A 144,179-nucleotide genomic window follows, 5' to 3' on the forward strand; every position below is an offset into this window, starting at 1 on the left:
CTCGATCATAGCGCTGCATGTAAAATGAGGTTGTTAGCTCAATTGGTAGAGCGCTGCACTAGTATCGCAGAGGTCATTGGTTCAAATCCCGTACAGGCCTGAATTTCTTTTTTTTTTTCAGGTCTGATTTTCACTATTGCTTAAATAGTGCTATACTGCGAAGGATCGTGCACATTTACGTTTCATAACCGCAGTTCATATATATGTATTTCATATGTTTGTTGTTAGACTGCTTTTTGTCAAACAAGAGGATGTCTTAGAATTCTCCAAAATAAAAGTCACTGTCGGGAAAGACTGAATCCCTCTCTGAACCCATCAGTTTGAACAAAAATAAAGAGAGGATAAAAAGATGGCCATAAAAAATGACTATAAATAACGCGCATGAGAAATTAACATTTGGTAAAAGTGAGCAAGAATTATAAGGAAAGAATGCAAGTGTTTGGGGTAACTGACGTGTGCTTTGCAATTGTGGCCCAGGACATGGGGGTCCGCATGTCGTGTAATCCGAGAGAAGCAGAAGGCAGTTCACGACAGCATTTCGTGAAGCGAATGCGCAATCTATGTTTGGCGCTAATGCATGGTATGTACAAATTCATTAACAATACTCATATTAAAGTGTAAATATGGAAAACATATTGATTTATGGTTTGTTACCAGTTTCAAAATGTATCCGTATCGTACAGAACGCTTTTGCATTTTGGCTTGTTTTGTTTGTAAAATAACCGCTAACATTTTGAATATCAGGTAACCTGAGAAACAGAAACGACGAAGTTGAACTAAATTAGCTTTCTATCCAGTGTAGAAACGATTTTTCGCCCCAAATCGGCGTGGTGTCTTTTCAACGTGCGCATTGTTGATTTTTCACTTCCAATTGCGTGACAAGGAATAGCGTATTTTGACCTCTGTGTCAGTTTTATTTGGGGTCCTAAAATTTTGTAGTCTTGAGTAGCCCAAAAACTGTATTGGATTTTTGTGAATAAGAAGCCTTGTTCTTCGCTGGATTAACTTGGTATAACCCCATGCCATGTACCAAGGTGTGATTTGACCCTCTCAATTTTGCCATTTCTTTGTCCGCCTAAATGAGTGGAATAATGAAAAAAAAACAAAAATTGCCCAAAAACTTAGTTCGCGACGGACGTTTGTAAGTACGTGTTCTTTCCATTGAGAAAATCGTTGGTCTCATTTATCGTTTGGTTTATTTCCAGTGACGTTCAAGTTGTTGGTTAACTAGACCTAGTGAAGCTGACACGAGAGCCACCAAATCGATTTTACCGCCGTTCGCGTAAAATCAAAATGCAATGGAACTTAAAGTTTGTTGTCTAAAAAGAATTCATCCAGACGTATATTCTGCCAAAGCTAGGGGATTTTCAATTTTTTCATATTGCACACCTCCAGGCGCTATTTACGGAGTGCCGCTCTTAAGTAACTAAGTTTAATTTGATCTACGAACAAATTCGGCCAAAGTCCGGCGCTCACCATGTAAAAGTTTGTCTAGAATGATGCTATTAAATTTTTGTTACTTTCTTTGTATTTATATCCGAAGAGACCATCTCAAATTTCTTAAAAAAAGGAGCTTCTCCCTGTTCAATGTTGTACACTTTTCTCATCCACAAAATATCTCTATTAGATATTAAAAACAATTTTCAACTAAAAGACTTCGAAAAAGGACAAAATGGAAATAACACACCAGACCCTATTGCACTTTAATTCTAGCGCATCCCTTAATCCACTTTAACAGAAATATAAACAACAGTAAATGATAAAATTCAAGTACGGTTATAGGGAACCGGATGTCCTCTATAAAGGTCTTAGAGAATCCGTGGGGGGTCGTGAGTTATCTAACACCGTCCTGTATTTTTTGATAATGTGCACAGAAAAGAGCTGAGGTGTTCACCACTGGTATTTTGTTACTTAATTGAGATAAAGAAACGTGGTTCAGAGACACTAGCATATGGGGTCTGGATTTAGGAAGGACTAGTGCACTGGATTCGTACCTCCAAAGTCTTGAAAATTTTTTTCAGATCAACAAAATTTCTAAATTTCGCGTAGACCGTGACAATGCTTACAGTGATTGCACTGTAAGTTTAATTGACTGGCTCATTTAAAATGAATTGTCACTATAGGTGTCACCAGGCTGTTTTTTTTTTTTTCGCTCTTTGTGTTTTTTTGTTTTTTGTTTGTTTGTTTTTTTCATTCGTTCGTTCGTGCAAAGAAGAATAAGCAGAAGAAGTCTGAAACACAGCCTTGAACACTGAACTACATAGAACATTCTTGACTTGATAAAGAGACTACTTAAAGAAGAGGGGAAGGGTCTAACAAATTCCCTTACAAATTTTTCTTTGATAATCCATTTTTGCGAACGAATAGAATGCATATTTTAGAGGAAGTTTCTTAGTCTATATTTTAGTGCGCCTTTATTGGGACATAAGCAACGATATACATGAAATATGCAATATATCCCACGCATTCAAATGTCTGTTTTGAAGGTGGGATTTGACTTGTTCCTCTTACACCAATATTAAGAAAGACTCCAAACTTACAGCGAAAACAGCCGGGTATTGCTACTGAAAATGCCTGATGGTAATTTCTTCAACTGGTTGTTCTGCAGCCGCCTGCCAAAGTTTACTATATTTAGTATAAATTACATAGTATTTGACAACAAAGGTCGGACAATAAATATGCTTGAATCTATTCCTCATGTACTGATACGAGGGCCTAAAATATACACTTCATCAAACCAATGTTGTCACTGATTTGATATCTCAATTTTAGTCTAACATCTTCAAGGCACCAGAGAGGATAACAAGCTATAACCTGTGACAATATGAATTGAGATAAATTGGATTTTTTTAGCTCTGAAAACAACTTGATTCTTACAAATGATTTTTCACCCTCTTCCTATTACCTATTGTTGTAATACACAAGGCTTGACATTACACACTGTCATGTATGGTAGTCCTCATAATAATGCAAGCGACGCTGAGTAGGGGATAAGGGGTGAGTAAATTAACAGCAATCGGGTTTGGAGCGGGAAATATTGGATTTTTCATATAAAACGTATATTGAAAATAGTTTGTTCAAGATTACATAAAACCTGTTTTATTGTGCACGCACAGATTCATATGATACGATTAGGCTTATTTCGCAAGACAGGGAGGCCGGAATAAAATCTGTATCTCTGTTGACTGCCTGGTAAGCCACAACGACAGCTCATTACGGACTACAGTTTACAGGAAAGCCTCACGCACCGACAGATAACTAGACGAGTCATCCTACAACCCTACATCACACAAAGCCACAACTATCAGAACTCTAACACGACGCGCACAACTGGTATACGACTCGACAGACAGCTTATCCGACGAGAAAAAATACCTTCACCGTGTTTTTTCGAGGAACAACTACAACAACGACTTCAACCGACGAAACACTCACGCCCCACTACCACTACCGAAACAAACGACACCGCAACCCCTACGACTACAGCAACCATACCGTACATAAAAAGCATGTCTGAAAACATCTCGCGCATCTTACTACCCTTCAATATTCGCGTCGCCCACAAACCTATCACCATACTACGTCAGTTACTAACCAACGTTAAAGACAAAGACGAACCGAGGAACAGACAGGGAACGATTTATAACATCAATTGTTCCGACTGCCAAGCCTCCTACATCGGTGAGACTGGCAGAAACTTCACAACAAGACTGACTGAACACGAACGGGCGACGAGGAAGGTGATATCAGCAATCACATTGCTGAAAACCATCGACTTACCAACCACAACATTGACTGGGACTCTGCGCAATGCCTAACCTACAGCACCGACTATTTTCAACGACTGACTCTGGAAAGCTGGTTTACTAACTTAGAACAGACTCCCCTAATCAGATGTCAACAACTACACGCTCCATACAAACGACTCATTCACGACATAAACATTACAAACGACCGAAAAATAACGACCTAATTTAACCGACAGATCGAACCTGACCAATCACGACCGACTTACGTCAATTGAGTCTTACAGCCAATAACATCGCGGCAAAACCAACCGATCATTTTACACGAACTGGAATAAGAACATTCTACTGACACAACAATCATTCACTTGACTCTGATGATGACTTCCGCACAGGTTGTCGAAACGTCAGTCACTACCACCGACAACAATCCTTCTCAGGACTACACTCACCCAGACGATCAGACTACACCTTCACATGAAAATAAATTTGTTGAAGATTAAATGAAACCTATTTTATTGTGCATGCGCATGCACAGATTCATATGATACGATCAGGCTTATTTCCCAAGACAGAGGGAGGGAATAAAATTTTTATCTCTGCTAAGGAATTAGCCGAAGCTTTTAAAATCAAAAGAAACCTGACATAGTAGTCTTGCATACAAGCTGTAGTAGACAAACTCTGCATATTTTACGATTAGTGATGTCCGCTCCTAAGGGTGGATAAGAAGATTATTCGAACACGGATTTGTCTAAATCAGAACAAGCAGAAAGTTTAAAAGTTTCAAATATGGCTGCTATCATATTTTCTTCTATCCTGGGTTTTTTTGGTTATTGGTTTTGAACAATTTTCTTTCAATTTACGCCTGAATCTAAACAAAATATTTCTGGTTCAATATTGAACACCTTTTTAATAGGTTGAATGTTTCTATCGCCCCGCGCAAAATTAAAATTTAAAAGTAAAAGGCTTGGAAAACAACAAGATAACTTATAATAAAAGGAAACAAGGTAACCAAGTTCTTCTTACACTGTAAGTTAAGAGTTTGAAAAAAGTGTAATCAAGAAGCTTTCCCATTGCCTACTATCGTTTCTTTTGCCCAAGCATTATCGGGGCCACTATGTTGCATTCTTTTTGGAAAACAAGTCACCTTTTTCTGCTCTACCAACCGCAAAACTCCCCTCCTCCACCCCATACGAGTTTCTCGAGCCAAATGATTGGTGATCTTTTTTTCCGTGTCCTCTGAAAACTCCGATACCAAAAACAACTAATCTTCTCACGCTGTATTTTTTTCGGTCATCACTTTAAATATTTTTTTTAGCAAGTAAGGAAATAGTATTCTAAAAATTGTTCGCATTGTAACCTAAACAAAAATATTCCACGTGGTATCACGGCTCTAATATAATATGAAAGCTGTAACATTTGATGATATTCTACTAGATATATACACTGTAAGTGTCATTGTTCCTGATTATATGTACTTAGGCTGACTTTAAGTTGAGAAATGAAAATGTTATTAAACAATATCTCTTATATTACTAATTATATTCTTCTCATGCGAGTGTCAGATAGGTTTATTTGATTTAAATTAATTCTCTTTTTACCATAGTCACCTTAGTTCTTGTAGAAATTAAAGACTCAAATAGTTCTTACGTATATATTTCGTCACAATATATCTGAAGCGTTATTCGTTAGCGTAAGTTATTTTTTATTGGCAGGGATATTGGTCTACAGCCTCTTTTCCTTTCAACCTTCCGCCCATGCTCCCTAAAAACTACTTTGAATCCACAGCAGAAAGAAGATTATCATTAATTTCATTTCTTGGCCTGGTAACCCGTAAAGCTTTTTACCGCGAAAAGGACGCTAGGGAGTTTACGCCGGCAGAATCAAGCGGAAGTGGACGAGTTTCCTCCCCCCTAGGATGAAAGAAATAAGCCTCCAGTGGCTACGCAACTTTCCATATCCCGCCTCCTTCCTCCCAACCTAAAACTCGAAGGGTAACTAGGCTAAGACCCTGTGGACTGGGTTGATATACATGTATCATAAGGATGGTCTGATTGAAGACTGCAAAGTGTGGCCTTATTTATCAATATTCTATTTTAAACAATAGTAATCTTTTTTTTTTAACTTTGGTGAATATGTCTGATCATTTCAGTGTAGTAACTGTTACAACTATCTCTTCAACACTTTCGTTTTCCCTGTGCATTGTCCTTTTACATTGCCTGTAGGATTAAAATTAGGAGGAATAGTCTTCACTTTTGACTTACAGATCTCTTAGGAAGGTATTGTTCATGAATATCTCTTTCGGTAAGTCCTCCAACTGGTTGTTGTCCAAGTGCCTGTCAACAAATGATGGCAGTTAGTTTGTGTAACGAGCGTTCAGCTGCATTGCTGATATAAATGCATTATCGTTATCATCAATGCCTTCAAGTGGTGAGAAATGTTTTGTGTAAGAAGCAAAGCTACTGATACTGCAAGAGATTCATATTTTGAGCCAAACGTGTCCACTGCATTATTACATTTCGTTGATCGCGCGGAGCCGATATATCAGACATCCATCCATGTAACATGTATTAGCCATTGGCCAATCCTATTTCTGAGAATCCACAGGGCGTTTGTGCTTTCTTTGGTGGCATTTCCTTTACCATTCAGAAATGAACTGAGAAGACAGTCGTTTTGTCAAGGAGCATTTGAAACAGTGTATCAATTTTTCGTAATAAGGTGCTGCGCAGTTATGCAAAATTAAGAGCCTAACCTTGTGGAAAGGAAGCTTTTTCTTTGCCATTATGAAATGTAAGGAGAGATAATTTTTTCGCAGTTTTTGTAATTTTGTCAATTAATTTACAAATGTCATTATGGGCCAGCCAAAGACCAGCGCGTGGTAACGATGACTGAAGCTAGATTAGGTAGAACCTGTGAATACATCACAGTGTCGGTGTGTTGATAAGATATTTTTGTTTTGACATTTCGTTTACGCCAATTTGTTATCCCTTAATTTAGAACTTTTAGAAGTTTTCGGGGTTTTCATTTAAGCCGAATGATCTGGTTACTTTACTTATCGCTGTTTGGTCTCTTAATAGTTTGGTTAGATTGACGTCTCCGTGTTTAGTTAGTGCTTTTTAGAAAATTCTAGTCAGAGTTTTAGTCCAGGATAAGACACCGTGTAATCATGATCCTTTTTGGAATAAAAGACAAGTCTAGATCGTAATTCTCGATAAAGTAATCACGATCCGCGAGCAACAGTAAGCAACAACTTGTAATACACTCAGGACCTACGGATTTGCATGCATATATATCGCATGTATTTAATCTATTCTAGGATATGCAGTTCGTTTTTTGGTTAAGAGTAAGTGTGTAACGGACGCGAGTAAACGCTTTTCAATTTAATCGCAGCGTACTACACTTTATTCGCACAATACTTTGGTAATTTCTTCAAGTATAGATTCCAGTTCTCCGCTTTGATATAAGAACGCTCCAAAGAATAGGATAAAAAAGAAAGAGAGAATGATTCTTTGTTTGACGGTCTATCGCATATGCGTGTATCGATCGAATAATCCCGCGGAGAAGCTCTTACGGTTCAGAATTTATCGCCGATCTTGTAGATCGAATCTTTGACAAGTTAAAAAGCAATATTGATACTAAACTTGGAGCCTTTAAGAGCAGTATTCATTTCCAAAGTATCCGATTTCCGGATAAGGATATCGTATCCTTTCCGGATACCTGCTGACATCGCCTTATTTTTTCTTAAGGATTTATGATTGCTTGACCCGTAATTCATTTAGGTAAACTTTATTACTTTGCATCCTCATACACAACCAAGTTCTGTGGACCCCTATCGTCTTTGTAGTTCAAATGGAAATATTTTACCGAGTTTTTCTTTGGGTGACAAATTGTATCAAAGTGTTGTACTTAAGAGGGGGGGGGGGGGGTGGGGAGACGATTTTAACTTTGACAATTGACGATGAATCGTTCTCGATTTTGATGGTTGTTTGTTTAATTCTAGGTCCTTGACAGTTGACTTGTAGTAGGAAGATATCAAAACTTTCTGTTTTTTAACATAAATAATTTCTCCAGTGATTTTCAGATGAAGCATTTCTCTGGAGAAATGCACTGAGGCCTATGTCGAAGTCCTTCGACAATTGTTAGATCCAAACAATATCTTAATTCCCGAAAGCATTGTCACAGAATCAGGTGACGAAAGAGATTAAAAAGCTGCGGAGGATTACCATTCGTGAACACAGGCTCGCGCCTGCACTATCCTGCTCAAAAATTAATGGAAAATAAATGGGAGGGTTGAAAAATAAATAAACCCCGTTCTGGCTTGCTGGTATGTCATGATAATGTCCTTGGCTAAGAGATTATCCTCAAAATTTGATATTTGCCCTCGAAACTTCGCTTCTCGGCTAAATATTCATTTTTCGGACAATCTCTCCGCCGCGGACATTATCAGCCGACATACCAGCCGCCGGCCAGAAGAGGTTTATTTACCAAATAGCACAGGGATTTTTAAAATGAACAATTGAATGAGGGACGGTAAACGGTGTACAATTATGATAAATTCTGAAAAAAAAAGAATGCATAAATGTTTTATATTTCCCGCACCGTGCACTCTCGTACTATCCCGTATCTATTTTATTCGTGAGCTTTTGTGCTTAAAGGATATTGGTGTGAAAAAAGAAATAAAAAGATTGGAACAGTTTTCAGAATCTGCACCCGGAAATATTGTTAATTAATTAACTAATTATAATTAATTAATTATTTAAATACGATGGCCGGTTGCTATGTAAATTCTTCCCGTTACTATCTTAGAGGTCACGTGACGACTCGTTCACGGCTTGAGCAGGTTTAAACACGAGGGTGCGCTATAAATAGGCTGGCTCCGCCCCTTGATATTAGCTCAAATGAAAGAATCATCCAATATTGCGACCAACGGTCGACCGTACGTGAAACGGTGTGCATGGAAGACTCAGTAAAAGTATTATTTTGGCTAAAACAATTAGAAGATATTGAGTCTTGTTGACTCTCATTCCCATAATTTAGCTTATTTGGATTTTATTTGGCACCAACACATCGTTCGGCCGTTCAAAGTGCGATCTACGGTCGACTATGCAGTCGTACAGTTGTATTTTCAAAATTCGCGCCGTGTAATTTCGACTTACATCCCCAAGCCCCTTATACACATCGGTTAACAGAGCCCTCAGATTATTCCCATTGAAACTAGCGGCGTCATAAATAACGGATGCGCAATATTATCGCTGACAATGCCTCTAACTAAGTGCGATTAGCAGGACACCGCGGAAATACGTTTTTTAGGGCACGATACAGTATTTTACTGGTCAGCGGACACCTCAACGAAACCATGAAATGCCGATAACTTTTACAATGTTTTTCGCCGTGAGTCAAATCGACAAAGTAAAAAGTCAAAACTTAGAAAGAATACTGTAAACTTAGCTTTGAAACTCGGCTCACCTTTTGGATAGTTCTTAAGCTCAATTATATAACTTCCCAAAGCCGAACTGAAGTTGCACACGATATGAAATTGTTGTTTTTCGCTGGCGGCTCCGTGGCAACTAAGTTTATTTATTTATTTATTTATTTATAATAACTTCATTTGCCTAAATAATAAGATAATAATAATAATAATAATACAGACAGATAACAATAGAAATAACATCGAAAGGCAAAAAGGGTCAAGCCAGAGAGGAACTAAATTCTCATTGACGGCAGCCCCCAGAATAAAAGCAATATGCAATAAAAATAAAACTAAAATGTAAAGGTAAAAATTATCGAAAAAACAAGTTAATTTGTTTATAAAAGAGCTTATGCACCAAGGCTAAAAATGAGACGACTTTTGAATGGTTGAAGCGGTGATCCGAGGACGCTGCACTATCAGGTTTGTAAAGCAGTGGCTTGAACCGTATAAATGGGCATGTCAACGGTATTTTGGTCAGATTCGCCGAAAAGAAGACAAAACATGCCCGTGTAGCACGGCCACCCTATCCCCACTAGTTACTATATGTATCATAGTTGGCCAAAAAACCTACGACTGTAACATGCATAGGACTGAAGCCCCCAAAAGTACAAAGACTGGCTCAACTAGAGGAAGAATAAACCGAGGTATGCTTTAAGTACAAAATGTCCATTATAATGATAATAAAGAAGTTTTCACTTTCCATCTTAGTTTGAAATTTTTTTTCTGAGCTGTAATTTTATTTCTGAGCAATAGTTTTACTTTCCCAACAAGTATTTCTCATTGCAATTATGAATTATTTGTAGTATGTCTATTTTTCAAGCTGCTTTTCCCTCACTAATCATTTTATTTTATTTATTTTTGCTTTTTCTTTTCTTTCTTAACTAACTTAATGCCATCTGCAACATAAAATGTACTGAGCTAACAGAATACTTCTGCTTTATTTAACTCCCTGATTCACAAAGTAACATTACCATCTTGGTACTACTAGAAAACAAATTTTTAAGAAACAAAACTACTGTAAGGTAAAATAATTATTATAATATAATTTAATCGATGTGAATAGAGCACTGCATTGTCTTTTCTCATATTGCAACAGCCTTGAATGAATCAACTATCTTCTAAACTTGATTTCTTATATTCAGAGGCTGCATGCCTGAGTTATAAACAAAGAATTCTTGTTGGGTGCTTATGGAGGTGTAAAGAACATAATGATTATGATGATTAATGTTCCAAATTAGAAATGTCAGAGGGAAATTATCAGAAGTATTTTCTGAAGTCGAACAAATGAAGTTAACGAATGTTCAGGAGAAAATTGATTAGATTAAGTCAGCTGTAAATTCCCAGTTAACAGTAAATCATGAGGAGTAACCAAAAGCTTGTAATTAGCCTTGTACTACTGTGCCCATCTAGTCAAATAAAAATCAGTGATGGGATATTCCCAAACATGAACAATTATAGCACCATGCAGATGTCCTTTTCCCAGCTTATTACAGGGGAAGGGGAGCACTGGTATGGCTACGCTAGTCGTAGTCAATAAGAAATTCTCAACGAGTTTCAGCAATATACATATATTTTGCCACCTTGAAAAAAAATGGTTACAAGTCAAATAGGAATGTTTCATAATGATGTTCTCAGTGTGGGGATATGATGTAATATTACTGATGGGGATCATAAATATATCTTATTAACCAAGCGGGAGGGCCGCACTGGGAGAATATCGGCCCGAGGTCTTGACAGTACGGACCGGGCTGTGCTCGGTCCGTACAAAAAAGGCTGAGGGCCGATATTCTTCCAGTACGGTCCCGAGCAAGCTTGGTTAATAAGAGATTTATTATACGACTGAAGTTCAAAGGGACACAAGTGCGGTATCATTCGGGACCATTCAGGACAGTGCCCGGTCCAATATTGAGAGATTATTGACCGGCAATAGAGCATTTTGATTGGTTGATTTTAGTTATTGGCCCTCTGACTGCCCAAGTCGTGTAATAATTATCCTTACAGTGCTTCAGAGCATGTGATGTATATGATTCCTTAAGCACATGGAAACTATGTAAAGCTATGCAAAGCTAATCCAAAAAAAAATGAATTGAAGAAGAAGAAGAGTGGTTGATTATTTGCATAAATTAATGCAATGCACATGCAAGGTAGTGGAATATACTTCAGGTAAACATACATGTGCCTGTAAAAGTTTCAAATGACTGAGTTATAAAAATATAACAATAATAATAATCATAATAAAAAAGTGGGTTTCATTGAAAATGCTTTCGTGTAACACAAATACAGCTGTTTGGGAAATTAAAGTAGCAGTTGTAGTAACAAGTACAAGAAAACGTACCAAAGACAAGTAATAGAGATCTACAATCGATTAATATCAATAAAGACTTAATTCAAGATAAATTGTAAATGAACCAATCAGGCTGGACGGTCTCAAATACAAACAAATCACAATTTCTTCGATTTCCACTCCCTTTGTAAACATCACCATTATATGAGCTTAAGTCAGGCTTATTCTGTTCATGAGAGATAAGTTTTTGATAAAACTGCAAGTATATGAAATGTACAAATGTTTTCATATTTTAATTTGGATCTATCAACAAAGTTGAAATGGTAAATTGGCAACCGTAACGATTACAAAAGCTGACGTTTCGAGCGTTACGGACACCCGTTCTTAAAGGCACAGAAAATCAGAAAGGTGGAATGGCGAAAAATCAGTCTAGAAAAGTAAAATTCTCAACCAAGCGAAGGATTTCCAAAATGAAAAGGCACCGCACGCCGGCGCAAAGTGAGTGTGAATATTTTCACAACTCAATAATTACGTGTATCGCTTCATGCTAATAACACTTAAAAATCCAACTAGTCTTCAGACTCGCTGGAAAATTATCTTACAGAACTAATCTCTTGCTTTGTATGGATAACTATCGCTGTTTTTGACAATTCTGAAGGCGAGGGCGACTGACGAACCACGATCGCACTTCGTAAGTACGACGGCCAGCTAAAGTCAGCGAACAGCACAAAACTCCAAACAAAATGACTCCCCTGTACCGTTATTTGTTAAGACGTGGTTTAAGTATTAAAAACCCATTCAAAGGATCAAACATAATAAACAAGGAGAAGTATCATGGATATTTTCCGACTTAAAACCTTGCAAAAGGCCGATGTTTTCATCGAACTAGTCCAAAATCACATGGAAGCACTTGGCAGCCTAATGTTGATGACCACTGACCACTGTGACGTCACCAAATAGTATTTCCGCGGTGTCGATTAGGGTCTTTCCAGGCAGTTGGATCACTTACACGGATTGGGTCGAGCAACGATTAACCGAGCGACGGTAAACGCAAGAAAATGCATACCTCACACGAACTCACCGTTGCAGAAAACGCCAGAAAGTGCGTGCTTTCTGGTTAACTCCAGCGAACACAACGTTGAAATGCGAAAAAACTGCTGCAGAGTTCATGTTACTTTCCAGAAGTTAACCGAACAGCAATGAATGGTAAAACGCCGGAAATGAGTTTAAAGGAATTTTCTCCAATTCATCATCGCGGAAAAGTGTTGCGAATAGAAGAAAGTATGATACTTTCTATGCGTTACACGAACGGCAAACATAGGAAAACACTACGTTTTTCCGTATTTACACTCATTTAATCTTACCGGAAAATGCCTGTTTTCAGCCGTTAACTCCGGTAAATACATTGTTGATCGCTCAGAAAATGCCAATGAACAAACGCAGACAAGCTGTTTGCCTTGCGTTAACCGAGGGTTTAATGCCGGAAAATGAATCCTTTATCTACATTTATCGCGGGGGAAAACTACCGAATAAAGTAACGAATACTTAGATTCACTGAGGCGAAAACGCACAGAAAATATCGGATTTTCCGTTTGCAAAACACGGATAAACGTCAGGAAAATGACGCGTTTTCCGTGAATTCAACCTTAGTTTTCCGAAAGTCGAACGCTAGGTTTCTCGTCCTGTGAGTTTCTGCAAGTACATTGATTGCAAAAAAAAATGTCCATATGTATTATTTGTATGTAGTGGTAGTTATATGTGTTATTAATTCTGTATCATTCTATTCTTTTTCAGCGAAACTCTTTGGATATCTTGCCCATAAAATAAGGCATATTTTTTGTTTAAAAGTTACCTTCTAATTCCACTCCATTCAGGCTTAGGCTGTTTCAGAGTCACAAGTTGTCTGATAAGTTAGGCAAATTTTATGACATTTCCTTCATATTATTTGAAGTACATGCGTTTTAGGAAAGAAACAATTTTATGTAAAGCTTTTTTTGTCCTCCTTTTAATGTGATATAGTACTAGTCACTAGTGTAAATGCCTGTCGACAAAAAATTCAAATAAAAAAGGTTGTTATCACTTGTCATTTTTTTCTTTTTAGGTGCGATCTGTGTTAAGACCCAGTTTTTTATAACCTGGTAAAGTTGAAGAGTCCATAACATACTGTCATTGCCTGAGGTAAATAGCGCAGGAGGCCGAGAACTAACTTAGCTTTTTTATTATTTTAGATCAAATTGTGTTATTGATACGGCTCTTTTTCTGTATTGGCTCTTTGGTCCTCTGCTCGACGGAATAATGGCTAATTCTTTGTTTACTGCTTCCATTTTTTCTAAAATTCCCCTGACCCCCTTTTGCTCGAGCTCGCTATGAACAACAAAGTCTATTTTAGTATAAGTTTGGCTAGTAGCGTAAAGCCAGTCACTTAGCAGGAACATGAATATTTTACTTACAATTTAGCCAACTTTCTGTTGTTATTGAAGACTTCAGCTGGTAGCTCTGCTATCTCATTGTCCTCTAAGTACCTACAAAAAGAAGGTTACCCTGAATTTATGGTCTGTACCAAGTTGATATTTTGAATTTAGTCAGTTTGTGGTTAAAGTAGTGAGTGTCGAAGGGTAACATTGAACAGAAACCGACTGGTGCTTATGAGGTAGCAATTTTTTTAAGGACATAAAACTTTATTGACTCTTGCCATACGTTTAGATTCAATTTTGCCAATCGTAACGGTTTTTACTAGCCTTTCTGATGTATGATACTAGAACAAGATGTTGGGAACCAATTTTCCTAGGGCCAGGTTTTTACTCGCCTCACTTTGTATTGCCATCAATGTTCTGTGTGTCATAAAGGTACTAAAGGGCTGTGGTAGGTCATAAAGAGGTAAAGGGAAGAGCAGGTGTCTGGGTTTTCTCTATCTGTGCATTGGGAAAGGGGATCTCCAGCGGTTAGCGCTATATCAAACACTCTCACTAGAATAGGGCTGGAGAACTTTAGCTGAAGCTATTCGAACTGTACTCCATTTGGAAAGGAAGTAGCTTTTGTTCGTTGTCAAAATGAGAGATTTTCATGAACAACTCGTGGCTGTGCACTTTTTTGGTTATTCATCATCTCACATTCGACTTTTTCTCGCAAAATAATTGTGAAATTGCACTTGGATCATTTTGGTACTATTATTGAACACTTTAAAAGGTGCTTCCGTTTAGTCTGTGTAAAAACTCCAATTACCAAAAAAAAGGCTAGAGTCCAAACTCCACAGAAATATATATTTAAAAAGCATGTGTTAAAACAACCACAACTTTCGGATCAAATAAAACTTGAGAAGCCTCTTAGAATTCCAAACTGAGGGATAAAAAATTACCTCGAACGAAAACTCAAAAACCAAAACAACTCCGTAAAATAAAACAGCAAAGGATACCCGAAAAAAATTCTCCAGGTAAATTTTCAAAGTCAAGGTTAGAGTTCTTTGACCTGATTGGCTAACTTTTAAACTCACGTGCGCTGCGCGTGAATACAGAAAGAATACAAATGGGGGAGAGGATGAGGAAAATTGTAGTTTGAAATTTAGAAAGCAAGCAATTAGTGGGAAAAATGAAAAAATAAATTACCGAGCTAATCTTTTATGTCTTGAATTTTTGACTTACAGATTTATCGAATTGAAGTTGTTTTCAAACTTAGTGGGATTATTAACGATTAAAATCACATTTCAATCGCATTTTAGTCGAGCAAGTGCTTGTTATTTATCCTTTTGACCATTTGTTTAAACTGGGTTATATAAACTAAGCTGGGAATGGGTTTAAAATACCTTTTCAAAAGTGTTGCGAAGTCTCCTAATGCTATTGCTTAGCTTTTCCTTTTGAAGAAAAGGGGAAGTTGCGTTTTTCCCCCTTAAGATGGCTTATCTTCTACTCTGCCAAACATGTCTGACTGCGCATTTCTTGAAACTTCGGAAAATATCTGTGCGCCTGATACATTTAGAAAAGTATGTTCTAGTGAACTTAATGTCGAGTACTTGACATTTAAAAAAAGCCAAGTAATTGAAAAAATGCCAAGTAACTACCGGCGGTTAATACCACTAAAACAGATAACCTGAGTTACACAACACTGTGCATTTAATGGCTTTGTTAAATATCAAGCAGTACATTTCGCCACCGGAGAGTAGAGCAAATCATTTCTTACCATTTTCGCCACGAATAAAAAGGTCCATCTTAGGTAGACAAAATTTGCTCTCGCATTTTCCAAAAAAAACAATTGGCGGGCAAAAAAAAAAATAATAACCGAGCTAACATCGAAGACTCCGGGTGGTAGTTCTGCTATCTGATTGTCATATAGGGACCTATGGTTCCTAGGATCCCTGAGCTTAAATACCCTTAGAGCAAGAAATCAAAGAAAGAGCTTAATAACAAAGTTAATAAGAGTACAATGTAAATAACAAGATTTTAGGATCATTTTCTAAACAATCATCAAGTGTTAACTTATGAATGTTACTTACAACTCAGTCAACTCGAAGTTGTTGTCGAAGACTCCAGCTTGTAGCCTCTTGATTTGATTTCCATTTAATTTCCTAAGAAATGGACAAAATTGAACCTAAAATCGCTCGTTAATGGGTAATCACGATTCCTAGAGTAAGTCTATGTTATTTGTACGTTTGACCACTTTTTTTGTTGTTGTTTAAATTGGCTTATATAAACTAAACTGGAATGGGTTTAAAATACCATTTGAAAATTGTTGTGAAGTCACATTATGTTTTTGCTTAGTTTTTCCCTCTGGAGAAAAGGGGTAGTTGCGCTTTTCCTCCTTAGGATGGCTTATCTTCTACTCCGCCAAAGATGTCTGACGGAACATCTCTTGAAACTTCGGAAAATGTCTGTACATTTATACATTTGGATCCGATTATGTTCTAGTGCACTTAATCTCGAGTACTTAACATTGAAAAAATACCGAGTAGCTTTAAGCGGTTGATACCACTAACAATGGAAACAACTGAATCAAAGATCGCTCCTTAATGAGTAATCATAATTCCTGGAGTGAGTCTATGTTATTTGTCTTGTGGAACATGTGTTTGTTTACATGGGTTTAGATAAACTAAACAGTGAATGGGTTTTAAAAAACCATTTAAAAAGTGTTGTGAAGCTCCTTAATGAAAAAACGTAGCAAATTGGTAAATTCATAAGATTTTTAATACACCTAGAATATTTAACAGAAAAACGTTGATGGGCTTGAAGTATAAATTTTCTTTTCCCAGACTTTTTTTCCGCAATTGCTAAATTTTTAGTTCAACTGCAAGTATCATAGCTTAGTAGCACCCTATTAGTATCTGTGAGAAACGGGTTGGTATCCCATCCAGGCCGAATTTTTTTTCAGGCTTATTTTCTTCAACTCAAGTCAAATTGCAGCTCACATACAAGGACGATGATTTCTTTGATTTTTAATCCGCAGGTCAAAATAAATTTATTTCATTGCAAATTCATAGCTTTATGTCGTGCAGAAATAATAAACCATCGTTTCCCTCAATAAAATATTTCTAGATGATTTATTGAACGCACTTAATTAGATATTTATTTTATCTGTCTTTCACCTCATTAACACATGTACATTTTGCTAGCCAATGTAACGAAAGGTGTTTTCATTTTAATTAGAGGCAGTTGCGCTTTGGATTGACCTCTTCAATTGCAATTTTGAGAAGCGGAAGAAGCAGCACTGGGTAAGTCTACCCGGTTTTGAACTCTAAAAGTTACCACAAGGAAGTTTTGTGTTTGAACCTTTAAGGCCTAAAAGTACACAGTACAAAGATAAGTGGGCTGTTCATGTTTTTGAAATTGAAATGCTGCACATGACAAAAAAATTCCTTTTTAATAGAGCTGGATAGTGTGTTCAAAGATTATGATTTTCACCGAGTGCAAAGTTTTGAGGAAAGGTTGGAAGGACTGGACACCTTCTCCCAAAACTTCTGGCTTACAAAGTTCGTCTGAACAAACGAACAAACACCTGTTCAAGTACTGCATTCTTTGGCAAATTGATTCCAACTGAGCTTGCTCATCTGTGTTACTTACTGGGGGATATCGACGTTAGAAATGGTGAGTAACTGAAAAATTCAACATTATACTAGTTTTCGAATATCTGGAAACGGACGGCAATTTCATTGTTCACTCTCAGTAAAACTCAAGAAAAGCACGATGCTCATCGCATGTTATCCAGCACCAGGAAAATACCCATAAATAGTCTGTTTTCCTGAATGTTTTTCTATAGTTTTCCCATGCGCACAAACGCAGCGTTTCCCAAGCGTCTTCCCACAGAATAACTAAGGGTGAATGCCAGGAAAACATGATGTTTGTGATTGTTTTCCTGCTCCACGAAAATATTCTAGTGTATAGCTTGATTTCCTAAACGTTTACCTATAGTTTTCCCGTGCGCACGAAAGCAGGATTTCAGTTTCCAAGCGTTTTACCACAGAATTATCAACAGTGAATGCTTTGAAAAAATGATGTTTGTTGATTGTTTTCCTGCTCCACGAAAACACTAGTGTATTGCTTATTTTCCTGAACCTGGGAAAACTATAGTTTTCCCAAGTGTGTGAACGCTGCATTTGCCAAGCGTTTTCTCGTGATCACAGAATTACTGACGACCGTGATTAGGTGATGAAGACTTGTTGTTCGTCTATTGTTTTCCTACTTTATAGAAACACTCGTGAACAGCTTACATCATTTTCGAATAAGTTTTTGTGTAGTTTCCTTGAGCGCACGAGCGCTACATTTTCCAAGCGTTTTCACACAGAATTACTAGAACTGAACGAGAAGAAAACACGATGTTCGTCGATTGATTCCTTGCTCCGAGGAAACGCTAATGAATAGTTCGTTCTCCGGAACGTTTTCCTTCTGTTTTCCTACTCGTCCGAACGATGCATTTTTAAAGTGTTTCATCTGAGAAATGCTGACGGTCAACGCTATGAATACAAGATGTTCGTCGATCATGATCATTATTTCCTGCTCTATTAAAACGCCAGTGGATATTATGTCTAATATCTATAATATTGACCACGACTGGGTCATTTGAGGCAACTCACTCCTGTGAGCCGTTTGGGTCATTTAAGTGGATTGGGTCTTTTCAGGCAGTTGGATCACTTACACGGATTGGGTCGAGCAACGATTAACCGAGCGACGGTAAACGCAAGAAAATGCATACCTCACACGAACTCACCGTTGCAGAAAACGCCAGAAAGTGCGTGCTTTCTGGTTAACTCCAGCGAACACAACGTTGGAATGCGAAAAAACTGCTGCAGAGTTCATGTTACTTTCCAGAAGTTAACCGAACAGCAATGAATGGTAAAACGCCGGAAATGAGTTTCAAGGAATTTTCTCCAATTCATCATCGCGGAAAAGTGTTGCGAATAGTATGATACTTTCTACGCGTTACACGAACGGCAAACATAGGAAAACACTACGTTTTTCCGTATTTACACTCATTTAATCTTCCCGGAAAATGCCTGTTTTCAGCCGTTAACTCCGGTAAATACATTGTTGATCGCTCAGAAAATGCCAATGAACAAACGCAGACAAGCTGTTTGCCTTGCGTTAACCGAGGGTTTAATGCCGGAAAATGAATCCTTTACCTACATTTATCGCGGGGGAAAACTACCGAATAAAGTAACGAATACTTAGTTTCACTGAGGTGAAAACGCACAGAAAATATCGGATTTTCCGTTTGCAAAACACGGATAAACGTCAGGAAAATGACGCGTTTTCCGTGAATTCAACCTTCGTTTTCCGAAAGTCGAACGCTAGGTTTCTCGTCCTGTGAGTTTCTGCAAGTACATTGATTGCAAAAAAAATGTCCATATGTATTATTTGTATGTAGTGGTAGTTATATGGGTTATTAATTCTGTATCATTCTATTCTTTTTCAGCGAAACTCTCTGGATATCTTGCCCATAAAATAAGGCATATTTTTTGTTTAAAAGTTACCTTCTAATTCCACTCCATTCAGGCTTAGGCTGTTTCAGAGTCACAAGTTGTCTGATAAGTTAGGCAAATTTTATGACATTTCCTTCATATTATTTGAAGTACATGCATTTTAGGAAAGAAACAATTTTATGTAAAGCTTTTTTTGTCCTCTTTTTAATGTGATATAGTACTAGTCACTAGTGTAAATGCCTGTCGAAAAAAAATTCAAATAAAAAAGGTTGTTATCACTTGTCATTTTTTTCTTTTTGGGTGCGATCTGTGTTAAGACCCAGTTTTTTATAACCTGGTAAAGTTTAAGAGTCCATAACATACTGTCATTGCCTGAGGTAAATAGCGCAAGAGGCCGAGAACTAACTTAGCCTTTTTATTATTTTAGATCAAATTGTGTTATTGATACGGCTCTTTTTCTGTATTGGCTCTTTGGTCCTCTGCTCGACGGAATAATGGCTAATTCTTTGTTTACTGCTTCCATTTTTTCTAAAATTCCCCTGACCCCCTTTTGCTCGAGCTCGCTATGAACAACAAAGTCTATTTTAGTATAAGTTTGGCCAGTAGCGTAAAGCCAGTCACTTAGCAGGAACATGAATATTTTACTTACAATTTAGCCAACTTTCTGTTGTTATTGAAGACTTCAGCTGGTAGCTCTGCTATCTCATTGTCCTCTAAGTACCTACAAAAAGAAGGTTACCCTGAATTTATGGTCTGTACCAAGTTGATATTTTGAATTTAGTCAGTTTGTGGTTAAAGTAGTGAGTGTCGAAGGGTAACATTGAACAGAAACCGACTGGTGCTTATGAGGTAGCAATTTTTTTAAGGACATAATCGGTGCCAAAACTATATTGACTCTTGCCATACGTTTAGATTCAATTTTGCCAATCGTAACGGTTTTTACTAGCCTTTCTGATGTATGATACCAGAACAAGATGTTGGGAACCAATTTTCCTAGGGCCAGGTTTTTACTCGCCTCACTTTGTATTGCCATCAATGTTCTGTGTGTCATAAAGGTACTAAAGGGCTGTGATAGGTCATAAAGAGGTAAAGGGAAGAGCAGGTGTCTGGGTTTTCTCTATCTGTGCATTGGGAAAGGGGATCTCCAGCGGTTAGCGCTATATCAAACACTCTCACTAGAATAGGGCTGGAGAACTTTAGCTGAGGCTATTCGAACTGTACTTCATTTGGAAAGGAAGTAGCTTTTGTTCGTTGTCAAAATGAGAGATTTTCATGAACAACTCGTGGCTGTGCACTTTTTTGGTTATTCATCATCTCACATTCGACTTTTTCTCGCAAAATAATTGTGAAATTGCACTTGGATCATTTTGGTACTATTATTGAACACTCCAAAAGGTGCTTCCGTTTAGTCTGTGTAAAAAATCCAATTACGAAAACAAAGGCTAGAGTCCAAACTCCACAGAAATATATATTTAAAAAGCATGTGTTAAAACAACCACAACTTTCGGATCAAATAAAACTTGAGAAGCCTCTTAGAATTCCAAACTGAGGGATAAAAAATTACCTCGAACGAAAACTCAAAAACCAAAACAACTCCGTAAAATAAAACAGCAAAGGATACCCGAAAAAAATTCTCCAGGTAAATTTTCAAAGTCAAGGTTAGAGTTCTTTGACCTGATTGGCTAACTTTTAAACTCACGTGCGCTGCGCGTGAATACAGAAAGAATACAAATGGGGGAGAGGATGAGGAAAATTGTAGTTTGAAATTTAGAAAGCAAGCAATTAGCGGGAAAAATGAAAAAATAAATTACCGAGCTAATCTTTTATGTCTTGAATTTTTGACTTACAGATTTATCGAATTGAAGTTGTTTTCAAACTTAGTGGGATTATTAACGATTAAAATCACATTTCAATCGCATTTCAGTCGAGCAAGTGCTTGTTATTTATCCTTTTGACCATTTGTTTAAACTGGGTTAGATAAACTAAGCTGGGAATGGGTTTAAAATACCTTTTCAAAAGTGTTGCGAAGTCTCCTAATGCTATTGCTTAGCTTTTCCTTTTGAAGAAAAGGGGAAGTTGCGTTTTTCCCCCTTAAGATGGCTTATCTTCTACTCTGCCAAACATGTCTGACTGCGCATTTCTTGAAACTTCGGAAAATATCTGTGCGCCTGATACATTTAGAAAAGTATGTTCTAGTGAACTTAATGTCGAGTACTTGACATTTAAAAAAAGCCAAGTAATTGAAAAAATGCCAAGTAACTACCGGCGGTTAATACCACTAAAACAGATAACCTGAGTTACACAACACTGTGCATTTAATGGCTTTGTTAAATATCAAGCAGTACATTTCGCCACCGGAGAGTAGAGCAAATCATTTCTTATCATTTTCGCCACGAATAAAAAGGTCCATCTTAGGTAGACAAAATTTGCTCTCGAATTTTTCAAAAAAGACAATTGGCGGGCAAAAAAAAAAAAATAACCCAGCTAACATCGAAGACTCCGGGTGGTAGTTCTGCTATCTGATTGTCATATAGGGACCTATGGTTCCTAGGATCCCTGAGCTTAAATACCCTTAGAGCAAGAAATCAAAGAAAGAGCTTAATAACAAAGTTAATAAGAGTACAATGTAAATAACAAGATTTCAGGATCATTTTCTAAACAATCATCAAGTGTTAACTTATGAATGTTACTTACAACTCAGTCAACTCGGAGTTGTTGTCGAAGACTCCAGCTTGTAGCCTCTTGATTTGATTTCCATTTAATTTCCTAAGAAATGGACAAAATTGAACCTAAAATCGCTCGTTAATGGGTAATCACGATTCCTAGAGTAAGTCTATGTTATTTGTGCGTTTGACCACTTTTTTTGTTGTTGTTTAAATTGGCTTATATAAACTAAACTGGAATGGGTATAAAATACCATTTAAAAATTGTTGTGAAGTCACATTATGTTTTTGCTTAGTTTTTCCCTCTGGAGAAAAGGGGTAGTAACGCTTTTCCTCCTTAGGATGGCTTATCTTCTACTCCGCCAAAGATGTCTGACGGAGTATCTCTTGAAACTTCGGAAAATGTCTGTACATTTATACATTTGGATCCGGTTATGTTCTAGTGCACTTAATCTCGAGTACTTAACATTGAAAAAATACCGTGTAGCTTTAAGCGGTTGATACCACTAACAATGGAAACAACTGAATCAAAGATCGCTCCTTAATGAGTAATCATAACTCCTGGAGTGAGTCTATGTTATTTGTCTTTTGGAACATGTGTTTGTTTACATGGGTTTAGATAAACTAAACAGTGAATGGGTTTTAAAAAACCATTTAAAAAGTGTTGTGAAGCTCCTTAATGAACAAAATGTAGCAAATTGGTAAATTCATAAGATTTTTAATACACCTAGAATATTTAACAGAAAAACGTTGATGGGCTTGAAGAATAAATTTTCTTTTCTCAGACTTTTTTTCCGCAATTGCAAAATTTTTAGTTCAACTGCAAGTATCATAGCTTAGTAGCACCCTATTAGTATCTGTGAGAAACGGGTTCGTATCCCATCCAGGCCTAATTTTTTTTTCAGGCTTATTTTCTTCAACTCAAGTCAAATTGCAGCTCACATACAAGGACGATGATTTCTTTGATTTTTAATCCGCAGGTCAAAATAAATTTATTTCATTGCAAATTCATAGCTTTATGTCGTGCAGAAATAATAAACCATCGTTTCCCTCAATAAAATATTTCTAGATGATTTATTGAACGCACTTAATTAGATATTTATTTTATCTGTCTTTCACCTCATTAACACATGTACAATTTGCTAGCCAATGTAACGAAAGGTGTTTTCATTTTAACTAGAGGCAGTGGCACTTTGGATTGACCTCTTCAATTGCAATTTTGAGAAGCGGAAGAAGCAGCAATGGGTAAGTCTACCCGGTTTTGAACTCTAAAAGTTACCACAAGGAAGTTTTGTGTTTGAACCTTTAAGGCCTAAAAGTACACAGTACAAAGATAAGTGGGCTGTTCATGTTTTTGAAATTGAAATGCTGCACATGACAAAAAAATTCCTTTTTAATAGAGCTGGATAGTGTGTTCAAAGATTATGATTTTCACCGAGTGCAAAAGTTTGGAGGAAAGGTTGGAAGGCCTGGACACCTTTTCCCAAAACTTCTGGCTTACAAAGTTCGTCTGAACAAACGAACAAACACTTGTTCAAGTACTGCATTCTTTGGCAAATTGATTCCAACTAAGCTTGCTTATCTGCGTTACTTACTGGGGGATATCGACGTTAGAAATGGTGAGTAACTGAAAAATTCAACATTATACTAGTTTTCGAATATCTGGAAACGGACGGCAATTTCATTGCTCTCTCTCTGGAAAACTCAAGAAAAGCACGATGCTCATCGCATGTTATCCAGCACCAGGAAAATACCAATGAATAGCCTGTTTTCCTGAATGTTTTTCTTAAGTTTTCCCGTGCGCGTGAACGCTGCATTTCCCAAGCATCTTCCCACAGAATAACTAACAGTAAATGCCATGAAAACACGATGTTTCTGATTGTTTTCATGCTCCGCGAAAACGCTGTATAGCTTGTTTTCCTGAAAGTTTTACTATAGCTTCCCGAGCGCACGAAAACTGGATTTCAGTTTCCAAGCGTTTTACCGCAGAATTACCAACGTTGAATGCCATGAAAGCACAACGTTTGTTGAGAATGAGAGCGATCTTCGCAGTAACGAAACACTACTTAAGCGGTAGTAAAAACGAGACCTGAATTAAATTCAGGCCTGTACGGGACTCGAATCCATGATCTCTGGGATACCGGTGCAGTGCTCTACCAACTGAGCTCACAAGCCAAATGGGAGCTGGTCATTATGTTGGTTCGTAATAAACCCGTCAATTGATGAATCAACATTCGTGAATATATGAAAGTCATATATTTAAACTGCGGTTAGAGAACGATTACGAGAGCGATCTTCGTGGTAACCAACGCCTCTTACTAAGCAGTAGTGAAAATAAGGGCTGTAAAACAATTCAGGCCTGTACAGGATACGAACACATGACCTTTACGATACTGGTGCAGTGCTTTACCAACTGGGCTAACAAGCCAACTTAAGTAGTGTTCGTTACAGCGAAGATCGCTCTCATACTCGTTCTTTAAATAATTTGTTGATTGTTTTCCTGCTCTACTGGAGAACGTTAGTGTATAGCTTGTTTTCCTGAACATTTTTCTATAGTTTTCCTAAGCACATGGACGCTGCACTTGCCAAGCTTTTTCTCACACAATAACTAATGGTGAATGCCATGAAAACATGATGTTTGTCGATTGTTTTCCGGCTCCATGAAAACGCAGGGTCATCCTTGTAGTAAAAACCTGAAAAAGTTTTCTTTGTTTCATGAGGTCTTGTTTTGCTGTACGTTATTGTTTCTAATGTTTTCTCGTCTTTGTTTTGCGTAATTCGTGAGCTTCACAGGCTATAACACCGAGGATGAACCAAAACGCGAGTGTATAGCTTGTTTTCCTGAACGTTTTTCTACAGTTTTCCTAAGCGTACGAACTCTACATTTGCCAAGCATTTTCTCACAGAATTACTAACGACCCTGATTAGGGCATGAAGACGTGTTCTTTGTGTATTGAGCGCGGCATTTTCCAACTGTTTTCACACAGAGTTACTAATGATGAAGGGCATCATTTGCAATTCTGTTTACAAAGATCTGGAAATGGGAAGAAATTCCCACAGATTGGAGCAGAGGAGTGATAATCAAGATCCCAAAGAAAGGGTCTCTAAGTGATAGTAACAACTGGCGAGGAATTACTCTTTTGTCTGTGCCGCGTAAAATCTTTTGCAAGGTCATTATACAGCGCATCACCCAAGCTGTTGATGACATCCTGCGGAACGAGCAATCTGGATTTCGCAAGGGGCGTGGATGTACGGATCACAAGTTTACGCTGCGGAACATACTTGAACAATGCACTGAGGGGAACAGGGAGCTGCATGTAAATTTAATCGACTATGAGAAAGCGTTTGACAGCATTCATAGGGGCAGTCTTTGGCAGATTCTGAGAGCATATGGCATTCCATATATATGATATTGTTAATATCATGAAATGCTTCTACTCAAATTTCACATGTTGCATCGGTCAGGAGGATCTAATACCCCATTCACACCAGAAAACTTGTTTAGTTAAACCAGGTTTAACTGAATAAAAATCAGAAGCAGAGAACTGAAAAACTAAATTTTTCACAAGATTCAAGCAATTGCTAAATTGTATTTTCAATGTGCCACATTTGAAGTCAAGCAAATATTGATTTGAGCAGCTTCTATGAAGCTGTTGTGTTAAACCATGTTGAACAAAACAGCTTTAAAGCATGTTTAGGCTTTGGTGTGAATGGGGTATTAGACTATATATGGAAAACTCTTTCAGAACCTCAAAGCTGTTGCTATGGCAACTACTGATAGAAATGCTTAGCTTGCTTTTTTGATTTTGTTCTTGTAGTATAATCCATAACCTTCCCCTAAGTTAAACCCATCACTGCAGCTTGACCAGTTGATGAGTTATTCCCCTTTCCTGGTTTTTGCCAACCCATGGCAGTTTCTTATTTGGTTTCTCTCTTACCTGAATTCTAAAATACCTCTTTTTTTAATTACTTCAACAGTCTTGAAAAAACATTGTTATGCAACCATTGTGAATAGGGTTTGCAATGAGTCCATGTCTGCTGCCCAGGAAGAAGTGAAAAACACCCCTGGTTATGTTGTAAATGAAGAGGTACAAGTTGATTTCAATTTTATTTTGTCTTTGTCCACATACTTATACACCAGTCTGAGAGTATGGGAGGTGCATGTATGAGTGTTGTTCAATTGTTCCTTTTTGCAAGCCAGGACCTCTGTAAGCAGTCAATTTGATGCATGGGATCTAGTAGAGTTCTGCAAAGTTCTGCTGACTAGCACATCTAAGCATACAATATCTGATATCAAATTATAAACCCTGAGAAATTTGTGAGTACAGAAATGTGCTCAATGTTGTTTTGATATCTACCATTTCTTCCTGTAGTGTGTTATTAAAGATGCAAGGCATGATTCGAGTAGATCAGCAGCACACACGACGGTGTCGGCCCTTTCTTTCGTAAGATGCTTTTGAACTCTTTGTATGATATGTTGAACCTTGATACACTCAATGCTATTCCTAAAAAGATTTTTATTTTTACTGATTCTGTTTATAAGGACCAAAAAAGTTTTAGGAGTTGTAAACTGGAGTAGAGCTAGTGAAGCTTAAGAAGTGAGCCATGAAGTCCCTATGACAAAAGAGCTGCTGACTTTTATAACTGAGTCCCAAGGTATGATACATTTGCATCCTCAATAATATCCTACCATTGATGTAATATGAGTATGGAGGACAGAAAAATCCTTTATAGTGTGACTTAAGTAATTCCTTTTGTTTGTTTGTTTATTTATTTCTCATGTGTACTTCTCCATGAAGAAAAGTCCACTCAGTGAGCAAGAATTTCAGGTTAACCTGCTCATTGTTGCTGGCCAGTATCACGTAATTTTGAATGACTGTCTGTTGAGAGAACGAGTAGTGGTCATAAAGTACAAAGAGTTTTTCTCAGGTTACTCCTTCAAAAGAGCGATTTTATGAAACCAAAATTGTCATTATTAATTTTTGTTGTTATGAACACATTGTGTTATGTAATTCCAACAAGACATAGCATAATTCATGAACTCAAAGATTACACAATTTTCTGTAAAAATGGAAAACCAGAAGCATTATACTTACTATTATTAATACTGATCTATTAATTTTTTTTTCTATAACTTTCTTTGTTTATGACTCAGGGAAATCATGTCAATTGCCATGCAAAGTCACGGTGCCAGCAGAATGGCTACGTAATGAGCAAAAGGTTTTAACTAAACCTGAAGCTGTAGCTGCATGTAGGAAAGCCATTATGGGCACCTCAATATATAGAGATGCATAAATTATGACTACATGTGGGCAATTAATTGGCACATGCCACTGTATGTCTTTGTTTCTTTGTACGAAAAAGTTTGCCTTTTCCAAATTAGCCATGTTGTAGTAAAGGATTTGAAAGAGTTGCAAAAAATGCGTGTTCCAGTTACAGAAAAAGCCACTCAAAATCTGTTACCTTCTGCAGTGTAGGAAAACATACTGGATTGAATCTCTCCATTCAGTGATGCTCATTTATGCTGCTAAGCGGATCCATTATGGGGATGACACCTACAACATGCACATGGAACTAGGCTTTCTTGATTGGGTAAAAGACTTATGCTGTTGTCAATTCTGCACAATTACTTTGGCACTTTTTGAATGCTGTGCTTACTCTTTCTTATTGACTTCCACTGATTCTGACTTCCTGTGATAACTTTAGATGGGCGCCCAAATGTCTTGTGAAAGATGTGAGGTAACCAGGGAAGAATAATTACACCAACTGCTGGTACTAAGTAGTGAAGCATTCATGAGTATTAGGTTTTACTCAAGGGACTTTCCATGCAGTTTTATTGATGTTTCCACCTCTTAATTTTCTTTTGACTGTATATGTTTCATGAACTTATTCAATTGTTATTTATAATTGCTCTCCTTGACATGGGCATTTGTACGAGAGTTTCCTTATTCTCTTTTATGCCCCATGTAAGGAATGCCTGTAGGGTTGGGAAACCTTGACTTCACATATTTTATAACACATCTGGGCATCTTTTCCGGCACTGTATTAACATGGTCCCCAAGTTCCACTTTTCTGTCCCAGTAAACAGGGTCTTTCCAGGGCCCACACTTCTTTAAAGATCTCCAATAAGTCTTATAATCTTTACGACGTCGCACGTGATTTTCTATGTGCGCGTCTCTATACTAAAGAGCTTTTTTCAGTCGTTTATTTCACATTGGATAAAGCTTCCCAACCTTTTTTTTTTGATATTGAGTGGCTATGGCCTTTCACTTCCATGGCAGAAGAAAGAAAAACTAGCCTTTTTGACTGACTGCTTCATGAAATGACTCGTCTACGATAGGTACGCTATTGGATGGGGCATGTGATTTTTTGGCTGCCATTGCAAGCTACAAAACCATTGACCACTTTCATAAATGGCTGCAGGATTAATATTCTTTTGTTTAAATTTAAATTAGCCTTTCTGGCCTCGCTTGAGATAATGTATTCTTTTGAATTTTGTACTGGAGAACGAGGCCAGAAAGGCCTATTTAAATTTAAACAAAAGAATATTAATCTGGCAGCAATTTATGAAAGTGGTCTATGAGGGGCCAATTTCTTCAGGGTATTTCTGAGAGAGCCATTAATGATTATCAATATTCAGAAGATGTACTGAAACAGTCCATGTCACTTAAATATATAAATCTTGTCTGTAAAACACAAAGTTAATTTTTTTAATACTGAAAAAGAAGTCTTCCTGCTATGTAACATTAAATGTCTTAGAGTTGACTTAAGGTTACCCAAGCTAAGTTTCTCAGATGATAATGTTGACAAGTTTGTTAAAAGTTTAGACATTGGCCATGTAACACAGATCCCAGGGGCATCAGGTGTTTCTCGCACAGTCACTGGCCTGGTGTTTATGATTATTGATTTGCACATGAGAGTTCCCCATTTTTCTTGTAAACTTGTCTGGTTCGATGCAAATGAAAAACATTTCATTTTTCAGTTCTCAGATGATGGAGACCTTACACAAAGGAAATGAGAACCTCTAATACTGAAAAGGTAAACAATTTTCTTGCCTCTCTTCCCCGAAACCTTTCAGAAAAAAATTGAAATTCCAGAAAGTTACAGTTCACGGCTGAAAATGGCATCCGCCAGTTTGGTCTTCCTAGGATTGGGCATTTTCCAGACAGGTTAAGGCCAGAACCCATGCATTGTAAGATGAATGCCTGGCAACATTATATTGATCTCCTGTACTTAGAGATCATGGGAAGAGGAAAGTTTGATCCTTTTGTTTCTGCTCTGGGAGCACCTATAGGGAATAGAGACTCTTTTGAGGGTTTCTGGTACAGACAGTGTTGGGGAGCGTGCTAGGAAGCAGGGGATGTTGCAGAAATCAGAGGTGGACCTAAAGCAATACCTGCAGAAGAGAAGTTTCCCTCATGTAAGGCATGCATCAGGTAGGGGGGGTGGGGGGTGTGGACTGGGATACTTGGCTTCAAGAGTAAAAGAACATTTTAGTGATGCAGCTAATAGGTATAACAAGTTACCAGTTAGGCTTATTGGCAATCAAGCCATTGCATGGGCTTCATATTACCATTGTTTACTTGACACTTAAGAAAGTGAAGAAAAAACAGAGGCATAAACAATCCTATGATTGGCTCTTAGCAAGATAGGTGAGTGTCTGAGGAATGCAGGGGGACTTTTTAAAAGAATAGAGACCAATTTTGCCCAGATTGCAGAACTGAAAGAAATGTGTAGTATGTATTTTAACTTGATGTCTTTGCTTTTTTCATCCAGTTGAACAGAAGTTGCATAAGCACACAGGAGACGCTTTTAGAGATGATACAATGCAAAAGTTGCATAAGCATGCATAGACTAGATCACGAGGTTGTAACAGGAGATGCGTGGGAGATGATAAAATCAGTTTTTGTGTGTGAGAGCAGAAATTAAGAGAGACGTTGTGAAAACAAAGAGGAGAATAAAACAAGATTTGTTAAGGACAATTTTCGAGTATGTGAGTTAGTCTACCCCACAAGTTTGGTACATTTGTGTTGATGTCACAACACATGGACAGTTGGATATGCCATTCCCTATCATGGAAATTTGCTGTTTACAAGGTATAGGGTGGGTTATGGCATTGTCTCTTTGCAGGCTAAAGAGGCCAAACATTTTGGAGTGAGGGAAGATTTGACCTTAACTAACTGGTCAAATGTAAGCACCACCACTGGTAAATGGTGGCAAGTAATGCGAAGTAATTATGTTCGCTCATTTCACCTCCCAGAACATCAACCAATGCCCTCTTGTTATCCCTCACACTATTAATGACGTTCTCCGCCACACTGTTACCAACCAAATGTTTGCAATTGTGGTGGAAATAAAGAAAATGATTTGCTCAGTTGTCAAGTTTGTTTGTCTAGTATTGACCTGGTGACTTGTGCAAGCAGCAGAGGCGCGGCAGAATCCGTGTTGTGTGCACTAAAACCCATTGTCCGTAAACAGCGCAATACTCACTTTTGCTGATAACTTATCACTGTGGTCTCATTTAAAGTTCTGTAATGCCACTGAGCTAAGAAGTGTAGCTATCAATCCAACTTTGATGACAGTACCTGATTTAAAGGCAGCTTTTTATAGTAGAGGATTAAGCACTGTAGGTAATAAGGAAATTCTAGTTAAGCGCCTTGAAGGTGCATTGGCTTGGGAAGGGTAGTTGAATTATTTTTTAATCAACAGTTTGAATCTCCCAAAATATTTGATGTGAAGTGTATTTTTCTTGGCCAAGTTGGTGCACAATAAGGCATACTTGCAATGAGAATGATAACTAAGATCTCAACAAAGTCTGTGTATCAGTAATGTGAGTAATATGCCTACTTAATAAGAAAAATATTTTCAAATTGATGCAAAATTGTTTAAATTAGCTATGTTTGCTGGACAGGTTAAACCTGTCGGAATGAAAAAGTACTGTTGTCACTGATATCACTTGGTATGCACTGATATAATTTATTACAAAGAAAACTCTATAAAGCCATCTTTTTTTAACTGACTTGCATTTTAGAGGTAGGGTTTCTGGTCTAATGTATTTATGGAATTTTGTACATAAAGGTTTGACCACTAAACCCTTTACATGCTTACAACAGTATGAATATTCTCCATACTGTTTTCAATACATTTTCCAAGGTGCTGACACGGAGAATTTGTTTAACAATCAAGAGCTCCTTTAGTAATTATTTCCTTCATTCTTGTGACTTTTATGTTTAATTTGGGGTTAATATTGTCAGAAGAAACTAGATGCTGGTCACTCTTAGGGGTCAAAGGGTTAATAACTAATGACTCAGCATTTTGCTTGTTATGTTGTTATTTGTTTAGTAATGGATTTGTCTTAAATAAAAGGTACAAAAGGTTGCAGCTTGATAGTTTTTAAGAGCAGGATGAAGTATACATAAATGAAATTTGTTTTTAAAACGAGCAATTTGCTATACTGATAGGATAATTTCATAGAATAATGAATCACACATCATTGTTAGTTAAATAATAAACAAGCTTTTAGCTGTTATGTCTAGGTAAAACCATACTTCTATTTATTTACTCCAGTGTATTTCTTTCTACAAGATATAAAGATTAAATTTTAAAATATATGCTTGTATTAATAAACATATTTCGTTCAGAACTTTGTTTCAGACTACATTCAGGGTTGTCACTCTTTTGCTATAATTTTATGAAAGTTTCGTAACAAGGTCTTACAAAACATTAGCAAGTCTTTTTGTTACCCCATTAACTGTCAAGCTAGATCGTATTCAAATTCAATAGCTTTTGTAAATTTGAGTCCTTTGCAAATCCTCGATCATAGCGCTGCATGTAAAATGAGGTTGTTAGCTCAATTGGTAGAGCGCTGCACTAGTATCGCAGAGGTCATTGGTTCAAATCCCGTACAGGCCTGAATTTCTTTTTTTTTTTCAGGTCTGATTTTCACTATTGCTTAAATAGTGCTATACTGCGAAGGATCGTGCACATTTACGTTTCATAACCGCAGTTCATATATATGTATTTCATATGTTTGTTGTTAGACTGCTTTTTGTCAAACAAGAGGATGTCTTAGAATTCTCCAAAATAAAAGTCACTGTCGGGAAAGACTGAATCCCTCTCTGAACCCATCAGTTTGAACAAAAATAAAGAGAGGATAAAAAGATGGCCATAAAAAATGACTATAAATAACGCGCATGAGAAATTAACATTTGGTAAAAGTGAGCAAGAATTATAAGGAAAGAATGCAAGTGTTTGGGGTAACTGACGTGTGCTTTGCAATTGTGGCCCAGGACATGGGGGTCCGCATGTCGTGTAATCCGAGAGAAGCAGAAGGCAGTTCACGACAGCATTTCGTGAAGCGAATGCGCAATCTATGTTTGGCGCTAATGCATGGTATGTACAAATTCATTAACAATACTCATATTAAAGTGTAAATATGGAAAACATATTGATTTATGGTTTGTTACCAGTTTCAAAATGTATCCGTATCGTACAGAACGCTTTTGAATTTTGGCTTGTTTTGTTTGTAAAATAACCGCTAACATTTTGAATATCAGGTAACCTGAGAAACAGAAACGACGAAAGTTGAACTAAATTAGCTTTCTATCCAGTGTAGAAACGATTTTTCGCCCCAAATCGGCGTGGTGTCTTTTCAACGTGCGCATTGTTGATTTTTCACTTCCAATTGCGTGACAAGGAATAGCGTATTTTGACCTCTGTGTCAGTTTTATTTGGGGTCCTAAAATTTTGTAGTCTTGAGTAGCCCAAAAACTGTATTGGATTTTTGTGAATAAGAAGCCTTGTTCTTCGCTGGATTAACTTGGTATAACCCCATGCCATGTACCAAGGTGCGATTTGACCCTCTCAATTTTGCCATTTCTTTGTCCGCCTAAATGAGTGGAATAATGAAAAAAAAAAAAAAATTGCCCAAAAACTTAGTTCGCGACGGACGTTTGTAAGTACGTGTTCTTTCCATTGAGAAAATCGTTGGTCTCATTTATCGTTTGGTTTATTTCCAGCGACGTTCAAGTTGTTGGTTAACTAGACCTAGTGAAGCTGACACGAGAGCCACCAAATCGATTTTACCGCCGTTCGCGTAAAATCAAAATGCAATGGAACTTAAAGTTTGTTGTCTAAAAAGAATTCATCCAGACGTATATTCTGCCAAAGCTAGGGGATTTTCAATTTTTTCATATTGCACACCTCCAGGCGCTATTTACGGAGTGCCGCTCTTAAGTAACTAAGTTTAATTTGATCTACGAACAAATTCGGCCAAAGTCCGGCGCTCACCATGTAAAAGTTTGTCTAGAATGATGCTATTAAATTTTTGTTACTTTCTTTGTATTTATATCCGAAGAGACCATCTCAAATTTCTTAAAAAAAGGAGCTTCTCCCTGTTCAATGTTGTACACTTTTCTCATCCACAAAATATTTCTATTAGATATTAAAAACAATTTTCAACTAAAAGACTTCGAAAAAGGACAAAATGGAAATAACACACCAGACCCTATTGCACTTTAATTCTAGCGCATCCCTTAATCCACTTTAACAGAAATATAAACAACAGTAAATGATAAAATTCAAGTACGGTTATAGGGAACCGGATGTCCTCTATAAAGGTCTTAGAGAATCCGTGGGGGGTCGTGAGTTATCTAACACCGTCCTGTATTTTTTGATAATGTGCACAGAAAAGAGCTGAGGTGTTCACCACTGGTATTTTGTTACTTAATTGAGATAAAGAAACGTGGTTCAGAGACACTAGCATATGGGGTCTGGATTTAGGAAGGACTAGTGCACTGGATTCGTACCTCCAAAGTCTTGAAAATTTTTTTCAGATCAACAAAATTTCTAAATTTCGCGTAGACCGTGACAATGCTTACAGTGATTGCACTGTAAGTTTAATTGACTGGCTCATTTAAAATGAATTGTCACTATAGGTGTCACCAGGCTGTTTTTTTTTTTTTTCGCTCTTTGTGTTTTTTTGTTTTTTGTTTGTTTGTTTGTTTTTTTCATTCGTTCGTTCGTGCAAAGAAGAATAAACAGAAGAAGTCTGAAACACAGCCTTGAACACTGAACTACATAGAACATTCTTGACTTGATAAAGAGACTACTTAAAGAAGAGGGGAAGGGTCTAACAAATTCCCTTACAAATTTTTCTTTGATAATCCATTTTTGCGAACGAATAGAATGCATATTTTAGAGGAAGTTTCTTAGTCTATATTTTAGTGCGGCTTTATTGGGACATAAGCAACGATATACATGAAATATGCAATATATCCCACGCATTCAAATGTCTGTTTTGAAGGTGGGATTTGACTTGTTCCTCTTACACCAATATTAAGAAAGACTCCAAACTTACAGCGAAAACAGCCGGGTATTGCTACTGAAAATGCCTGATGGTAATTTCTTCAACTGGTTGTTCTGCAGCCGCCTGCCAAAGTTTACTATATTTAGTATAAATTACATAGTATTTGACAACAAAGGTCGGACAATAAATATGCTTGAATCTATTCCTCATGTACTGATACGAGGGCCTAAAATATACACTTCATCAAACCAATGTTGTCACTGATTTGATATCTCAATTTTAGTCTAACATCTTCAAGGCACCAGAGAGGATAACAAGCTATAACCTGTGACAATATGAATTGAGATAAATTGGATTTTTTTAGCTCTGAAAACAACTTGATTCTTACAAATGATTTTTCACCCTCTTCCTATTACCTATTGTTGTAATACACAAGGCTTGACATTACACACTGTCATGTATGGTAGTCCTCATAATAATGCAAGCGACGCTGAGTAGGGGATAAGGGGTGAGTAAATTAACAGCAATCGGGTTTGGAGCGGGAAATATTGGATTTTTCATATAAAACGTATATTGAAAATAGTTTGTTCAAGATTACATAAAACCTGTTTTATTGTGCACGCACAGATTCATATGATACGATTAGGCTTATTTCGCAAGACAGGGAGGCCGGAATAAAATCTGTATCTCTGTTGACTGCCTGGTAAGCCACAACGACAGCTCATTACGGACTACAGTTTACAGGAAAGCCTCACGCACCGACAGATAACTAGACGAGTCATCCTACAACCCTACATCACAAAAAGCCACAACTATCAGAACTCTAACACGACGCGCACAACTGGTATACGACTCGACAGACAGCTTATCCGACGAGAAAAAATACCTTCACCGTGTTTTTTCGAGGAACAACTACAACAACGACTTCAACCGACGAAACACTCACGCCCCACTACCACTACCGAAACAAACGACACCGCAACCCCTACGACTACAGCAACCATACCGTACATAAAAAGCATGTCTGAAAACATCTCGCGCATCTTACTACCCTTCAATATTCGCGTCGCCCACAAACCTATCACCATACTACGTCAGTTACTAACCAACGTTAAAGACAAAGACGAACCGAGGAACAGACAGGGAACGATTTATAACATCAATTGTTCCGACTGCCAAGCCTCCTACATCGGTGAGACTGGCAGAAACTTCACAACAAGACTGACTGAACACGAACGGGCGACGAGGAAGGTGATATCAGCAATCACATTGCTGAAAACCATCGACTTACCAACCACAACATTGACTGGGACTCTGCGCAATGCCTAACCTACAGCACCGACTATTTTCAACGACTGACTCTGGAAAGCTGGTTTACTAACTTAGAACAGACTCCCCTAATCAGATGTCAACAACTACACGCTCCATACAAACGACTCATTCACGACATAAACATTACAAACGACCGAAAAATAACGACCTAATTTAACCGACAGATCGAACCTGACCAATCACGACCGACTTACGTCAATTGAGTCTTACAGCCAATAACATCGCGGCAAAACCAACCGATCATTTTACACGAACTGGAATAAGAACATTCTACTGACACAACAATCATTCACTTGACTCTGATGATGACTTCCGCACAGGTTGTCGAAACGTCAGTCACTACCACCGACAACAATCCTTCTCAGGACTACACTCACCCAGACGATCAGACTACACCTTCACATGAAAATAAATTTGTTGAAGATTAAATGAAACCTATTTTATTGTGCATGCGCATGCACAGATTCATATGATACGATCAGGCTTATTTCCCAAGACAGAGGGAGGGAATAAAATTTTTATCTCTGCTAAGGAATTAGCCGAAGCTTTTAAAATCAAAAGAAACCTGACATAGTAGTCTTGCATACAAGCTGTAGTAGACAAACTCTGCATATTTTACGATTAGTGATGTCCGCTCCTAAGGGTGGATAAGAAGATTATTCGAACACGGATTTGTCTAAATCAGAACAAGCAGAAAGTTTAAAAGTTTCAAATATGGCTGCTATCATATTTTCTTCTATCCTGGGTTTTTTTGGTTATTGGTTTTGAACAATTTTCTTTCAATTTACGCCTGAATCTAAACAAAATATTTCTGGTTCAATATTGAACACCTTTTTAATAGGTTGAATGTTTCTATCGCCCCGCGCAAAATTAAAATTTAAAAGTAAAAGGCTTGGAAAACAACAAAATAACTTATAATAAAAGGAAACAAGGTAACCAAGTTCTTCTTACACTGTAAGTTAAGAGTTTGAAAAAAGTGTAATCAAGAAGCTTTCCCATTGCCTACTATCGTTTCTTTTGCCCAAGCATTATCGGGGCCACTATGTTGCATTCTTTTTGGAAAACAAGTCACCTTTTTCTGCTCTACCAACCGCAAAACTCCCCTCCTCCACCCCATACGAGTTTCTCGAGCCAAATGATTGGTGATCTTTTTTTCCATGTCCTCTGAAAACTCCGATACCAAAAACAACTAATCTTCTCACGCTGTATTTTTTTCGGTCATCACTTTAAATATTTTTTTTAGCAAGTAAGGAAATAGTATTCTAAAAATTGTTCGCATTGTAACCTAAACAAAATATTCCACGTGGTATCACGGCTCTAATATAATATGAAAGCTGTAACATTTGATGATATTCTACTAGATATATACACTGTAAGTGTCATTGTTCCTGATTATATGTACTTAGGCTGACTTTAAGTTGAGAAATGAAAATGTTATTAAACAATATCTCTTATATTACTAATTATATTCTTCTCATGCGAGTGTCAGATAGGTTTATTTGATTTAAATTAATTCTCTTTTTACCATAGTCACCTTAGTTCTTGTAGAAATTAAAGACTCAAATAGTTCTTACGTATATATTTCGTCACAATATATCTGAAGCGTTATTCGTTAGCGTAAGTTATTTTTTATTGGCAGGGATATTGGTCTACAGCCTCTTTTCCTTTCAACCTTCCGCCCATGCTCCCTAAAAACTACTTTGAATCCACAGCAGAAAGAAGATTATCATTAATTTCATTTCTTGGCCTGGTAACCCGTAAAGCTTTTTACCGCGAAAAGGACGCTAGGGAGTTTACGCCGGCAGAATCAAGCGGAAGTGGACGAGTTTCCTCCCCCCTAGGATGAAAGAAATAAGCCTCCAGTGGCTACGCAACTTTCCATATCCCGCCTCCTTCCTCCCAACCTAAAACTCGAAGGGTAACTAGGCTAAGACCCTGTGGACTGGGTTGATATACATGTATCATAAGGATGGTCTGATTGAAGACTGCAAAGTGTGGCCTTATTTATCAATATTCTATTTTAAACAATAGTAATCTTTTTTTTTTAACTTTGGTGAATATGTCTGATCATTTCAGTGTAGTAACTGTTACAACTATCTCTTCAACACTTTCGTTTTCCCTGTGCATTGTCCTTTTACATTGCCTGTAGGATTAAAATTAGGAGGAATAGTCTTCACTTTTGACTTACAGATCTCTTAGGAAGGTATTGTTCATGAATATCTCTTTCGGTAAGTCCTCCAACTGGTTGTTGTCCAAGTGCCTGTCAACAAATGATGGCAGTTAGTTTGTGTAACGAGCGTTCAGCTGCATTGCTGATATAAATGCATTATCGTTATCATCAATGCCTTCAAGTGGTGAGAAATTTTTTGTGTAAGAAGCAAAGCTACTGATACTGCAAGAGATTCATATTTTGAGCCAAACGTGTCCACTGCATTATTACATTTCGTTGATCGCGCGGAGCCGATATATCAGACATCCATCCATGTAACATGTATTAGCCATTGGCCAATCCTATTTCTGAGAATCCACAGGGCGTTTGTGCTTTCTTTGGTGGCATTTCCTTTACCATTCAGAAATGAACTGAGAAGACAGTCGTTTTGTCAAGGAGCATTTGAAACAGTGTATCAATTTTTCGTAATAAGGTGCTGCGCAATTATGCAAAATTAAGAGCCTAACCTTGTGGAAAGGAAGCTTTTTCTTTGCCATTATGAAATGTAAGGAGAGATAATTTTTTCGCAGTTTTTGTAATTTTGTCAATTAATTTACAAATGTCATTATGGGCCAGCCAAAGACCAGCGCGTGGTAACGATGACTGAAGCTAGATTAGGTAGAACCTGTGAATACATCACAGTGTCGGTGTGTTGATAAGATATTTTTGTTTTGACATTTCGTTTACGCCAATTTGTTATCCCTTAATTTAGAACTTTTAGAAGTTTTCGGGGTTTACATTTAAGCCGAATGATCTGGTTACTTTACTTATCGCTGTTTGGTCTCTTAATAGTTTGGTTAGATTGACGTCTCCGTGTTTAGTTAGTGCTTTTTAGAAAATTCTAGTCAGAGTTTTAGTCCAGGATAAGACACCGTGTAATCATGATCCTTTTTGGAATAAAAGACAAGTCTAGATCGTAATTCTCGATGAAGTAATCACGATCCGCGAGCAACAGTAAGCAACAACTTGTAATACACTCAGGACCTACGGATTTGCATGCATATATATCGCATGTATTTAATCTATTCTAGGATATGCAGTTCGTTTTTTGGTTAAGAGTAAGTGTGTAACGGACGCGAGTAAACGCTTTTCAATTTAATCGCAGCGTACTACACTTTATTCGCACAATACTTTGGTAATTTCTTCAAGTATAGATTCCAGTTCTCCGCTTTGATATAAGAACGCTCCAAAGAATAGGATAAAAAAGAAAGAGAGAATGATTCTTTGTTTGACGGTCTATCGCATATGCGTGTATCGATCGAATAATCCCGCGGAGAAGCTCTTACGGTTCAGAATTTATCGCCGATCTTGTAGATCGAATCTTTGACAAGTTAAAAAGCAATATTGATACTAAACTTGGAGCCTTTAAGAGCAGTATTCATTTCCAAAGTATCCGATTTCCGGATAAGGATATCGTATCCTTTCCGGATACCTGCTGACATCGCCTTATTTTTTCTTAAGGATTTATGATTGCTTGACCCGTAATTCATTTAGGTAAACTTTATTACTTTGCATCCTCATACACAACCAAGTTCTGTGGACCCCTATCGTCTTTGTAGTTCAAATGGAAATATTTTACCGAGTTTTTCTTTGGGTGACAAATTGTATCAAAGTGTTGTACTTAAGAGGGGGGGGGGGTGGGGAGACGATTTTAACTTTGACAATTGACGATGAATCGTTCTCGATTTTGATGGTTGTTTGTTTAATTCTAGGTCCTTGACAGTTGACTTGTAGTAGGAAGATATCAAAACTTTCTGTTTTTTAACATAAATAATTTCTCCAGTGATTTTCAGATGAAGCATTTCTCTGGAGAAATGCACTGAGGCCTATGTCGAAGTCCTTCGACAATTGTTAGATCCAAACAATATCTTAATTCCCGAAAGCATTGTCACAGAATCAGGTGACGAAAGAGATTAAAAAGCTGCGGAGGATTACCATTCGTGAACACAGGCTCGCGCCTGCACTATCCTGCTCAAAAATTAATGGAAAATAAATGGGAGGGTTGAAAAATAAATAAACCCCGTTCTGGCTTGCTGGTATGTCATGATAATGTCCTTGGCTAAGAGATTATCCTCAAAATTTGATATTTGCCCTCGAAACTTCGCTTCTCGGCTAAATATTCATTTTTCGGACAATCTCTCCGCCGCGGACATTATCAGCCGACATACCAGCCGCCGGCCAGAAGAGGTTTATTTACCAAATAGCACAGGGATTTTTAAAATGAACAATTGAATGAGGGACGGTAAACGGTGTACAATTATGATAAATTCTGAAAAAAAAGGAATGCATAAATGTTTTATATTTCCCGCACCGTGCACTCTCGTACTATCCCGGTATCTATTTTATTCGTGAGCTTTTGTGCTTAAAGGATATTGGTGTGAAAAAAGAAATAAAAAGATTGGAACAGTTTTCAGAATCTGCACCCGGAAATATTGTTAATTAATTAACTAATTATAATTAATTAATTATTTAAATACGATGGCCGGTTGCTATGTAAATTCTTCCCGTTACTATCTTAGAGGTCACGTGACGACTCGTTCACGGCTTGAGCAGGTTTAAACACGAGGGTGCGCTATAAATAGGCTGGCTCCGCCCCTTGATATTAGCTCAAATGAAAGAATCATCCAATATTGCGACCAACGGTCGACCGTACGTGAAACGGTGTGCATGGAAGACTCAGTAAAAGTATTATTTTGGCTAAAACAATTAGAAGATATTGAGTCTTGTTGACTCTCATTCCCATAATTTAGCTTATTTGGATTTTATTTGGCACCAACACATCGTTCGGCCGTTCAAAGTGCGATCTACGGTCGACTATGCAGTCGTACAGTTGTATTTTCAAAATTCGCGCCGTGTAATTTCGACTTACATCCCCAAGCCCCTTATACACATCGGTTAACAGAGCCCTCAGATTATTCCCATTGAAACTAGCGGCGTCATAAATAACGGATGCGCAATATTATCGCCGACAATGCCTCTAACTAAGTGCGATTAGCAGGACACCGCGGAAATACGTTTTTTAGGGCACGATACAGTATTTTACTGGTCAGCGGACACCTCAACGAAACCATGAAATGCCGATAACTTTTACAATGTTTTTCGCCGTGAGTCAAATCGACAAAGTAAAAAGTCAAAACTTAGAAAGAATACTGTAAACTTAGCTTTGAAACTCGGCTCACCTTTTGGATAGTTCTTAAGCTCAATTATATAACTTCCCAAAGCCGAACTGAAGTTGCACACGATATGAAATTGTTGTTTTTCGCTGGCGGCTCCGTGGCAACTAAGTTTATTTATTTATTTATTTATTTATAATAACTTCATTTGCCTAAATAATAAGATAATAATAATAATAATAATACAGACAGATAACAATAGAAATAACATCGAAAGGCAAAAAGGGTCAAGCCAGAGAGGAACTAAATTCTCATTGACGGCAGCCCCCAGAATAAAAGCAATATGCAATAAAAATAAAACTAAAATGTAAAGGTAAAAATTATCGAAAAAACAAGTTAATTTGTTTATAAAAGAGCTTATGCACCAAGGCTAAAAATGAGACGACTTTTGAATGGTTGAAGCGGTGATCCGAGGACGCTGCACTATCAGGTTTGTAAAGCAGTGGCTTGAACCGTATAAATGGGCATGTCAACGGTATTTTGGTCAGATTCGCCGAAAAGAAGACAAAACATGCCCGTGTAGCACGGCCACCCTATCCCCACTAGTTACTATATGTATCATAGTTGGCCAAAAAACCTACGACTGTAACATGCATAGGACTGAAGCCCCCAAAAGTACAAAGACTGGCTCAACTAGAGGAAGAATAAACCGAGGTATGCTTTAAGTACAAAATGTCCATTATAATGATAATAAAGAAGTTTTCACTTTCCATCTTAGTTTGAAATTTTTTTTCTGAGCTGTAATTTTATTTCTGAGCAATAGTTTTACTTTCCCAACAAGTATTTCTCATTGCAATTATGAATTATTTGTAGTATGTCTATTTTTCAAGCTGCTTTTCCCTCATTAATCATTTTATTTTATTTATTTTTGCTTTTTCTTTTCTTTCTTAACTAACTTAATGCCATCTGCAACATAAAATGTACTGAGCTAACAGAATACTTCTGCTTTATTTAACTCCCTGATTCACAAAGTAACATTACCATCTTGGTACTACTAGAAAACAAATTTTTAAGAAACAAAACTACTGTAAGGTAAAATAATTATTATAATATAATTTAATCGATGTGAATAGAGCACTGCATTGTCTTTTCTCATATTGCAACAGCCTTGAATGAATCAACTATCTTCTAAACTTGATTTCTTATATTCAGAGGCTGCATGCCTGAGTTATAAACAAAGAATTCTTGTTGGGTGCTTATGGAGGTGTAAAGAACATAATGATTATGATGATTAATGTTCCAAATTAGAAATGTCAGAGGGAAATTATCAGAAGTATTTTCTGAAGTCGAACAAATGAAGTTAACGAATGTTCAGGAGAAAATTGATTAGATTAAGTCAGCTGTAAATTCCCAGTTAACAGTAAATCCTGAGGAGTAACCAAAAGCTTGTAATTAGCCTTGTACTACTGTGCCCATCTAGTCAAATAAAAATCAGTGATGGGATATTCCCAAACATGAACAATTATAGCACCATGCAGATGTCCTTTTCCCAGCTTATTACAGGGGAAGGGGAGCACTGGTATGGCTACGCTAGTTGTAGTCAATAAGAAATTCTCAACGAGTTTCAGCAATATACATATATTTTGCCACCTTGAAAAAAAATGGTTACAAGTCAAATAGGAATGTTTCATAATGATGTTCTCAGTGTGGGGATATGATGTAATATTACTGATGGGGATCATAAATATATCTTATTAACCAAGCGGGAGGGCCGCACTGGGAGAATATCGGCCCGAGGTCTTGACAGTACGGACCGGGCTGTGCTCGGTCCGTACAAAAAAGGCTGAGGGCCGATATTCTTCCAGTACGGTCCCGAGCAAGCTTGGTTAATAAGAGATTTATTATACGACTGAAGTTCAAAGGGACACAAGTGCGGTATCATTCGGGACCATTCAGGACAGTGCCCGGTCCAATATTGAGAGATTATTGACCGGCAATAGAGCATTTTGATTGGTTGATTTTAGTTATTGGCCCTCTGACTGCCCAAGTCGTGTAATAATTATCCTTACAGTGCTTCAGAGCATGTGATGTATATGATTCCTTAAGCACATGGAAACTATGTAAAGCTATGCAAAGCTAATCCAAAAAAAAATGAATTGAAGAAGAAGAAGAGTGGTTGATTATTTGCATAAATTAATGCAATGCACATGCAAGGTAGTGGAATATACTTCAGGTAAACATACATGTGCCTGTAAAAGTTTCAAATGACTGAGTTATAAAAATATAACAATAATAATAATCATAATAAAAAAGTGGGTTTCATTGAAAATGCTTTCGTGTAACACAAATACAGCTGTTTGGGAAATTAAAGTAGCAGTTGTAGTAACAAGTACAAGAAAACGTACCAAAGACAAGTAATAGAGATCTACAATCGATTAATATCAATAAAGACTTAATTCAAGATAAATTGTAAATGAACCAATCAGGCTGGACGGTCTCAAATACAAACAAATCACAATTTCTTCGATTTCCACTCCCTTTGTAAACATCACCATTATATGAGCTTAAGTCAGGCTTATTCTGTTCATGAGAGATAAGTTTTTGATAAAACTGCAAGTATATGAAATGTACAAATGTTTTCATATTTTAATTTGGATCTATCAACAAAGTTGAAATGGTAAATTGGCAACCGTAACGATTACAAAAGCTGACGTTTCGAGCGTTACGGATACCCGTTCTTAAAGGCACAGAAAATCAGAAAGGTGGAATGGCGAAAAATCAGTCTAGAAAAGTAAAATTCTCAACCAAGCGAAGGATTTCCAAAATGAAAAGGCACCGCACGCCGGCGCAAAGTGAGTGTGAATATTTTCACAACTCAATAATTACGTGTATCGCTTCATGCTAATAACACTTAAAAATCCAACTAGTCTTCAGACTCGCTGGAAAATTATCTTACAGAACTAATCTCTTGCTTTGTATGGATAACTATCGCTGTTTTTGACAATTCTGAAGGCGAGGGCGACTGACGAACCACGATCGCACTTCGTAAGTACGACGGCCAGCTAAAGTCAGCGAACAGCACAAAACTCCAAACAAAATGACTCCCCTGTACCGTTATTTGTTAAGACGTGGTTTAAGTATTAAAAACCCATTCAAAGGATCAAACATAATAAACAAGGAGAAGTATCATGGATATTTTCCGACTTAAAACCTTGCAAAAGGCCGATGTTTTCATCGAACTAGTCCAAAATCACATGGAAGCACTTGGCAGCCTAATGTTGATGACCACTGACCACTGTGACGTCACCAAATAGTATTTCCGCGGTGTCGATTAGGGTCTTTTCAGGCAGTTGGATCACTTACACGGATTGGGTCGAGCAACGATTAACCGAGCGACGGTAAACGCAAGAAAATGCATACCTCACACGAACTCACCGTTGCAGAAAACGCCAGAAAGTGCGTGCTTTCTGGTTAACTCCAGCGAACACAACGTTGAAATGCGAAAAAACTGCTGCAGAGTTCATGTTACTTTCCAGAAGTTAACCGAACAGCAATGAATGGTAAAACGCCGAAAATGAGTTTAAAGGAATTTTCTCCAATTCATCATCGCGGAAAAGTGTTGCGAATAGAAGAAAGTATGATACTTTCTATGCGTTACACGAACGGCAAACATAGGAAAACACTACGTTTTTCCGTATTTACACTCATTTAATCTTACCGGAAAATGCCTGTTTTCAGCCGTTAACTCCGGTAAATACATTGTTGATCGCTCAGAAAATGCCAATGAACAAACGCAGACAAGCTGTTTGCCTTGCGTTAACCGAGGGTTTAATGCCGGAAAATGAATCCTTTATCTACATTTATCGCGGGGGAAAACTACCGAATAAAGTAACGAATACTTAGATTCACTGAGGCGAAAACGCACAGAAAATATCGGATTTTCCGTTTGCAAAACACGGATAAACGTCAGGAAAATGACGCGTTTTCCGTGAATTCAACCTTAGTTTTCCGAAAGTCGAACGCTAGGTTTCTCGTCCTGTGAGTTTCTGCAAGTACATTGATTGCAAAAAAAAATGTCCATATGTATTATTTGTATGTAGTGGTAGTTATATGTGTTATTAATTCTGTATCATTCTATTCTTTTTCAGCGAAACTCTTTGGATATCTTGCCCATAAAATAAGGCATATTTTTTGTTTAAAAGTTACCTTCTAATTCCACTCCATTCAGGCTTAGGCTGTTTCAGAGTCACAAGTTGTCTGATAAGTTAGGCAAATTTTATGACATTTCCTTCATATTATTTGAAGTACATGCATTTTAGGAAAGAAACAATTTTATGTAAAGCTTTTTTTGTCCTCCTTTTAATGTGATATAGTACTAGTCACTAGTGTAAATGCCTGTCGACAAAAAATTCAAATAAAAAAGGTTGTTATCACTTGTCATTTTTTTCTTTTTAGGTGCGATCTGTGTTAAGACCCAGTTTTTTATAACCTGGTAAAGTTTAAGAGTCCATAACATACTGTCATTGCCTGAGGTAAATAGCGCAGGAGGCCGAGAACTAACTTAGCTTTTTTATTATTTTAGATCAAATTGTGTTATTGATACGGCTCTTTTTCTGTATTGGCTCTTTGGTCCTCTGCTCGACGGAATAATGGCTAATTCTTTGTTTACTGCTTCCATTTTTTCTAAAATTCCCCTGACCCCCTTTTGCTCGAGCTCGCTATGAACAACAAAGTCTATTTTAGTATAAGTTTGGCTAGTAGCGTAAAGCCAGTCACTTAGCAGGAACATGAATATTTTACTTACAATTTAGCCAACTTTCTGTTGTTATTGAAGACTTCAGCTGGTAGCTCTGCTATCTCATTGTCCTCTAAGTACCTACAAAAAGAAGGTTACCCTGAATTTATGGTCTGTACCAAGTTGATATTTTGAATTTAGTCAGTTTGTGGTTAAAGTAGTGAGTGTCGAAGGGTAACATTGAACAGAAACCGAGTGGTGCTTAAGAGGTAGCAATTTTTTTAAGGACATAAAACTTTATTGACTCTTGCCATACGTTTAGATTCAATTTTGCCAATCGTAACGGTTTTTACTAGCCTTTCTGATGTATGATACTAGAACAAGATGTTGGGAACCAATTTTCCTAGGGCCAGGTTTTTACTCGCCTCACTTTGTATTGCCATCAATGTTCTGTGTGTCATAAAGGTACTAAAGGGCTGTGATAGGTCATAAAGAGGTAAAGGGAAGAGCAGGTGTCTGGGTTTTCTCTATCTGTGCATTGGGAAAGGGGATCTCCAGCGGTTAGCGCTATATCAAACACTCTCACTAGAATAGGGCTGGAGAACTTTAGCTGAAGCTATTCGAACTGTACTCCATTTGGAAAGGAAGTAGCTTTTGTTCGTTGTCAAAATGAGAGATTTTCATGAACAACTCGTGGCTGTGCACTTTTTTGGTTATTCATCATCTCACATTCGACTTTTTCTCGCAAAATAATTGTGAAATTGCACTTGGATCATTTTGGTACTATTATTGAACACTTTAAAAGGTGCTTCCGTTTAGTCTGTGTAAAAACTCCAATTACCAAAAAAAAGGCTAGACTCCAAACTCCACAGAAATATGTATTTAAAAAGCATGTGTTAAAACAACCACAACTTTCGGATCAAATAAAACTTGAGAAGCCTCTTAGAATTCCAAACTGAGGGATAAAAAATTACCTCGAACGAAAACTCAAAAACCAAAACAACTCCGTAAAATAAAACAGCAAAGGATACCCGAAAAAAATTCTCCAGGTAAATTTTCAAAGTCAAGGTTAGAGTTCTTTGACCTGATTGGCTAACTTTTAAACTCACGTGCGCTGCGCGTGAATACAGAAAGAATACAAATGGGGGAGAGGATGAGGAAAATTGTAGTTTGAAATTTAGAAAGCAAGCAATTAGCGGGAAAAATGAAAAAATAAATTACCGAGCTAATCTTTTATGTCTTGAATTTTTGACTTACAGATTTATCGAATTGAAGTTGTTTTCAAACTTAGTGGGATTATTAACGATTAAAATCACATTTCAATCGCATTTCAGTCGAGCAAGTGCTTGTTATTTATCCTTTTGACCATTTGTTTAAACTGGGTTAGATAAACTAAGCTGGGAATGGGTTTAAAATACCTTTTCAAAAGTGTTGCGAAGTCTCCTAATGCTATTGCTTAGCTTTTCCTTTTGAAGAAAAGGGGAAGTTGCGTTTTTCCCCCTTAAGATGGCTTATCTTCTACTCTGCCAAACATGTCTGACTGCGCATTTCTTGAAACTTCGGAAAATATCTGTGCGCCTGATACATTTAGAAAAGTATGTTCTAGTGAACTTAATGTCGAGTACTTGACATTTAAAAAAAGCCAAGTAATTGAAAAAATGCCAAGTAACTACCGGCGGTTAATACCACTAAAACAGATAACCTGAGTTACACAACACTGTGCATTTAATGGCTTTGTTAAATATCAAGCAGTACATTTCGCCACCGGAGAGTAGAGCAAATCATTTCTTACCATTTTCGCCACGAATAAAAAGGTCCATCTTAGGTAGACAAAATTTGCTCTCGCATTTTCCAAAAAAAACAATTGGCGGGCAAAAAAAAAATAATAACCGAGCTAACATCGAAGACTCCGGGTGGTAGTTCTGCTATCTGATTGTCATATAGGGACCTATGGTTCCTAGGATCCCTGAGCTTAAATACCCTTAGAGCAAGAAATCAAAGAAAGAGCTTAATAACAAAGTTAATAAGAGTACAATGTAAATAACAAGATTTTAGGATCATTTTCTAAACAATCATCAAGTGTTAACTTATGAATGTTACTTACAACTCAGTCAACTCGAAGTTGTTGTCGAAGACTCCAGCTTGTAGCCTCTTGATTTGATTTCCATTTAATTTCCTAAGAAATGGACAAAATTGAACCTAAAATCGCTCGTTAATGGGTAATCACGATTCCTAGAGTAAGTCTATGTTATTTGTACGTTTGACCACTTTTTTTGTTGTTGTTTAAATTGGCTTATATAAACTAAACTGGAATGGGTTTAAAATACCATTTGAAAATTGTTGTGAAGTCACATTATGTTTTTGCTTAGTTTTTCCCTCTGGAGAAAAGGGGTAGTTGCGCTTTTCCTCCTTAGGATGGCTTATCTTCTACTCCGACAAAGATGTCTGACGGAACATCTCTTGAAACTTCGGAAAATGTCTGTACATTTATACATTTGGATCCGATTATGTTCTAGTGCACTTAATCTCGAGTACTTAACATTGAAAAAATACCGAGTAGCTTTAAGCGGTTGATACCACTAACAATGGAAACAACTGAATCAAAGATCGCTCCTTAATGAGTAATCATAATTCCTGGAGTGAGTCTATGTTATTTGTCTTGTGGAACCAGTGTTTGTTTACATGGGTTTAGATAAACTAAACAGTGAATGGGTTTTAAAAAACCATTTAAAAAGTGTTGTGAAGCTCCTTAATGAAAAAACGTAGCAAATTGGTAAATTCATAAGATTTTTAATACACCTAGAATATTTAACAGAAAAACGTTGATGGGCTTGAAGTATAAATTTTCTTTTCCCAGACTTTTTTTCCGCAATTGCTACATTTTTAGTTCAACTGCAAGTATCATAGCTTAGTAGCACCCTATTAGTATCTGTGAGAAACGGGTTGGTATCCCATCCAGGCCTAATTTTTTTTCAGGCTTATTTTCTTCAACTCAAGTCAAATTGCAGCTCACATACAAGGACGATGATTTCTTTGATTTTTAATCCGCAGGTCAAAATAAATTTATTTCATTGCAAATTCATAGCTTTACGTCGTGCAGAAATAATAAACCATCGTTTCCCTCAATAAAATATTTCTAGATGATTTATTGAACGCACTTAATTAGATATTTATTTTATCTGTCTTTCACCTCATTAACACATGTACATTTTGCTAGCCAATGTAACGAAAGGTGTTTTCATTTTAATTAGAGGCAGTTGCGCTTTGGATTGACCTCTTCAATTGCAATTTTGAGAAGCGGAAGAAGCAGCACTGGGTAAGTCTACCCGGTTTTGAACTCTAAAAGTTACCACAAGGAAGTTTTGTGTTTGAACCTTTAAGGCCTAAAAGTACACAGTACAAAGATAAGTGGGCTGTTCATGTTTTTGAAATTGAAATGCTGCACATGACAAAAAAATTCCTTTTTAATAGAGCTGGATAGTGTGTTCAAAGATTATGATTTTCACCGAGTGCAAAGTTTTGAGGAAAGGTTGGAAGGACTGGACACCTTCTCCCAAAACTTCTGGCTTACAAAGTTCGTCTGAACAAACGAACAAACACCTGTTCAAGTACTGCATTCTTTGGCAAATTGATTCCAACTGAGCTTGCTCATCTGTGTTACTTACTGGGGGATATCGACGTTAGAAATGGTGAGTAACTGAAAAATTCAACATTATACTAGTTTTCGAATATCTGGAAACGGACGGCAATTTCATTGTTCACTCTCAGTAAAACTCAAGAAAAGCACGATGCTCATCGCATGTTATCCAGCACCAGGAAAATACCCATAAATAGTCTGTTTTCCTGAATGTTTTTCTATAGTTTTCCCATGCGCACAAACGCAGCGTTTCCCAAGCGTCTTCCCACAGAATAACTAAGGGTGAATGCCAGGAAAACATGATGTTTGTGATTGTTTTCCTGCTCCACGAAAATATTCTAGTGTATAGCTTGATTTCCTAAACGTTTACCTATAGTTTTCCCGTGCGCACGAAAGCAGGATTTCAGTTTCCAAGCGTTTTACCACAGAATTATCAACAGTGAATGCTTTGAAAAAATGATGTTTGTTGATTGTTTTCCTGCTCCACGAAAACACTAGTGTATTGCTTATTTTCCTGAACCTGGGAAAACTATAGTTTTCCCAAGTGCGTGAACGCTGCATTTGCCAAGCGTTTTCTCGTGATCACAGAATTACTGACGACCGTGATTAGGTGATGAAGACTTGTTGTTCGTCTATTGTTTTCCTACTTTATAGAAACACTCGTGAACAGCTTACATCATTTTCGAATAAGTTTTTGTGTAGTTTCCTTGAGCGCACGAGCGCTACATTTTCCAAGCGTTTTCACACAGAATTACTAGAACTGAACGAGAAGAAAACACGATGTTCGTCGATTGATTCCTTGCTCCGAGGAAACGCTAATGAATAGTTCGTTCTCCGGAACGTTTTCCTTCTGTTTTCCTACTCGTCCGAACGATGCATTTTTAAAGTGTTTCATCTGAGAAATGCTGACGGTCATCGCCATGAATACAAGATGTTCGTCGTTCATGATCATTATTTCCTGCTCTATTAAAACGCCAGTGGATATTATGTCTAATATCTATAATATTGACCACGATTGGGTCATTTGAGGAAACTCACTCCTGTGAGCCGTTTGGGTCATTTAAGTGGATTGGGTCTTTTCAGGCAGTTGGATCACTTACACGGATTGGGTCGAGCAACGATTAACCGAGCGACGGTAAACGCAAGAAAATGCATACCTCACACGAACTCACCGTTGCAGAAAACGCCAGAAAGTGCGTGCTTTCTGGTTAACTCCAGCGAACACAACGTTGGAATGCGAAAAAACTGCTGCAGAGTTCATGTTACTTTCCAGAAGTTAACCGAACAGCAATGAATGGTAAAACGCCGAAAATGAGTTTAAAGGAATTTTCTCCAATTCATCATCGCGGAAAAGTGTTGCGAATAGAAGAAAGTATGATACTTTCTATGCGTTACACGAACGGCAAACATAGGAAAACACTACGTTTTTCCGTATTTACACTCATTTAATCTTACCGGAAAATGCCTGTTTTCAGCCGTTAACTCCGGTAAATACATTGTTGATCGCTCAGAAAATGCCAATGAACAAACGCAGACAAGCTGTTTGCCTTGCGTTAACCGAGGGTTTAATGCCGGAAAATGAATCCTTTACCTACATTTATCGCGGGGGAAAACTACCGAATAAAGTAACGAATACTTAGATTCACTGAGGTGAAAACGCACAGAAAATATCGGATTTTCCGTTTGCAAAACACGGATAAACGTCAGGAAAATGACGCGTTTTCCGTGAATTCAACCTTCGTTTTCCGAAAGTCGAACGCTAGGTTTCTCGTCCTGTGAGTTTCTGCAAGTACATTGATTGCAAAAAAAATGTCCATATGTATTATTTGTATGTAGTGGTAGTTATATGGGTTATTAATTCTGTATCATTCTATTCTTTTTCAGCGAAACTCTCTGGATATCTTGCCCATAAAATAAGGCATATTTTTTGTTTAAAAGTTACCTTCTAATTCCACTCCATTCAGGCTTAGGCTGTTTCAGAGTCACAAGTTGTCTGATAAGTTAGGCAAATTTTATGACATTTCCTTCATATTATTTGAAGTACATGCATTTTAGGAAAGAAACAATTTTATGAAAAGCTTTTTTTGTCCTCTTTTTAATGTGATATAGTACTAGTCACTAGTGTATATGCCTGTCGACAAAAAATTCAAATAAAAAAGGTTGTTATCACTTGTCATTTTTTTCTTTTTAGGTGCGATCTGTGTTAAGACCCAGTTTTTTATAACCTGGTAAAGTTTAAGAGTCCATAACATACTGTCATTGCCTGAGGTAAATAGCGCAAGAGGCCGAGAACTAACTTAGCTTTTTTATTATTTTAGATCAAATTGTGTTATTGATACGGCTCTTTTTCTTTATTGGCTCTTTGGTCCTCTGCTCGACGGAATAATGGCTAATTCTTTGTTTACTGCTTCCATTTTTTCTAAAATTCCCCTGACCCCCTTTTGCTCGAGCTCGCTATGAACAACAAAGTCTATTTTAGTATAAGTTTGGCTAGTAGCGTAAAGCCAGTCACTTAGCAGGAACATGAATATTTTACTTACAATTTAGCCAACTTTCTGTTGTTATTGAAGACTTCAGCTGGTAGCTCTGCTATCTCATTGTCCTCTAAGTACCTACAAAAAGAAGGTTACCCTGAATTTATGGTCTGTACCAAGTTGATATTTTGAATTTAGTCAGTTTGTGGTTAAAGTAGTGAGTGTCGAAGGGTAACATTGAACAGAAACCGACTGCTCGAAGGATATTTATTGTGAATTTTGTGCGTTATGGCTGACGGAAATGACCCATCTATGTGCAAGAAAAAGCGTCCAACAGATCGAGGTCTTCAGTTCTCTTTCAACAGAGAGCTTCCTCAATAGAGCAGACTTCTTGGCATCAAAGACCGCGTCAAGATGGCAAAAGGTGCGCTAAATCTAACAAAAGCGACCTCAAGTACACAGGATGCGGATCTGATGGAGGCTCTTCTGTTACCTTTTGAGGAGAAAATGGAGAGGAAAGGACTGACATCGAGCCAACTGAGCTTATCATCAACTGGAAGCACAGCTATTCCGGACCCCCCTCTTGTTTCTACACCATCTACCACACTGTTTTCTTTTCCTTTAGCGTCTTCTACTCCATCTTCGTGTATTTCTTTACCTTTCTCTGATGCTGTTTCTCCAATTTCCCCTCCACATGCAGAACATACACCACAAAGAATGCAGATCACTACGCCTTCAGCAGAGAACGACCCCATATATATCTCTGCAGCGAGGGAGCTCTGCGATCTCTGTATTTTTTTTTTTTTGTAACACTCTCTCCACAGCATGCTGTTACTATGGAAAACTCAATGATTGCGATTTAGTAATCTTCAATCGACAAAGTCACGTTGTGTCCGTAACAGTTTCATGTGTATGTGGAGATTCATTCAAGTGGCTCTCCTCCTCTATCATGGTAGGATGTCCTCCAAAGTACTATGTAAATTTGAGGTAAGTACCTTTTCGTTTTCTGCTGGAAATTTTCTGAAACTCGCTCTCTCTGGTCACTTATCTGCCTCTGTTTTTCATAGATTGGCAATGCACTTTCTCTAATGCTCCTATGTTGTATTTCTTCTTGCAAGCAAATGGCAGTCAACAACAGTTTACAGCAAGCCAAATGATGATCTCTCCACCAAAATACTTCAAATGGACTGAGCAGTTTTTTTATTTGGTTTCTCTCTTACCTGAATTCTAAAATACCTCTTTTTTTAAATTACTTCAACAGTCTTGAAAATGCATTGTTATGCAACCATTGTGAATAGGGTTTGCAATGAGTCCATGTCTGCTGCCCAGGAAGAAGTGAAAAGCACTCCTGGTTATGTTGTAAATGGAGAGGTACAGGTTGATTTCAATTTTACTTTGTCCTTGGCCACATACTTATACAGCAGTCTTAGAGTATGGGAGGTGCATGCTTGAGTTTTGTTCAATTGTTCCTTTTTGCAAGCCAGGATCTTTGCAAGCAGTCAATTTGATGCATGGGATCCAGTAGACTTCTGCAAAGTTCTGCTGACTAGCACATCTAAGCATACAATATCTGATATCAAATTGTAACCCCTGAGAGATTTGTGAGTACAGAAATGTGTTCACTGTTATGTTTTGATATCTAACATTTCTTCCTGTAGTGTGTTATTACAGATGCAAGGCATGACTCGAGTAGATCAGCAGTACACACAACGGTGTCAGCCCTTTCTTTCTCGTAAGATGCTTTTGGACTCTTTGCATGATATGTTGAACCTTAATACACTCAATGCTTTTCCTAAAAATATTTTTATTTTTACTGATTCTGTTTAGAGCCAAAAAAAGTTTTAGGAGTTGTAAACTGGAGTAGGGCTAGTGAAACTTCAGCAGTGAGCCGTGAAGTCCCTATGACAAAAGAGCTGCTGACTTTTCTAACTGAGACCCAAGGTATGATACATTTGCAGCCTCAATAATATCCTACCATTGATGTAATATGAGTATGGAGGACAGAAAAATCTTTTATAGTATGACTAAAGTAATTCTCTTTTTTTTTTGTTGTTTATTTATTTCTCCTGAGTACTTCTGCATGAAGAACAGTCCACTCAGTGAGCAAGAATTTCATGCGAATTTAATTTTTGTTATTATGAACACATTGTGTTATGTAATTCCAACAAGACATAGCATAATTCATGAACTCAAAGATTACACAATTTTCTGTAAAAATGGAAAACCAGAAGCATTATACTTACTATTATTAATACTGATCTATTAATTTGTTTTTCTATAATTTTCTTTATTTATGACTCAGGGAAATCATGTCAATTGACGTGCGGAGTCATGGTGCAAGCACAATGGCTACTTAATGAGGAAAAGGTTTTAACTAAACCTGAAGCTGTAGCTCCCTATAGGAAAGCCATTATGTTAACCTCAATATATAGACATGCCTATGATTACGTGCAGGTAATTAATTGGCAGATGCTACTGTATGTTTTTGTTTCTTTGTATGAAAAAGTTTGCCTTTTCCAAATTAGGGCTGTTGCAGTAAAAGCCTTAAAAAAGTTACAAAAAATTCATGTTCTAGCTAGTTACAGAAAAAGCCACTCAAAATCTGTTAACTTCTGCAGTGTAGTGAAAGATACTGGATTGAATCTCTCCATTCAGTGATGCTAATTTATGCTGCTAAGCGGATCCATTATGGGGATGACACCTTCAACATACACATGGAAGTAGCCATTCTTGATTTATTAAAAGACTTATGCTGTTGTTAATTGTGCACAATTGCTTTGGCACTTTTTGAATGCTATGCTTACTCTTTCTAGTTGACTTATCTCTCTTGCAGAATGAAAATGGGAATAGAGAAATATTGTCTCTGCAGATGTACCAACATGCCAGGAATCCAAATCATCCGGCAGAGATCAGGGTGCTTACTGCAAAAACATTCAATATCAGGGAAACCATCTGGTCTACATTTTTTAATCTAAATAACTGATGTCCATTCTGCTTACCAGTGATTCTGAATTCTTGAGATAACTTCAAATGGGAGCCCAAATGTCTTGTAAAAGATGTGAGGTAACCAGGGAAGAATAATTACACCAACTGCTGGTACTAAGTAGTGAAGCAGTCATGAGTATTACAGTGTAGGTATTATTTAAGGGACTTTCCATGCAGTTTTATTGATGTTTCCACCCCTTAATTTTGTTATGACTGTATATGTTTCATGAACTTATTCAATTGATATTTATAATTGCTCTCCTTGACATGGGGATTTGTATGAGAATTTGCTTATTCCCTTTTATGCCCCATGTAAGGAATGCCTGGAGGGTTACGAAACCTTGACCTCACATCTTTTATAACACAATTGGGCATCTTTTCCCGTGCTACATTAACTTGGTCCCTAAGTTCCACTTTTCCGGCCTGGTAAACAGGGTCTTTCCAGAGCCCATATTTCTTTAGAGATATCCAGTAAGTCTTATAATCTTTACGACGTCGCACGTGATTTTCTGTGTGCACTGCTCTCTACTAAAGAGCTTTTTTAAGTCCTTTATTTCACATTGGAAAAAGCTTCCCAACCTTATGTTTTTTATATTGAGTGGCTATGGCCATTCACTTCCATGGCAGAAGAAAGAAAAATCAGGCTTTTCGACTGACTGGAAATGACTAATCTACTATAGGTATGCTATTGGATGGGGCATGGGATTTTTTGGCTGCCAATGCAAGCTACGAAACCATTGACCACTTTCATAAATGGCTGCCGGATTAATATTCTTTTGTTTAAATTTAGATTAGCCTTTTTTACCTCGCGAGAGAATATTAATCTGGTAGCCATTTATGATGAAAGTAGTCTATGAGGGGCCAATTTCTTCAGGGTATTTCTGACAGAGCCATTAATGATTATCAATTTTCAGAAGATGTACTGAAACAGTCCGTGCCACTTAAATATATAAATCTTGTCTGTAAAACACAAAGTTTACTTTTTTAATACTAAAAAAGAGGTCTGGCTGCTACGTAACATTAAATGTCTTGGAGTTGACTTAAGGTTACCCAAACTCAGTTCCTCAGATGATAATGTTGAAAAGTTTGTTAAAAGTTTAGACATTGGTCATGTCACACAGATCCCAGGGGGCATCAGGTGTTTCTGATTATTGATTTCCACATGAGAGTTCCCCATCTTTCTTGTAAACATGTCTGGTTCAATGAAAATGAAAATCATTTAATTTTTCAGTTCTCAGATGATGGAGCTCCTGAAACAAATGAGATGACAATGTCAATTGGAAGTATGGTGAGCTGGAACTTTGGTGATCAGGTGTAAGTGTAAAAGAGAAAGATCAAATAATGCATGACCTCTGGAAGCAGCTCACTGAAGAGATGAAAATGTTTGAAGGTAATGTTTCCACTGCTTATGATAAAGGGTACATTGTTGAATTTCAGCCAGGAGCAGGCATGTCCTGGCAGAGCTGGGCAGCCAGTGAACTCAACCAGGCAGCTACATATCCTTCCTCAAATGCAAATGTTCATAAAGGAAACATGAACACCAATGGGGGTAGTTTTGGAATGGGTAAAGATGATACCTGGAAACCTTACACTAAGGAAATGACAACCTCTAATACTGAAAAGGTAAACAACGATTTTCTTGCCTCTCTTCCCCAAAACCTTTCAGAAAAAAATTGAAATTCCAGAAAGTTACAGTTCATGGCTGAAAATGGCATCCGACAGTTTGATCTTCCTAGGATTGGGCATTTTCCAGACAAGTTAAGGCCAGAACCCATGCATTGTAAGATCAATTCCTGGCAACATTATATTGATCTCCTGTACTTAGAGGCCATGGAAAGAGGAAAGTTTGATCCTTTTGTTTCTGCTCTGGGAGCACCTATAGGGAATAGAGACTCTTTTGAGGGTTTCTGGTACAGACAGTGTTGGGGAGCGTGCTAGGAAGCAGGAGATGTTACAGAAATCAGAGGTGGACCTAAAGCAATACCTGCAGAAGAGAATTTTTCCTCATGTAAGGCATACATCAGGTAGGGGGGGGGTGGGGGGTGTGGACTGGGATACTTGGCTTCAAGAGTAAAAGAACATTTTAGTGATGAAGCTAACAGGTATAACAAGTTACCAGTTAGGCTTATTGGCAATCAAGCCATTGCATTGGCTTCATATTACCATTGTTTACTTGACACTTAAGAAAGTGAAGACGAAACAGAGGCATAAACAATCCAACGATTGGCTCTTAGCAAGATAGGTGAGTGTCTGAGGAATGCAGGGGGACTTTTTAAAAGAATAGAGACCAACTCTGCCCATGTTGCAGAACTGAAAGAAATGTGTAGTATGTATTTTAACTTGATGTCTTTGCTTTTTTCATCCAGTTTAACAGAAGTTGCATAAGCACACAGGAGACGCTTTTAGAGATGATACAATGCAAAAGTTGCATAAGCATGCATAGACTAGATCACGAGGTTGTAACAGGAGATGCGTGGGAGATGATAAAATCAGTTTTTGTGTGTGAGAGCAGAAATTAAGAGAGATGTTGTGAAAAAAAAGAGGAGAATAAAACAAGATTTGTTAAGGACAATTTTCGAGTATGTGAGTTAGTGTACCCCACAAGTTTGGTACATTTGTGTTGATGTCACAACACATGGACAGTTGGATATGCCATTCCCTATCATGGAAATTTGCTTTTTACAAGGTATAGGGTGGGTTATGGCATTGTCTCTTTGCAGGCTAAAGAGGCCAAACATTCTGGAGTGAGGGAAGATTTGACCTTAACTAACCGGTCAACTGTAAGCATCACCACTGGTAAAGGGTGGCAAGTAATGCAAAGTAATTATGTTCGCTCATTTCACCTCCCAGAACATCAATCAATGCCCTCTTGTTATCCCTCACACTACCCATGACGTTCTCGGCCACACTGTTACCAACCAAATGTTTGCAATTGTGGTGGAAATAAAGAAAATGATTTGCTCAGTTGTCAAGTTTGTTTGTCTAGTATTGACCTGGTGACTTGTGCAAGCAGCAGAGGTGCGACAGAATCAGTGTTGTGTGCACTAAAACCCAAATTCTGTAAACAGTGCAATACTCGCTTTGCTGATAACTTATCACTGTGGTCTCATTTAAAGTTCTGTAATGCCACTGAGCTAAGAAGTGTAGCTATCAATCCAACTTTGATGACAGTACCTGGTTTAAAGGAAGCTTTACATAGTAGAGGATTAAGCACTGCAGGTAATAAGGAAATTCTAGTTAAGCGCCTTGAAGGTGCATTGGCTTGGGAAGGGTAGTTGAATTATTTTTTAATCAACAGTTTAAATCTCCCAAAATATTTGATGTGAAGTGTATTTCTCTTGGCCAAGTTGGTGCACAATAAGGCATACTTGCACTGAGAATGATAACTACGATCTCAACAAATTCTGTGTACCAGTAATGTGAGTAATATGCCTACTTAATAAGAAAAATATTTTCAAATTGATGCAAAATTGTTTAAATTAGCTATGTTTGCTGGACAGGTTAAACCTGTCGGAATGCAAAAGTACTGTTGTCACTGATATCACTTGGTATGCACTGATGTAATTTATTACAAAGAAAACTTTATAAACCCATTTTTTTTTAACTGACTTGCATTTTAGAGGCAGGGTTTCTGGTCTAATGTATTTATGGAATTTTGTACATAAAGGTTTGAGCACTAAACCCTTTACATGCTTACAACAGTATGAATATTCTCCATACTGTTCTCAATACATTTTCCAAGGTGCTGGCAAGGAGAATTTGTTCAACAATCAAGAGCTCCTTTAGTTAGTAATTATTTCCTTCATTCTTGTGACTTTATGTTTAATTTGGGGTTAATATTGTAAGAAGAAATTAGATGCTGGTCACTGTTAGGGGTCAAAGGGTGAATAACTAATGACTCAGCATTTTGCTTGTTATGTTGTGATTTGTTTTAGTAATGGATTTGTCTTAAATAAAAGGTACAAAAGGTTGCAGCTTGATAGTTTTTAAGAGCAGGATGAAGTATACATAGATAAATGAAATTTGTTTTTAAAACGAGCAATTCTCTATACTGATAGGATAATTTCATAGAATAATGAATCACAAATCATTGTTAGTTAAATAATAAACAAGCTTTTAGCTGTTATGTCTAGGTAAAACCATACTTCTATTTATTTACTCCAGTGTCCTTCTTTCTACAAGATATAAAGATTAAATTTTAAAATATACGCTTGTATTAATAAACATATTTCCTTCAGAACTTTGTTTCAGACTACATTCAGGGTTGTCATTCTTTTGCTATAATTTTATGAAAGTTTCGTGACAAGGTCTTTGTAAATGCGCGACTTTAATTGCGTGACTTGAAGTTTGCGTGACATTTCAGTTACAGTTGGCCTTTGTGCCATTTGAGCCTTTCGGATAGTTTATCTTTCTTTAGTTGTTGCATCGTACGCTCCTTTACTGTTCACTGTTATGTCCGGCGTCCGTCCTAAGGTCACTTCTTAAGTTTTGGTTTCAAGCCACCGAAGGATAGGGACCGATATTTTACGAGATCTATTAAAGATAAGTCTCCGTAACGTATCCCCAGGCTTGGTTGTTATTTTCTTCGGTCGCGATTTTCTCGGCGCTTCGTTCGGCCTTGATGTTCGCTTGCCGCTACAGTAAAATATCGCCAACTGACGCCTTTGGCTGGAATTAAAGTTTGTTGAGGATGAGCGATAGTGGTAGTCGATCGCCTCGAGCTACGGTTCGAAAGATTCTCTCATTGGAGAAGAAACAAGCAGAAGTTGAAATTCCAAATGACTTATGTGACTTAAGTGATCTTAGTTTGGACAAAGCCAATAGTCCTCGTGGCAGGAAATTCGATCCTTCTAACTTGAGAGAACCACACGAGCGTACTTTGACCGACAAAGGCAGAGCATATCAATTGAAAGTTCGCGCTTTAAAGAAACAAGAAGTGGAAAACAAAATACGTAAACATGTTGGAAGAATTTACTCATTGCTCGAGCCCCACCCGGGTACCGAAGAATTGGAAAAGGAAAGACAAATCCTGGATGTAATTAAAGAGGAGCTTAACCAGGCATACCGATCTTATGACGAGTTACTTGATGATGAAAGTGCTAAAGGTGCCGCTTACCGATATTTTGATTTGTGCGATCGGGAGTTTATCGAATGCCGAATGCGACTGTCCGAGATTGTTCGTTCAATCGAACAACGAAAGCACGAAGAATGCGAATCTAATAAGCAAGAAACCAAATCAGGCCGTTCTGGAAGATCAAGGGTTTCAGGTTCTTCAAGATCTTCTAGGTCGTCGGTCATGTCAAAGAGAGTAGAGGCGGCGACCAGAGCAGCGAAGCTAAATGTCGAAATGAAGTATCTGGATCAGGAAACCAATTTAAGAGGAATCCAGTTGGAAAGAGAGATCGCCTTGGGAGATGCTGAGGAGGAAGCTATCAAATTGGTCATGAACGAAGAAGTGAAGAATGGCATAGTTCGCAATAATACGAAATCTGATGAGAGAATCGAACAAAGTTTCCGCGAAGCTAAATTCGATGTCGGAAAAACTGTCATAAAACATGAACCTTCACTGTTGAGACCGGAAGCACTTCCTTTCACGCCGCAAGTGAGAGAAGCCGCTAGTCAAGACAACAATTTCGCCCCAGAGCGAGACGAGCCAACAACACATCAAGAAGTGACTCTTAAACAAATAGTCAGTCTCCAAGCAAAGCAAGCGGAATTAAGCGCTCTCATTGTCAACCAGCAAAGAGCCAGCACGCTTCCCTCTCAAGAACCGCCTGTATTCAAAGGAAGCTATTTCGATTACCCGACATTCATAGCTGCCTTCGATGCCATGATAGAAAAGAAAGTTGACTCAGAGAAAGACAAACTGTATTTTTTGAGCAAGTATACGTCTGGTAAAGCCCACGAAGTCGTGAAAGGTTTCTTGATCTGGGATTCTGACAAGGGTTACGAAGAAGCTCGCAAGCTCTTGGCTCAGCGTTTCGGCAACCCATTTCAAGTGGCCGAAGCTTATAAGGCTAAATTGAGAAATTGGCCGCAGATCGTCGAAGGAGATAGCTCCAGTCTTCAAGATCTCTCTGATTTTCTTATCCGTTGTGAAGGGGCCATGCAGTCTATGAAGTACATGGAAGATCTAAATTCAACAAGGTTACTACAGGAAATAAGCACAAAACTGCCCCTCAAGTCAGGTTCCAGGTGGTGTCGCCAAGCACGTGATATCTTGAAGAAAACGGAGAGAACAGTATCCTTCCATGATCTGGTAGAATTTGTCAGAGAAGTAGCAGATCTCGCGAATGATCCGGTCTTTTCTCCAGAAGCTTTGAAAAGTAAAAGAAACAAGGGGCCCGACAGAAGCCGAGTAAAGAGAAGTCAGGAGGCTAACAGCTTTGCATCGTTCTCCTCTCGTACCCGGCCTAGCGAGAGCAGAGGAAAGCCTAATGCAGAGCAAGAGCTGAAACAACAAAGTTCGTGCATCTTCTGCGGTGGCAACCACCCACCTCACAAGTGCGGAGAACTAAGCAGGAAGAGCATTGACGAACGCCTGGCACTGGTTAGATCGAAAGGCCTCTGTTTTGGATGCCTGAAAAGGGGTCATCAATCGAAGAACTGTCGAGTTAGGTTAAATTGCGAAAAATGCGGTAGGCAGCATCCGACTCCACTTCATGACCCTACGTATAAAGAAGGATCTAGCAACCAGAATACTCCTGAATCAACTCGGTCCGATTCGGCCCAAAGTCATCAAGCAAGTTCAGAGGTCGCGGACAACGACAGCCACTCCAACCCCAATGTTGATGTGTGTAGCGCAGCGAGTGGGCATGGCACTGTAACGAATTCTTTAATCATCCCAGTCTATGTGTTTCGTAAGAGTCACCCCGAGCTTAAAGTCAAGGTCTATGCGTTATTGGATGACACCAGTGACACGACGTTTATCAAGACTGACGTGAAGGATAGACTTGGAATCCCTGGAGTTGATTCGAAACTTATCCTTAGTACCATGCTTGGAAGCGAAGAAATCGCCGTTTGCAGAGTGGATGGGCTGGTAGTTGAGAGGATAGATCAGCGCGTTCAAGTCGAGCTACCTAGGACATACTCCAGAGACCAGATACCATCCAGAAGAGACCAGATTCCTAGTCCTGAAGTTGCAGCCGTGTGGCCACATCTCCAAAAGGTCAAAGATAAGATTATGCCGTATCAAGAAAGCTTGGAAATCGGATTGCTGATTGTCTGCAGCTGTCCGAAGGCGATCAAGCCTAAAGAAGTTATTTTGGGTAAGGGAGAAGATCCTTACGCCGTCCGCACTCTCCTAGGATGGGGAATAATTGGTCCCGTCAGTCCGTTAGAAGATGTTCAGCCAGACTGTGGAGAGCATTTAGCGTCGTCTTGCAAGCGAATCCTTGCGTATGAAGTTGATACTGGCCGCCGTAGCAAGCGCAGCTTTGTTCTCAATGCCCAAACTAAAGAAGAAATAAATCCCTTTGCAGTGACACGAATGTTCGAACGGGACTTCTCAGAGGAATTTATTCCTGGATTGGGGCTTTCAAAAGAAGACAGAAGATTCCTCACCATCGTCAGGGAAGGAATTACTCAACTAGAGAATGGCCACTATGAACTGCCCCTACCCCTGAGGAATCCGAATGTCGTTCTTCCTAACAACCGTGAGTCAGCCTTCCGTCGCTTGTTACAACTGAAAAGAAGATTCACGGCCGATAGAAGATACCGTGACGACTATGTCACCTTCATGGAGAATACGATAGAGAAGGGTTTTGCTGAAAGGGTGAAACAAAGCATCTCTTCGTCGTCAGATACAGAACAACGAAACGTCTGGTATATCCCACACCACGGAGTAAACCATCCCAAGAAACCAACTAAGATTCGCGTTGTTTTCGACTGTGCCGCAGAGTTCAAGGGAGAGTCTCTGAATAAACACCTGTTACAAGGCCCGGACTTAACGAACACTCTTACAGGTGTCCTGAACAGCTTCCGTCAAGAGCACGTGGGGTTAATGTGTGATATTGAGTCCATGTTCTACCAAGTGTGTGTTGCTGAGGAGTACCGGGATCTACTGCGCTTCCTCTGGTGGGAGAATGGAGACTTTTCGAAAGCTCCAATTGAGTACCGAATGACGTGCACCTTTTCGGTGCAACCTCGTCTCCTGGTTGTGCCAATTTTGCTTTGAAGAAGTCTGCGCAAGATAGTGAGTGCGAGTTGGGATCAGCTGCCGCTGACTTTCTGCGGAACGACTTCTATGTGGATGATGGATTAAAGTCCTGTGCCACGATTGAGGAGGCGAACCATTTGATCAAGTCTGTGAAAGAAATGTGCAGAAGAGGAGGCTTCAACCTGCAGAAGTTCGTTTCCAACAAGAAGGAGGTCATAAAGAACATCCCAGTGATTGACAGAGCTGATCACCTCAAGAGCATAAACCTCGATCTTGACAAGTTACCCATGGAACGAGCACTCGGTGTTCAGTGGTGTATTCAGTCAGACACTTTCCAATTTCGTATAGCATTGAAAGACCGTCCTTGCACAAGAAGGGGAATTCTCTCCACCATCAGTTCTATTTTTGACCCGCTTGGTTTTATTGCACCAGTGCTATTAGAAGGAAAGAGTATTCTACAAGAATTGTGCCGCAATGGTGTGGATTGGGACGACCCAATAATACCTGAGGTGATCAGAGCAAGATGGGAAAGATGGAGGACTGAGCTTCATGTTCTTCAGCATTTTTCAATTCCCAGATGTTTCAAACCTGATGACTTTGGAACAGTAGTAAAGAAAGAGCTGCACCATTTCTCCGACGCCAGCACTAAGGGATACGGTCAATGCAGTTATCTGAGGCTTCAAGACGATTCCGGCAGAATCCATTGTGCCTTTGTAGTTGGCAAGTCGCGAGTGACCCCCCTCAAGCCTGTCACAATTCCACGTCTTGAATTACAAGCCGCGGTAACTTCTGTGAAGATAAGCCAACAGATACGTCAGGAGCTAAACCTTGAAGACGTCCAAGAGTTCTTCTGGTCTGACAGCAAAGTTGTCTTGGCCTACATTGCCAATGAAAGTCGTAGGTTCCATATTTTTTTTGCCAATCGAGTTCAGCTCATTCAAGACTTGACTTCAGTGGATCAGTGGAAATACATTGAAACTAAACCAAACCCGGCAGATGACGCCTCCCGCGGTCTCTGTCCAAATGCTCTTTTTACTTCGAAGTGGTCTACGGGACCTGCATTCTTGTGGCAGAAGGAGAAGGAATGGCCCGTCGATGAGAAAGTTTTGCCAGATCCCAGCCAAGTACTGCCATGTGACCCTGAGGTCAGGAAAGTCATCGCCTTAGCTACAAAGTCCACGAAGAAGGAGCTGAAGATTACAGACCGTTTGGAATACTTTTCTGATTGGTTCCATGCCAGAAGAGCCGTTGCCTTAAGTCTTCTGTATCTTCAAAGGCTACGAGAGCAAGCCTTTGCGGAGCACAGGGTCAGCAATAAGAAGGTTATGCTTCAAGTGCAAGACCTTCAAGAAGCAGAAAGTGTAATCATAAAGTCCGTCCAGTGTACCGCCTTTTCTGAGGAGCTTAAGTCGTTGAAGTCCTCACAGCATGTTAAGTCCCTCGAAGACAGATTAGCCGCGCCAGCAGAGATAAAGTTTAGTCCGAAGCAATCCTCCCTACATAAGCTGGATCCCTTCCTTGACTCGCAGGGAATTCTACGCGTTGGCGGCCGCCTTAGAAATGCTTCACTCCCGTTTGAAGTCAAATTCCCCGTGATCTTACCTCGAATGAGCCACGTGACGACTCTTATTATAAGGTACTTTCAAGAGAAGATAAAGCATCAAGGGCGGGGACTGACTTTGAACGAGATAAGAGCCAATGGTTACTGGATCGTGGGTGGAACAAGCGCAATTGGAAGCTACATCTGGAGCTGTGTTGTCTGTAGAAAGATGCGTTCTGCAGTGGTAGAGCAAAAGATGGCAGATCTGCCAGAGGATCGACTAGAACCAGCTCCACCTTTCACTTTTTGTGCAGTGGACTACTTTGGCCCCTTTTCCATCAAAGAAGGGAGAAAAGAAATGAAGAGGTACGGAGTTCTGTTTACATGCTTAGCCTCAAGAGCCATCCATTTGGAGACTTCCACTTCACTTGAAACGGATGCCTTCATAAATGCGCTTCGTCGTTTTATATACCGCAGAGGGCCGATCCGCCAACTACGAAGCGACCAGGGAACGAATTTTGTTGGCGCTAAGCATGAGTTGAAGGTTGCGCTTGCAGAGCTCGACCACGAACGCATCAAAGCAGAATTACTTCAGAGGAATTGTGATTGGTTCACCTTCGCTATGAATGTTCCGTCTTCTAGCCACATGGGTGGAGTCTGGGAGCGGCAGATCCGTACAGTCAGAAGCGTCCTGTCCCCATTTCTCCAGAACAATGGTCTACAGCTGGACGACGAGTCGCTTAGAACGCTCATGTGCGAGGTGGAGGCCATCATTAATAGCCGTCCATTCACAGTTGACCTCTTAAATGACCCAGGTTCGCTAAGCCCCCTACACCCAACCACTTCCTCACTATGAAGACGAAGGTTGTTCTCTCGCCACCTGGTGTCTTTCCGTCAGGTGGCAAGTTTTGCAGGAGGCGTTGGAGGCGTGTCCAACATTTGGCCAACGAGTTCTGGTCACGATGGCGGAAAGAATATCTGCTTGGCTTGCAGCAACGTCAGAAGTGGACAGCGTCCCAGAAAGATGTAGGCGTGGACGACATCGTGATCATTAAAGATGATAACGCTCCCCGCAGTCGTTGGTAGCTGGCGCGTGTTTGTGCAGTCAACCGAAGTTCTGATGGACGCGTTCGCACGGTGAAGTTAGCTCTAGCAGACGCTTGTCTTGATAAGAAAGGAAGGAGAGTTAAGGAAGTGAAGTTCCTGGAGCGTCCAGTTCAGAAGCTTGTCCTGTTGATGTCTAAAGATGACTACGAGAGTGAATCCCGGGGTGTATCCCAGCCGAGGAGCCATTGACTTTGCTGATTATTTGATACGATCATTAGCACGAACACTTCAAACCTTTTTAAAATGTTTAATTTCTCCTTAACCAATTTGCTTATTTGTAGTGAAACACGTTGGTGTTTCAGGGGAGCCATGTAAATGCGCGACTTTAATTGCGTGACTTGAAGTTTGCGTGACATTTCAGTTACAGTTGGCCTTTGTGCCATTTGAGCCTTTCGGATAGTTTTTCTTTATTTAGTTGTTGCATCGTACGCTCCTTTACTGTTCACTGTTATGTCCGGCGTCCGTCCTAAGGTTACTTCTTAAGTTTTGGTTTCAAGCCACCGACGTATAGGGACCGATATTTTACGAGATCTATTAAAGATAAGTCTCCGTAACGTATCCCCTGGCTTGTTTGTTATTTTCTTCGGTCGCGATTTTCTCGGCGCTTCGTTCGGCCTTGATGTTCGCTTGCCGCTACAGTCTTACCAAACATTAGCAAGTCTTTTTGTTACTTAATTAACTGTCAGGCTAGATCGTATTCAAATTCAATAGCTTTTGTAAATTTGAGTCCTTTGCAAATCCTCGATCATAGCGCTGCATGTAAAATGAGGTTGTTACCCTTTGATGTTTTACTGAATAAATAATTTGAAGCGGCGTAGTTTGCGTGAAAACAGTAATTGACTCGACGCTGTAACTTTGAAGCCCGCGACCATCCTCAGGAATTTTCTCCAAGCGCCGCTTCTTGAGAAACTTCCTTCCCTTAAATCTCGCCGGAGACCAAATTTCTCTGCTGTGTCAAGCCTTTGGAAACTGAGCGTGATTTTCTGACCATTCTTGTTCTCTCATCCCATAGTTGGGTTTATTTTGTGCAAAACGAACCCTCCTTACGCCTTGTTTCTCCGCAGAAAACTTCACCTTGGTATTCCAAAACCGATCTCCTCTCTCTGTTTCATCCTCCTTGCCGAAATGCCTTAAACATTGTTTAATGTGTTCGCGCTATCATTATTTGCCGCCACTTTTGAAGAGGCCTTTACTTTTCGTGTCAACTGCCGCTGGCAATTTCTGCGCCAGCGCGCATCAGAGTTGCGGGAGGAAAACCCTAGGCAACTGACCATCATTTGCTTGGGTGCTAGGAATTCATCTACAATGACTGATATGCGGCTCCATTTTCATGATTTCCATGCCCCATATCCCTGAGCCACCTCTGCCGGATCTGCTATGTTTCCAGTGTGTTCTATTTTAAATTTGTCTTCTAGGAAGGCCTTCTGCTTAGCACTAAAATGGAAAGCCTTTCTCGAAGATCGTAATGCCCAGCTCTACGGTAACGCCTGAATTCTTTACTCTGCAATCTCAGAAGTGGCAATATAGGTCTATGCACTAGATCCTTCCTGATGTTTTTCAAAGGCATATTTGCCTTGTTGAGAAGCGAGTGCCTTTCCCCTGTAAATATGCGCTTGCCGTACAGCATACGCCGCAACACTTTGCAGTGGTGCTAAAAAGTACTCACGAATCCTTAAACTTAAAAAGAAAAAAATATCGGCGTGTTTGTTGGCAATGGATGCAACTTCTCTTCTTAAACGATGTCTTCTGTCTTTCTTGAAGAAGAGACTGCTTTTTGTCAAACAAGAGGATGTCTTAGAATTCTCCAAAATAAAAGTCACTGTCGGGAAAGACTGAACCCCTCTCTGAACCCACCAGTTTGAACAAAGAGAAAGAGAGGATAAAAAGATGGCCATAAAAAATGACTATAAATAACGCGCATGAGAAATTAACATTTGGTAAAAGTGAGCAAGAATTATAAGGAAAGAATGCAAGTGTTTGGGGTAACTGACGTGTGCTTTGCAATTGCGGCCCAGGACATGGGGTTCCGCTTGTCGTGTAACCCGAGAGAAGCAGAAGGCAGTTCACGACAGCATTTCGTGAAGCGAATGCGCAATCTATGTTTGGCGCTAATGCATGGTATGTACAAATTCATTAACAATACTCATATTAAAGTGTAAATATGGCAAACATATTGATTTATGGTTTGTTACCAGTTTCAAATTGTATCCGTATCGTACAGGACGCTTTTGCATTTTGGCTTGTTTTGCTTTTAAAATAACCGCTAACATTTTGAATATCAGGTAACCTGAGCAACAGAAACGACGAAAGTTGAACTAAATTAGCTTTCTATCCAGTGTAGAAACGATTTTTTGCCCCAAAACGGCCTGGTGTCTTTTCAACGTGCGCATTGTTGATTTTTCACTTCCAATTGCGTGACAAGGAATAGCGTATTTTGACCCCTGTGTCAGTTTTATTTGGGGTCCTAAAATTTCGTAGTCTTGAGTAGCCGAAAAATTGTATTGGATTTTTGTGAATAAGAAGCCTTGTCCTTCGCTGGATTAACTTGGTATAACCCCCTGCCATGTACCAAGGTGCGATTTGACCCTCTCAATTTTGCCATTTCTTTGTCCGCCTAAATGAGTGGAATAATGAAAAAAAAACAAAAATTGCCCAAAAACTTAGTTCGCGACGGACGTTTGTAAATACGTGTTCTTTCCATTGAGAAAATCGTTGGTCACATTTATCGTTTGGTTTATTCTCAAGCGACGTTCAAGTTGTTGGTTAACTAGACCTAGTGAAGCTGACACGAGAGCCACTAAATCGATTTTACCGCCGTTCGCGTAAAATCAAAATGCAATGGAACTTAGAGTTTTTTGTCTAAAAAGAATTCATGCAGACGTATATTCTGCCAAAGCTAGGGGATTTTCAATTTTTTCATATTGCACACCTCCAGGCGCTATTTAGGGAGCGCCGCTCTTGAGTAACTAAGTTTAATTTGATCTACGAACAAATTCGGCAAAAGTCCGGCGCTCATCATGTAAAAGTTTGTTTAGAATGATGCTATTAAATCTTTATTACTTTCTTTGTATTTATATCCGAAGTTATCACCTCAAATTTCTGAATAAAAGGAGCTTCTTCCTGTTCAATGTTGTACACTTTTCTCATCCACAAAATATTTCTATTAGATTTTAAAAACAATTTTCAACTAAAAGACTTCGAAAAAGGACAAAATGGAAATAACACACCAGACCCTATTGCACTCTAATTCTAGTGCATCCCTTAATCCAGTTTAACAGAAATGTAAACAACAGTAAATGATAAAATTCAAGTACAGTTATAGGGAACCGGATGTCCTCTATAAAGGTCTTAGAGAATCCGTGGGGGTTCGTGAGTTATCTAACACCGTCCTGTATTTTTTGATAACGTGCAGAGAAAAGAGCTGAGGTGTTCACCACTGGTATTTTGTTACTTAATTGAGGTAAAGAAACGTGGTTCAGAGACACTAGCATATGGGGTCTGGATTTAAGAAGGACTAGTGCACTGGATTCGTACCTCCAAAGTCGTGAACATTTTTTTCAGATCAACAAAATTTCTAAATTTCGTGTAGACTGTGACAATGTTTACAGTGATTGCACTGTAAGTTTAATTGACTGGCTCATTTAAAATGAATTGTCACTATAGGTGTCACCAGGCTGTTTTTTGTTTTTTCGCTTTTTGTGTTTTTTTTTGTTTGTTTGTTTGTTTGTTTTTTTCATTCGTTCGTTCGTGCAAAGAAGAATAAACAGAAGAAGTCTGAAACACAGCCTTGAACACTGAACTACATAGAACATTCTTGACTTGATAAAGAGACTACTTAAAGAAGAGGGGAAGGGTCTAACAAATTCCCTTACAAATTTTTCTTTGATAATCCATTTTTGCGAACGAATACAATGCATGTTTTAGAGGAAGTTTCTTAATCTATATTCTAGTGCGGCTTTATTAGGACATAAGCAATGATATACATGAAATATGCAATATAACCCACGCATTCAAATGTTTGTTTTGAAGGTGGGATTTGACTTCTTCCTCTTACGCCAATATTAAGAAAGACTCCAAACTTACAGCGAAGACAGCCGGGTATTGCTACTGAAAATGCCTGATGGTAATTTCTTCAATTGGTTGTTCTGCAGCCGCCTGCCAAAGTTTAGTATATTTAGTATAAATTACATAGCATTTGACAACAAAGGTCGGAGAATAAATATGCTTAAATCTCTTCCTCATGTACATATACGAGGGCCTAAAATATACACTTCATCAAACCAATGTTGTCACTGATTTGATATCTCCATTTTAGTCTAACATCTCAAGGCACCAGAGAGGATAACAAGCTATAACCTGTGACAATATGAATTGAGATAAATTGGATTTTTTTAGCTCTGAAAACAACTTGATTCTTACAAATGATTTTCACCTTCTTCCTATTACCTATTGTTGTAATACACAAGGCTTGACATTACACACTGTCATGTATGGTAGTCCTCATAGTAATGCAAGCGACACTGAGTAGGGGATAAGGGGTGAGTAAATTAACAGCAATCGGGTTTGGAGCGGGAAATATTGGATTTTTCATATAAAACGTATATTGAAAATAGTTTGTTCAAGATTACATAAAACCTGTTTTATTGTGCACGCACAGATTCATATGATACGATCAGGCTTATTTCGCATAACAGGGAGGCCGGAGTAAAATCTGTATCTGTATTGACTGCCTGGTAAGCCACAACGACAACTCATTACGGACGACAGTTTACAGGAAACCGACACGTACCGACAGATTACTAGACGAGTCATCCTACCACCCAACATCACACAAAGCCACAACTATCAGAACTCTAACACGACGCGCACAACTAGTATACGACTCAACAGACAGCTTATCCGACGAGAAAAAATACCTTCACCGTGTTTTTTCGAGGAACAACTACAACAACGACTTCAACCGACGAAACACTCACGCCCCACTACCTCTACCGAAACAAACGACACCGCAACCCCTACGACTACAGCAACCGTACCGTACATAAAAGGCATGTCTGAAAACATCTCGCGCATCTTACTACCCTTCAATATTCGCGTCGCCCACAAACCTATCACCACACTACGTCAGTTACTAACCAACGTTAAAGACAAAGACGAACCGAGGAACAGACAGGGAACGATTTATACGATCAATTGTTCCGACTGCCAAGCCTCCTACATCGGTGAGACTGGCAGAAACCTCACGGACGGGCGACGAGGAAGGTGATATCAGCGATCACATTGCTGAACACCATCGACTTACCAACCACAACATTGACTGGGACTCTGCGCAATGCCTAACCTACAGTACTGACTATTTTCAACGACTGACTCTGGAAAGCTGGTTTACTAACTTAGAACAGACTCCCCTAAACAGATTTCAACAACTACACGCTCCATACAAACGACTCATTCACGACATAAACATCACAAACGACCGAAAAATAACGACCTAACTTAACCGACAGATCGAAACTGACCAATCACGACCGACTTACGTCAATTGAGTCTTAGAGCCAATAACATCACGGCAAAACCAACCGATCATTTCACAAGAACTGGAATAAGAACATTCTACTGACACAACAATCATTCACTTGACTCTGCTGATGACTTCCACCTAGGTTGTCGAAACGTCAGTCACTACCACCGACAACAATCCTTCTCAGGACCACACTCACCCGGACGATCAGACTACACCTTCACATGAAAATAAATTTGTTGAAGATTAAATGAAACCTGTTTTATTGTGCATGCGCATGCACAGATTCATATGATACGATCAGCTTATTTCGCAAGACAGAGGGAGGGAATAAAATTTTTATCTCTGCTAAGGAATTAGCCGAAGCTTTTAAAATCAAAAGAAACCTGACATAGTAGTCTTGCATTCAAGCTGTATTAGAAAAACTCTGCATATTTTATGATTACTGATGTCCGCTCCTAAGGGTGGATAAGAAGATTATTCGAACACGGATTTGTCTAAATCAGAACAAGCAGAAAGTTTAAATGTTTCAAATATGGCTGCTATCATATTTTCTTCTATCCTGGGTTTTTTTTCCGCTATTGGTTTTGAACAATTTTCTTTCAATTTACGCCTGAATCTAAACAAAATATTTCTGGTTCAATATTGAACACCTTTTTAATAGGTTGAATGTTTCTATCGCCCCGCGCAAACTTAAAACTTAAAAGTAAAAGGCATGGAAAACAACAAAATAACTTATAATAAAAGGAAACAAGGTAACCAAGTTCTTCTTACACTGTAAGTTAAGAGTCTGAAAAAAGTGTAATCAAGAAGCTTTCCTATTGCCTACTATCGTTTCTTTTGCCCAAGCATTATCGGGGCCACTATGTTGCATTCTTTTTGGAAAACAAGTCACCTTTTTCTGCTCTGCCAACCGCAAAACTCCCCTCCTCCACCCCATACGAGTTTCTCGAGGCAAATGACTGGTGATCTTTTTTTCCGTGTCCTCTGAAAACTCCGATACCAAAAACAACTAATCTTCTCACGCTGTATTTTTTTCGGTCATCACTTTAAATATTATTTTTAGCAAGTAAGGAAATATTATTCTAAAAATTGTTCGCATTGTAACCAAAACAAAATATTCCACGCGGTATCACGGCTCTAACATAATATGAAAGTTGTAACATTTGATGATATTCTACTAGATATATACACTGTAAGTGTCATTGTTCCTGATTATATGTACTTAGGCTGACTTTAGGTTGAGAAATGAAAATATTATTAAACAATATCTCTTATATTACTAATTATATTCTTCTCATGCGAGTGTCAGATAGGTTTATTTGATTTAAATTGATTCTCTTTTTACCATAGTCACCTTAGTTCTTGTAGAAATTAAAGACTCAAATAGTTCTTACGTATATATTTCGTCACAATATATCTGAAGCGTTATTCCTTAGGGTAATTTATTTTTTATTGGTAGGGATATTGGTCTACAGCCTCTTTTCCTTTCAACCTTCCGCCCAAGCTCCCTAAAAAATACTTTGAATTCACAGCAGAAAGAAGATTATCATTCATTTCATTTCTTAGCCTGGTAACCCGTAAAGCCTTTTACCGCGAAAAGGACGCTAGGGAGTTTACGCCGGCAGAATCAAGCGGAAGTGGACGAGTTTCCTCCCCCCTAGGATGAAAGAAATAAGCCTCGAGTGGCTCCGCAACTTTCCATATCCCGCCTCCTTCCTCCCAACCTAAACCTTGAAGGGTAAATAGGCTAAGACTCTGTGGACTTGGTTGATATACATGTATCATAAGGATGGTCTGATTGAAGACTGCAAAGTGTGGCCTTATCTATCAATATTCTATTTTAAACAATAGTAATCTTTTTTTTTAACTTTGGTGAATATGTCTGATCATTTCAGTGTAGTAACTGTTACAACTATCTCTTCAACACTTTCGTTTTCCCTGTGCATTGTCCTTTTAAATTGCCTGTAGGATTAAAATTAGGAGGAATAGTCTTCATTTCTCACTCACAGTTCCTCTAGGTTGGCATTGTTCATGAATATCTCTTTTGGTAAGTCCTCCAACTGGTTGTTCTGGAAGTACCTGTCAACAAATGATGGCAGTTAGTTTGTGTAACGAGCGTTCAGCTGCATTGCTGATATAAATGCAATATCGTTATCATCAATACCTTGAAGTGGTGAGAAATGTTTTGGGTAAGAAGCAAAGCTACTGATACTGCAAGAGATTCATATTTTGAGCCAAACGTGTCCACTGCATTATTACATTTCGTTGATCGCGCGGAGCCGATATATCAGACATCCATCCATGTAACATGTATTAGCCATTAGCCAATCCTATTTTTGAGAATCCACAGGGCGTTCGTGCTTTCTTTGGTGGCATTTCCTTTACCATTAAGAAATGAACTGAGAAGACAGTCGTTTTGTCAAGGAGCATTTGAAACAGTGTATCAATTTTTCGTAATAAGGTGCTGCGCAGTAATGCAAAATTAAAAGCCTAACCTTGTGGAAAGGAAGCTTTTTCTTTGCCATTATGAAATGTAAGGAGAGATAATTTTTTCGCAATTTTTGTAATTTTGTCAATTAATTTACAAATGTCATTATGGGCCAGCCAAAGACCAGCACGTGGTAACGATGACTGAAGCTAGATCAGGTAGATGCTGTGAATACATCACAGTGTCGGTGTGTTGATAATATATTTTTGTTTTGACATTTCGTTTACGCCAATTTGTTATTCCTTAATTTAGAACTTTTAGAAGTTTTCGGGGTTTTCATTTAAGCCGAATGATCTCGTTACTTTACTTATCGCTGTTTGGTCTCTTGATAGTTTGGTTAGATTGACGTCTCCGTGTTTAGTTAGTGCTTTTCAGATAGAAAATTATAGTTAGAGTTTTAGTCCAGGATAAGACACCGTGTAATCATGATCCTTTTTGGAATAAAAGACAAGTCTAGATCGTAATTCTCGATAAAGTAATCACGATCCGCGAGCAACAGTAAGCAACAACTTGTAATACACTCAGGACCTACGGATTTGCATGCATATATATCGCATGTATTTAATCTATTCTAGGATATGCAGTTCGTTTTTTGGTTAAGAGTAAGTGTGTAACGGACGCGAGTAAACGCTTTTCAATTTAACCGCAGTGTACTACACTTTATTCGCACAATACTTTGGTCATTTCTTCAAGTATAGATTCCAGTTCTCCGCTTTGATATAAGAACGCTCCAAAGAATAGGATAAAAAAGAAAGAGAGAAAGATTCTTTGTTTGACGGTCTATCGCATATGCGTGTATCAAGCCAGGAATCGAGATGCAATTCTAGCCTAAAAAAGAAACATTTGCAGCAAGAATGATTTTTCTGTTAACTTTTGTATGATATCTCCTTGATATATCAGTCCGGAAAGTACTGAAACTACAGTGAATTTTATTTCAGGCCTACATGTATCTAGAATATAGATTTTCCTTTGGTCGAAGGGCACATTTATGCAAGAGTATTTTCTTATATTTCCTGACGAGAATTTATTACACATTCTAATAATGAGTAATTATTTGTAATTTGACCAAGTAGATAAAAAAGTCATGTGCAAGAGTGTTCACTCCAAGTTTGCAGATTTAAGATAGCGCATACGGTTACGATAATCTCTACCCTTGTAATATGAACCCAGCTGTAATATGAACCCACAACAATCATTCACTTGACTCTGATGATGACTTCCGCACAGGTTGTCGAAACGTCAGTCACTACCACCGACAACAGTCCTTCTCAGGACTACACTCACCCGGAGGATCAGACTACACCTTCACATGAAAATAAATTTGTTGAAGATAAAATGAAACCTATTTTATTGTGCATGCGCATGCACAGACTCATATGATATGATCAGGCTTATTTCGCAAGACAGAGGGAGGGAATAAAATTTTTATCTCTGCTAAGGAATTAGCCGAAGCTTTTAAAATCAAAAGAAACCTGACATAGTAGTCTTGCATTCAAGCTGTATTAGACAAACTTTGCATATTTTATGATTAGTGATGTCCGCTCCCAAGGGTGGATAAAAAGATTATTCGAACACGGATTTGTCTAAATCAGAACAAGCAGAAAGTTTAAAAGTTTCAAATATGGCTGCTATCATATTTTCTCTATCCTGGGTTTTTTTTCCGCTATTGGTTTTGAACAATTTTCTTTCAATTTACGCCTGAATCTAAACAAAATATTTCTGGTTCAATATTGAACACCTTTTTTAAAGGTTGAATGTTTCTATCGCCCCGCGCAAAATTAAAAATTTAAAGTAAAAGGCTTGGAAAACAACAAAATAACTTATAATAAAAGGAAACAAGGTAACCAAGTTCTTCTTACACTGTAAGTTAAGAGTTTTAAAAAAGTGTAATCAAGAAGCTTTCCTATTGCCTACTATCGTTTCTTTTGCCCAAGCATTATCGGAGCCACTATGTTGCATTCATTTTGGAAAACAAGTCACCTTCTTCTGCTCTACCAACCGCAAAACTCCCCTCCTCCACCCCATACGAGTTTCTCGAGCCAAATGATTGGTGATCTTTTTTTCCGTGTCCTCTGAAAACTCCGATACCAAAAACAACTAATCTTCTCACGCGGTATTCTTTTCGGTCATCACTTTAAATATTATTTTTTAGCAAGTAAAGAAATATTATTCTAAAAATTGTTCGCATTGTAACCAAAACAAAATATTCCACGCGGTATCACGGCTCTAACATAATATGAAAGTTGTAACATTTGATGATATTCTACTAGATATATACACTGTAAGTGTCATTGTTCCTGATTATATGTACTTAGGCTGACTTTAGGTTGAGAAATGAAAATATTATTAAACAATATCTCTTATATTACTAATTATATTCTTCTCATGCGAGTGTCAGATAGGTTTATTTGATTTAAATTGATTCTCTTTTTACCATAGTCACCTTAGTTCTTGTAGAAATTAAAGACTCAAATAGTTCTTACGTATGTATTTCGTCACAATATATTTGAAGCGTTATTCCTTAGGGTAATTTATTTTTTATTGGTAGGGATATTGGTCTACAGCCTCTTTTCCTTTCAACCTTCCGCCCTTGCTTCCTAAAAAATACTTTGAATCCACAGCAGAAAGAAGATTATCATTCATTTCATTTCTTAGCCTTCTAACCCGTAAAGTCTTTTACCGCGAAAAGGACGCTAGGGAGTTTACGCCGGCAGAATAGAGCGGAAGTGGACGAGTTTCCTTCCCCCTAGGATGAAAGAAATAAGCCTCGAGTGGTTTCGCAACTTTCCATATCCCGCCTCCTTCCTCCCAACCTAAAACTCGAAGGGTAATTAGCCTAAGACTCTGTGGACTGGGTTAATATACATGTATCATAAGGATGGTCTGATTGAAGACTGCAAAGTGTGGCCTTATCTATCAATATTCTATTTTAAACAATAGTAATCTTTTTTTTTTAACTTTGGTGAGTATGTCTGATCACTTCAGTGTAGTAACTGTTACAACTATCTCTTCCACACTTTCGTTTTCCCTGTGCATTGTCCTTTTACATTGCCTGTAGGATTAAAATTAGGAGGAATAGTCTTCATTTTTTACTCACAGTTCCTGTAGGTTGGCATTGTTCATGAATATCTCTTTTGGTAAGTTCTCCAACTGGTTGTTCTGCAAGTACCTGTCAACAAATGATGGCAGTTAGTTTGTGTAACGAGTGTTCAGCTGCATTGCTGATATAAATGCATTATCGTTATCATCAATACCTTCAAGTGGTGAGAAATGTTTTGGGTAAGAAGCAAAGCTACTGATACTGCAAGAGATTCATACTTTGAGCCAAACGTGTCCTTTGCATTATTACATTTCGTTGATCGCGCGGAGCCGATATATCAGACATCCATCCATGTAACATGTATTAGCCATTGGCCAATCCTATTTTTGAGAATCCACAGGGTGTTCGTGCTTTCTTTGGTGGCATTTCCTTTACCATTAAGAAATGAACTGAGAAGACAGTCGTTTTGTCAAGGAGCATTTGAAACAGTGTATCAATTTTTCGTAATAAGGTGCTGCGCAGTAATGCAAAATTAAAAGCCTAACCTTGTGGAAAGGAAGCTTTTTCTTTGCCATTTTGAAATGTAAGGAGAGATAAATTTTTCGCAATTTTTGTAATTTTGTCAATTAATTTACAAATGTCATTATGGGCCAGCCAAAGACCAGCGCGTGGTAACGATGACTGAAGCTAGATTAGGTAGAACCTGTGAATACATCACAGTGTCGGTGTGTTGATAAGATATTTTTGTTTTGACATTTCGTTTACGCCAATTTGTTATCCCTTAATTTAGAACTTTTAGAAGTTTTCGGGGTTTTCATTTAAGCCGAATGATCTCGTTACTTTACTTATCGCTCTTTGGTCTCTTGATAGTTTGGTTAGATTGAGGTCTCCGTGTTTAGTTAGTGCTTTTTAGATAGAAAATTATAGTTAGAGTTTTAGTCCAGGATAAGACACCGTGTAATCATGATCTTTTTTGGAATAAAAGACAAGTCTAGATCGTAATTATCGATAAAGTAATCACGATCCGCGAGCAACAGTAAGCAACAACTTGTAATACACTCAGGACCTACGGATTTGCATGCATATATATCGCATGTATTTAATCTATTCTAGGATATGCAGTTCGTTTTTTTGGTTAAGAGTAAGTGTGTAACGGACGCGAGTAAACGCTTTTCAATTTAACCGCAGTGTACTACACTTTATTCGCACAATACTTTGGTCATTTCTTCAAGTATAGATTCCAGTTCTCCGCTTTGATATAAGAACGCTCCGAAGAATAGGATAAAAAAGAAAGAGAGAAAGATTCTTTGTTTGACGGTCTATCGCATATGCGTGTAACAAGCCAGGAATAGAGACTCAATTCTAGCCTAAAAAAGAAACATTTGCAGCAAGAATGATTTTTCTGTTAACCTTTGTATGATATCTCCTTGATATATCAATCCGGAAAGTACTGAAACTACGGTGAATTTTATTTCAGGCCTACATGTATCTAGAATATAGATTTTCCTTTGGTCGGAGGGCACATTTATGCAAGAGTATTTTCTTATATTTCCTGACGAGAATTTATTACACATTCTAATAATGAGTAATTATTTGTAATTTGACCAAGTAGATAAAGAGGTATGTGCAAGAGTGTTCACTCCAAGTTTGCAGATTTAAGATAGCGCATACGGTTACGATAATCTCTGCCCTTGTAATATGAACCCAGCTGTAATATGAACCCTCAACAATCATTCACTTGACTCTGATGATGACTTCCGGACAGGTTGTTGAAACGTCAGTCACTACCACCGACAACAATCCTTCTCAGGACTACACTCACCTGGAGGATCAGACTACACCTTCACATGAAAATAAATTTGTTGAAGATTAAATAAAACCTATTTTATTGTGCATGCGTATGCACAGATTCATATGATATGATCAGGCTTATTTCGCAAGACAGAGGGAGGGAATAAAATTTTTATCTCTGTTAAGGAATTAGCCGAAGCTTTTAAAATCAAAAGAAACCTGACATAGTAGTCTTGCATTCAAGCTGTATTAGACAAACTTTGCATATTTTATGATTAGTGATGTCCGCTCCGAAGGGTGGATAAGAAGATTATTCGAACACGGATTTGTCTAAATCAGAACAAGCAGAAAGTTTAAAAGTTTCAAATATGGCTGCTATCATATTTTCTTCTATCCTGGGTTTTTTTTCCACTATTGGTTTTGAACAATTTTCTTTCAATTGACGCCTGAATCTAAACAAAATATTTCTGGTCCAATATTGAACACCTTTTTAATAGGTTGAATGTTTCTATCGCCCCGCGGAAAATTAAAACTTAAAAGTAAAAGGCTTGGAAAACAACAAAATAACTTATAATAAAAGGAAACAAGGTAACCAAGTTCTTCTTACACTGTAAGTTAAGAGTTTTAAAAAAGTGTAATCAAGAAGCTTTCCCATTGCCTACTATCGTTTCTTTTGCCCAAGCATTATCGGGGCCACTATGTTGCATTCTTTTTGGAAAACAAGTCACCTTCTTCTGCTCTACCAACCGCAAAACTCCCCTCCTCCACCCCATACGAGTTTCTCGAGCCAAATGATTGGTGATCTTTTTTTCCGTGCTCTCTGAAATCTCCGTTACCAAAAACAACTAATCTTCTCACGCTGTATTTTTTCCGGTCATCACTTTAAATATTATTTTTAGCAAGTAAGGAAATATTATTCTAAAAATTGTTCGCATTGTAACCAAAACAAAATATTCCACGCGGTATCACGGCTCTAATATAATATGAAAGTTGTAACATTTGATGATATTCTACTAGATATATACACTGTAAGTGTCATTGTTCCTGATTATATGTACTTAGGCTGACTTTAAGTTGAGAAATGAAAATATTATTAAACAATATCTCTTATATTACTAATTATATTCTTCTCATGCGAGTGTCAGATAGGTTTATTTGATTTAAATTGATTCTCTTTTTACCATAGTCACCTTAGTTCTTGTAGAAATTAAAGACTCTAATAGTTCTTACGTATATATTTCGTCACAATATATCTGAAGCGTTATTCCTTAGGGTAATTTATTTTTTATTGGTAGGGATATTGGTCTACAGCCTCTTTTCCTTTCAACCTTCCGCCCATGCTCCCTAAAATATACTTTGAATCCACAGCAGAAAGAAGATTATCATTCATTTCATTTCTTAGTCTGGTAACCCGTAAAGCCTTTTACCGCGAAAAGGACGCTAGGGAGTTTACGCCGGCAGAATCAAGCGGAAGTGGACCAGTTTCCTCCCCCCTAGGATGAAAGAAATAAGCCTCGAATGGCTCCGCAACTTTCCATGTCCCGCCTCCTTCCTCCCAACCTAAAACTTGAAGGGTAATTAGGCTAAGACTCTGAGGACTGGGTTGATATACATGTATCATAAGGATGGTCTGATTGAAGACTGCAAAGTGTGGCCTTATCTATCAATATTCTATTTTAAACAATAGTAATCTTTTTTTTTAACTTTGGTGAATATGTCTGATCATTTCAACTATCTCTTCCACACTTTCGTTTTCCCTGTGCATTGTCCATTTACATTGCCTGTAGGATTAAAATTAGGAGGAATAGTCTTCATTTTCGACTCACAGTTCCTGTAGGTTGGCATTGTTCATGAATATCTCTTTTGGTAAGTCCTCCAACTGGTTGTTCTGCAAGTACCTGTCAACAAATGATGGCAGTTAGTTTGTGTAACGAGTGTTCAGCTGCATTGCTGATATAAATGCATTATCGTTATCATCAATACCTTCAAGTGGTGAGAAATGTTTTGGGTAAGAAGCAAAGCTACTGATACTGCAAGAGATTCATATTTTGAGCCAAACATGTCCACTGCATTATTACATTTCGTTGATCGCGCGGAGCCGATGCATCAGACATCCATCCATGTAACATGTATTAGCCATTGGGCAATCCTATTTCTGAGAATCCACAGCGTGTTTGTGCTTTCTATTGTGGCATTTCCTTTACCATTAAGAAATGAACTGAGAAGACAGTCGTTTTGTCAAGGAGCATTTGAAACAGTGTATCAATTTTTCGTAATAAGGTGCTGCGCAGTAATGCAAAATTAAAAGCCTAACCTTGTGGAAAGGAAGCTTTTTCTTTGCCATTATGACATGTAAGGAGAGATAATTTTTTCGCAATTTTTGTAATTTTGTCAATTAATTTACAAATGTCATTATGGCCCAGCCAAAGACCAGCGCGTGGTAACGATGACTGAAGCTAGATCAGGTAGAACCTGTGAATACATCACAGTGTCGGTGTGTTGATAATATATTTTTTGTTTTGACATTTCGTTTATGCCAATTTGTTATCCCTTAATTTATAACTTTTAGAAGTTTTCGGAGTTTTCATTTAAGCCGAATGATCTGGTTACTTTACTTATCGCTGTTTGGTCTCTTGATAGTTTGGTTAGATTGAGGTCTCCGTGTTTAGTTAGTGCTTTTTAGATAGAAAATTATAGTTAGAGTTTTAGTCCAGGTTAAGACACCGTGTAATCATGATCCTTTTTGGAATAAAAGACAAGTCTAGATCGTAATTCTCGATAAAGTAATCACGATCCGCGAACAACAGTAAGCAACAACTTGTAATTCATACCTGTAAAGATTAACCTCATACAGGAAATGACAAGATGTCTTTTGGCCCAAAAGGTTGTAGCTGAATCTGGTTTTATATATATCGCATGTATTTAATCTATTCTAGGATATGCAGTTCGTTAAGAGTAAGTGTGTAACGGACGCGAGTAAACGCTTTTCAATTTAACCGCAGTGTACTACACTTTATTCGCACAATACTTTGGTCATTTCTTCAAGTATAGATTCCAGTTCTCCGCTTTGATATAAGAACGCTCCGAAGAATAGGATAAAAAAGAAAGAGAGAAAGATTCTTTGTTTGACGGTCTATCGTATATGCGTGTATCAAGCCAGGAATGGAGATTCAATTCTAGCCTAAAAAAGAAACATTTGCAGCAAGAATGATTTTTCTGTTAACTTTTGTATGATATCTCCTTGATATATCAGTCCGGAAAGTACTGAAACTACAGTAAATTTTATTTCAGGCCTACATGTATCTAGAATATAGATTTTCCTTTGGTCGAAGGGCACATTTATGCAAGAGTATTTTCTTATATTTCCTGACGAGAATTTATTACACATTCTAATAATGAGTAATTATTTGTAATTTGACCAAGTAGATAAAGAGGTCATGTGCAAGAGTGTTCACTCCAAGTTTGCAGATTTAAGATAGCGCATACGGTTACGATAATCTCTACCCTTGTAATATGAACCCAGCTGTAATATGAACCCACAACAATCATTCACTTGACTCTGATGATGACTTCCGCACAGGTTGTCGAAACGTCAGTCACTACCACCGACAACAATCCTTCTCAGGACTACACTCACCCGGACGATCAGACTACACCTTCACATGAAAAAAAATTTGTTGAAGATTAAATGAAACCTATTTTATTGTGCATGCGCATGCACAGATTCATATGATACGATCAGGCTTATTTCGCAAGACAGAGGGAGGGAATAAAATTTTTATCTCTGTTAAGGAATTAGCCGAAGCTTTTAAAATCAAAAGAAACCTGACATAGTAGTCTTGCATTCAAGCTGTATTAGACAAACTCTGCATATTTTATGATTAGTGATGTCCGCTCCTAAGGGTGGATAAGAAGATTATTCGAACACGGATTTGTCTAAATCAGAACAAGCAGAAAGTTTAAAAGTTTCAAATATGGCTGCTATCATATTTTCTTCTATCCTGGGTTTTTTTTCCGCTATTGGTTTTGAACAATTTTCTTTCAATTGACGCCTGAATCTAAACAAAATATTTCTGGTCCAATATTGAACACCTTTTTAATAGGTTGAATGTTTCTATCGCCCCGCGCAAAATTAAAACTTAAAAGTAAAAGGCTTGGAAAACAACAAAATAACTTATAATAAAAGGAAACAAGGTAACCAAGTTCTTCTTACACTGTAAGTTAAGAGTTTGAAAAAAGTGTAATCAAGAAGCTTTCCCATTGCCTACTATCGTTTCTTTTGCCCAAGCATTATCGGGGCCACTATGTTGCATTCTTTTTGGAACACAAGTCACCTTTTTCTGCTCTACCAACCGCAAAACTCCCCTTCTCCACCCCATACGAGTTTCTCGAGCCAAATGATTGGTGATCTTTTTTTCCGTGTCCTCTGAAAACTCCGATACCAAAAACAACTAATCTTCTCACGCTGTATTTTTTTCGGTCATCACTTTAAATATTATTTTTAGCAAGTAAGGAAATATTATTCTAAAAATTGTTCGCATTGTAACCAAAACAAAATATTCCACGCGGTATCACGGCTCTAATATAATATGAAAGTTGTAACATTTGATGATATTCTACTAGATATATACACTGTAAGTGTCATTGTTCCTGATTATATGTACTTAGGCTGACTTTAAGTTGAGAAATGAAAATGTTATTAAAGAATATCTCTTACATTACTAATTATATTCTTCTCATGCGAGTGTCAGATAGGTTTATTTGATTTAAATTGATTCTCTTTTTACCATAGTCACCTTAGTTCTTGTAGAATTTAAGAGGCTGTCCACCTAAGAACGGATAAGGCAAATTTGGGACCTTCACCGATTTCCGTGATTTTTACCGTAAAAGTCGAGACTTCTATCCCATGAACAAATATTGCGTTTAGTTTGAATCAGTCCGGTTTTTTCATCTTTAAGAGATATTTTTCAAGGTGACCTCAAAGGCACCCAGTTTCCCCCCCGGACCTCCATTATTTAGCTACAAAAGTCGATCGCTGCTGAAGCCGTATTTTCAACTCTTAAAAGCTTTCTATTTTATATGTCTAAGATCAACCCTCTGCCACTACGTTAACGGTCAAATGATTGCACTGCATATATTTTTCACTGAGTTATAAAGTTTTCAAAATACTTACCTCGAGCACTGAAATTTGTGCTGCGTGAGGTACATGTGGTTGAAAGCTATTTTCTCTTATGTGGGACCTAATCTAGAGTCAAATCTATTACAGCCTATAAGCACTTACACCTAATAAGTAAATTATGGAATAAAACTTTTGGCCACTCTTCATGGCGCATCGGAGAGGGCTTTGCAAATTTCACAAATATTCGCCATTTTGATCGAAATCAAAGATAACGCGATCCGGCCAACAGGTAAATTTGGGATCTGAGAACTTGTTACAAATCATAAAATAAAACTGAAGAGCGGATTTTTATATTAAAAAAATACATATCATGCGACTTATTCGCCGTTAAGTTGAAAACATTAGTGTTCTAAAGAGGAAAGACCTGTGTTTATAGTTAATAAATTATGCAAATTAGCATTCTTTAAAATTGTGTCCATAATTTTTTTTTCTACGATGTTCTTAAACGCAAAGAGCTGTCTCTTTTAACTGAAGAGCATATTATTCCATACTTCTAAGGCAAGGTATTTTTTGAGTTTATGGCCATTTTCATCTCCCACGAAGCGCTGATTAAGTAAAACAGCAGTGTTTGTTTCGCACGCTTATCGCCAACTAATTCAGTTTTCATCAACCACAGAGAAGTGGACATCGAAGATCTTACCAGTAATATTTCCTTAACCTCTCTTCAGTAGCAAGAGATGTTTTTTTTTCCGGCAAGACGCAACAAAGCTCGTTTTCCTAACAGCTTCTTTTATCGGTCAGCGGGCAGGTATTGAAGTCTTTCGGTATGACTTTTCAGAGCCACGGTATGGCAAGGATTGTGTGATCGTATCCTGTTCCCAGTGAAAACATGCATCCGATGTTTCTACAACGAAGGACACGACATTCTAACAGCGGGAGACATGAGAAAGGCGCACTCTGAGAGACCAGTGAAAGGTACATCCGCGTGCGTATGTGAAGTTGACGAGTCTAAGAGAACCTTAGAAGTGAACAAGATAGATTGTTTTAGCAAGCTACACAACATCCAGTTTGGGGAAAAAAGTATACGTGCGTGGAGGTCGTACGGAATAGGGCGTGGCAAGGAGATTTCTTACGACCAGCTAGTTTCAAATGAGCAAGGGGACACCGCTCTCGTTGTAAGTAAGGAGTTCTTCCCTTTTCACAATGCACGTGTGTATGAATACACAGTTCCTGGAACAGAGGGTTCAAATGAAGACGATGATTTGGACGATTCAAAGATGGACATGTTTGAATGTTCGGAGCCTGGATGCGTGAAGAGTCTCCAAACGTTTTCAGAGCTCGAGTTACATTAGAACGTAGGGGACCATTGTGTGAAGGATGAAAGGCTGTCAAAAACAGTATATGATAAACTCCGTAGAGATTGGGCAGAGAGGTTTACTACATCAGTCAGCATCACTGACGAACCACAGTGCGAAACTAGTACCCACCAGGTTGTACGTGACTCAATGCCTCCAGTAAACACTGTCAGTATGGGCTGGGCCCTACCCAAGCCACGAGCAGGATCTACTAGATTCAGTTGCAAAGTTAAGAATTATTTAACAGCAAATTTTGATCAAGGCGAACAATCAGGGCTAGAAGCTGACCCTCAGCAAGTTTCGAATGATATGCGAAAGGCAGGCAAGCGACGAGCAAAATAATAGGTTGTTTGACCGAGACGAGTGGCTTACCAAGAGCCAAGTGTAGGGGTTTTTCTCTCGCCTTACAGCAAACAGAAAAAGGCAACGAACACCCTCAGAAATCAAGCAAAATCCGAAGAAACTGTCCCTAGAGGAAGAGGAAGCTGAACGACAACGGCTGATGGAACACATCCTTAATGAACTAAAGCTGCAGCACCCTCTGTCCTACGATGCCTTTAATCTGTGCGAGTGCGCAAAGGAGAATAAGCTTAGTCTTTTTAATGTAGCAATGCTCAAAGAAATCTCGTTTTTTGAAGTACCATTTAAATCGAGAGACAGGAAAAAAGACCTTATTAAGCAACTGATGTCATTTATACAGGAGTGCCAATGCTTTAATTAAACTATATCAGAAGCTGCGTAGCCCAGGAAAACAAATGATGGTGCCTGTGGAGCGAGTTTGTTTTAGAACAATAGGCACAGCCTCAAAGTAACCTGATAAACAGTTGTACTCAGCGAATTAACGTAATCACTTCTGAGAAAATTCGCGAAAATCTCTCAAAATTTGTCGTCATTAAGTTTGTGGCGATGTTCTTAACTCGCAAAAATTAAAAGCGAAAAAAAAGAAACGAAAAAAATACTACCCTGACCGTGGGAGATGTTAATAGCATTTACGCGTAAATATAGGTTTGTGATTTTCTTAATTTCTGAGTTTTGCAGGAGTTTATTAATACCAGTTTCGATCATTTGTATTATTTTTCAATTTCTCCCGGCAGGATTCTCCTACTCTCAATGACTCAATCATATTGCATATCTTCGGGATTCGCGTTTGGTTCGACTACAAGACAAACCTCTGAAACTAGATGTTGCGTGACCAGGTGTAACTGACTCAGTCACGTTGAAAAAGTAAACATGTAAATTTCACCTCTTCAACAAATACCGTTTTGAAATGATGAATATATGAATACAGTATATTGGAACTGCAGAACGAGAAGAAGTTCATCGCAATTATAGACGAAACTTTTAATTTGAGAAAATAAACCTGAAAAATTCATGCTTGAACGTAATTCGAGCTCTTGACTTTTGCAACACCGCCGGTTCAGCGCTCTTACCATTAGGCTAACAAACCAACTGTGATGCCATTCTAGAAATGATTTTGAACAACTTGCTAACCACTTAAAAGGAAAACTTTAGCAAATAGCTGGAAGAAATGGTCAAATCTGGCAAATTGGCCACAATAATAAACACGAGTGAAATGAACAACTTTTTCACCAACAAATTCCGTTGGCACGTCGTTGATAACTGAAAACAAAGGCTAGCGCTCTTGAACATTAAGTAACTTTCTCAAGTCCAAAAGGGATACAACAGTAACGTTTCCACTTCTATAGAAACTATTGTTTGCATGGTCAAATATTGCTACGGAAACTATTTTGGACGCGTGTGTCGAAAAACAAGGAACGCATGCAGCTAATTTGCATATGACTACAGAGAAAGATTAATCTGAAACATTTCCTCCATGCCATGTAAAACAGACAAAACAATATTTTTATCGATTTGATACTTCATTAAGGAGTTGCTACTTTATCTTCAAGCAGTTTTAGGCCGTTAGGGCTTAGAAATCGGATTCATGTGCGGATCGTGTTATCTTTGGTTTCGATCAAAATGGCGAATATTTGTTAAATTCGCAAAGCTCTCTGCGGCGCGCCATGAAGACTGCCCAAAAGTTTTATTCCATAATTTACTTATTAGGTGTAAGTGTTTATAGGCTGTAATAGATTTGACTCGAGATTAGGTCCCACATAAGAGAAAATAGCTTTCAACCACATGTACCTCGCGCATCACAAATTTCAGTGCTCGAAGTAAGTATTTTGAAAAATTTGTAACTCAGTGAAAAATATATACAGTGTAATTATTTTACCGTTAACGTAATGGCAAAAGGTTGATCTTAGACATATAAAATAGAAAGCTCGTTAGAATTGAAAATACGGCTGCAGCAGCCATCGGCTTTTGTAGCTAAATTATGGAGGTCGGGGGGGGAAACCGGGTGCCTTTGAGGTCACCTTGAAAAATATTTCATAAAAAGTGAAAAAACCACACTGGTTCAAAATAAACGCAATATTTGTTCATGGGATAGAAGTCTCGACTTTTACAGTAAAAATCAGGGAAATCGATGAAGGTCCGAAATTTGCCTTATCCGTTCTTAGGCGGACAGCCTCTTAAAGACTCAAATAGTTCTTACGTATATATCTCGTCACAATATATCTGAAGCGTTATTCGTTAGCGTAACTTATTTTTTATTTGTAGGGATATTGGTCTACAGCCTCTTTTCCTTTGAACCTTCCTCCCATGCTCCCTAAAAAATACTTTGAATACACAGCAGAAAGAAGATTATCATTCATTTCATTTCTTGGCCTGGTAACCCGTAAAGCTTTTTACCGCGAAAAGGACGCTAGGGAGTTTACGCCGGCAGAATCAAGCGGAAGTGGACGAGTTTCCTCCCCCCTAGGATGAAAGAAATAAGCCTCCAGTGGCTACGCAACTTTCCATATCCCGCCTCCTTCCTCCCAGCCTAAAACTCGAAGGGTAACTAGGCTAAGACCCCGTGGACTGGGTTGATATACATGTATCATAACGATGGTCTGATTGAAGACTGCAAAGTGTGGTCTTATCTATCAATATTCTATTTTAAGCAATAGTAATCGTTTTTTTTTTAACTTTGGTGAATATGTCTGATCATTTCAGTGTAGTAACTGTTACAACTATCTCTTCAACACTTTCGTTTTCCCTGTGCATTGTCCTTTTACATTGCCTGTAGGATTAAAATTAGGAGGAATAGTGTTTATTTTTGACTCACAGTTCCTGTAGGTTGGCATTGTTCATGAATATCTCTTTTGGTAAGTCCTCCAACTGGTTGTTCTGCAAGTACCTGTCAACAAATGATGGCAGTTAGTTTGTGTAACGAGTGTTCAGCTGCATTGCTGATATAAATGCATTATCGTTATCATCAATACCTTCAAGTGGTGAGAAATGTTTTGGGTAAGAAGCAAAGCTACTGATACTGCAAGAGATTCATATTTTGAGCCAAACGTGTCCACTGCATTATTACATTTCGTTGATCGCGCGGAGCCGATATATCAGACATCCATCCATGTAACATGTATTAGCCATTGGCCAATCCTATTTCTGAGAATCCACAGGGCGTTCGTGCTTTCTTTGGTGGCATTTCCTTTACCATTAAGAAATGAACTGAGAAGACAGTCGTTTTGTCAAGGAGCATTTGAAACAGTGTATCAATTTTTCGTAATAAGGTGCTGCGCAGTAATGCAAAATTAAAAGCCTAACCTTGTGGAAAGGAAGCTTTTTCTTTGCCATTATGAAATGTAAGGAGAGATAATTTTATCGCAATTTTTGTAATTTTGTCAAATAATTTACAAATGTCATTATGGGCCAGCCAAAGACCAGCGCGTGGTAACGATGACTGAAGCTAGATCAGGTAGAACCTGTGAATACATCACAGTGTCGGTGTGTTGATAATATATTTTTGTTTTGACATTTCGTTTACGCCAATTTGTTATCCCTTAATTTAGAACTTTTAGAAGTTTTCGGGGTTTTCATTTAAGCCGAATGATCTGGTTACTTTACTTCTCGCTGTTTGGTCTCTTGATAGTTTGGTTAGATTGACGTCTCCGTGTTTAGTTAGTGCTTTTTAGATAGAAAATTATAGTTAGAGTTTTAGTCCAGGATAAAACACCGTGTAATCATGATCCTTTTTGGAATAAAAGACAAGTCTAGATCGTAATTCTCGATAAAGTAATCACGATCCGCGAGCAACAGTAAGCAACAACTTGTAATACACTCAGGACCTACGGATTTGCATGCATATATATCGCATGTATTTAATATATTCTAGGATATGCAGTTCGTGTTTTGGTTAAGAGTAAGTGTGTAACAGACGCGAGTAAACGCTCTTCAATTTAACCGCAGTGTACTACACTTTATTCGCACAATACTTTGGTCATTTCTTCAAGTATAGATTCCAGTTCTCCGCTTTGATATAAGAACGCTCCAAAGAATAGGATAAAAAAGAAAGAGAGAAAGATTCTTTGTTTGACGGTCTATCGCATATGCGTGTATCAAGCCAGGAATCGAGATTCAATTCTAGCCTAAAAAAGAAACATTTGCAGCAAGAATGATTTTTCTGTTAACTTTTGTATGATATCTCATTGATATATCAATCCGGAAAGTACTGAAACTACAGTGAATTTTATTTCAGGCCTACATGTATCTAGAATATAGATTTTCCTTTGGTCGGAGGGCACATTTATGCAAGAGTATTTTCTTATATTTCCTGACGAGAATTTATTACACATTCTAATAATGAGTAATTATTTGTAAATTGACCAAGTAGATAAAGAGGTCATGTGCAAGAGTGTTCACCCCAAGTTTGCAGATTTAAGATAGCGCATACGGTTACGATAATCTCTACCCTTGTAATATGAACCCAGCTTCTGGCGATACATCTGGAGTTGAGCACATTCGAATAATCCCGCGGAGAAGCTCTTACGGTTCAGAAGTTATCGCCGATGTTGTAGATCGAATCTTTGACAAGTTAAAAAGCAATATTGATACTAAACTTGGAGCCTTTAAGGGCAGTATTCATTTCCAAAGTATCCGATTTCCGGATAAGGATATCTTATCCTTTCTGGATACCTGTTGACATCGCCTTATTTTTTCCTAAGGATTTATGATTGCTTGACCCGTAATTGACTTAGGTAAACTTTATTACTTTGCATCTTCATAGACAACCAAGTTCTGTGGAATCCTGTCGTCTTTGTAGTTCAAATGGAAATATTTTACCGAGTTTTTCTTTGGGTGACAAATTGTATCAAAGTGTTCCACTTAAGAGGGGGGGGGGGTGGGGAGACGATATTAACTTTGACAATTTACGATGAATCGTTCTCGATTTTGATGGTTGTTTGTTTAATTCTAGGTCCTTAACAGTTGACTTTTAGTAGGAAGATATCAAAACTTTCTGTTTTTTAACATAAATAATTTCTCCAGTGACTTTCAGATCAAGCAATTCTCTGGAGAAATGCATTGAGGCCTAATTCGAATTCCTTTGATAATTGTTAGATCCAAACAATATCTTAATTCCCGAAAGCATAGTCACAGAATCAGGTGACGAAAGAGATTAAAAAGCTGCGAAGGATTACCCTTCGTGAACACAGGCTCGCGCCTGCACTCTCATGCTCAAAAACTAATGGAAAATAAATGGGAGGGTTGAAAAATAAATAAACCCCGTTCTGGCTTGCTGGTTTGTCATGATAATGTCCTTGGCTAAGATATTATCCTCAAAATTTGATATTTGCCCTCGAAACTTCGCTTCTCGGCTAGATATTCATTTTTCGGACAATCTCTCAGCCGCGGACATTATCAGCCGACATACCAGCCGCCGGCCAGAAGAGGTTTATTTACCAAATAGCACAGGGATTTTAAAATGAAGAATTGAATGAGGGACGGTGAACGGTGTACAATTATGATAAATTCTGAAAAAAAAAATGCATAAATGTTTCATATTTCCCGCACCGTGCACTCTCGTACTATCCCGGTATCTATTTTATTCGTGAGCTTTTGTGCTTAAAAGATATTGGTGTGAGAAAAAAAATAAATAATAAAAAAGATTGGAACATTTTTCAGAATCTGCACCCGGAAATATTGTTAATTAATTAACTAATTATAATTAATTAATTATATAAATACGATGGCCGGTTGCTATGTAAATTCCTCCCGTTACTATCTTAGAGGTCACGTGACGACTCGTTCACGGCTTGAGCAGGTTTAAACACGAGGGTGCGCTATAAATAGGTTGGTTCCGCCCCTCGATATTAGCTCAAATGAAAGAATCATTCAATATTGCGACCAACGGTCTGACCGTACGTGAAACGGTGTGCATGGAAGACGCAGTAAAAGTATTATTTTGGATAAAAAAATTAGAAGATATTGAGTCTTGTTGACTCTCATTCCCATAATTTAGCTTATTTGGATTTTATTTGGCACCAACACATCGTTCGGCCGTTCAAAGTGCGATCTACGGTCGACTATGCAGTCGTACAGTTGTATTTTCAAAATTCGCGCGTGTAATTTCGACTTTCATCCCCAAGCCCCTTATACACATCGGTTAAGAGAGCCTTCAGATTATTCCCATTGAAACTAGCGGCGTCATAAATAATGCATGCGCAGTATTATCGCTGACAATGCCTCTAAGTGCGATTAGCAGCCTGCATTTCAGAACTCTAGTGGTTGTTCGGCAACATTCTTAGCTGTCGCTGCTCGAAGGATATTTATTGTGAATTTTGTGCGTTATGGCTGACGGAAATAACCCATCTATGTGCAAGAAAAAGCGTCCAACAGATCGAGGTCCAGTTCTCTTTCAACAGAGAGCTTCCTCAAGAGAGCAGACTTCTTGGCATCAAAGACCGCGTCAAAATGGCAAAAGGTGCGCTAAATCTAACAAAAGCGACCTCAAGTACACAGAATGCGGATCTGATGGAGGCTCTTCTGTTGGATTTTGAGGAGAAAATGGAGAGGAAAGGACTGAAATCGAGCCAACTGAGCTTATCATCAACTGGAAGCACAGCTAGTCCGGACCCCTCTCTTGTTTCTACACCATCTACCACACGGTTTTCTTTTCCTTTAGCGTCTTCCACTCCATCTTCGTGTATTTCTTTACCTTTCTCTGATGCTGTTTCTCCAATTTCCCCTCCACATGCAGAACATACACCACAAAGAATGCAGATCACTACGCCTTCAGCAGAGAACGACCCCATATATCTCTGTAGCGAGGGAGCTCTGCGAACTCTGTATTTTTGGAGCAACTTCAGAATACCCGGCCACTCACGCCCTTCATAAATCGAGTGCTCCCGTGGTCCGCAGTCCGCGCTGGACCAAGAAATAAAATATATTTGCGAAGAGAAAGAATAAAGTGGTACCGCTGACAAACCCACCGATGTCGATGAATAAGTAGTAAACTAATTTATAACACAAGTGCTACCGCAGTCCGCAGTCCCGCAGTGGATGAATAAATAGTAAAGTAATGTTTACACTGAACTGCTACCGCGGTCCGCAGTAACGAAGTGGATAAATAACTAGTAAGGTAATTTTTAAAAACAAGTGCTACCGCAGTCCGCAGTCCCGCAGTGGATGAATAAATAGTAAACTAATGTTTAAACAGAACTGCTACCGCGGTCCGCAGTACCGAAGTGGATGAATATGTATGAAATGAAGCGTTCAAATGAAGTGCTACCGCTGTGCACACTACCGTAGTAGATGAATATGTAGATATTTAACTTTTAAACTCAAGTGCTACCGCGGTCCGCAGTCCCGCAGTCGATGAATACGTATTAACTAACTTTTCAAGCGACGTGCTACCGCGGTCCGCACTCCCGCCGTGGATGAATAAGTATTAAACTAGGTGTTAAACTGAACTGTTACCGCGGTCCGCAGTCCTTTAATAAGTAATAAAGTGAGCTCTAACCCTAACCCTAAGCCTAACCCTAAACCAAAACCTAGTTTGAAGTGTTTTTGGCATTTCTTGAATAAGCAACTCGTTTAATAAGCAATGAGCTAAGCACTAGAATAAAGTGCTACGGCCGCGTAAATTCCTAAACTCGATGGAAGCTTATTAACTTTACATACCTGTTTTAAAAATACAGTGAAATACAAACATAGAATGAAAACTATACTTAGAATGTAAGAAAAGTTACTTTTACTGAAATGTTATTTTTGAAAAGCAGGTATTAAATTCCAATGTTAAAAGCGAAAACGTTTCCATTCAATGAAATGGTTTTTGAAACATTAATCTTGAAAAGGAAATCTAAATTTATTGCCATGAAGGTTTTTGTTTTTCTTAACTTATTTCTGCTTGTCCTATAGAAATGGATTTTATTTATATGTTGCTATTTCGAGATGTGATTATTGTCCTGAAGATATTTTCTCATTGGAACTGTAATATCATTATGTAGAGGCTTGGCCAAGGCATTTTCAAATTCGTTTAGACTGACATCCGTACAGTTCGGCCAAGGGTTTGGCTTGCTTTTCACAAATACCTTGCAGGTGCTTTTTGCTCTAGGTATTCTAAATTCCACAATTCTTCCAAAGCCATCTTGCATTAATGATTCTGTAGCGGTGTTAAATTCACTTTCGGCGATTGCACGCGCTGATCTTTTGCCATATTTGAAGGAACGATAAGATACCACAGGGCCTTGGGTCATTAAGACGTTGTCCCTGATCGTTTTTGTGGTGGGCTGATCGATGCTTTTATCACAAGCTGCGTTTGTGACTTCTTTAAGAAACTGAAAAAGGAGAAGAAACTAATTTAAAACAATGCAAGTCAACTAGAGAAAGTTAGTCTTCACCTCTTATCAATGAGTTATCCATTACAATAGTCGGAAAAACATTACTGCATTTCTGGTAATATAGAGGTGACCCAGGCTAACTATTTTAGTCACGTAAACAATTTTAAATAGAGAGAACATATAGGGCGAAGTTTAGGTATGGAAACTGCTCTCTACTTTGAAGGAAAGGATTAAGAAGATTATTATACCTAAACTTACTGTACATATTAGGGAGAAAAAATAATCGCCACATGTTAAGTTTCATGGATGTATATTTCCATGTTCAAGTGAATTTCAAGAACTAAACTTCTCCCCATATGTTCTCTCTATTTAAACATGCGTACGTGACGCAAAAAGTGAGCCTGGATTACCTGTGCTAATAGTTATTTAGTTCGTGATTGACTCAGGTAACGTAGCAGAGTAGTTTTAAAATTAGTTTAGAAAAACAAAACTAATCGTATCACATTGGCCAATGACAAAAAAAAAAAAAAAAACAGAAAAAGCGCGGAAAAAAATTCGCAACCAAGTAATGATTCATTTTCTTTTACTTCAAATTTCCTGAGATATTGAAGAAGCACGTGTTTGAAAAACATTCGCTAAACGGTGTAATGGAAAACTACGGAAAATTACTGCCACTTTCTAAACTCAAGTGCAAAGCTCTCTAAGATGTGGATAAATCATTCAAAGAGCTTTGCGCACGTCATCATTTTCTATCGGCGAATAGAATACATTTATAGAAAAAATGAAATAAGCGGATTTTCAATAGGACAAGGCCGAGTTTCTGATAATAATAATTGGAATGTGCGCAAAATAAAGGTAATTAAAGAAAAATGCAAGTTTTTGTTGTTATGATTGCTAACCTGACAGAGTATTTCCTTCTGTGTCTCGAGGTGATTCACGAAAGATGCTGCATTTTCTAGTGTTGTTTTGGATATCGTTGTATCAGGCTGTGACGAGGGTACACCGGCCAATAGTTCTTCCAGGGCGTGATTAAAGACATGTAGAGCGCAAGCTATTCTCGGAATAAGTTCTGGCGTCTTTGATTTGGGTGGCACTTTCCCATTTCTGATGGCTTCATTGACCTCAGCTACGAACTCGTCCATTTTCTCCCTGAGTAGCTCCTTCCCTCCTTCGTCGAAGACGAATTCAACGTTTTCGTCAATTCCATTTATATTCTCGAACATTTCAGAGAAGTCACTTACCACCTCGGTGGATAAATAATCGGTGGCTGCCTCCATTTCAATAAGGGTTGGACGAAAGGCAAGGGGGGTGGCAAGAAGGATTCTATCCACTAGGCCGTGTCCTTGATCCATGCGTGCGATCAGTTTGGCAGCATTTACCAGTTGCGTGGAACCAAGGAGACAGAAGGGCGTATTTGGAAGGATCAATCTGCTTTCCTCTGTAGAGAAGTGATATGAGCAGCGCTCGCCCGAAAATAATTTGCAGAGAAGCTGGATATCTCCGGTAGCATTGTCTTCATCGGACTTAAGAAGCTTGTTTAATATGTCGAAGATCTCTGGAGAGAGAATCATTCCTTTCTTCTTCTTCGCAAGAAGTTTTACCAGTCCCGACGAGGTGGTTTTGCTTATTATGGCTTCGGTTAAGCCTAGATTTTCCAGTGGATCCTGGGCTGCATACTGGATAGCAGAAGATTTTCCTTTAGGAGACAAAAGTAACAAAAATTTGATAGCCTCATAATAGAAGGTCTTTTAGAATTTAATTGAACCTACAGCAAGATTTAGTGATGAAAACCTATTGGCGTCCAGAGAGCAAGGGTACTACGAGAAGTAAAAGTGCAAGTGAAAAAGATTCCAATTGAACTTACCCGTTCCGGGGTATCCCACAAATATAGAAAATATGTTTAATGGTTGCTTGTGTGTGGTGATGTTAACTTGTGCGTTGTTGGATGCCAGTATGAAGCCTGTAGTTGTTAGCAGCGAAGGAATAAAATATCCTTCGCAGCTTCCGACGGAGACGGCCTTATTCTTCACAAATTGATAAACATCTTCGTTGGGAAATAGCTTGTGGTACGGGAACTGGAACGAATTCAACCTTTTCTGAAGGTTGATCCATGTCTGTTCGTGCTGTTTGTTGAGTTTGGATACAGCGTACATTTTGATGTTGAAGGCCAGAACGATTATAATCTACTGAAATTAGGAAGGCCAGAACGAGTATAATATACTGAAATTAGCATGGATTGAGAAGGGAATAGCCCCTAGGGAGCAGTGCGGACCGCAAGGAATAGGAAAGTTGTGATATAAATGATTGAAACCGAGATGTAAAGGTGCGGCCCGCCTTTGTTAGTGAACTTCATTGTATTGTATGGTTTAAAATAAGTTATTTTTGCCGCTTATGAGATAATTGACTGCCCTATCAAACGCAAGTAATAGGGAAGTTGTGATAGAACTGATTGAAAGCGGGATGTAAAGGTGCGAGCCGCCACTGTTAGTGAACTTCATAGTTTTGTATGGTTTGAAATAAGTTATTTTTGCCGCTTATGAGATAATTGACTGCCCTATCAAACGCAAGTAAAAGGGAAGTTGTGATAGAGCTGATTGAAACCGGGATGTAAAGGTGCGAGCCGCCATTGTTAGTAAAGTTCATAGTATTGTATGGTTTGAAAGAAGTTATTTGGTGCGGGATTTTTTCATTGAGGGGAGATTTTGTTAATTGGAAAGGGCGGCGTGCTTTAGGAAGGTTAATGGTCTCCGAAACTTGGAAGTTATCTTTCTTTGCTTAATATAAATTGAAGTATGGAAGATAAAGGAATACAAGTTGCAATAGGATCGAAACGTGGGCTGAAAAGTGCAAAAACCAGTGCTTGTAGTGAAACCACAACATTAGAAACAGGGAAAGAGGAACGTGCTACGCAATGTGGAATGTCTCTTAAAGGGAGTTATGGTCGCAACTGTGAACACAAGAAGTGGCGATACGACAACCTGGTAGCGCAAATGCAGGACAAAGAAATGCTGGTGTACTGGTTAATGGATGAAGGGCTTATGGCGAAGGGGCGTTCGTGTCCGATGTGTGCTGGAGAAATGAGTTTGACGAGGTGCGAGGATCGATCGGATGGTTTGAAGTGGGAATGCAGAAAGCAAGTTAACGGTAAAAGACACAAGGCAGAAGTTTCGATTAGGAAAGGAAGCTGGTTCGAGAAGAGCAATATGACTTTAGAAGAAATTTTGAAGTTGACATACTGGTGGTGCCAGGATCTTGATCAGGCGCAAATAAAACATGAAGTAGGACTTGCGGAAAGCACTGGGGTGGACTGGGACAGCTTCTGTCGCGAAGTTTGCGAAATAATTCTACTTGAAAACGGTGAAAAACTGGGCGGAAAAGGAAAAGTGGTACAGATCGACGAGAGTAAATTTGGCAAGAGGAAATACCACCGAGGTCATCACGTCGAAGGCCAGTGGGTCTTTGGAGGAATCGAGGAAGGCAGCAGGAAATGTTTCGTCGTGGCAGTTGAAAAACGGGACGAACAAACACTACTGCCCATTATCCAAAAATGGATTGAACCTGGAACTATCATTGTTTCTGATTGCTGGAAAGCGTACTCTACACTTGAGAAACATGGTTATGAACATCGAACAGTTAATCATTCGGTAGAATTTGTGAACAAAGAAGGTGACCATACCAATAAAATTGAAGGTCATTGGAGGCATGCAAAGTGTAAACTACCAATGTTTGGCGTTCGAAAGCATCTTTTCTCCACATATTTGGCTGAATTTATGTGGAGGTACATGCACCGCAATGACGATTTGTTTAGTGTATTTTTAAAAGATGTAAAGAAAGTTTATGATATTACTACAGAAAAGCTTTAACTTTTAAAAGCGTGTTAAGAATGTATGATGAAGCGAAGAAATATGTATAATTAATTCTCCATCGCTTTCTCAAAGAACGTAGAATGCTTCTTGTTATTATTGATATAAATGTATGATTAAGCTACAAAATATGTATGATTAATTCTCCATCGCTTTTTCAAAGAACGTGGAATGGTTCTTGTTATTATTGAAAGTGAAGGCAAAGCTCTATTAGGCGGTCACCCTCGGGAGTGAGCCAAATGAAAGGTTAATAGAGGTTTACCGGCCAAGTTAAGAAATGAAGAATTTGTTGTGTTTTATGATGTTTTGAAAGCAATTGTAATTGTTGAGGGAATGAGTGTTTCAAAATATCCGGAAATAAATGCAGATACTAAGCACGATATTTAATATAATGCAGATATTAGGTAAAGTATGTAAAGTATGTCGACTGCGGTACTGCGGTAGCAGGATTTGATGAATGATTTTTCAGTGGCCGGGTATTCTGAAGTTTAGCAGCATGCTGTTACTATGGAAAACTCAATGATTGCGATTTATTAATCTTCAATCGACAAAGTCACGTTGTGTCCGTAACAGTTTCATGTGTATGTGGAGATTCATTCAAGTGGCTCTCCTTCTCTATCATGGCAGGATGTCCTCCAAAGTACTATGTAAATTTGAGGTAAGTACCTTTTCGTTTTCTGCTGGAAATTTTCTGAAACTCGCTCTCTCTGGTCACTTATCTGCCTCTGTTTTTCATAGATTGGCGATGCACTTTCTCTAATGCTCCTATGTTGTATTTCTTCTTGCAAGCAAATGGCAGTCAACAACAGTTTACAGCAAGCCAAATGATGATCTCTCCACCAAAATACTTCAAATGGACTGAGCAGTTTTCTATTTGGTTTCTCTCTTACCTGAATTCTAAAATACCTCCTTTTTTAAATTACTTCAACAGTCTTGAAAATGCATTGTTATGCAACCATTGTGAATAGGGTTCGCAATGAGTCCATGTCTGCTGCCCAGGAAGAAGTGAAAAGCACCCCTGGTTATGTTGTAAATGGAGAGGTACAGGTTGATTTCAATTTTACTTTGTCCTTGGCCACATACTTATACAGCAGTCTTAGAGTATGGGAGGTGCATGCTTGAGTTTTGTTCAATTGTTCCTTTTTGCAAGCCAGGATCTCTGCAAGCAGTCAATTTGATGTATGGGATCTAATAGACTTCTGCAAAGTTCTGCTGACTAGCACATCTAAGCATACAATATCTGGTATCAAATTGTAACCCCTGAGAAATTTGTGAGTACAGAAATGTGTTCAATGTTATGTTTTGATATCTAACATTTCTTCCTGTAGTGTGTTATTACAGATGCAAGGCATGATTCGAGTAGATCAGCAGTACACACGACGGTGTCACCCCTTTCTTTCTCGTAAGATACTTTTGGACTCTTTGTATGATATGTTGAACCTTAATACACTCAATGCTCTTCCTAAAAATATTCTTATTTTTACTGATTCTGTTTAGAACCAAAAAAGTTTTAGGAGTTGTAAACTGGAGTAGGGCTAGTGAAACTTCAGCAGTGAGCCATGAAGTCCCTATGACAAAAGAGCTGCTGACTTTTCTAACTGAGACCCAAGGTATGATACATTTGCAGCCTCAATAATATCCTACCATTGATGTAATATGAGTATGGAGGACAGAAAAATCTTTTATAGTATGACTAAAGTAATTCTCTCTTTGTTGTTGTTTATTTATTTCTCATGAGTACTTCTGCATGAAGAACAGTCCACTCAGTGAGCAAGAATTTCATGCTAATTTAATTTTTGTTATTATGAACACATTGTGTTATGTAATTCTAACAAGACATAGCATAATTCATGAACTCAAAGATTACACAATTTTCTGTAAAAATGGAAAACCAGAAGCATTATACTTACTCTTATTAATACTGATCTATTAATTTGTTTTCCTATAATTTTCTTTATTTATGACTCAGGGAAATCATGTCAATTGCCATGCAGAGTCATGGTGCAAGCACAATGGCTACCTAATGAGCAAAAGGTTTTAACTAAACCTGAAGCTGTAGCTCCCTATAGGAAAACCATTATTGGAACCTCAATATATAGACATGCCTATGATTACGTGTGGGTAATTAATTGGCACATGCTACTGTATGTTTTTGATTCTTTGTATGAAAAAGTTTGCCTTTTCCAAATTAAGGATGTTGCAGTAAAGGCCTTAAAAAAGTTACAAAAAATTCATGTTCTAGCTAGTTACAGAAAAAGCCACTCAAAATCTGTTAACTTCTGCACTGTAGGGAAAGATACTGGATTGAATCTCTCCATTCAGTGATGCTAATTTATGCTGCTAAGCGGATCCACTATGGGGATGGGACCTTCAACATACACATGGAAGTAGCCATTCTTGATTGGTTAAAAGACTTATGCTGTTGTTAATTGTGCACAATTGCTTTGGCACTTTTTGAATGCTATGCTTACTCTTTCTTATTGACTTATTTCTCTTGCAGAATGAAAATGTGAATAGAGAAATATTTTCTCTGAAGATGTACCAACATGCCAGGAATCCAAATCATCCGGCAGAGATCAGGGTGCTTACTGCAAAAACATTCAAATTCAGGGAAACCATCTGCTCTACATTTTTTTAATCTAAATGACTGATGTCCATTCTGCTTACCAGTGATTCTGACTTCGTGTGATAACTTTAAATGGGAGCTCAAATGTCTTGTAAAAGATGTGAGGTAACCAGGGAAGAATAATTACAGCAACTGCTGGTACTAAGTAGTGAAGCATTCATGAGTATTACAGTGTAGGTATTATTTAAGGGACTTTCCATGCAGTTTTATTGATGTTTCCACCCCTTAATTTTCTTTTGACTGTATATGTCTCATGAACTTATTCAGTTGTTATTTATAATTGCTCTCCTTGACATGGGCATTTGTATGAGAATTTGCTTATTCCCTTTTATGCCCTATGTAAGGAATGCCTGGAGGGTTAGGAAACCTTGAACTCACATCTTTTATAACACAATTGGGCATCTTTTCCCGCGCTGCATTAACTTGGTCCCCAAGTTTTACTTTTCTGGCCTGGTAAACAGGGTCTTTCCAGAGCCCACACTACTTTAGAGATCTCCAGTCTTATAATCTTTATGACGTCGCATGGGATTTTCTATGTGCGCTTCTCTATACTAAAGAGCTTTTTTAAGTGGTTTATTTCACATTGGTTAAAGCTTCCCAACCTTTTTTTTTTTTATATTGAGTGGCTTTAGCCTTTCACTTCCATGGCAGAAGAAAGGAAAATCAGGCTTTTCGACTGATTGCTCCACGAAATGACTCATCTACGATAGGTACGCTATTGCATGGGGCATGGGATTTTTTGGCTGCCAATGCAAGCTACGAAACCATTGACCACTTTCATAAATGGCTGCCGGATTAATATTCTTTTGTTTAAATTTAGATTAGCCTTTGTTACCTGGCTTGAGATAATGTGTTCTTTTGAGTTTTGTACTGGAGAACGAGGCATGAATGGCTAATTTAAAATTTAAACAAGAGAATATTAATCTGGTAGCAATTTATGATGAAAGTAGTCTATGAGGGGCCAATTTCTTCAGGGTATTTCTGAGAGAGCCATTAATGATTATCAATATTCAGAAGGTGTACTGAAACAGTCCGTGCCACTTAAATATATAAATCTTGTCTGTAAAACACAAAGTTGATTTTTTAATACTGAAAAAGAAGTCTGACTGCTACATAACATTAAATGTCTTGGAGTTGACTTAAGGTTACCCAAGCTCAGTTTCTCAGATGATAATGTTGACAAGTTTGTTAAGAGTTTAGACATTGGTCATGTCAAACAGATCTCAGGGGCATCAGGTGTTTCTGATTATTGATTTGCACATGAGAGTTCCCCATCTTTCTTGTAAGCTTGTCTGGTTCAATGAAAATGAAAATCATTTAATTTTTCAGTTCTCAGATGATGGAGCTCCTGAAACAAATGAGCTGACAATGTCAATTGGAAGTATGGTGTGCTGGAACTTTGGTGATCAGGTGTAAGTGTAAAAGACAAAGATCAAATAATGCATGACCTCTGGAAGCAGCTCACTGAAGAGATGAAGATGTTTGAAGGTAATGTTTTCACTGTTTGTGATAAAGGGTCCACTGTTGAATTTCAGCCAGGAGCAGGCATGTCCTGGCAGAGCTGGGCAGCCAGTGAACTCAACCAGGCAGCTACATATCCTTCCTCAAATGCAAATGTTCATAAAGGAAACATGAACACTAAGGGGGGTAGTTTTGGAATGGGTAAAGATGACACCTGGAAACCTTACACTAAGGAAATGAGAACCTCTAATACTGAAAAGGTAAACAACGATTTTCTTGCCTCTCTTCCCCAAAACCTTTCAGAAAAAAAAATTGAAATTCCAGAAAGTTACAGTTCAGAGCTGAAAATGGCATCCGACAGTTTGATCCTCCTAGGATTGGGCATTTTCCAGACAAGTTAAGGCCAGAACCCATGCATTGTAAGATCAATGCCTGGCAACATTATATTGATCTCCTGTACTTAGAGGCCATGGAAAGAGGAAAGTTTGATCCTTTTGTTTCTGCTCTGGGAGCACCTATAGGGAATGGAGACTCTTTTGAGGGTTTCTGGTACAGACAATGTTGGGGAGCATGCTAGGAAGCAGGGGATGTTGCAGAAATCAGAGGTAGACCTAAAGCAATACCTGCAGAAGAGAAGTTTTCCTCATGTAAGGCGTACATCAGGTAGGGGGGATGGGGGGTGTGGACTGGGATACTTGGCTTCAAGAGTAAAAGAACATTTTAGTGATGAAGCTAACAGGTATAACAAGTTACCAGTTAGGCTTATTGGCAATCAAGCCATTGCATTGGCTTCATATTACCATTGTTTACTTGACACTTAAGAAAGTGAAGACGAAACAGAGGCATAAACAATCCAACGATTAGCTCTTAGCAAGATAGGTGAGTGTCTGAGGAATGCAGGGGGACTTTTTAAAAGAATAGAGACCAATTCTGCCCAGGTTGCAGAACTGAAAGAAATGTGTAGTATGTATTTTAACTTGATGTCTTTGCTTTTTTCATCCAGTTTAACAGAAGTTGTGTAAGCACAGTGGAGACACTTTTAGAGATGATACAATGCGAAAGTTGCATAAGCATGCATAGACTAGATCACGAGGTTGTAACAGGAGATGCGTGGGAGATGATAAAATCAGTTTTTGTGTGTGAGAGCAGAAATTAAGAGAGACGTTGTAAAAACAAAGAGGAGAATAAAACAAGATTTGTTAAGGACAATTTTCGAGTATGTGAGTTAGTCTACCCCACAAGTTTGGTACATTTGTGTTGATGTCACAACACATGGACAGTTGGATATGCCATTCCCTATCATGGAAATTTGCTGTTTACAAGGTATAGGGTGGGTTATGGCATTGTCTCTTTACAGGCTAAAGAGGCCAAACATTCTGGAGTGAGGGAAGATTTGACCTTAACTAACTGGTCAAATGTAAGCACCACCACTGGTAAATGGTGGCAAGTAATGCGAAGTAATTATGTTCTCTCATTTCACCTCCCAGAACATCAACCAATGCCCTCTTGTTATCCCTCACACTACCAATGACGTTCTCCGCCACACTGTTACCAACCAAATGTTTGCAATTGACACAATGCATTTATTTTAGTAATGGATTTGTCTTAAATAAAAGCTACAAAAGGTTGCAGCTTGATAGTTTTAAGAGCAGGATGAAGTATACATAGATAAATGAAATTTGTTTTTAAAAGGAGTGATTCTCTATACTGATAGGATAATTTCATAAAATAATGAATCAGACATCGTTAGTCAAATAATAAACAAGCTTTTAGCTGTTATGTTTAGGTAAAACCATACTTCTATTTATTTACTCCAGTGTATTTCTTTCTACAAGATATCAAGATTAAATTTTAAAATATCTGCTTGTATTAATAAACATATTTCCTTTAGAACTTTGTTTCAGGTTACATTCAGGGTTGTCATTCTTTTATTATATGAAAGTTTCGTGACAAGGTCTTACAAAACATTAGCAAGTCCTACTGTTACCTAATTAATTGTCAAGCTAGATCGAATTCAAATTCAATAGCTTTTGTAAATTTGAGTCTTTTCTAAATCCTTCTCGATCATAGCGCAGCACGTAAAATGAGGTTGTTACCCTTTGATGGTTTACTGAATAAATAATTTGAAGCGGCGTAGTTTGCGTGACAACAATAATTGACTCGCTGCCGTAACTTTGAAGCACGCGACAATCCTCGGGAATTTTCTCGAAGTGCCGCTTCTTGAGAAAATTCTCTCCCTTAAATCACGCCGAAATTTTCTCTGCTGTGTCGAGCCTTTGGAAACTGAGCGCGATTTTCTCACCATTCTTGGTCTCATCCCGTAGTTAGGTTTAATTTCTGCAAAACGAACCCTCATTACGCATTGTTTCTCCAGAGAATACTTAATCTTGGTATTCCAAAACCGGTTGCCTTTCTCTGTTTCATCCTCCATGCCGAAATGCCTTTAATATAGTTTGTTTGATGCGTTCGCACTGTCATTATTTGCCGCCACTCTTGGAGAGGACTTTACTTTTCGTGCCAACTGCCGCTGACGATTTCTGCGCCAGCGCGCATCAGAGTTGCTGGAGGAAAACCCCAGGCAACTGACCATCATTTGCTTGGGTGCTAGGAATTCATCTACAGTGACTGATCTTCGGCTCAATATTCATGATTTCCATGCCCCATATCCTGAGCCACCTCTGCCGGATCTGCTATGATTCCAGTGTGTTCTATTTTAAATTTGTCTTTTAGGAAGGCCTCCTGCTTAGCACTAAAATGGGAAGCCTTTCTCGAAAATCGCAATGCCCAGCTCTGCGGTAACGCCTGAATTATTTACTCTGCAATCGCAGAAGTGGCAAAATAGGGCTGTGCACTAGATCCTTCCTGATATTTTTCAAAGGCATCTTTGCCTTGTCGAGAGGCGAGTGCCTTTCCTCTGTAAATATGCACTTGCCGTACTGTATACGCCGCAACACTTTGCAGTGGTGCTGAAAAGCACTCACGCATCCTTCAACTCAAAAAGAAACAAAGATCGGCGTGTTTGTTGGCAATGGATGCAACTTCTCTTCTTAAACGATATCTTTTGTCTTTTCTTGAAGAGGAGACTGCTTTTTTGTCAAACAAAAGGATGTCTTAGAATTTTCCAAAAGAAAAGTAACTGTCGGGAAAGGCTGAATCCCACTCTGAACCCATCAGTTTGAACAAAAAAAAAAAAAAGAGAGGATAAAAAGATGGCCATAAAAAATAAATATAAATAACGCGCGTGAGAAATTAACATTTGGTGAAAGTGAGCAAGAATTAAAAGGAAAGAATGCTAGTGTTTGTGGTACTGACGTGTGTTTTGCAATTGTGGCCCAGGACAGGGGGGTCCGCTTGTCGTGTAATCTGAGAGAAGCAGAAGGCAGTTCACGACAGCATTTCGTGAAGCGAATGCGCAATCTATGTTTGGCGCTAATGCATGGTATGTACAACTGAATTCATTAACAATACTCATATTAAAGTGTAAATATGGCAAACATATTGATTTGATGGTTGGTTACCATTTTCAAATTGTATCCGTATCGTACAGGACGATTTTGCATTTGGCTTGTTTTGTTTGGGAAATAACAGCTAACATTTTAAATATCAGGTAACCTGAGCAACAGAAACAACGGAAGTTGAACTAAATCAGCTTTCTATCCAGTGTTAAAACGATTTTTCACCCCACAACGGTCTCATGTCTTTTCTGTGTTACTTTTGTTTGTGGTCCTAAAATTTCGTACTCTTGAGTAGCCCAAATATTTTATTGGATCTTTGTGAATAAGAAGCATTGTTCTTTTGCTGGATTAACTTGGTATAGCCCCAGGCCATATCCCAAGATGCGATTTACCCTCTCAATTTTCCCATTTCTTTGTCCGCCTATATGAGTGGAATAATGAAAATTACAAAAATTGCCCAAAAACTTAGTTCGCGACAATTGGACAGATAACACTTCAGACTGTTCGTAAATACGTGTTATTTCCATTGAGAAAATCGTTGGTCACATTTTCCGGTTTGTTTATTCTCAAGCGACGTTCAAATTGTGGGTTGACTGGACCTATACTAGTGAACTCTGGTATGAAAGCCACCAAACCGATTTTCCCGCCGCTCGCGTAAAATAAAAATGTTATGGAACTTAAAGCATTTTGTCTAAAAATAGTTCATGGAGACCTATATTCTGATAAGGCTTGGGGATTTTCGACTTTTTTATATTGCACACCTCCAGGCGATATTTATGGTTGGCCGCTCTAAAGTAATTAAGTTTAATTTGATCTGCGAACAAATTCGGCCAAAGTCGCTCACCATGTAAAAGTTTGTTTTGAATGATGCTATTTTATTACTTTCTTTGTATTTATATCCGAAGTTATAACCTCAAATTTCTTAAAAAAAAAAAAAGGCTTCCTCATGTTCAATGTTGTGCACTTTTCTCATCCACGAAACATTTCTATCAGATTTGAAAAAAAAATTCAACTAAAAGACCTGGAAAAATGACAAAGTAGAAACAACACACCAGACCCCAATTGCACCCTAATTCTAGCCCATCCCTTAATCCAGTTTAACAGAAATATAGACAACAGTAAACAGTCAAATTCAAGTACGGTTATAAGAAACCGGATGTCTCTATAAAGGCCTTAAAGAATCCGTGGGGGTTCGTGAGGTATCTAACACCGTCCAGTAGTTTGTGATAATGTGCAGAGAAAAGAGCTGAGGTGTTCACCACTGGTATTTTGTTGCTTCATTGAGCTGAAGAAACGTGGTTCGTGGTTCCAAAGTACGTCTTGAACATTTTTTTCAGATCAACAAAATTTGTAAATCTCGCGTATACCGTGATAATGTTTCATAGACGCTTGGAGAGAAACTAGGGGAAATGACACATTTTCAATTAGTCGTTTATACCTATTAGTAGTTTAGGGCGCCTATCTGGTGATTCACTTTGGTCCCACGTGTGATCATACCATTCCGACTCATAGCCACTCTTATACACCCATTGCTAGATTTCCATTGGTCTATCATTGATTGACACACGTCATAACTCGGTAACAATTTGGATAGACAGGTCATTGACTTTGATCCGAAAAAATGTAAGGATGCTATGACTGAGATAGAATAAATATATGAAAATCATATATTTTGAACTGCGGTATTTGATACGTATGATGGACGATCCTCGCAGTAGATAGCGCTATTTGAGCAATAGCGAAATTCAGAGAAAATTCAGAAATTTAGAGCGCTGCACTAGTATCGCAGAGGTCAGTGGTTCGAGTCCCGTACAGGCCTGATTTTTTTCAGGTCTGAATTTCGCTATTGCTCAAATAGCGCTATCTACTGCGAGGATCGTCCATCATACGATGCTATGACTTGATTAAAAAATGATGGACAGATAATCATGAGTCAGTTACAACGCCTGCTGGCATTTCGTATTTTCCCCCGGTTTGTATGCTCTATGGTTCATTTTTCCCGAGAAATGGGAATGTTCATGAGCATGGTGCTGCGTTTTTGAATACCCTTTTCGTTCGGTTTTTTTCTGATAATTTTATTTTATATGGGAGATTTAATTATTTCTCTTCGAATCATTGTCATTGAATTGCGTCGATTATCGTTGTTATTTTCCTCACTTGCGGAATTTTGTATAGAATTTAAAACACTTTCGTCATTGCAAGTGATCACACTCGCGCGTTACAATTTATTTTTAATTAAGATTTGAAAGTAAACATTTTTATTGAGAAAAAAGCTATCGCATGTTTATACCTCAAACGGACAATTGTTTATTTTTAGAGAATTTTGAATATTCATGAACTGAGTGATCACCATCCAAACTATTCTCATTTTGTCGGAGTGGAATGAATTATTCACATCCCATCATAGGGTTTAGGCGGAAACAAACCTCTTTTATTCTCGATTTTTTTATACACGATACGAATGCTAATGACATCTTGAAATCACTTCTACCATTGGAAGCATGAGTCACCCTCTTGCGTTTTATTGTTTCCATTGTTTGTCTCACTCTGATGTTTGACTGTTAGGGTCTTTATTTTGATTTTGATATGGGTTATCAAAGAGTTAAGGGTGTGAGTGACCGCAATAACCCAGGTTCGAATCCTGGTCACGACAATTTTTTTTTCCTTTTATTCTAAAATCAACGTTTTTTTGAATATTCATTTTATCTTGAAATCATTTTCCCTAAGAGAGGATTAAACACCATGTTAGGTTTTATTATTTTTTATTGTTTTTACACCATCTTAGATGACCTTAATTTTTTCAAATTATGAAAAATCACGCCCCTATAACCTACGCAATTTAACCCTAAACCAGGATTTATTCAACGCTTTTAATTCCTACATCTCTATACATTTCCTTCTAGTTTTCAAGGGTGGATACTCTATTGTCCTATGGTATGGGTAGTTGCGTGATACTGTGTATCATTCATAAGAAACACTCATATTTCGTCTAGTACTTTGGTTTCTAGAGTGCTCTTATCATTTTCAAGTTCTTCACTCTAAAGACCTTGTATGACAACGTGTTGTGTGACAAATAGCCGTCTTTTGTGAAATATGCAAAAATCTTGCATGTCTATTCTTGTTTACCAAACTTGCGTTTTAAACGACACTCATTTTTTAAACGTAAAAGTCATGCGTCCTGAATAACCTGTACCATATGCGTGCAAAAACCTTTTGGGACTCTTATAAATACAACTTCTGCTCATAATCTTAGTCAGTTAGATTAGTATGTATAACCCACGATACCCAAATGCGTAATATAGGGTCTATTCTCTTTTCCCTGTGTTGTGTGACAGTAAACATTACGTCTACGATAAGAGTGTGTTGGAGTTAATCCCTCCACCATCTTAGATAATTTTGTTCCCATGGTACTTTTTTGTACCATTATTTTTTAAAATGATATGCGTATAAAACACTACACACGAGCCGACGTGAAATCTAACCCTAAAACCCTAGACCCTAACCCTAACCCCTAAAACCCTAATCCTAAACCCTAGACCCTAATCCTAACCCTAAACCCTAGACCTCAATCCTCAGCGCTTTCGCTCAGGTATGTAAGGCATGATGTTTTCACTCAGTTTTGCTGGGGGTCCAAATCCGCTTAGAGGGCGGATTTGGACCGGGGGGTCCACAGAATATTGACCATGACTGGGTCATTTCCGCCAGGCAGTTGAGTCACTTGCACTGATTAGGTCATTTTTGCTAATGGCCACATGTCAGGTTCTGCTGTTTCACAAAGGAAATGTCATTTGAAATGACTGGGTCAACTGAAACAGTTAGGTCACTGTAACCAATTTGGTCCTTTGAGGCAATTCAGTCATTTGAGGCAGTTGGATCATTCGAGGCAGTTTGCTTTAAATGACTGACTGGGTCACTAGAGGCAGTTGGGTCACTAAAAAAAGGGAAAGAAAGAGCCATTTACTATAGTAAATGGCTTTTTCTTTACTATCTTATTGAATATTAATGATTTTTTTATTTGACAGAAAATGAAACTACTTCCTAAAGACATAGTTCCCAATCGTATGTACATCAGGAGTGGAAATAGCATCCAGTGCAGGTGGAGGGTTCATGGAGATCACCGATGTACTCAGTGTATTTTAGTTTAAAGCCTGCCTTTGTTCAACTTCCTTCTAAAAATGGCTGCTTTAAGATACAACTCCTACTTTATAGAGCAAACAGCATCTCAGTGAGCTATACCACTAGTACCCGAAGTTAATATTTGCATCACATACAAGACAGCTTTATTGAGAGCTTCGAACTAAGGCTTCTTGTCCCTCTTTGCTTCATAGAATATTCAGGAAATGACTATTTTATTGAAAATATTCACTTTCTATGATCTTTTCGGATGCTCATTACCATACAGAACAACGAGTAAAATAACGACGTTAGCTCTGTTCGTTTCACCCGACCCTGATTTGAACTGTTGCAAAATGTCCATACAATGTCGCTTTAACGGCTACGCTTAAGCGAAGAAGCTTTCTTTTAATGAAGCATTATGCGGTATTTCTCTGGCTTATTGGAAAGTTATCGCAGAAAAACTTATTAAGGGCGAAATTTACCAGTGCAGTTGACTTGGTAAAGAGACTAATCAGGAAAGAGGGGAGTGGTCTAAAGGAAATGCTTTCCTAGCATTCTTCTCTTTACAACTGTTTTCTTTGATAATGTATGTAACGAATAAAAAATTTTCCTGGTCAAATGCATTTTTTATAGAGAATGTCCTAATTCAAGGGTTAATCAAGCTTTATTGGGATGTAGAAACCACACACTTAAACGCCTGTTTTTTTTTTCTGGCAAAGAGGGTCAGTTTGGCAAGCATTTTTTTTAGGAAAGAAAATTTTTATGTAGGAAAGAAATGAAAGTTACATAGATGAGGACTAACACGCGATGTTGAACCGAAGTAGCCAGAGGTGGGGACAAAGGAAAGGCAACATTTGTACCTTGCAACTGTTTTCATTTGGAGCTAATGTATCATTGCTGTAATCTGCTGCTATTCTTAACAATACGAGTTGGATTCGAAGCATTCATTACACTTGTATTTTAGATTACTCCAAAATATTCCAGAATATTCCGTTCTTTGCATGGGTAGAGAGTCATAATGGTGTATTTCAGGCACCCCTCCCCCTTCTTCAATTTTTAAGAAATCATAACAATTATTACTTCTGTTTGTAGCTAATAAATTGTTGCCCTGATCTCCTGTATTCTCACAAACGCGATATGCATTAGACGCGTTCCTTGCACAAATTTAAAAGGCTCCAAACTTACAGCCACTCCAGCTGGGTATTGTAACTGAAAATGTCTGATGGTAATTTCTTCAACTTGTTGTTCCTCAAGTCCCTACCAAAAATAAATTAAATGTAGGATCAATTGCATGGTATTCGACAAAAAAGTTCAGAAATAAAGTATGCTTGGAAAAGTTGTAATTTTTTAACCTACTGTCATAAGGGACTAAAGTATGCACGTTATCAAACTAATGTTGTCCAAGAAGTCTTGTTTTCTTTTTGGTTTGACATCTAAAGTCCCCGGAGAGGATAAAAAAACTATAATCTGGGAATAAACTAAATGAGCCACACTGGGTATGAGGCGCCAAAGTGGACAAAAATATGAGGCGCCAAAATGGACAAAAATGCCGTTTAGCAATTTTTCTTTCCAATTACATAAATATGTTCTAAACTCAAGATTTTTGTCCTCAGTTTACATATTAGATGCTAACTTAGTGAAATATTTATACTCTTTTTCGCATTTATTTTCTAAACTCTTCAGGACAGGTTAGGTTAAGTTCCAACCAAGGTTTCACAAGCGAAGGGAGTTGGTCGTGATCAGTCGAGTGTTTGTTGAATTTGGCGGAGGCCGTGAGTATTTTCAAGTTTATTGAAGTTAGCGTAGGCCATGAGTATTTTCAAGTTTATCGAAGTTGGTGGAGGCAGCGAGTATTTCTCAATGGTAGTCTGGAAAGTCTGGGATCCTGAATTCCACCGGAATCCCGCCGGAATCCTGCCGGAATTGTTCAACGCCTGTTTTCTCATTTAAACGACTCCGATGGTTTTCCGAAGAGTGTACGAACTCCAAAAATACTCCGATGATTAACCCGAAGATTATTTTATGGTTTCCGAAGCTACCTGGAGGGCTCTGATATTTTGAAGGATCGTTTTTTCAATTCTTCTTTCTTCTTTTTTCAAGATTTTTCGGAAGACTGTACGAGCTCCGAAGTGTACTCCGAAGATTAACCGATACATATCTGAGGGTCTCCGAAGTTACCCGGAGATCCTCGAAGAACAATCGAACCCCCAGCTTAATCTTTTTTTATCTATTTTTTAATTTTATCTTTTGTTTATCTTTAATTATTAACTATCCATTTTTAACGGCCGTGAAACTAAATAATAAACAGCAAATCATTCATCAAATTATAGGTTAATATGGTCAGCGTCCCTATAATCGAGATCTCGATCATTCATTGCAAGGGTACAAAGAAAATATAACAATGTCTAAGTCAGTCTGCCATTTATTCAATTTCAATTCCGGGAAAGCAGTGCTTAACACAAGTGATAAGCTCTTCCGTTAGAGACAGGCCTTTCTCAGTCCTCCTCAACAGACCTTGCAGGTTTTCTCTCGGACTATCGACCGACTATCGACCGACTATCGACCGACTGTCGACCGACTGTCGACCGACTGTCGACCGACATGTCTGTCGCCATGCCGGTCGCCATGTCGGTCGCCATGTCGGTTGCCATGTCGGCCGACACTACCTATAGTAACATTGATCCTTCCAGCTTACCTTTTCCAAGAGCGTACAAGCTCCGGATATAGAAAAAGGATATAGAATATAGACATAGATATAAGAATATAGACATAGGAAAAGGAACTTGCCCAGAATCCCTACATTATAGGGCGAGGGCCAGAATAACAGCGGACGAGGATTCCAAAAAAGAGATTAAAAAAGAAAATCCGTAACAACGCGGAGCAAGAAACAGTAAAGGCGATCATCTGCTGAGGGGCCGTAAGGGGGGGTCACGCGCACAGTTCACGGCAATTAAAAAACGCAAATCACGAAACACGATAATTAATTTTCGAGTTTCACGGTTCACGGAAAATACTTACACATGAGAAAGACTTGTTGCCTTACCCTGTATATATAATATTGTTGACAGTCGTTTTAATGTATTTCAGAAAGAGCTCAACTCGTGATTGTGTCGTGATTGGTAATGTCAGATTCGGTTTCACAGTTTGCTCTGCAGCAGACAGGCAGTCGCTTAAGATTTCAGTCTCTCGTTGAATTCTTCTGAAATCTCTCTGTCACTGTCACACTGTGCCACGTCTCCAAACTCGTTTGCAGACGCCGCTGCCTCAGGGCAATTGTCTTGAAATCTGTAATTGCAAGGTAGTATAAAAAATACACGATCCACTTGACTACTGAAGTCTTAAAAGTTTTAATAACTGATATTATCATTCAATCTTGAAAGTTATCAATTAGAACTGATATTTGTGCACGATCCTTCGCAGTAAAGCACTATTTAAGCAATAGTGAAAATCAGACCTGAAAAAATTCAGGCCTGTACGGGATTCGAACCACTGACCTCTGCGATACTAGTGCAGCGCTCTACCAATTGAGCTAACAAGCCAACTGGGAGCAGGCCATCAAATTAACTCGACATAAACCCGTAGATGATAAATCAAACAACAAATATATGAAATACATATATATGAACTGCGGTTATGAAACGTATATGTGCACGATCCTTCGCAGTAAAATATCTACGGGTTTATGTCGAGTTAATTTGATGACCTGCTCCCAGTTTGCTTGTTAGCTCAATTGGTAGAGCGCTGCACTAGTATCGCAGAGGTCAGTGGTTCGAATCCCGTACAGGCCTGAATTTTTTCAGGTCTGATTTTCACTATTGCTTAAGTAGTGCTTTACTGCGAAGGATCGTGCACATATACGTTTCATAACCGCAGTTCATATATATGTATTTCATATGTTTGTTGTTTAGAACTGATATTATAAATGTGGATTCATCTTGCCTTGTGACTATCGGTGTAACAACAGCTAAATACGCAGTTTTGCAAAAGACCTTAAGATACATCGAGAAGTAAATAGATCAGAGGATCTTTAACAAAAAAAAAGTAAAAGAAATATTTTACTTAGGCTGATGGTGACAGATTGGTTAGTATAATATCACAATCTTACAAATAATGTGAAAGACTCTTACATATTGTCTAACTCTAAATCACGATCACTGTCGTTTCCCGCTGATATTTCTTTAGGTGAACCGACGTTTCACATTCCACTTCCATCACTTTGACTTTCTTGATCTCCTCCGCGGCTTCCACTCTTCTTCAGGAAGGCTTCCATATTTCTTTTCATTCCAGCTATTGTTGCATTGTGTCTCTTGGCATTATCTTCCTCGTTTCGACGGTTTTGACAAGCTGTATTAAAGTGTTCTGTAAGGCAGCAACAAAAATATGACCTCCAGTGATCTTTACTTTTTTTAAGAAAAAAATGAATTTTAAACACCTGCTTTATTCTTTGACAATACAGAAGTTCTCTGGATGGTCTTCTCCAGTGGTTTTCTTTTTAAGTCAGTAAAATTGATGATGATACTTCAAAGTGAAACTTCCGAAGCTTTAAGTAGAAATGTTTCTGCAGACAAGCTTGAAGGATAATGCTCAACATTTTACGTACTTTTCTTAAAGTATCGAGCTTTAGTCTACGGAGTCCTGTCCGTTGGTACAATCTTTAACTTCTGGCAACGACCACACCTTATAGTAAATTCATTGACCGCTGTGCTATTGAACATACTTGCCAGAGCTACAAACACGTTGAAAGGCTAATTCACTAAATACATTAAAGACGATTTAAATAATCATCGTGATCATCATCGTCTCCATCATAGTAATAAAATGGTAAAATTTTAGGAAAAATCATGGCTGTTAATAATAACAAAAATTCTTAACGATTTCTTTTAGTCGCACATAGCCAAATTTAGATCATCCAACAGCTTGGTCTGTCGTTCATTTCGCTCAACACTTTCGCCCTGTTTTAGGTGCTTTACAAGGTGGTCGTCCTCTACCTTTGAAGCTGACCTTTTCCTTCCACCTCTTGGCTTTCGTTTGCTGACTTTGCTCTTTTGCTGTTCTTCGCCACCAGCAACTGTGATATTTATCACCAGGGAATCTTTCGAAAAGACGATTCCCTTTTTAAGAACATTGACTGAAAGAAAATAATGACAATAAAATTAATTAATCAAATAATAATCTTTTGACTGCGTCCTTTTTATCTTTTGTCTATCTACTTTGACATTTATATTGGTGTCATTTTTTCTTGGCAGTTTCAAGCCCCACTCCAGTCTCTTTCGTACGTAGTCCATAAAAATTAAATTTAAGTTGCGTTTAATCGAGAAAAAAATCTGTCCGAATATTCTCTTCCTAGTCTTCCTAGGTTGTTCCTATTCTCAGGTCTTCTCATTATTGTCAACGCGCCCTTTTTGCAAAGCGAGCGATCAAGGATCATCAAGAAATATCTCAGGAGGTGTGTTGAATATCGCCTCTAACGACCCTAACCGAAATCACGGCTCTCATCAATGACTCACTGTCTGTATAATTTCTGAGAAAATTGTCGATTCTTAAGCAAACTTCAAATAAAATATGTAGGGGGACTGAATAAAACTTCTCTAGACTTCTAGTATTGTAAGGGTCTGTTTACATGGAGATAGAGTTACCCTTCTAGAAGGGGCACCCTTTTAGAAGGGTAACCCTTGCATATTGTATTTTCCGGCTTGGTTTACATGAGAGGTAGGGTCACCCTATCTGCTTGGTGGAATAACTCTCCTGCGAGGGCCAACCTTTTGCCATGTAAACACTTGAGGTAGGGTCACCCTCCTAGAAGGCCACTAGGGTCAACTTTTGTGGGTTCAGTTTACTGTCAGATTGCCGCGAAACTCTGTAAAGGCTTCGCGCGCGTATAAGCCCGAGGAATATTTTCGCCGTTCTGTGGTGGCCAAATTGTTCGAAACAGTCGGAGGACAACAGTGTCGACATTTCGAAAAAAGACATAGATGATCATGAATTAGTGGTCGACGAGAGTACCATAGAAAGCCGCTCGACTCGGAAAGATATGGAAGAAGGCTTGCCACGTGAAAAATCAAAGAATTCACAGGGAAAACGAAAAGCGTCCTTCGCCACTGCTCTGTGCGACGAGGATTCCGCCAAATTCTCCCTCGGCGACAAAATGGCTCTCCTTCGTACATGCCTCATTCGTCGTATTGCAACATTGTACTGGGCGACTACCTGTAGCGCCATTCGCTCTTGTCGGCGTTTTTCTATTAGGGGATACGACGGCAAGAACCCACAGCACTGAAAAACCGCAGCCAAAGAGGCAAGCGCAAGGAAAATTGAATTTACCGCCAAAATACTTCGTTTGTCCGCCATTTTGGGTGTTTTGTACTTAGCGACCGCGCAGTTATCTCCCTCGGTGCCAAATTCAATAATCGCGATAGCCCTGCGGACAAGACTTTGCATGTAAAGGGGGGCTATCTTTTTCCCCTTCCAGAAGCATGACCCTCATAAGGGGGTCACCCTATCTCCATGTAAACAGGCCCAAAGAGATGTAAGAAATTTAACGCGAATTAAAACAATTAACACGAAAGTATGGATATCAGATACCTTTCACACGTGACTTTCAAGTAACACGTGTCATAAATTATGATCTCTTATCAAATGTTCATGATGAAAACACTAACCTTGTAAAACTGCAGAATCGACAAAAAGCGGCCTTTTCATGTTCCACTGCGCTTGTGTATTGATTGAGAAAGCTTTACTGCCTTCTGCGCCTTTGGCTAGTCTGCACAGCTTAAGATCAATAGATGACCCTATTCCCCGCTTCTCAGCTTCGGCCTTGAGGCCCGCGTGTTCAACAATATGCCTTTTCAGGGCATCAAGGGAATTATGTTCTCTTTTCAGGGGAATTTTGATCCTTTCCTTTCCCCCAAGAAAACTGAAAGATCCAGGAGATTTGGGATCAACGAAGTAGACAACCCCTTCTAAAACACGTAACGGCTCTTCGCTGACTTCGCTCTTCGACATTGTGGGTCGTGAGAAATGAAGACAAGAGGTCAGACAATGAATGATCTGAAGACCTGATCGTTGGTGTCAAAGATCGCATCAGCTTTATTTTTGGATCAACGGGTCATGCGAAACCCAATTGTTTGGTCACGCAAGCTGAAGAAAACAGACACGGCGATCACCTGGAGAGTTCCTTTGTGGGATCTTCGTAGCCGTTCACGGAAAAAGGGTCGTTTTCGTGTTTGTTATCACGGGTATCGGAAAATTATTTCTCTGTTTCACGTATCACGACAATCATATCATTCACGGTTCACGAATTTTAAAACTTTTAGATTACGGATCACAGAAAATAAATTAGTCCGATCACGTTTCACGTGAAACCCCCTTACGGCCCCTCTGTGCTTCCATGAACATGAAATCGGTGGTTTTAAGACCGAAAAAACGAAAAGAAAACGAGCCAAAACGGCCGGAACACTGAACACTAAGAACTGCAGTACGATCAAATCAGCGCGCGTGGCGCAAGCTGAAAGCAATCAAGACAATGTAACGATCGAGACAGTCAAAAACATAGCTGTTAATCTACAGGAAGAAATCGCTTAGTTGGGCAGTATGATGAAAAGATTAGAAACAGTAGAGAATAAAGAATTTGAAAAGTACACACGTGTATTCTGACTCCCAATACAAACATGGGTCAAAAAACGAATTTCAAAAGGCAAGCGGCTAGCAACTAACAAGCGCAGGGAGCGCAGAGAAGTCAGACGCCAAACACGTTCAATTATCAAAATAGAGGCGAACAAAACGCACATAAAAAACCTTTCAAATAAAGAACTTACAAACGACCAGATTAATTTAATGGCACAAGGGCTTAAACTCATTCCAACACCTGTTACAAAACAAAAACAGAACTGACAACAACTACTGCGTGACTTTTATGAGTTCGCAAGGAGAATGCGTCTGATTTACGTATTCCGAGAGGAGGCCAAAAAAGCCCATCCCTGCCACGTCAAATCTGCATGGCTACCACCAATACAAAAATCAGTCGCCCTTGAAAGCTATTTAGAAGAGGTTAAAAGTGACCTTTTAGAAATAGAAATAACAAAGCCAAAAGATCGTTTGCTTCCGATCGAACGCAAGGCGCTCAGGGCCTTGAAACGCGACTCTGAGATAAACCTCAAAAAGGCCGACAAAGGAACAACAACCGTAGTCATGAACAAACGCGACAAAATTTTTAGAAGGCCAAACTCTACTAGATAAGAAAGATAACTACAGGCCTCTTGCATCACACATGGTTAAAGACACGGACCATAACGTCAGACATCTTATTGCAGACCTCTACAACGGTAATCATATAGACGTAATGACTATAAAATGGCTTCGTCAAACCCCAAATCCGCCTCGAATTCCAGAATTCTACACCCTAACAAAAACACACAAACCTTCCCCGGTCAGCAGACCGATAGTGTCTGGGTGTGATGGTCCTACAGAGAAACTGTCATCATTTGTCGACAAACTCCTTCAGGCGATAGCACAAAAACAAAAGTCGTATCTTAAGGATACTACAGACTTTGTCAATTTCATAGAAAATAGGAAAGTCCCGGAGAACGTAATACTTGTTTCAATGGACGTTACGAGCTTATATACAAATATATCACAAGAAGAGGGAATAGTCACTGTAGGCAGAGCATAGGAAGTATTCTACAGAAACGGAACTCCTATCCCCACACAACGACTAAAACTAGTGCCTAGGCTAATTCTCCAAGAATATTCTTTCCAGTTTCATGGAAAGCACTACCTTTAAACACATGGTACGGCTATGGGCACGAAAATGGCAGTCGCCTTTTCTAATATTTTCATGAACAAGGTAGAGACAGAAATCCTTGACAAAAGCCTTTTCAAACCGTTTGAATGGAAACGTTATACATAGACGACATCTTCTCGCTAAGGAGTACAAACAAAGCAACAATAGAGCGTTTCATCGAAAAAGCAAACAATCATCATCCAACAATAAAATTTACGCCTGAAATTTCCGATAAGGAAACAACGTTCCTGGACACCTACCTCAACAAAGGCGAACATCATTCCTTGATGTGCGTACTCATTTTAAACAAACTGAGACATTTCAGTATACACATTATAGTTCGTGTCACCCACAAGGAGTTAAAAAAGGCTTCATAAAAGGGGAGGCCCCTAGACTTCTCAGAACAAACTCCTCTCAAACAATATTCGAGGAGAAAATTGCAAATTTCAAAGGGCATTTGCTAAAGAGAGGCTACCCAGAGGACCTCATTAACACAACCCTCTCAGAGGTGTATTTCGAAAACAAGAAACTAGCTCTTCAACAGAAACAGAAGACGAACCAATGAATCTTGCCTTTTGTTACATAACATTAACCATCAGGGCCAAACCTAAAGTAAATTCTCATGAGAAACTGGCATTTAATAGAAACACAATTACAACTGAGCGAAATATAAAAAATCCGCCCCTCGTATCTTACAAAAGAGGACGGTCGCTCAAAGACATACCCGTGAGGGCCAAACTTTGAATAGGCTATTCTAAACACGCGCTGGGGGAGTCGTGTAGGCCTGTCGACCCCATTTTACATTGATACATATTTGGGTAGGCTGTGTTGGAAACTAGTAGTTACAATTGTGATTGCGTTACGCGGAAATACCATATTCGTCGATTTTGGTTCAAATTGCAACGAACGTGATCGGAAAGAGTGACGTAGCGGATATATTTGTCAGTTTTAGAAATCACTCTCATAATTAGATAAGACATGTTAACTTCATTGTTCTCTGCGATGGACATGACCTTGACCCTTGCTTGGTTTTGTCATTAGTGGCTAACATCAACCAATCAGATTGTTTAATTAGAATCAAGTATCAAAAAGGCGTTCTCTCCGTTTAGCTGTCAGAGTGGCTCTTTACACACCCGTTGTAACAGAGTGAATACCTGCAAAGATTAAAACAGTTAAACTCAGTGGACTCTGCAGATTGAGATCAGATCGTTAGGGTTAGATCCTCAGTAAACGAGGCAAAGGTTTACGAAAGCTGGAATACGAACAAATGAATCGTTCTCAAGGTTGAAAGTGTCCTCCTAAAACGTGCTTTCGCGCTACTAGAACTTGGGGTGGAAAAACAAGCCTTCAAAAACTCAGGGCTCTCCGGGTAACCATCGAATCCGGAAACCATCCGGAAACCATCGAATAATATCCGGGTAACCTCGGAGACCCTCGGATAGTTGTCGGTTAATCCTCGAAGTACACTCGTACACTCTTCCAAAAAGACTTCAAAAAAGAAAAAAGAAGAATTATTCACTCCTTTATTAGTAGCCGAATAGACTACTAATACTGTAATATTACTACTATTACTACTGTAATAGTCTATTATACGGTGTGTCCAAGTGCCATATTGACAAGTTGCAGAGAAATCAAAACGCAGCCGCCAGACTTGTTGTTATGCAGGGCAAATTTTGCCACATTACACCGGTACTCCATCAGCTGCATTGGCTTCCTGTCTCATTTCGTATTAATTTTAAGGTTCTGCTTTTAACTTTCAAAGCCGTTCGCAAATCCGCACCGTCCTATATCGATGATCTTTTCAAAATGAAGCCTTTAAATTCAACATATGGACTGCGTTCTAATGACGGAATACTACTGTCTTACCCGAATTTAAAAACTTTAAAAACCCTAGGCGACCGTGCTTTCGTTGCTTCGGCGCCGAAACTCTGGAATGATCAACCTTCGGAAATTAGAATGGCTAAATCTGTCGACACTTTTAAAAAACTCTTAAAGACACATTTTTTTAGTAAGGGTTTTTATTCTTAGTTAGCTCAGCTTTTAACATTTTATACTACACATGATGTAACTGGTATCTCTTACAAAGCATTGTTGTAATGATGCAATTAGTATTTATTTTATGCATTGTTGTAATGATGTAATTAGTATTTATTCCATGCATTGTTGTAATGCGCAGTTGATCATCCCGTCATGGAAACTGCGCAATATAAATTCACAATTTTATTTATTTATTAATTTTAATTGAAAAAAACAAGCCTTCAAAAATTCAGGTCTCTCTGGGTAGGGCTCTCTCGGAAACCATCGAATAATCCTCGGGTTAATCATCTGAGCATTTTCGGAGCTCATACACTCTTCGGAAAATCATCGGAGTCGTTTTGGACATGACAGGACGCAAAATGCGTGCACAGTAAGTACCTTCCGTTGTCCTCATACAAAGCCTTAGAAAAGTTTTGTAAGGCTTTGTATGGGGCGACGGGAGGTACTTACAGTGCACACATTTTCCGTCCTGTCATAAAAAAAAAAACAGACGTTGAAAAATTCCGGCGGGTTTAATTCCGGGTTTAATTTCCAGACTACCTTTCACAAGTTTATTGAAGTTGGCGGAGGCCGTGTGTATTTTCAAGTTGATCGAAGTTGGCGGAGGCCGTGAAAGTTTACTGAGTTACGGGCTAGTGAAAAGTTTATCAAGTGAAAACTACGTTCATTTTGAAATAAATCTTCTTATTGCTGTTCCGATAACCCTGCGTTCTGTTTTGACTGCAAATCACCTGTCACTCAAACATCGAACTCGTAACAGATTCCAAATTCCTCTCTTCGTCTTCTAAGAGTTCTCTCATGATCAGAAATTCCCAGTAATTTAGCAATGCTAGCCCAGCGAAGGTGACCTTTTTCGCCACTGCTGCTCACTGGGCATTGGCATCAAATTACATGTAACATTGGATGACATTCTACTAGATATATACACTGTAAGTGTCATTGTCCCTGATTATATGTCCTTGGGCTGACTTTAAGTTGAGAAATGAAAATGTTATTAAACAATATCTCTTATATTACTAATTCTATTCTTCTCATGAGAGTCTCAGATAGGTTTATTCAATTTAAATTGATTCTCTTTTTACCATAGTCACCTTATTTCTTGTAAAATTGAAAGACTCAAGTATCTCTTACGTATATATTTCGTCACAATATATCTGAAGAGTTACTGAGTCGCGTAATTTATTTTCTATTGGTAGAGATATTGGGCTACAGCCTCTTTTCCTTTGAACCTTCCGCCCATGCCTCCTACAAAATACTTTGAATACACAGCAGAAAGAGGATTATCATTCATTTCATGTCTTGTCCTGGTAACCCGTAAAGCCTCTTACCGCGAAAAGGACGCTAGAGAGTTCACGCCGGCAGAATTAAGCGGAAGTGGACGAGTTTCCTCCCCCCTAGGATGGAAGAAATAAGCCTCCAGTGGCTACGCAACTTTTCATCCCGCCTCCTTCCTTCTACCCTAAAACTCGAAGGGTAACTAGGCTAAGAACCTTTGGACTGGGTTGATATACATATATCATAACGATTGTCTCATTGACGACTACAAAGTGTGGCCTTATCTATCAACATGCTATTTTTAACAATAGTACTTTTTTTTAACTTTGGTGAATATGTCTGATCATTTCAGTGTAGTAACTGTTACAACTATCTCTTCAACACTTTTGTTTTCCCTGTGCATTGTCCTTTTACATTGCCGGCAGAACTAAAATTAGGAGGAATAGTCTTCACTTTTGACTTACAGAGATCTTAGGTTGGTATTCTTCATGAATATCTCTTTTGGTAAGTCCTCCAACTGGTTGTTGTCCAGGTCCCTGTCAACAAATGATTGCAGTTAGTTTGTGTAATGGGCGTTCAGCTGCATTACTGATATAAATGCATTATGGTTATCATCAATACCTTCAAGTGGTGAGAAATGTTTTGGGTAAGAAGCAAAGCTACTAATACTGCAAGAGATTTCTATTTTGAGCCAAACGTGTCCACTGCATTATTACATTTCGTTGATCATGCGGAGCCGATATATCAGACATCCATCCATGCAACATGTATTAGCCATTGGCCAATCCTATTTTTGAGAATTCACATGGGGTTCGTGCTTTCTTTGGTGGCATTTCCTTTACCATTAAGAAATGAACTGAGGACACAGTCATTTTGTCAAGGAGCATTTGAAATAGCGTAACAATTTTTCGTAAAACGGTGCTGCGCAGTAATGCAAAATTAAATCCTAACCCTGTGGAAAGGAGGCAATTAATTTACAAATGTCTTTCACACGATTTCTATGATGATATTTTGGCCAATTTACGGTAAACGCATACATATTATCTTTCTCGACGGTATAAAGGCATATCGTAGCTTTTCTAGATAGTCTTCAATTCATAGCTTTAAGATTAGCGCAAAAAGGGGGAAATGTCAATTACATCGGCGTCCGTGATTCCCTTGCCCAACATCGCTTTGTGTAGCATAGATTTGCATGTTAATTAGAAGCGTGTTTGAATTACCACGAAACAATTTAACTGAGAATAATTCGCATACTAATTACACGTATTTTTTGCAATTGCCATGTATTTTCTGACTGAGGATAGGATAATTTATCATTCTTATGAGCAAAGTTTTTTAAAACTTGGCATGAAAAGAATATTATTAGAGTACTTTATTTTTTAAAATAGAATGTAATAAGAATATTAGAACATCTAACATACTTTTCAATTAGAATAATATTTCTGTACTTGTAACGCATTTTCTTTGCAATTAGAATGCAACTGAAGAGTTTAGAAAATAAATGCGAAAAAGAGCATAAATATTTCATTAAGTTAGTATCTAATATGTAAACTGACGACAAAAATCTTGAGTTTAGAACATATTTATGTAATTGGAAAGAAAAATTGCTAAACGGCATTTTTGTCCATTTCGGCACCTCGTACACTGTTTTTTTTTTTTTTTTTATCAATTCATTTATATAAACATATATTTTTAGATATATTCTTTTTAAATGCTTTTTCTTCCTCCTCTCATCACCTATCATCGTAATATTACAATCTCTTGGTAATATAATGAGCTTTACAATATACATTGTCATGTACTATAGTTTTCGTAACAAGCCGGGCGACTCTGACAAGATGATAAGGGTTGGGTAAATAAACAAGAAATGTTGGAATAATCACATAAAGTGTCTCTATATATTGTTGAAGATTAAAGAAACCTGTTCCTTTGTGCAAGCACATATTCACATGCTACGTTCGGGCCTATATCTTAGGTAGTGACAGGAAATACAATCTGTATTATATTTTGCTTGAAAAAATTAGTCGAAAGTTGTATAAGGCAAACGTTGCATATTTTATTTTACCTCCGCGAAAGGGACGCGAAATACTTTATTCCAACGGGTTATTATTCAGACTTACTTAGAAACGTAACAACAGAACAAGAAGTTAATATTTTCCGAGAGATAAAAGGATCATCTGCTAGCATACAAAATTTAAAGCGGTATTGCATCGCGTTGTAGCGTACGAAGTTGCCGAAGCTGCCTAATTTTTCATTGCTTTTAGGGCGAGACAACAACGGCCATTTGGGCGTATTTTGAACTTTTCGATTATTCGGAGGAAAAAAAGTACGATAAAACTTTTTGATATAATCTTCGAGAAAGGTTCATCAAATGGGTCCTTTAGAAAATATAAAACGAGTTACGAAATTTTGTAACTGCCGGTGGATTCTCGATATTTATGGTCAGTGGCTCTTAAGGTTTCTATTCTCTGCTAGGATCAGGACTTTAATTTAGTCTCCAAACCTCATCGTTGAAGTCCTCTGTTTGCTACCGCACAACAAAGTATTAATTTGACTTCTTCTGCTCTGTTCCATGACTTGATAATAATGTATATTATAAAAAAAAACGAGTATGATTAAACTGGAAGTATTTTACTATCACAAAGTTCTTAAAACGATCGGTAGACTTTTTTGAGTGATAGTGAGTACGATTTGATCTTAAATTGTAGCGGTCTGAAGATTTACGAACGTCGGCATACATTACAGTATATAGGGGGTCGTCATTATGAATACGACTTATTAAGGATTCACAGGCAGCACTACGGCGTGCATCAAGGGTTTCAATACCAGCTAGCATTAGGGCATCTGAGTACGAATGACCTGGCCAAATAATGGCGAGAGCACGCCTATGCACTGACTCTAAGGTCTTAGATGAGTAGGACGGTAAATTGGCAAATGCAGTAGAGACGTACTCAAGTATGGAGCTGCCTTAAAGCAAACAACCGTCTGTTAGCCTTCTTCAGCAGGTGGTCAACATGCGTCCCCCAGGAGAGGTCATTGGACAAGTTGACGCCTTAGAGCTTGAACGACGAGATTTCTTCTATAACAGCGCCCCCCGTTACGACGGGGGAGCCTTGTAACTATTATACTGAAGGAAGTCAACAGTCATGCACCTACATTTAGTAGAATTAAGGCGTATGTTATTGATGTTAGCAAAATTTTGGATGTCATTCACAAGGAAATTAAGCACAGAAGGAGAATTTCTTGGAAGAATTTCCATGATAGTTAAGTCATCAGCAAACTTGATACGCAAGCCCCAGGAAGCCATCAGGTCATTAACCATGTGAGCAAACAAAATAGGCCCTAAACGGGTACCCTGTGGTATCCCACCGCACAAAGCTTGGGAAGTAGAACTGACCGTACCTATGCGCGTAACCTGAGATCTACCTTGTAAGAAGCACGAAAGCCAACGTACCAAACTGGCGTCTAGATTGAACTTAGATAGTTTTTCTATGAGGATTTTATGATTTATTAAGTCAGAACCCTTACGAAAGTCCGCGAAAAACAATTGTACAGCACATTTCCCTTTATCGAGGGCTTCGAGAATCAAATGGAGTAGGTAAAAAAGGAATTGTTCCGTACTTTTTCCAGCAACCGCAAACTGCTTGAAGTCAATATCCGCTAGTATGGAAGGAAGAATCCTGGTGAGCGTGAACCCTTCTAACAGCTTGGCCACTTGACAAGTAAGACTGATGGGGCGAGTGTCCTCTTCTATTTTCATAGGTGGTGACGTCTTAGGCAGGGGGGCGAACAATCGCTGACTTGTGAAGGGGAGGGAGGTACCCCTCGCTTAATGACGAGTTGTAAATGTCGGCAGTGGCGGGAGCCAATTCAAAAGCGAAGGTCTTAAGAATAGAGTTGGGAATCCCGTCAGGCCCCGGCGCTTTCTGGGTCTCGATTCTGCGGAGCGCGACATACATCTCCCGTTTGGTCACAAATAAATGACTTGGTATCTCATCAACACGTATGCGCGCGATATCAGCCGATGTTAAGGGGGAGAACCCAGACGTTAGAGGCACAAAAAAGTCATTAATATTTTCTGCAAGATCATTAACTGTATCTACAGTCTCTGTATCTATAAGCTGACTATACCACAAGCCCTCACTACACGAAACACCTGACAAGTTCTTGATCGATTTCCACCACTTCCCAACATGCGCGCTCTTGAGACTTTTAACTTTGTTTTTTAGAGGGCCTTTTTACTGTGCTGAATAAGCCGCTGAACATTATCACGCCAAAGCTTAAACTGACAGGAGTCTTTCCCATGCTGCGCTAAATATCTCTGCCGTTTCTTGATCGCAATCTTGATCGCGTTGGTTATCCAAGGTTTATCTCTTTGATGGACCTTAAATGTTGTAAGCGGAAGGAAACAGTCAACAGAGTTCATAAGAGTTTGATGAAAAAACTCAAATTCATCAGCATAGGATCTTAAAGAAAAAAGGCTGTCCCAGGAAAATGACGTAAGCCACTGGCCAAAATCTCTCATACGACTATGACGCGTGTCGCGGCGAGTTAGTGTTCTTTTAGCCAGGGTGGTCTTAAAGACACGCGAGTGAATATACACACAGAAATGGTCGCAGGATCCAAATTTCGGAAGCTGTTGGGGAACTGGTAATAGCTTAGGCTGATTAGTTAGGCACCAGTCTAGGGTGCCTGTGTCTCGCGTGAAAACTGATACTATTTGCGAAAGTCCGCACTTGCGCTTAATATAGATGTCCGAAACATTGGTCGAGTTTGGGTTGAAGTCTCCTGAGACTATGACCATACATTCTGGGTGGTCCCAAAGGTATGCATCTACTACGCTTTGAAGATGATTATATAATTTCTCATTATCTGCAACCATTGCGTTCGGTGGATGATATATAACTCCGAGTAAAATTATAGAGATATGGCGAGGGAGCCGATGAGGTCTTATTTGAAGCCATAAGGTTTCCGTGAGAGTGCCACGAACCTCAAAATCGATCAACCGCTTACATGGGATGTTACATTTGACATGAGCGGCTACACCACCAGCATGGGGTGGCCGGTCATTTCGAAACAGAATATAATCCCGTATATTTACAACAGTGTCAGGAATTTGCTCTGATAGCCAAGTCTCTGTGACACAAATAACATCAGCGTTTTTATCTTCAGCAATGCACTCTAATTCATCCACTTTCGGCTGAAGCGATCTCGCATTAAAAATAAGGCCCGACGGTAAAGAGGCTGGGAATCGATGGCTGGTAACAGGAGCTAGTTTGTTTGCTTTCTTGACTGGGATAAGATTATGTAAATTCCTACAATGAAATAAAGCTTTATCGAAACGCCGTGGAACAATGACTGGAATATTCCTGGATAGCTTCACTCTCTTGCCAGATCGCTTGCCTCTATACTTAAATATCCCACAAGCTCGGAGGCCACCGAAGAATGATCGATCGAACTTCAAAACATAGTTCCGGCGTAACGATAACAGCTCACTCTCGAGTATTGGATGATAGGGGAATGGCGGTTATGCAAATTAACAATGTAAAATTTAAAAACGATAAAAAGCTATAGAAAGCTAAAATCGACGACGTTTCGACGTTAACATAACGTCATTATCAAGTCAAGACTGTATAAAAATAAGTTCTATAAATACTAAAAACGAACAATAAGGGAAAAAGAATTTGCGGGTTAAACAAAAAGTTTAGCACGTATGGGGTCTGTTTGCACGTTCAGATTAGGTTTTAATTTCTTAATATAAAGCATTTCAAACACTAAACAATCAAATTCACTTTGATACTTTCTGAGAATCGTAAAATGACTATCATTCAAACGATCCCTCCTACCATGCGCTTCATGAAAATGCTTGCCAATTGCCGAATTTTTGTGTTCAGCGACACGTTGAAAAAGATGTCGGGCCGTATAGCCGACATGATGTGTTTCGCACAGATCACATACAAAATGATAAACAACGCATCGCTGATTAATAATTGACGGCTTGGGTTCTTTACGTTTTAGGTCTTGTTCTAATTTCTTGCTTACAAAAACTGGCTGCAAAACGAGACCAATCTTATTACTGAGATCACACAGTTGTCTCCGAACAGAATTAGCTGAAACCTGATCTTTGAATGGTAGATTAACTCTGACTCTGTTGCTCTCGTCAGCATTTCTCTCCGCTGTCCCTACAGAAGGTTTACGAGAAACAAAATCGGAAATAACAGAATCTGTAACACTTCAAGGGTAATCAAGACGGCTAAAAATGGAGCGCAATTTGGCGCATTCTCTTCATTAAAAGCCTCTAATGTGGAGGATAGCGCATAAGCGCGGTGTAACATTGTCTTTAATAAAGAGTCTTTATAGCGTTTGTCAGTATGACCGTGGAATTGTAAAGGCAAGGCAATATTAGTTGGCTTTCTATAGACTTGAGTTTCAAGTTTTGTTCCATTCTTGATGATATCAATGCGGATAAAATGAATCCTATCATCAACAGGAAGCTCCATCGTGAACAGTAAACTGGGATGTAAGCCATTCAGGGTAGTGGCAGCATCAGTATTTGACATTCTTACAAGAGTATCATCAACGGTCTTCCGTACAAATGAGGCCATCATTGTCATGCATTGTGGTTCTCATAATAATCCAAGCAACACTGGGTAGGGGATAAGGGATGGGTAAATTAACAGCAATGGTTTGGAGCGGGAAATATTGGAATTGTCATATGAAACGTATACTGAAAATAGTTTGTTGAAGATTAAATAAAACCTGTTTTATTGTGCATGCGCACGAACAGATTCATATGATACGATCAGGCTTATTTCGCAAGACAGAGGGAGGGAATAAAATTTGTATCTCTGCTAACTTACCTGAAGCTTTTAAAGCAAAAAAAAAAACCTGACATAGTAGTCTTATATGTGCACGATCCTTCGCAGTGAAGCACTATTTAAGCAATAGTGAAAAACAGACCTGAAAAAAATTCAGGCCTGTACGGGATTCGAACCACTGACCTCTGCGATACTAGTGCAGCGCTCTATCAATTGCGCTAACAAGCCAACTGAGAGCAGGCCATCAAATTAATTCGACATAAACATAGTAGTTTTGCATTCAAGCTGTATTAGACAAACTTTGCATATTTTATGATTAGTGATGTCCGCTCCTAAGGGTGGATACGAAGATTATTCGAACACAGATTTGTCTAAATCAGAACAAGCAGAAAGTTTAAATGTTTTAAATATGGCTGCTATCATATTTTCTTCTATCCTGGGTTTTTTTTCTGCTATTGCTTTTGAACAACTTTCTTTAAATTTACACCTGAATCTAAACAAAATATTTCTGGTTCAATATTCAACGCCTTTTTAATACGTTGAATGTTTCTACCGCCCCGCGCAAAATTAAAACTTAAAAGTAAAAGGCTTGGAAAAGAACAAAATAACTTATAATAAAAGGAAACAAGGTAACCAAGTTCTTCTTACACTGTAAGTTAAGAGTCTGAAAAAAGTGTAATCAAGAAGCTTTCCTTTTGCCTACTATCGTTTCTTTTGCCCAAGCATTATCGGGGCCACTATGTTGCATTCTTTTTTGAAAACAAGTCACCTTTTTCTGCTCTGCCAACCTCAAAACTCCCCTCTTCCACCCCTTACGAGTTTCTCGAGTTGATCTTTTTTCCGTGTCTTCTGAAAACTCCCATACCAAACACAAACAGTCTTCTCACGCTGTATTTTTTTCGGTCATCACTTTAAATATTTTTTTTAGGAAGTAAGGAAATATTATTCGAAAAATTGTTCGCATTGTAACCAAAACAAAATATCCCACGCGGTATCACGGCTCTAATATAATATGAAAGATGTAACATTTGATGACATTCTACTAGATATATACACTGTAAGTGTCATTGTCCCTGATTATATGTCCTTGGGCTGACTTTAAGTTGAGAAATGAAAATGTTATTAAACAATATCTCTTATATTACTAATTATATTCTTCTCATGAGAGTCTCAGATAGGTTTATTCAATTTAAATTGATTCTCTTTTTACCATAGTCACTTTATTTCTTGTAAAATTGAAAGGCTCAAGTACCTTTTACGTATATATTTGGTTACAATATATCTGAAGCGTTATAGATTAGCGTAATTCATTTCCTATTGGTAGAGATATTGGGCTACAGCCTCTTTTCCTTTGAACCTTCCGCCCATGCCCCCTACAAAATACTTTGAATCCACAGCAGAAAGAAGATTATCATTCATTTCATGTCTTGTCCTGGTAACCCGTAAAGCCTTTTACCACGAAAAGGACGCTAGAGAGTTCACGCAGGCAGAATTAAGCGGAAGTGGACAAGTTTCCTCCCCCCTAGGATGGAAGAAATAAGCCTCCAGTGGCTACGCAACTTTTCATCTCGCCTCCTTCCTCTCACCCTAAAACTCGAAGGGTAACTAAGCTAAGAAACTGTGGACTGGCTTGATATACTTATATCATAACGATTGTCTGATAAACGACTACAAAGTGTGGCCTTATCTATCAATATGCTATTTTGAACAATAGTACATTTTTTTTTAACTTTGGTGAATATGTCTGATTATTTCAGTGTAGTAACTGTTACAACTATCTCTTCAACACTTTCGTTTTCCCTGTGCATTGTCCTTTTACATTGCCTGTAGGATTAAAATTAGGAGGAATAGTCTTCATTTTTGACTTACAGGCGCTGTAGGTTGGTATTCTTCATGAATATCTCTTTTGGTAAGTCCTCCAACCGGTTCTTGTACAACCACCTGTCAACAAATGATGGCAGTTAGTTTGTGTAACGAGCGTTCAGCTGCATTGCTGATATAAATGCAATATCGTGGTGAGAAATGTTTTGGGTAGGAAGCAAAGCTACTGATACTGCAAGAGATTCATATTTTGAGCCAAACGTGTCCACTGCAGTATTACATTTCGTTTATCGCGCAGAGCCGATATATTAGACATCCCTCCATGTAACATGTATTAGCCATTGGCCAATCTTATTTTTGAGAATCCATCGGGGGTTCGCGCTTTCTTTGGTGGCATTTCCTTTACCATTAAGAAATGAACTGAGGACAAAGTCATTTTGTCAAGGAGCATTTGAAATAGCGTATCAATTTTTCGTAAAAAGATGCTGCGTAGTAATGCAAAATTAAATCCTAACCCTGTGGAAAGGAGGCAATTAATCTACAAATGTCTTTCACACGATTTCTATGATGATATTTTGGCCAATTTACGATTAACGGATACATATTATTTTCATTGTCGGCAGTGGAACCAACTGATTCGCATAATTGACTTGGAAAGCACGAAATAAGGACTCTAAGCCTTCGATCTTTCTTTTGGAAATACGGAATGTTTAATTATTTTTCTTTCTTTTTTCCGCGGGCTTTGAAAATTATGATGAGTCTATTAAAGCCCATTTCAAGTCTCTACATCTACGAAGATTTCCTTGCTCTATTCTGCTACGTTTTATAGTATTTTCGACAATTTGAATATTTTACTAAATATCATCTGTCGAACCTTACTAAGGCGTAAATCTTCAGAAATGATGATTACTCCCTGAGCACACCGCACCAAGAGATTATAAACTGAGAAAACTTATCCCCGTGACCCATGATGTATTTGAAATGTCGCGCCATGCTGGGAAGTTATTCTTATTTCAAAATGGAATTTGTCCGTGATCGAAGAGATCTCAAGTTAGATAGAAACTGTCAATAGGAAGTAAGACTAAAATGGCCAAGAAATATTTCGGGACGACAGACTTTTTCAAAACAGTTCTTGATTTGCTGTTAGAAGTGAAAAACGTACGAATTTCTTACGTGTACAAAGCCCACGCGGTAAGATTTATCATGCTTAGATAGGTGTTTACTTGCCTTCAAGGCCAGAGTTTGCGCAGCATTATGTTGGAAAATCTGAAGAAACTTCGATTTGACGCGAAATCTTCTATTAAACAAATCTTTTTGAACACATTGTTACTCGAACATAATATTTACCGGGCCATCGAATCGTCAAATCGTCGCTACGCCCTGCTTGAAGTCCGAAAGTTCGGTTTCCAGTTTACGTTTGTCTTGGTCAAAGCACATTTGCCTTATAAAGAAACACTTCTCACAAAAAGTTGGTACCTTAAAACGTATGCGGAAATAAATTACCCCCTAACGTATTAGATGGAAAATATTTCAAATTCATTATACCAGCAGTAACATATGCTATAGTTGTGTGGGGAAATTGTAGTACTGCTATGCTCAACTCCTTGAATCCTATACATGAAAGAGCAGCTGGGCTAATTCATGAACAAGATAATCCTCAAAGTCTTAATTGGCTTCCCATGTCATACTTCTACAATAGGCGTTTACTGCTGTTCAAGTTCGATGTCATTAAAGATATTGTTCCTCATAACCTTGCATCTTTATCTACTCTAAAGTCCGGCAGTAGATCTTCTCGAAGGGGCAGCCAATTTGTTATTCCACGTGTAAAATATGAAATTGGCGAACAATCTATTCAATACAGGGGACCAACAATTTGGACATTTAGATTAATCAATATAAGTGAGACAATAAGTAAAGACAATTCCAAGCAAATTTTATGTAGATTTTCCAAGGAGATCAATAATTTCTCATTCAGAGCTCCCATTCTAGTTAACAAAGATAAGGACTATGTATATTTTTAACTTCATTTTATCCTTTACATTTTATATAATCTTAACTTGTTTTTCCTTTTACTTGACTATCTTTTATCAGCAATATTGTTATAATATATGCGCATATGGACTTTTTATAAACTCTGGATGCAGGTCCACATCAGCCCTTGGCTGCTTTATCAAATAAATGTATGTATGTATGTATGTATGTATGTATGTGTGTATGTATGTATGTATCTATCTATGTACGTCCATAATTCGCATCGCCTTAGAGAATCGTAGTGTCGTTAACTCGAGAGCTTATTGTGTCACCTTTAAGACCTTGATATCCATTCTTTTCCAAGCAGAATATTCTATAGCATTGTTACTTTACATTCTGAGTTCCACAAGGTCTAAGTCGATCGCAAATGAACGAAAAATCCGACCTGAAAATTTTGAGGGTAAGCCGCTCGGACGTCATTTTCAAATTTGATCATATTGAATTTTCGTGATAGCATACATGACAGAGGGCAGGTGCGTACGTACGAACGTACGCTCGGTCAGTCACCTGACAACCAAACGAAAAGAGGCTGACCATATTCCATGGGTATGGGGCTCTGCCCCACGCGTGCTTCGCGCGCGTAGGAGTCCCGCTATCATTCTCAAGATATCAGGTGGCTCCACAGGTCTTGTAATTCTCTTATCCTTTTGGCCACTTGAACACCCAAGGGTGATGTGGTTTCCTCTTTAAAATAAAGTCTCAGTTCAGTTGAACAGAAATATGAACAGAAATAGAGAGTCAAATTCAAATACGGTTATTAGGAACCGGATGTCTCTATGGGGGCTTTAAGGATTCCATTAGAGTTCGTGAGTTATCTAACACTGTCCTGTATTTTGCGATAATATGCAGAGAAAAGAGCTGACCTGTTTTTTCCTTTTTTTTTTTTTTTTCATTCCATCGATCGTGCAAAGAAGAATAAACAGAGCTGAGGAGGACTGAAACACAGACATAGAACACTGAACTACATAGAATATTCTTGACTTGATAAACCTTCGGGTTAGGGATAAGGTTAGGGTTAGGGTTCTAGGGCTAGGGCTTAGGGGTTAGGGTTTAGGGTTTAAAGTTAAGGTTTAGTTAGCGTTAGGGCTAGGTTTAGGTTTAGGCCGATAGTCTTATGGATAGGGTTAGGGCTAGGGTTACGTGAAACAAACAAGTGATTAGGGGGTATAAATTTGCGAAGGGGATGGGGGTCCATATTCGCTAGTGGATATGGACTGGGGGTCCAAATTCAACCTCAAAATTATGAAATGTGGGGGAACATTAATAGTCATTGTTTTCTCAAAGAGCATTTGAAGTAGCTTTACAAATGTTCGTAATTTTCTCAATTTATTTAATTCCATTTTTAAATGACCTTTACAAGTTTTCTATGAGAACGTTACGTTTGTAGGGATGAAGTTTTCCCTAAACCAATACATTTCCTAGTCTAAGTGTTGATACAGCTTTTTTGTGATGTATAACCTAAGCTGATTGTCTTTTACTTGAGAAAAACGGGTAATCAGTAATGAGTAATCACGAAGGAAAGTTAAAATGTGAGAGAGAAATTGAATATATGTAGACAATGAATGGCACGGGGTGTTAAACCAGATGAAGGAGAGAGATATATACCTAAGGGCTAGGGGGAGAGGAGAGAGGTGAAAAGGTTGCATTTTACTTGCATCTCACCTCTCTCCACCCCTCCCCCTCAATTTTCCAACCTAAATGCTTCTGTTTGTAGCTGATAGATTGTTGCCCTGATCTTCTGGTATTCTCACAAATGCGACATTCATTAGACGCGTTCCTTGAACAAATATAAAAGTCAGCGACAAAGTCCAGAAAATAAAGTACACTTGAAAAAGTTGTATTATTTTCTCAGGTACTGATATGAGATGCTAAAATATGCAAGTTATCAAACTCGGCTACCCAGTCTAAGAACTCATATTTTCTTTTTGGTTTGACATCTAAAGGACCTGGATAGGATAGAAAGCTGTAGGTTGGGACAAAACTAATTGAGGCACATTCGGTTTTTTCTTTTGCTTTCTTTTTCTTTTTCGTCTAGTTCTGAAGAATCTGGATTCTTTACAAATGTTTTTTCTCCTACTCTCATTACCCGTTCTGGTAGTTCAATATCTCTTGGTAATATAAAGAGGCCTTACATTACACACTATCGCGTACTGCAATCCTCGTATTGAGCCAGGAAGCGCTGACTAGAGGATAAGGGGTGGGTAAATTAACAAGGAATGTCTGGAGTTGGGAAATATCGGAATAATCGCATAAAATGTATAAATAGATTGTTGAAGATTACAGAAATCCTGTTCATTTCCTCAGGCACATATTCACATGCTACGTTCAGCCCTATATTGCAAGGTATAAACAAGAAATACGACCTGTATATTGTGCTCGAAATTAAAGAATTTTTCGAAGGTTGTATAAAGCAAACTTTGCATATTGTAGTAAAGTCCAGTCTTTGTGGTGTTGATCTCTCAAGGGTGGATGAGTTTAATTATTCGTACACAGAGCTGTCTACAACGGAATAAAACGTTACTAATAGCATAAAGAATTACTAATAGCATAAAAAAATGATCTTCGTCGATTTTTTTCCTGCTTCATGGAAACGCTAGTGTATAGCTAGTTCAACCGAAAGTGTTTCTCTAATTTTCCCGAACACGCGAACGATGCTGTACTCACAGAATTACTAATGACCGTAATTAAGCAATGAAGCCGTGTTTTTCGTCTTAGCTTTTGTTTTCCTGCTCTATGGAAAAACTTCTGACGAGCTTGCATTCTTTTCCTATAGCTTTTTTTTCCTCAGCACAGGAGCGTTTCATTTTCCAAGCGTTTTACCGCAGAAGTACTAATCGCTAACCTCAAGAAAACACGATGTTTTTCGATTGTTTTCTTTCTCAAGGGAAACCCTAGCGAATTGTACGTTTTTCGATGTCAGAGTAAATTTGGACTCTCCACGGATTTAAACCCTCGGTCCAAATTCGCCAAGCGTCGTTTGTATCATATAGCCCTAACCCTAAAACCCTAATCCTAAACCCTAGACCCTAATCCTAACCCTAAACCCTAAACCTTAATCCTCAGCGCTTTCGCTCAGGTATGTAAGGGATGATGTTTTCACTCAGGTTTGCTGGGGGTCCAAATCCGCTTAGAGGGCGGATTTGGACCGGGGGGTCCACAGAATATTGACCATGACTGGGTCATTTCCGCCAGGCAGTTGAGTTACTTGCACTGATTAGGTCATTTTTGCTTATGGCCATATGTCAGGTTCTGCTGTTTCAGAAAGGAAATGCCATTTGAAATGACTGGGTCATCTAAAACAGTTAGGTCACTGTAACCAATTTGGTCCTTTGGGGCAATTCAGTCATTTGAGGCAGTTGGATCATTCGAGGCAGTTGGCTTTAAATGACTGACTGGGTCATTAGAGGCAGTTGGGTCACTAAAAAAAAGAAAGAAAGAGCCATTTACTATAGTAAATGGCTTTTTCTTTACTATCTTATTGAATATTAATGATTTTTTTACTTGACAGAAAATGAAATTATTTCCTAAAGACAGAGTTCCCAATCGTATCTACATCAGGAGTCGAAATAGCATCCAGTGTAAGTGGAGGGTTCATGGAGATCACCGATGTACTCAGTGTATTTTGGTTTAAAGCCTGCCTTTGTTCAACTTCCTTCTAAAAATGGCTGCTTCAAGATACAACTCCTACTTTTTAGAGCAAACAGCATCTCAGTGAGCTATACTACTAGTACCCGAAGTTAATATTTGCATCACATAAAAGACAGCTTTTTTTGAGAGCTTCGAACTAAGGCTTCTTGTCCCTCTTTGCTTCATAGAATATTCAGGAAATGATTATTTTATTGAAAATATTCACTTTCTATGATCTTTTCGGATGCTCATTACCATACAGAACAAAGAGTAAGATAACGACGTTAGCTCTGTTCGTTTCACCCGACCCTGATTTGAACTCTTGCAAGATGTCCATACAATGTCGCTGTAACGTCTAAGTTTAAGCGAAGAAGCTTTCTTTTAATGAAGCATTATGCGGTATTTCTCTGGCTAATTGGAAAGTTATCGCAGAAAAACTTGTTAAGGGCGAAATTTACCAGTGCAGTTGACTTGGTAAAGAGACTAATCAGGAAAGAGGGGAGTGGTCTAAAGGAAATGCTTTCCCAGCATTCTTCTCTTTACAACTGTTTTCTTTGATAATGTATGTAACAAACAAAAAATTTTCCTGGTCAATTGCATTTTTTATAGAGAATGTCCTAATTCAAGGGTTAATCAAGCTTTATTGGGATGTACAAACCATACACTTAAACGCCTGTTTTTTTTTTCTGGCAAAGAGGGTCAGTTTGGCAAGAATTTTTTTTTAATGTAGGAAAGAAATGAAAGTTACATAGATGAGGACTAACACCCGATGTTGAACCGAAGTAGTTAGAGGTGGGGACAAAGGAAAGGCAACATTTGTGCCTTGCAACTGTTTTCATGTGGAGCTAATGCATCGCTGCTGTGATCTGCTGCTATTCTTAACAATACGAGTTGGATTCGAAGCATTCATTACACTTGTATTTTAGAATACTCCAAAATATTCCAGAATATTCTGTTCTTTGCATAGGTAGAGAGTCATAATGGTGCATTTCAGGCACCCCTCCCCCATCTTCAATTTTTAAGAAATCATAACAATTATTGCTTCTCTTTGTAGCTGATAAATTGTTACCCTGATCTCCTGGTATTCTCACAAATGCGATATGCATTAGACGCGTTCCTTGCACAAATATAAAAGGCTCCAAACTTACAGCCGCTCCAGCTGGGTGTTGTTACTGAAAATGTCTAGTGGCAATTTCTTCAACTTGTTGATACTCAAGTCCCTATCGAAAATAAATTAAATGTAGGATCAATTGCATGGTATTCGACAACAAAGTTCAGAAATAAAGTATGCTTGGAAAAGTTGTATTTTTTTAACCTACTGTCATAAGGGAATAAAGTATGCACGTTATCAAACTAATGTTGTCCAAGAAGTCTTGTTTTCTTTTTGGTTTGACATCTAAAGTCCCCGGAGAGGATAAAAAACTATAATCTGGGAATAAACTAAATGAGGCACACTGGGTATGAGGGGCCAAAGTGGACAAAAATATGAGGCGCCAAAATGGACAAAAATGCCGTTTAGCAATTTTTCTTTCCCATTACATAGATATGTTGTAAACTCAAGATTTTTGTCCTGAGTTTACGTATTAGATGCTAACTTAGTGAAATATTTATACTCTTTTTCGCATTTATTTTCTAAACTCTTCAGGACAGGTTAGGTTAAGTTTCAACGAAGTTTTCACAAGCGAAGCGCGAAGGGAGTTGGTCGTGATCAGTCAAGTATGACGAGGCAGTGTTTGTTGAATTTGGCGGAGGCCGTGAGTATTTTCAAGTTTATCGAAGTTGGTGGAGGCAGCGAGTATTTCTCAATGGTAGTCTGGAAAGTCTGGAATCATGAATTTCACCGGAATTCCGCCGGAATCCTGCCGGAATTTTTCAACGCCTGTTTTCTTATTTAAAACGACTCCGATGGTTTTCCGAAGAGTGTATGAACTCCAAAAATACTCAGATGATTAACCCGAAGATTATTCCATGGTTTCCGAAGTTACCCGGAGAGCTCTGATATTTTGAAGGATCGTTTTTTAAATTTTTCTTTCTTCTTTTTTCAAGATTTTTCGGAAGAGTGTACGAGCTCCGAATGTGTACTCCGAGGATTAAACGATAAATATCTGAGGGTCTCCGAAGTTACCCGGAGATCCTCGAAGAACAATCGAACCCCCAGCTTAATCTTTTTTTCTCTATTTTTTTAATTTCATCTTTTGTTTATCTTTAATTATTAACTTATCTATTTTTAACGGCCGTGAAACTAAATAATAAATAGTAAATCATTCGTCAAATTATGGGTTAACATGGTCAGCGTCCCTATAATCGATATCTCGATCATTCATTACAAGGGTACAAAGAAAATATAACAATGCCTAAGTCAGTCTGCCATTTATTCAATTTCAATTCCGGGAAAGCAGTGCTTAACAAAAGTGATAAGCTCTTCCGTTAGAGACAGGCCTTTCTCAGTTCTCCTCAACAGACCTTGCAGGTTTTCTGTCGGACTATCGACCGACTATCGACCGACTGTCGACCGACATGTTTGTCGCCATGTCGGTCGCCATGTCGGTCGCCATGTCGGTCGCCATGTCGGCCGACACTACCTCTAGTAACATTGATCCTTCCAGCTTACCTTTTCGAAGAGCGTACAAGCTCCGGATATGAAAAAATGATATAGAATATAGACATAGGAAAAGGAACTTGCCCAGAATCCCTACATTATAGGGCATGGGCCAAAATAAGAGCGGACGAGGATTTCAAAAAAGAGATCAAAAAAGAAAATCTGTAGTACGATCGAATCAGCGCGCGTGGCGCAAGCTGAAAGCAATCAAGACAATGTAACGATCGAGACAGTCAAAAACATAGCTGTTAATCTACAGGAAGAAATCGCTTAGTTGAGCAGTATGATGAAAAGATTAGAAACAGTGGAGAATAAAGAATTTGAAAAGTACACACGTGTATTCTGACTCCCAATACAAACATGGGTCAAAAAGCGAATCTCAAAAGCCAAGCGGCTAGCAACTAACAAGCGCAGGGAGCGCAGAGAAGTCAGACGCCAAACACGTTCAATTATCAAAATAGAGGCGAACAAAACGCACATAAAAAACCTCTCAAATAAAGAACTTACAAACGACCAGCTTAATTTAATGGCAAAAGGGCTTAAATTCATTCCAACACCCGTGACAAAACAAAAACAGGACAGACAACAACTACGCCGTGACTTTTATCAGTTCGCAAGGAGAATGCGTCTGATTTACATATTCCGAGAGGAGGACAAAAAAACCCATCCCTGCCACGTCAAATCTGCATGGCTACCGCCAATACAAAAATCAGTCGCCCTTGAAAGCTATTTAGAAGAGGTTAAAAGTGACCTTTTAGAAATAGAAATAACAAAGCCAAAAGATCATTTGCTTCCGGTCGAACGCAAGGCGCTCAGGACCTTGAAACGCGACTCTGAGATAAACCTCAAAAAGGCCGACAAAGGAACAACAGCCGTAGTCATGAACAAACGCGACAAAATTTTTAGAAGGCCAAACTCTACTAGATAACAAAGACAACTACAGGCCTCTTGCATCACCCATGGTTAAAGAGACGGACCATAAGGTCAGAGAACTTATTGCAGACCTCTACAACGGTAATCATATAGACGTAATGGCTATAAAATGGCTTCGTCAAACCCCAAATCCGCCTCGAATTCCAGAATTCTACACCCTAACAAAAATACACAAACCTTCCCCGGTCAGCAGACCGATAGTGTCAGGGTGTGATGGTCCTACAGAGAAACTGTCATCATTTGTCATTAAACTCCTTCAGGCGATAGCACAAAAACAAAAGTCGTATCTTAAGGATACTACAGACTTTGTCAAATATACCACATGAAGAGGGAATAGACACTGTATGCAGAGCATGCGAAGTATTCTACAGAAACGGAACTCCTATCCCTACACAACGACTAAAACTAGTGGCTAGGCTAATTCTCCAAGAAAATTCTTTCCAGTTTAATGAAAAGCACTACCTTTAAACACATGGTACGGCCATGGGCACGAGAATGGCAGTCGCCTTTTCTATTACTTTCATTAAACTTTCATCAAGATAATTTTTTCGCAATTTTTGCAGTTAATTTACAAATTTCTTTCATCTTTCTTCTATGATGATGTATCGTATATGTGCACGATCCTTCGCAATAAAGCACTATTTGAGCAATAGTGAAAATCAAACCTCAAAAAAATTTCAGGCCTGTACGGGATTCGAACCACTGACCTCTGCGATACTAGTGCAGCGCTCTACCAGTTGAGCTAACAAGCCAACTGGGAGCAGGCCATCAAATTAATTCGACATAAACCCGTAGATGATAAATCAAACAACAACAAACATATGAAACATATGTATGAACTGCGGTTATGAAACGTATATGTGCACGATCCTTCGCAGTAAAGCACTATTTGAGCAATAGTGAAAATCAGACCTGAAAAAAATTTCAGGCCTGTATACGTTTCATAACCGCAGTTCATACATATGTTTCACATGTTTGTTGTTGTTTGATTTATCATCTACGGGTTGATGTCGAATTAATTTGATGGCCTGCTCCCAGTTGGTAGAGCGCTGCACTAGTATCGCAGAGGTCAGTGGTTCGAATCCCGTACAGGCCTGAAATTTTTTTGAGGTCTGATTTTCACTATTGCTCAAATAGTGCTTTACTGCGAAGGATCGTGCACATCTACGTTTCATAACCACAGTTCATACATAGGTTTCATATGTTTGTTGTTCTTTAGTCTTTATAGCGTTTGTCAGTATGACCGTGGAATTGTAAAAGCAAGGCAATATTAGTTGGCTTTCTATAGACTTGAGTTTCAAGTTTTGTTCCATTCTTGATGATATCAATGCGGATAAAATGAATCCTATCATCAACAGAAAGCTCCATCGTGAACAGTAAACTGGGATGTAAGCCATTCAGGGTAGTAAGAAACAGTGGCAGCATCAGTATTTGACATTCTTACAAGAGTATCATCAACGTTCTTCTGTACAAATGAGGCCATCATTGTCATGCATTGTGGTTCTCATAATAATCCAAGCAACACTGAGTAGGGGATAAGGGGTGGGTAAATTACAGCAATGGTTTGGAGCGGGAAATATTGGAATAGTCATATGAAACGTATACTGAAAATAGTTTGTTGAAGATTAAATAAAACCTGTTTTATTTTGCATGCGCACGCACAGATTCATATGATACGATCAGGCTTATTTCGCAAGACAGAGGGAGGGAATAAAGTTTGTATCTCTGCTAACTTAGCTGAAGCTTTTAAAATAAAAAAAAAAAACCTGGCATAGTAGTCTTGCATTCAAGCTGTATTAGACAAACTTTGCATATTTTATGATTAGTGATGTCCCCTCCTAAGGATGGATAAGAAGATTATTCGAACACAGATTTGTCTAAATCAGAACAAGCAGAAAGTTTAAAAGTTTCAAATATGGCTGCTATCATATTTTCTTCTATCCTGGGTTTTTTTTCCGCTATTGGTTTTGAACAATTTTCTTTAAAATTTACACCTGAATCTAAACAAAATATTTGTGGTTCAATATTGAACACCTTTTTAATACGTTGAATGTTTCTACCGCCCCGCGCAAAATTAAAACTTAAAAGGAAAAGGCTTGGAAAAAAACAACATAACTTATAATAAAAGGAAACAAGCTAACCAAGCTCCTCTTACCTTGTAAGTTAAGAGTCTGAAAAAAGTGTAATCAAGAAGCTTTCCTTTTGCCTACTATCGTTTCTTTTGCCCAAGCATTATCGGGGCCACTATGTTGCATTCTTTTTTGAAAACAAGTCACCTTTTTCTGCTCTGCCAACCGCAAAACTCCCCTCTTCCACCCCTTATGAGTTTCTCGAGCCCAAATGATTGGTGATCTTTTTTTCCGTGTCTTCTGAAAACTCCGATACCAAACACAACTAATCTTCTCACGCTGTATTTTTTTCGGTCATCACTTTAAATATTTTTTTTAGCAAGTAAGGAAATATTATTCGAAAAATTGTTCGCATTGTAACCAAAACAAAATATCCCGCGCGGTATCACGGCTCTAATATAACATGAAAGATGTAACATTGGATGACATTCTACTAGATATATACACTGTAAGTGTCATTGTCCCGGATTATATGTCCTTGGACTGACTTTAAGTTGAGAAATGAAAACGTTATTAAACAATATCTCTTATATTACTAGTTATATTCTTCTCATGAGAGTCTCAGATAGGTTTATTCAATTTAAATTGATTCTCTTTTTACCATAGTCACCTTATTTCTTGTAAAATAGAAAGACTCAAGTACCTCTTACGTATATATTTGGTCACAATATATCTGAAGCGTTACTGATTAGCGTAATTCATTTTCTATTGGTAGAGATATTGGGCTACAGCCTCTTTTCCTTTGAACCTTCCGCCCATGCCCCCTACAAAATACTTTGAATACACAGCAGAAAGAGAATTATCATTCATTTCATGTCTTGTCCTGGTAACCCGTTAAGCCTTTTACCGCGAAAAGGACGCTAGAGAGTTCACGCCGGCAGAATTAAGCGGATGTGGACGAGTTTCCTCCCCCCTAGGATGGAAGAAATAAGCCTCCAGTGGCTACGCAACTTTTCATCTCGCCTCCTTCCTTCTACCCTAAAACTCGAAGGGTAACTAGGCTAAGAACCTGTGGACTGGCTTGATATACATATATCATAACGATTGTCTGATTGACGACTACAAAGTGTGGCCTTATCTATCAATATGCTATTTTGAACAATAGTATATTTTTTTAACTTGGGTGAATATGTCTGATCATCTCAGTGTAGTAACTGTTACAACTATCTCTTCAACACTTTCGTTTTCCCTGTGCATTGTCCTTTTACATTCCCTGCGGGATTAAAATTAAGAGGAATAGTCTTTACTTTTAACTTACAGAGATCTTAGGTTGGTATTCTTCATGAATATCTCTTTTGGTAAGTCCTCCAACTGGTTGTTGCGCAAGTACCTGTCAACAAATGATGGCAGTTAGTTTGTGTAACGCGCGTTCAGCTGCATTGCTGATATAAATGCATTATCGTTATCATCAATACCTTCAAGTGGTGAGGAATGTTTTGGGTAAGAAGCAAAGCTACTAATACTGCAAGAGATTCCTATTTTGAGCCAAACGTGTCCACTGCATTATTAAATTTCGTTGATCACGCGGAGCCGAAATATCAGACATCCATCCATGCAACATGTATTAGCCATTGGCCAATCCTATTTTTGAGAATCCACAGGGGGTTCGTGCTTTCTTTGGTGGCATTTCCTTTACCATTAAGAAATGAACTGAGGACACAGTCATTTTGTCAAGGAGCATTTGAAATAGGGTAACAATTTTTCGTAAAAAGGTGCTGCGCAGTAATGCAAAATTAAATCCTAACCCTGTGGAAAGGAGGCAGTTAATTTACAAATGTCTTTCACACGATTTCTATGATGATATTTTGGCCAATTTACGGTTAACGCATTCATATTATTTTCATTGTCGGCAGTGGAATCAACTGATTCGCATAATTGAGTTGGAAAGCACGAAATAAGGACTCTAAGCCTTCGATCTTTCTTTTGGAAATACGGAATTTTTTTTTTCCGCGGGCTTTGAAAATTGTGACGAGTCTATTACAGCCAATTTCAAGTCTCTACATCTACGAAGATTTCCTTGCTCTATTCTGCTACGTTTTATAGTATTTTCGAAAATTTGAATATTTTACTAAATATCATCTCTCGAACCTTACTAAGGCTTAAATCTTCAGAAATGATGATTACTCCCTGAGCACACCGCACCAAGAGATTATAAACTGAGAAAACTTATCCCCGTGACCCATGATGTATTTGAAATGTCGCGCCATGCTGGGAAGTTATTCTTATTTCAAAATGGAATTTGTCCGTGATCGAAGAGATCTCAAGTTAGATAGAAACTGTCAATAGGAAGTAAGACTAAAATGGCCAAGAAATATTTCGGGACGACAGACTTATTCAAAACAGTTTTTGATTTGCTGTTAGTAGTGAAAAACGTACGAATTTCTTACGTGTACAAAGCCCACGCGGTAAAATTTATCATGCTTAGATAGTTGTTTACTTGCCTTCAAGGCCAGAGTTTGCGCAGCGTTATGTTGAAAATTCTGAAAAAACTTCGAATTGACGCGAAATCTTCTATTAAACAATACTTTTTCAACACATTGTTACTCGAACATAATATTTACCGGGCCATCGAATCGTCAAATCGCCGCTACGCCCTGCTTGAAGTCCGAAAGTTCGGTTTTCACTTTACGTTTGTCTTGGTCAAAGCACATTTGCCATATAAAGAAACACTTCTCACAAAAAGTTGGTACCTTAAAACGTATGCAGAAATAAATTACCCCCTAAAGTATTAGATGAAATTTATTTCAAATTCATTACACCAGCAGTAACATATGCTATAGTTGTGTGGGGAAGTTGTAGTACTGCTATGCTCAACTCCTTGAATCCTATACATGAAAGAGCAGCTGGGCTAATTCACGAACAAGATAATCCTCAAAGTCTTAATTGGCTTCCCATGTCATACTTCTACAATAGGCGTTTACTGCTGTTCATTTTCGATGTCATCAAAGATATTTTTCCTC

The 144,179-nt window shown here is 38.4% G+C and overlaps 5 protein-coding genes, 3 long non-coding RNA genes and 6 pseudogenes across 11 annotated transcripts in view; 12 read left to right on the forward strand and 2 right to left on the reverse strand.

Annotated features, from left to right (window-relative positions):
• The first annotated feature begins 29,317 nt into the window (after positions 1-29,317).
• Positions 29,318-30,048, forward strand: LOC148737777 (uncharacterized). The gene is made up of 2 exons (XR_015996938.1): positions 29,318-29,502; positions 29,843-30,048. It is a non-coding gene; the product is annotated as an uncharacterized LOC148737777 (long non-coding RNA).
• A 20,641-nt stretch (positions 30,049-50,689) lies between these two features.
• LOC148737778 (uncharacterized) lies at positions 50,690-53,366 on the forward strand (annotated as a pseudogene).
• A 289-nt stretch (positions 53,367-53,655) lies between these two features.
• LOC148737779 (uncharacterized) lies at positions 53,656-56,248 on the forward strand. The gene is made up of 3 exons (XM_088750019.1): positions 53,656-53,814; positions 54,176-54,327; positions 54,492-56,248. Exons 1-3 carry the CDS (start codon positions 53,775-53,777, stop codon positions 54,633-54,635), a joined length of 336 nt encoding a protein of 111 aa, XP_088606145.1. The 5' UTR covers positions 53,656-53,774; the 3' UTR covers positions 54,636-56,248.
• LOC148737780 (uncharacterized) lies at positions 55,712-57,430 on the forward strand (annotated as a pseudogene).
• A 52-nt stretch (positions 57,431-57,482) lies between these two features.
• Positions 57,483-58,190, forward strand: LOC148737781 (uncharacterized; annotated as a pseudogene).
• Positions 58,191-63,174: 4,984 nt separating this feature from the next.
• On the forward strand, positions 63,175-65,412 carry LOC148737782 (uncharacterized). The gene has a single exon (XM_088749341.1). It carries the CDS (start codon positions 63,175-63,177, stop codon positions 65,410-65,412), a length of 2,238 nt encoding a protein of 745 aa, XP_088605467.1.
• An 18,817-nt stretch (positions 65,413-84,229) lies between these two features.
• Positions 84,230-85,322, forward strand: LOC148737783 (uncharacterized; annotated as a pseudogene).
• A 4,471-nt stretch (positions 85,323-89,793) lies between these two features.
• On the forward strand, positions 89,794-92,207 carry LOC148737784 (uncharacterized; annotated as a pseudogene).
• Positions 92,208-92,777: 570 nt separating this feature from the next.
• Positions 92,778-95,877, reverse strand: LOC148737785 (uncharacterized). The gene is made up of 3 exons (XM_088751279.1): positions 95,517-95,877; positions 94,552-95,348; positions 92,778-93,649 (listed from the first exon to the last, which is right to left on the reverse strand). The coding sequence occupies exons 1-3, from the start codon at positions 95,803-95,805 to the stop codon at positions 93,254-93,256; spliced, it is 1,482 nt and encodes a 493-aa protein (XP_088607405.1). The 5' UTR covers positions 95,806-95,877; the 3' UTR covers positions 92,778-93,253.
• Positions 95,876-97,515, forward strand: LOC148737786 (uncharacterized). Its single transcript, XM_088749342.1, has one exon. It carries the CDS (start codon positions 96,445-96,447, stop codon positions 97,513-97,515), a length of 1,071 nt encoding a protein of 356 aa, XP_088605468.1. The 5' UTR covers positions 95,876-96,444.
• A 633-nt stretch (positions 97,516-98,148) lies between these two features.
• Positions 98,149-103,495, forward strand: LOC148737787 (uncharacterized). Its single transcript, XR_015997397.1, has 2 exons — positions 98,149-100,851; positions 101,471-103,495. It is a non-coding gene; the product is annotated as an uncharacterized LOC148737787 (long non-coding RNA).
• A 9,369-nt stretch (positions 103,496-112,864) lies between these two features.
• On the reverse strand, positions 112,865-116,546 carry LOC148737788 (uncharacterized). Of its 4 annotated transcripts, none has more exons than XM_088751284.1 (3): positions 115,830-116,221; positions 114,175-114,301; positions 112,865-113,532 (listed from the first exon to the last, which is right to left on the reverse strand). In XM_088751284.1, exons 1-3 carry the CDS (start codon positions 116,170-116,172, stop codon positions 113,523-113,525), a joined length of 480 nt encoding a protein of 159 aa, XP_088607410.1. In that variant the 5' UTR covers positions 116,173-116,221; the 3' UTR covers positions 112,865-113,522. The 4 variants fall into 4 exon arrangements, with proteins under 4 accessions (XP_088607410.1, XP_088607408.1, XP_088607409.1 ...); XM_088751282.1 differs by having other exon boundaries at positions 114,162-114,301; positions 115,830-116,219; XM_088751283.1 differs by lacking the exon at positions 114,175-114,301.
• A 553-nt stretch (positions 116,547-117,099) lies between these two features.
• Positions 117,100-118,514, forward strand: LOC148737789 (uncharacterized; annotated as a pseudogene).
• Positions 118,515-132,079: 13,565 nt separating this feature from the next.
• LOC148737790 (uncharacterized) overlaps positions 132,080-144,179 on the forward strand; it is a 47,415-nt gene continuing 35,315 nt past the window's right edge. Inside the window, exon 1 of the long non-coding RNA XR_015997398.1 lies at positions 132,080-132,110. This is a non-coding gene — a long non-coding RNA (uncharacterized LOC148737790). The remainder of the gene's footprint in view (positions 132,111-144,179) is intronic.

Source organism: Stylophora pistillata, chromosome 2, assembly GCF_964205215.1.
Source record: "Stylophora pistillata chromosome 2, jaStyPist1.2, whole genome shotgun sequence".
In the NCBI taxonomy this organism is placed as follows: Eukaryota; Metazoa; Cnidaria; class Anthozoa; order Scleractinia; family Pocilloporidae; genus Stylophora; species Stylophora pistillata.

Bases quoted from the DNA above. Each gene is read 5' to 3' on its own strand.
- LOC148737782 (XM_088749341.1), top strand. From the start codon at position 63,175: ATGTGCAGAAGAGGAGGCTTCAACCTGCAGAAGTTCGTTTCCAACAAG.
- LOC148737779 (XM_088750019.1), top strand. From the start codon at position 53,775: ATGACAAAAGAGCTGCTGACTTTTCTAACTGAGACCCAAG. The intron at 53,815-54,175 runs GTATGATACATT...TTTATGACTCAG, and splicing joins TTTTCTAACTGAGACCCAAG to GGAAATCATGTCAATTGACG. The intron at 54,328-54,491 runs GTAATTAATTGG...TAACTTCTGCAG, and splicing joins ATGCCTATGATTACGTGCAG to TGTAGTGAAAGATACTGGAT.
- LOC148737785 (XM_088751279.1), bottom strand. From the start codon at position 95,805: ATGTACGCTGTATCCAAACTCAACAAACAGCACGAACAGACATGGATC. The intron at 95,349-95,516 runs GTAAGTTCAATT...TGTCTCCTAAAG, and splicing joins TGTGGGATACCCCGGAACGG to GAAAATCTTCTGCTATCCAG. The intron at 93,650-94,551 runs GTTAGCAATCAT...CTCCTTTTTCAG, and splicing joins AGAAGGAAATACTCTGTCAG to TTTCTTAAAGAAGTCACAAA.
- LOC148737788 (XM_088751281.1), bottom strand. From the start codon at position 116,172: ATGTCGAAGAGCGAAGTCAGCGAAGAGCCGTTACGTGTTTTAGAAGGG. The intron at 114,302-115,829 runs GTTAGTGTTTTC...ATTTTCTTTCAG, and splicing joins CGATTCTGCAGTTTTACAAG to TCAATGTTCTTAAAAAGGGA.
- LOC148737786 (XM_088749342.1), top strand. From the start codon at position 96,445: ATGGAAGATAAAGGAATACAAGTTGCAATAGGATCGAAACGTGGGCTG.